This window comes from Panicum virgatum, chromosome 8N (assembly GCF_016808335.1).
Source record: "Panicum virgatum strain AP13 chromosome 8N, P.virgatum_v5, whole genome shotgun sequence".
Taxonomy (NCBI): domain Eukaryota; kingdom Viridiplantae; phylum Streptophyta; class Magnoliopsida; order Poales; family Poaceae; genus Panicum; species Panicum virgatum.
In genome coordinates, this window is record NC_053152.1 from 48220366 (window position 1) to 48364544 (window position 144179).

Genomic DNA, 144179 nt, shown 5'->3' on the forward strand with positions numbered 1-144179 from the left:
GTGTTTGTGTTCCATCATTTATTTGAAAAGAACCATTAGCTAGGACCTCATTTTTTATTTTCATGAGCCCTCTCCAGAAATGAGAGTAGACTTGTTTGGTCTCAACCTGTGATAGAGATTTGGAGCTTAGGTATTTATTCCTAACCAATGTTTGTCATATCCCTTCACCATTAAGCAAATTTATTATTCATTTGCTTAATAAGGCTTTGTTCTTCAGATCAATGTCTATAATGCCAAGACCTCCTTGATCCTTAGGATGGCAAATGATGTCCCTTTTTGCGAGGCGGTATTTCTTTTTATCTTTGTAACCTTTCCAATAGAATCTTGATCGATATTGATCAAGTTTCTTTAGTACCTCCTTTGGTATCTCAAAAAAAGACATCATAAACATGAGTAAACTGCTAAGCACAGAGTTTATAAGGGTTAATCTACCTCCATATGACAAGTGCTTAGCCTTCCAACATGAGAGCTTCTCGAAACGCTATTCGATCCTTCTCCAATCAATATTTAGGAGTTTTCTATGATGCATTGGGATCCCTAAATATCTGAAAACCCCTGTGTTGCATCCAAAGATCTCGATATATTCATCCTCGAATTCTTTCGCTTTACCATAGCAAAAGATTTCACTTTTGTGAAAGTTTATTTTCAAACCAGATAATTGCTAAAAAACAGTCAATAATAATTTCATGTTTCTGGCTTGGTCCAAATCATGATCCATGAAGATGATGGTGTCATCTGCATATTGCAATCATATAGGATGGTGGGATGACCCCTCTTATCTGACCATCATCCTTTGCCCTTTTAATTAGGATGGCAATCATATCCGTGATGATGTTGAATAAGATTGGTGACATTGGGTCACCTTGACGTAAACCCTTTTTGGTTTGGAAGTAGTGACCAATGTCGTCACTGACTTTGATCCCAACACTACCTCCGGAAACAAAACTTTCAATCCACCTGCACCATTTTGGTGAGAAACCTTTCATTCTTAAGGTTTGTTATAGAAAAGACCACTTGACTTTATCATAAGACTTTTCAAAATCTATTTTGAATACGACCCCGGCCGTCATGTTTTTTGTGTGTAATTCGTGTATGGTCTCATGTAAAATGACCACACCCTCCATGATATTCCGACTTGGCATAAGCAGATTGACATGGATTTATAACATGTTGTGCTACTCTATTTAATCTATTCGTGCCAGACTTGGTGAAAATTTTAAAGCTAACATTGAGTAGACAGATCGGGCTATATTGTTGGATTTGCTTCACATCACTAGTCTTTGGGAGCAAAGTAATTACTCAAAAAATTAGACTAAATAGCAGCAAGCATTCCTCTTGGAAGTATTTGAAAAGAGACATAATAACTCCCTTAATTATCTCCCAAAAAACTTAATAGAATTATGCAGGGAAAGCATCTGGCCCAGGGGCTTTGTTGTGTTCCATCCGGAACATAGCTTGCTTTACCTCTTCTTCAGTGAAGAGAGAAGTGAGCATAATATTCTCCTTAGGACTAACTTGTGGTATGTCCTCTATCCGGCTTTTCACAAGTGAGAAGTTATTTGCCTCTGGTTGGCCGAAGAGGTTTTAGTAGTAATTTGTAATATAATTTTTCAAATTGGTATCACCTACAAAAATGACCATCTACCAGAGGATCAGAATGGGAGTGAGAACCCACTGACAAGGAAAGTAGCTCTGATTGGAAGATCAAATTATTCTGCCGGGCCAGGGATCAGAATTGCTGGTGAATTTTGTCATGTGGGGTTTCTTCTGCATATCAAGTATCAAAGCGGCCATCGACATGCTCAAGATACACACAAGGATCTTTCATTTGTGGATGAGACAGAAGAGAATATGCAGATAACTGGTATTCATAGAGTACTACGCAGTGTTCATAAGCACTGCAAACCAAAGCGAGCAGAACAACAAACTGGGATCGACGACAGAGCAAAAGGCAAGGAATTACAACTGTCTGAAATACTAGTTACGTGTATATATTGTTAGAAATTTAGGCAATTTCGGGCACAATTTAATTCCAAAATTAAATGTATAAACTAGCAATATTTCTATGACTTTAAGGAGTAAAATAAAACATGTGAACATGTTTATACTTATCACACAGATAAGCATAAACAATATAAATAACCAAAGTTTCAGGGAGTACCCTGAAGCGGGGCCGTTGCCGGAGGCATTGGCTGCGCTGTTACCAACTGGAGTAGACATCTACTCGGTTGGCCTCAGTCGAAGTAGTCGAACTAAATCGGTGCAGGAAGAAGTTCGCAGTGCAGTCCCGCGAACGGTCACCAAGATGTAGTCGACGTAGTCGTTCGGCCACCAGAATGTAGTCGACGTAGTCGTTCGGCTCGTCCACCAGGAAGTAGTCGTTCAATTGGGCAAAGCCTTTGTATTTTTGAGCAGTCATGCTAAAGCGTTACCCAAAAACCTGATTGCCCGCCTATCCCGTGCAGGATCTCAAGGCGAGCAAGGTTTCGGAGGCCTGCTCACGCTAATTCTGTGCGCGCAGAAATTAGCGTTGGGGAACTCAGTTGTTGCAACTGGAGAGGGAGAAGAGAGGAGCCGAGTTGCCTCAGTGCTCTGGTGCAGAATGGATGAGGGGAATGGCACTTCTTATATAGTGACTCAGGTGCTCAGGATCGTTGAACCTGGACACCATCAGAGTCATTTAGGTGATGCGGTTATGGCCATTAATTACAGATTTAATTGCACATTTAATCGCACGATTAATTGCTGTCAACGGCAAAATAGCCATCACATCGCACCACACCGCACCGCACCGCACCGCACCGCACCGGCACCTGCACGTCACGTCCGGCCGCGCACGCGCACGCGCACCGCACCGCCCGTCCGGCCGGCCGGCCGCGCCGCGCCGCGCCTCGTCTCGGCCTCGGCCACGGCCACGGCCACGGCCCCGGCCCGGCCCGACGAGGCGAGCGAGCGCGCGCGCGCGCGTGGTTCACCATCCTCCTCTTACCGGCTTCACAAGTGGTGTACACGAAGTCCACCTTTTAAGTCGGTTGAGATCCTCCTCAATTCCCGGTACGGAATTAAGCATTGATTCCCTAGCATTAATAGTGGGCTTTAAATTCTTTTAATGCTTTAGAAGTAATGGGCCAAGCCCATTACTCCAACAATCCCCACCAAGAAATTCAAGCCACACTAGAAATACCCTCATTCCCTCATTGATATACCAGTATTCGACAGAGACTGTTAAGTTGAACTTCCATCTAGGACAAAGGCTACACTTATTCACAACTGTGCAATGGACTATGCCTTGAATTGCCAGTTTTGTGCAAACAAGTTTGACCAGAGCCCTACACTGGTACTAGGCTGCAAAAGCGTCCCCGCGGTTTGGAGCTTATAAGTCATACTCCAGGCCCTTCATGAGTTTCTAGAGAATACCCAATTCTCATAGACCATGACCAGTGGTCAAACTCGTATAGGTGTGTTCCTTTCAGATGTTCTGTAGGACAACATCTTTGTTTCAAGAAAACAACTCATTTGTTTGAAAGAAATCACCTGGCACACATTAAGGTATAGACCAACCTGCCATACAGATTAGAAGAGAAATGCACCTTATACACGGAATGAGCCCTTTTCACAAAGGTTCTCTTCTCACAGTCAGACTTTAGTTTGTTTCACCATCATAATTCACGGGATCTCCGATCACATAGGACAGGTTTCCACTATAGAATGACTCACGTGGGTCTCAAGCCCAATTCCATAGATGCATTGTCTATCACATTTCGTGAAAGACCCTATGTAAACTGATCTGCCAGATTTTTAGCCGTCTGAATATAGTCCAGGGCTATAACTCCGGAGTTTCTCAATTTTCTGACAGATTTCAACCGCCTTTTCACATGTCTAGATGACTTCATGTTATCCTTTGAACTATTCACCTTGACAATTACCGTTTGATTGTCACAGTTCATTAGGATTGCCGGTAACGGTTTTTCAACTATCGGCAAGTCCATAAGGAGCTCACGAAGCCACTCAGCCTCAACAGTGGCGGTATCTAATGCTGTGAGTTCTGCTTCCATAGTTGACCTCGTTAAGATGGTCTGCTTGCAAGACTTAAAGGAAACAGCTTCACCACCAAGTGTAAACACATATCCACTTGTGGCCTTTATCTCATCAGCATCAGAAATCCAATTTGAATCACTATACCCTTCTAGTACCCTTGGGTACCCGGTGTAGTGAATTCCATAGTTCATTGTCCCCTTCAGATAGCGCATTACTCTTTCAAGAGCCTTCCAATGATCATCTCCCGGGTTTGAAACAAACCGGCTCAGTTTGCTTACAGCAAACGAGATGTCAGGTCTTGTAGCGCTCGCTAAATACATTAATGAACCAATGATCTGAGAATATCTCAGCTGATCTCGCATTATCCTTTTGTTCTTTCTAAGAATTAAACTGGCATCATATGGTGTTGAGACAGGTTTATAGTCGCTATAACCAAAGCGACTTAACACCTTCTCCACATAGTGAGACTGTGTAAGAATCACCCCACCATTGATCTCTTTTACCAGTTTTATATTAAGGATAACATCAGCTTCTCCCAGATCCTTCATCTCAAAATTTTGAGATAAAAACTCTTTGACTTCCTTAATCACATTAAGGCTAGTGCCAAAGATCAGTATGTCATCCACATACAAGCACAAAATCACTCCTTCAGCCCCACCATAGCGATAGTACACACATCTGTCAGCTTCGTTCACAACAAAGCCGGCAGAGGTCAAAGTTCTATCAAACTTTTCATGCCACTGCTTAGGCGCTTGCTTGAGACCATATAAAGATTTTAACAACTTACAAACCATTCCTTCTTGATCCTTTGATACAAACCCATCTGGCTGATCCATATAGATCTCCTCTTCTAACTCTCCATTGAGGAAAGCCGTCTTAACGTCCATCTGATGAACGAGAAGACCATAAGAGGCTGCCAGGGAAAGTAACACTCGAATTGTGGTCAATCGGGCAACTGGTGAATAAGTGTCAAAGAAACCTTCTTCTTCTTTTTGGGTATAACCCTTGGCCACAAGCCTAGCCTTGTACTTTTCAATAGTACCATCTGGCCTAAGCTTTTTCTTGAACACCCACTTGCATCCAACCGGTTTACATCCATAAGGACGTTCAACGACCTCCCAGGTTCCATTAGACATAATAGAATCCATCTCACTCCTTATTGCTTCCTCCCAATAGTCAGCATCAGGAGATGAATATGCCTCTTCAATGGTTCTGGGTGTATCATCTATGAGGTATACAATGAAATCATCACCAAAAGACTTTACAGTCCTTTGTCTCTTGCTCTTTCTCGGAGCATCATTGTTATCCTCCTCAGGATTTTCTACAAGTGTATGTTCATTGTGTTCTATCGGCTCAGCAGAGCCATCATCCTCGATGAACTCTTGCCTAGATGAACTTGTTTCATCTCTCATGGGAAAAATGTTTTCAAAAAATGTAGCATCTCTGGACTCCATTATAGTACCAACATGCATGTCAGGTACTCCAGATTTCACTATTAAAAATCTATATCCAACGCTGTGAATAGCATAACCTAGAAAGATACAATCCACAGTTTTAGGTCCAAGCTTACGTTTCTTGGTTATTGGCACACTTACTTTTGCCAAACAACCCCATGTACGTAAGTATGACAGTGTTGGCCTTTTCTTCTCCCATTCCTCGAATGGAGTTATCTCTTTATTCTTTGTAGGAACACGGTTTAGGACATGACATGCAGTCAATATAGCCTCACCCCACCATTCCTTGGAAAGTCCCGCTGTATCTAACATGGCGTTAACCAAATCCGTTAGAGTGCGGTTCTTTCTTTCGGCAACCCCATTTGACTGAGGTGAATAGGGAGGCGTCCTTTCATGAATAATACCATGTTCCTCGCAGAATAAAGTAAATAAATTTGAGAAATACTCGCCACCACGATCTGACCTAACTCTTTTGATCTTTCTCTCAAGTTGGTTTTCTACTTCAGCTTTATAGATTTTAAAGTAGTGTAAAGCTTCATCTTTTGACTTCAACAAATAGATGTAACAAAATCTAGTACTATCATCAATCAAAGTCATGAAATATTTTTTACCACCTTTTGTCAACACTCCATTCATTTCGCACAAATCGGAATGAATTAATTCTAAGGGTGCCAAGCTCCTTGCCTCCGCGGTCTTATGAGGCTTACGAGTTTGTTTTGATTCAACACATACATGACACTTAGAATTTTTGACAAAAGTGAACTTTGGAATTAAGCTCAAATTAGCTAAGCGCATCATACAACCAAAATTAATGTGACAAAGCCTCGAATGCCAAACATTTGTTTCATCAACGTTAATAACATTGTATGCAATTTTATTACAAACATCTGACAAAGAAAGACGGAACAAGCCTCCGCTTTCATAACCTTTTCCAACAAAAGTACCAAACTTAGACAAGATACATTTATTGGACTCAAAGACTAATTTGAAACCATCTCTACACAGTAGAGAGCCGCTGACTAAATTCTTCTTGATGGTGGGGACATGCTGCACGTTCTTCAGCTGCACGGTCTTCCCCGAAGTAAACTTCAGATTTACCGTACCAACACCAAGAACACGCGCATGTGATCCGTTCCCCATCAGCAAGGAGGAAGTCCCGCCGGTCTGGTAAGAAGAGAACAAAGAAGCATCAGCACAAACATAAATATTAGCACCAGTGTCAACCCACCACTCGGGTGAACCAAAGACTGAAAGAACAGTAGGTAATAAATTACCGTACCCCGAAGTTCCTCCAGGATCGCTAATAACCATGTTGGCGGAGTCGTTGCCTTTGCGGTTCGGACACTTTGCAGCAAAGTGATCCGTACTAGCGCACACATAGCAAGCTCCCGTCTTCTTCTTCTTAAAAGTGGTTGTCTTCTTAGTCTTTGGTTGTTCTGCGGTGGCTTTTTCTTGTTCTTGTGGGAGTTGTTCTTCTGAACAAGATTGGCACTTGAAGCAGCAACAACTCCTTTCCCACGTATGTCCTTTGCTCTCGCCTTCTCCTCAACATCAAGAGTCCCTATGAGTCCATCTATTGTGAACTCCTGTCTCTTGTGTTTTAGAGAAGTAGCAAAGTCCCTCAAAGAAGGTGGCAGCTTAGAGATTATACCTCCGGCCACAAACTTATTGGGTAACACACATAGGTACTCTTTGCTGCAATTTTTGAGATCTTTTACCAGAGTATGTATTTCATGAGCCTGTTCCACTACAGAACGGTCTTCGACCATCCTGTACTCAAGGAACTGCTCCATGATATACAACTCACTCCCGACGTCAGATACTCCATATTGAGCCTCAAGAGCATCCCACAATGCTTTGTCAGTTGGCAGCCGGATATAAGAATCCACCAGGTTATCACCGAGAACACTAATGATCAAGCCTCGAAAGAGGATATCAGCCTCATCGAACGCACTCCCTTCCTCTGGAGAGAATTGTTCAGGCTTACCCTCTTTCACATGTATCACTCTCGATAGTGTTAACCACAGTATAAGCCGCTCTTGCCAACGTTTGTAATTTGAACCATCAAAAGGTGGTGGTTTGATTGATGCAGCAAAGCTAGATACCGAAAGCCTATTAACGCAATCAGGTTTTTGGATTGTTAGAAATTTAGGCAATTTCGGGCACAATTTAATTCCAAAATTAAATGTATAAACTAGCAATATTTCTATGACTTTAAGGAGTAAAATAAAACATGTGAACATGTTTATACTTATCACACAGATAAGCATAAACAATATAAATAACCAAAGTTTCAGGGAGTACCCTGAAGCGGGGCCGTTGCTGGAGGCATTGGCTGCGCTGTTACCAACTGGAGTAGACATCTACTCGGTTGGCCTCAGTCGAAGTAGTCGAACTAAATCGGTGCAGGAAGAAGTTCGCAGTGCAGTCCCGCGAACGGTCACCAAGATGTAGTCGACGTAGTCGTTCGGCCACCAGAATGTAGTCGACGTAGTCGTTCGGCTCGTCCACCAGGAAGTAGTCGTTCAATTGGGCAAAGCCTTTGTATTTTTGAGCAGTCACGCTAAAGCGTTACCCAAAAACCTGATTGCCGGCCTATCCCGTGCAGGATCTCAAGGCGAGCAAGGTTTCGGAGGCCTGCTCACGCTAATTCTGTGCGCGCAGAAATTAGCGTTGGGGAACTCAGTTGTTGCAACTGGAGAGGGAGAAGAGAGGAGCCGAGTTGCCTCAGTGCTCTGGTGCAGAATGGATGAGGGGAATGGCACTTCTTATATAGGGACTCAGGTGCTCAGGATCGTTGAATCTGGACACCATCAGAGTCATTTAGGTGATGCGGTTATGGCCATTAATTATAGATTTAATTGCACGTTTAATCGCACGATTAATTGCTGTCAACGGCAAAATAGCCATCGCACCGCACCTGCACGTCACGCACGCGCACCGCACCGCACCGCACCGCACCGCCCGTTCGGCCTCGCCTCGCCTCGCCCACGGCCCGGCCCGGCGAGGCGAGCGAGCGCGCGCGCGTGTGGTTCACCGTCCTCCTCTTACCGGCTTCACAAGTGGTGTACACGAAGTCTACCTTTTAAGTCGGTTGAGATCCTCCTCAATTCCCGGTACGGAATTAAGCATTGATTCCCTAGCATTAATAGTGGGCTTTAAATTCTTTTAATGCTTTAGAAGTAATGGGCCAAGCCCATTACTCCAACATATATATGGTATAGCAAAGTTCAAAAAATAATCTCATTCACACAGCTATTATGAATGATAAGATACACAACACGAGTTCATTTCTGCCTTGAATCGTCATTCCCATAAATGCAGATGCAGTAGTTCTATTTAGATATTATGAATGATAAGATACACCGTATATCGATGATATTCCACCCAGTGGAGGTTTTCCTGGTAGAAAGGTGAGCAAATGTCTCACCTACAGCTGCAGCCCTCCACGTCTGATCACTCTCCTCATCCTCGCTGTCCCACCATTTTTTTTGTGCCGACCCAGTACCTTACAAGCTAAGGGCAAACTAATGCTCATCTAGGATTTGGCTGTAAGCATTCACTTGTGGATGTAAGTTAAAGGCCGGATGTTTTTTCTTAATCTAAAAAAAATGCTCATCTAGGACTTAATGACACGTCTGACAGTATAGACGGAGACGAAAGCATAGACGGAGACGAATCATTATAAAGAGGCCGTTCCATATAACTTGGTTTCTGTGGGGTCGGCACCTCTTTCAGGCCACGTAGCATCTGAAGAACATCCTCCATGGGGGGTCGGTCTGCTCGATCACACTGAGTGCACAGCAGTGCTACCTCCACACATCTCTTGATCTCCATTAGCTGAGACTCATCATTATTATACAGTGCCGGATCAAATAACTCGTCCAACCAACCATTTTCCCGAGCCTTCCAAGCCTAACAAATCAATTAAAAGCATTACGGATAAAATAAGTAAACAATCACTTATATTCTGGAAGCTCACTGACAGAGAATATGGCACGGGAAATCTGTGGATTGATTAAACAGGGGTACAGAGGTGTACAATATATAGGCAAGGAGCGTCTAGGGTTTATAGAAATCACCCTAATCAACGGAGATCCTTGCCTATTCTAAATCAATCACAAGAAAACCCTAAGGCAGCCCTAGCCGCATGGGCTGGGCACCAAGGCCCAAAGGCCAGCCCACTAATCACCTTACTAACACACCCCCGCAGTCTGATCGTCAGCCACTCTGCACGTTCAGACTGGACCTGAACTCCGTGAACACCAAAGAAGGAAGTCCTTTGGTGAAGATATCAGCATATTGCGACGAGGTCGGCATATGAAGGACACGAAGATCACCAATGGAAACCCGCTCCCAGACGAAGTGGAGGTCAATCTCAATATGCTTGGTGCGCTGATGCTGAACAGGATTGGCGTACATGTAGACGATGCTGATGTTGTCGCAATACACCAGTGTGGCTTGGCGGAGGGGGGCGTGCAACTCCTGCAGGAGTTGATGCAGCCAGGAAGCCTCGGCAACACCATTAGCCATTGTGCGATACTCAGCTTCTGCACTGGATCTTGAGACGGTATTTTGACGCTTGGAGGACCAGGAGATGAGATTGTCCCCGAGGAACACAGCATAGCCCGATGTGGACTTGCGCGTATCCGGACATCCAGCCCAATCAGCATCAGTGCATACCACAAGATTTGTCAAAGTAGACGGGCGCAGCAGAAGACCAAGGTGTAAAGTGCCTTTAACATACCGGAGAACGCGCTTCAGATCCGCTAGGTAAGGTTCATGCGGATCATGCATATGAAGGCAGATCTGCTGAACAGCATAAGCAATGTCTGGCAGGGTGAAGGTGATGTACTGTAAGGCACTAGCAAGGCTGCAAAAATCAGTAGCATCTGCTACGGGCGCACCATCAGCAGCTGCAACCTTGGGATTAGTGTCAACCGGAGTGGAACACGGCTTGCAGTCAGTCATCCCAGCACGGTCCAGAATATCCGGCATGTATTGCTGCTGCGAGAGAAGAAGTCCATCACCACAACGTCGAACTTCCCTCCCAAGAAAATGATGTAGTTCACCAAGATCTTTCATGGCGAATTCCTGCTGAAGAGCCGAAATAATCCGCCGAAGAAGACTCGGAGAGGACACCGTGAGAATGATGTCATCCACATAGAGCAGCAAATAAGCCATGTCTGAGCACTGCCGAAAGACGAAGAGCGAAGTGTCCGTCTTGGCTTCAATGAATCCCCGTGACAGCAGGAAGCTGGCGAACTGACTGTACCATGCACGAGGAGCCTGCTTTAATCCGTATAGGGACTTGTTGAGGCGGCAAACAAAGTCCGGATGAGCAGGGTCCTCAAAACCAGATGGCTATGCACAGTAAACCGTCTCTGACAGGGTGCCATGTAAAAAGTCATTCTTCACATCCAGCTGATGAATGGGTCAGCGATGAGAGAGTGCCAAAGAGAGGACTATTCGGACTGTAGCAGGCTTCACGACCGGACTGAAGGTCTCTGCAAAATCCACACCATGACGCTGAGTAAACCCTCTGAGGACCCAGCGAGCCTTGTACCGCTCGAGGGTTCCATCGGCGTTGAACTTGTGCTTGAAGATCCACTTCCCAGTGACGACATTGACCTGTAGAGGGCGGGGCACAAGATCCCAAGTGTGGTTCTGGAGCAAAGCATCATGTTCTTCCCCCATAGCAGCTCGCCAGTTGGGATCGGCTAGAGCGCTATGGTAGGTCTTCGGAACAGCAGAGAGTGGTGCAGCATGGTAGAGCGCAGGCATTCGGAAACCATGTTTGGCTCGCGCGGACATGGCATACTGATTGGAGACTGGGGGAACCGCCACGGTGCCTTGGGGCAGCGACTGGTCGGCTGGTGCAGCCGAAACCGCAGCCGCGCTGCTCGGTGCTGGAGCGGAAGACGGCGGCGGGCGCGGCCGTCGGGTGTACACCTGTGTGATGACGCGGGTGGCTGGTGCTGGCGGCGTGGGCGAGGTCGCCAGGGGTGGAAACCCTGGTAGTGGTCCACTCGTCGCTGCTGGGGACGTCCAGGCCGCGCGGAGCGCTGGCGGGACGTACAAGCGACGTGGAGTGGACGACGAAGGAGCCGTGGCCGCGCGTGGCACAGGGGCGAGCATCGATGGCGATGCCACGCGTGGCGCAGGGGCGGGAGTCAGGGCCCCTGGGCTGCGTAGCGCAGGCGGGACGTAGAGCGCCGGCGGGTCGTCAGAGGGTGCCCTGGGCACAGCCGAAGACGGACTGGCGTGGGCACCAGGAGCGTCAGAGGAGGCCACCGCTGCCCCTAGGGGAGCGACAGGAGCAACGCTAGGAGGAAGACCTGCAGGCAAAACTGTGTGCAGCGGCCCAATGGGGGCTGGCACAACATCAGTAGCATCAAGAAACTCAAGCTCCGTGGTAGACCTGGGACCATCGCGCTCAGCGAAAGGAAAGGCAGTTTCATCGAAGATGACATGCCTAGAAATAATGACTCTGTTGGAAGAGAGGTCAAGGCAGCGGTATCCTTTATGGTGAGTGGAGTAGCCCAGGAAGACGCACAGGGTGGAGCGAGGGGCGAGTTTGTGGGAGGCTGTGGCAGACAGGTTGGGATAGCATTTGCAACCGAAGACTCGAAGGTGACCATACACTGGGGAAGTCCCAAAGAGGGCATGGTGCGGCGTGGAGAATCCGAGAGTCTTGGTTGGCAGAATGTTAATCAGGACAGTCGCCGTGGAAAGAGCCTCGACCCAATAGGAGGGAGGCATGGAGGCCTGAAACAGCAGGGAGCGAACAACATTATTAATAGAGCGAATAATGCATTCAGCTTTACCATTCTGGGGCGAGGTGTAAGGGCAAGACATGCGAAGATGAATGCCCTTGGTGAGGAAGAATGTCCGAGCGCTGGAGTTATCAAACTCCTTCCCGTTGTCGCACTGAATCGCCTTGACTGAGGTGCCGAACTGATTTGACACATAGGCGAGGAAGTTTGCGAGCGTGCTGTAAGTATCGGACTTGAGGCGTAGAGGAAAAGTCCACAGGTAGTGAGTGTAATCATCAAGTATGACCAAATAATATTTATAGCCTGAGATGCTGACTACTGGAGATGTCCAAAGATCACAATGAATAAGATCAAACTTGCTAGATGCACGAGAAACTGATGCATGAAAGGGTAAATGAACATGTCGTCCTAACTGACAAGCATGACATAAGTCTGAACAATCCTCTATCTGACAAGAGATACTAGAAGCAAGCTTCGACAAGGCTTCATGACCGGGATGGCCGAGACGCTGGTGCCAAAGTGGGGAGGCGGCCTTGGCGACAAGGGAGTGCGCTGGAGGGAGGCGTAGAGGGTACAGTGGCCCGGAGCTATTGCACCTGACTATCTCGTCCCGAGTTTGCAGATCCTTCATAGAGCAGCCAACAGGGTCAAACTCCATAGAGCAATTGTTATCGGTAGTAAATTGGCGAGCAGAAATAAGATTCTTAATAATATGTGGAGACACAAGAACATTATTAAGACGAAGGGCGGAAGACAGTGCGGCCGAGCAAGTGCAAGTGACCGGGAGCAGGGCGCCATTACCGACAACAATGGATGAAGGAGTAGGATACCGCTGGGAATAGGCATGTGAAAGATTATGAGGAGAGGAAGTCATGTGAGAGGTGGCACCTAAGTCGAAGTACCATTCGCCGTTGGAGGGCTGATTCAGCGACACCGTGCTGAACGCGGAGGCGATGGATTGCTGGTCCCAGGAGGGCAGGCCGGCCATGGGATGGTACACCCCTAGTGCTGTCCAAGGGCTGGCCCCATCAGCAGCAGGTTGCTGCTGCTGCTGCTATTGCTGCACGACGAAGGCTTGCTGGGGAGGGCGAGGCTGCTGCAAGGGCGGCACCGGATGGCGGGGACCAGGCCACATCTGGATGGAGCCCGTCTAAGGGTTGTAGAAGCTCGGCCACGGGGCCCCTTGCGGGGCGGCAGTCTGGGCGCCGGGGGTAGGCTGGGTGCCGCCAGCCTGCTGCTGCTGGGGGCCGGTGGTGGCGTGCTGGCCACCCCCGCCGCCACCAGAACCGCCACCACCGCCACGGCCATTGCTGCCACGCTTGCCGCGGCAGTTGTTGTTGCTTCTGCCACCGGTGTTGGCGCCCCCGGAGCCGGAACCGGCATTGGCGCCCCCAGAGCCAGAGCCGGTCTGCGGAGAGGGTGCAGAAGTCCTGGTAGAGGTGGCGAGGGCGGCGGCAGGCGAAGACTGGCGGTTCGCCAGAGTGAGTTCCTCCAGGATGAGATCATCGCGGGTCTCCAGGAAGGAGGGGAAGGGTCGACCTCGCTGCAGGAGGGCCCCGACATGGGCGGAGTTGTCGTTGAGGCCGCGGATCACGTAGAGGATGAGAGTGCGGTCGGTGATGACTTCATCGAGGGCCCCAAGATCATCGGCCATCTTCTTGAGGCAGTGACAGTACTCGGAGATGGAGAGGTCGCCTTGGACAAAGTTGCGAAACCTCGTCTCCAACTGGATGGCGTGAGCCTCCCTATTCCCGAGGAACTGAGACTCGACGGCGAGCCAGGCATTTCTGGCGGTCGAGCCCTGAGAGGAGATGGCTTCAGCAAGGTCGTCGGCGAGGGTGCCGAGGATCTAGGACTTCACCACACAGTCCATCCGGGCCCAATCCGGAGAGAGGACTGGTGCATCGAGGTGGATGTGATCCTGGAGGGAGAACTTGCCGAGAGTCAGCAAGAACTGATCGCGCTAGCGACTGAAGTTGCCGGAGTCGACGTCGAGGACGATCGGGACGAGGCTGCGGATGTTGTGGATGGCGACCGCCTGGGCGTGCAGATTCAAGAGGGCAGCAGCCTCCTGAAGGAGCATGGCGGTGTGGAGGTCCATCGCAGCATGGGGACCCGATCCAAAGGAGCCTAGCGGGGCTAGGGCAGCCGCAGCAGCCGCCCGTTCCTGGGCAGCAAGTGCCCGGGCGGCGTCGAGGGCTTTGGCGGCGGCCGCGGCATTGGCATCAGCGTTGGCGGCCCGCACCATGGCTGCGTCGTGGGTGTCCTGGCGCTCCTTGGCGAGGCGGGTCGCCTCTGTAGCAGCAGCCGCCGCTGCCTCCTTGTCCGTGAGGAGGTCGTTGGGGCTAGAACCGGTGACAGCCGAGGGGGAGGATGGTGGCGTGCCAACCATGGCGCTACGCGGCAAGGGAGCCGGCGCGCAGAGAGGGAGGGGGGCGCACGACGGGAGTCGGTGCGCGAGCACAGCACGGCGAGGGGCCGGCGCGCTAGGGCAGCGGAAGAGGAATCCGAGGGGAAACCCGGACTCTTGATACGATGAAAGCGAATATGGCACGGGAATCTGTGGATTGATTAAACAGGGGTACAGAGGTGTACAATATATAGGCAAGGAGCGTCTAGGGTTTATAGAAAGCACCCTAATCAACGGAGATCCTTGCCTATTCTAAATCAATCACAAGAAAACCCTAAGGCAGCCCTAGCCGCATGGGCTGGGCACCAAGGCCCAAAGGCCAGCCCACTAATCACCTTGCTAACACTCACCATAAAACAAGATTAAATATTTGTTAAGGTAGATATGCATGCATCTAAATACTTACCCATCCATCTAAGGGGAATTCCCTAGGTGGTTTCGTTTTTAGGATACTGCCAATAGTCTCAACGATGGTCATACCAAAGGCGTACACATCGTTCTTCGTTGATACAATGCCTTCTGCCATATGTTCTAGAGCTATATATCCTCTAAATGGTCAAGGAAAAAAATGAAATACCTTAACAAAGGAGAATGAAGAAAAGGATTTCATGAATGTCTTGTAGTTACACCAATGATAATATAGAATAATGTCATACAGTGTGCCTCTTACAGCATAGCTGCGGGTATAGATCTTGCTATCTTGCAACACTTCAGATATTCCAAAATCCATAATCTTAGGATTCATATCAGAATCCAAGAGGACGTTGCGTGGTTTTAGATCCAAATGGACAATGCCCTGCTCATGTAGGCAGTGCATGCCCTGGGCTACCCCCTCAATTATCTGGAAAAGTGAGGACCAATCAAGTCCATACCCTGCAGAAATATAAATCATGCCCCAGGGTACAAACTATTAATTACTGGCACACAAGAAAGTTGATTGTGTGAACAAAAAGTTAGCCAAGTGCTGAAGTATGATCGATATTTTAGTAAATAAGTGGTGTTAATAACATACCATGGATAACGCTGTCCAAGCTTCTGTTCGTTGCATATTCTTCAACCCAATAATATTCTGTTTTGATAACTTGAGCAGCTTCTCTGCGTTTGAAAAACCTCAACACTGACGAAGATGGTGTTGTTCGGACTTCATGGTTGACATATCCCAGAATTTTTACTATATTTTTGTGCTGAAGCTTTGAAACAATAAGAAGGGTATCTAAAGTGCGTGCCCATTTAAATCTATTTGGAGCTAAAATTTTCTTGATCGCAACCATGTATCCGTCGTTCAATACACCCTGAAGCATAAAACACCATGTCATATGATAGATCAGCCCAACAATCCAACATGTAATCGTTGTGGGTTGACACTACATTTAACGTGACCATTGCTACACAAGTAAATTATACATGACAAGAAACTATTGTATTGTATCAACATGGCGCATACTGCAACTGTCTCCATCATAGGAGATAGATCGGCCCAACAATTAGATGGGAATCAGTTGGTGCTGTTATGAAGGTTCATTTTTTCAATTAAAATATCATATTATAAAAACTAGAAACCAGAATAACTATAGCATAATGTAAAAAGTGAACCTAAAACAAAGATATCTTAATTTGGTAGTAATGTTTTGTGTTTTTAACCAAAATCACGAACATCTCAATAGATATCATTCTCCACAAGAAAATTCAATGGTGCCAAGGGCAAATAATAAACACATCATTGAATGCAATATAGCCAGACAATTACTACAGTACAAAATCATAAGAAGTCCAACATCTTAATTCAACTAGTCTCACATCTTAAGGAGGCCCGCACGGTCCAACACTTCTTCCGTGGTGCCGGCGCCGGCGCCGGCGGCATCATGGATGCGGCAGAGAAGAATGAGAGAAAAGAAATAGGAGAGAGGAGAGATAAAAAGGCACCAACATGTGGGCTCCATCTTCACGTGGCATCCAACTCAGCAAAACCACCTAGCAAAATAGCTCGATGGCCAAACGTTTCATCTAAGATTCGTACTAACTGCAAGCACAAGCTACAGTGATATATGGCACTACAGATTTCCGTACAGTAGCTTCCTAATATCCAACTGCCGGATCATATGATAGTGCCAAAAGCTGCATGACCTGAGCTTTTACAGGATTATCATACCAAACTAATATGATCGTCTACCATAGGATCAAATGGAAGTGAGAACCCACTAACAAGAAAAGTAGCTCTGATTGGCTGATCAAATAATTCTTCCAGGGATCAGAATTGCTGGCGAATTTGTCGTCTGTGGGTTTCTTTTGGATCAAATACCGAAGCGGCCATCGACATTTGTGGATGAGACAGCAGAGAATATGCAGATAACTGGTATCGATATATAGAACAAAAGGCAAGGAATCACAACTGTCTTAAATCATAGTTATGTGTCGAAATGCAGATGTGATTCCCATAAATGCAGATGCGATAGTTCGATTCAGATATGAATGATAAGATACACCCATGATATCTCTACCCTTTTTTTTTGTGTCGACCCAGTACCTTACAAGCTAAGGCAAACTATGCTGTAAGCCCGGAACACTTGGCTGTAAGCATTCACTTGTGCACTCGCAAAAAAAAAAGCATTCAATTGTGGATGTAAATTAAATGCTCATCTAGGACTTAATGACACGTCTGACAGTTCAGACGGAGGAGAGTCCAAAACCATGAGTCTTGCGAATCGGTAACATATAACTTGGTTTCTTTGGGGTTGGCAACTTTTTCAGGCCAGGTAGCATCTGAAGAACATCCTCCATGGGGGGCCGGTCTGCTGGATCACACTGAGTGCACAGCAGTGCTACCTCCACGCATCTCTTGATCTCCTTTAGCTGAGACGCATCATTATTATACAGTTCCGGATGAAATATTTCATCCATCCTACCACGTTCCCGAGCCTTCCAAGCCTAACAAATCAACTAAAAGCATTATGCATATTTTAAGTAAATCATCTGTTATATGCTGTTTTTATATTCTGGAAGCTAATGTCACCATGAAACAAGATTAAATAGTGTTGTTGCAGTCAATATGCGTGCATCCAAATACTTACCCATCCATCTAAGGGGTATTCTCTGGGTGGTTTCAATACGCGGATACTGCCAATAGTCTCAATGAGGGTTATGCCAAAGGCGTACACATCGTTCTTTGTTGACACGATGCCGTCCGCCATGTATTCTGGAGCAATATATCCCCTGAATGGTCAAATAAAAAATGGAATACCTCAACAAAGGAGAATGTCGAACCTTTCAAAAAAACAAATTAAAGTAGCATGAATAAAAGGATTTCATGAATGTCTTGTAGTTACGCCAAAGATAATATAGAATAATGTCATACATTGTGCCTCTTACAGCATTGCCACGGGTATAGATCTTGTTGTCACGCAACACTTCAGATATTCCAAAGTCAATAATCTTTGGATTCATATCAGAATCCAAGAGGACATTGCCTGGTTTCAGATCCAAATGGGCAATGCCTTGTTCATGTAGGCAGTGCATGCCCTGGGCGACCCCCTCAATTATCTGGAAAAGTGTGCACCAATCAATTTCAAACCCTGCAGAAACATAAATCATGTCCGAGGGTATACAACAAAGTTGATCGTGTGAAAAAAAAAGTTAGCCAAGTGTGAAGTATGATCAATAGTTCAATAAAAAAGTGGTGTTAACATACCAATGATAATGTTGTTCAGGCTTCTGTTCGCTGCATATTCTTCAACCCAAAAAAAATTCTGTTTTTATAACTTGACCTTCTCTGCACGCCACTGAAGGAGATGTAGTTCGGACTTCATGGTTGACATATCCCAGAATTTTTACTATATTTTTGTGCTGAAGCTTTGAAACAAGAAGATGAGTATCTAAAGTGCGTGCCCAATCAAATCTAGCTGGATCTAAAATTTTCTTGATGGCAACCATGTATCCGTTGTTTAATACACCCTGAAGAATAAAACACCATGTCATGTGATAGGTTCATGTCAATAAAATAAGACCATGAATGGTTATGCTGTCACCCTATCTGAATATATCCACATACACTGGTACTTGGAACAATCCAAGGACGAGGAAAGTTATTACCACAAATACAACAAGTAATCCTTGTGTGGGTTGACAATGTGACATGACCATGGCTACACAAGTAAATTATACATGACAAACGATTGTATCGTGTCAACACGGTGCATATTGCATCTGCGTCCATCATATATAGCAGATAGATTGGCCCAATAATTAGACAGGAATCAGTTGGTGCAGTTATGAAGGTTCATTTTTTCAGTTAAAATATCAGCTTATAAAAACTAGAAACCAGAACAGCTATAGGATAATGAAAAAATGAACTAAAACAATGATATCTCAATTCGATAGTAATGTTATGTGTTTTTAACCAAAATCAGGAACATCTCAATAAATATCGTTCTCCACAAGAAAGTTCAATGATGACAAATAAATACATCATTGAATGCAATATAGCCAGACAATCTACAACAATACAAAAATCATAATAAGTGCAGCATCTTAATTCAAATAGTCTCACAATTGAGGTAATGTCACCATAAGTTTATGCAGACACACACCTTGAAGACCATGAATACTTATGCTGTCACCCTGTCTGAATATATACATATACACTGGTCCTTGTTGGAGCAATCCAAAAAATGATGAAAGTTACTACCACAATCCAACACGTAATCCTTGTGGGTTGACAATATATTCAACGTGACCATTGCTACACAAGTAAATTATACATGACAAAATGATTGTGTTGTATCAACATGGTGTATACTATTCCATCATATAGGAGATCGAACGTCCGAACAATTAGATGGGAATCTCGGTTGGTGCAGTTTTGAAGGTTCATTATTTCAATTAAAATATCAGCTTATAAAAACAAGAAACCAGAATAACTATATGATCATGTAAAAAGTGAACCTAGCTAAAACAAAGATATCTCAATTCGTAGTAATGTTTTGTGTTTTTAACCAAAATTACAAACATCTCAATAGATATCATTCTCCACAAGAAACCTCAATGATGAGCAGAGGGCAAATAAACACATCATTGAATGCAATATAGTCAGACAATCTACAATAGTACAAAATCAAAAGAAGTCCATATTAATTCATATAGTCTCACATTGGAGGTAATGTCACCATAAGTTTATTCAGATAGACCTTGTAGACAATAGAACCACCACCTCGGCCAATGATGTTGTCATGTGAAAAGTTACTTGTAGCAGCCTCCAACTCAGATAACTTGAACTCTCTCAAACCTGATGTGCGGAAACAGCACACACACATATATAGCAAGTAGTTTAGCTTATACAATTGCGAACTGTAGCTGTATTATTCAATTTCATGGTACAAAGTGGTAAATACTGATAGCTTTGAAGATGATAGCTTTGAAGAAAAGAGGACGATAATAACTTGCTAAGTTGTCATGGTCCAAACAAGGATAGCACACGACTTACCTAGTAAGGGTGGAAAGGGCGCTTCGGCTAGTACATTGTTTCTCTTGTCGTTCAATTTGGATCTGTCATTTCCAAATGTCAAAAAATGGAACCCAAACAAATATCACGGAGCATTTTTTAGCATTACACCACGAGAAATCAGGTATATTGACGGTTCATAGTGCATACTGTTTAGTTTTGCATGAACATTTACGCGATCAAGTTAAAACTATGGAAAGTCGAGCTCTGCTACTGATGGCCCCAGCGCTTGGACAGGATCGGCAACTCAGCGGAACTGCAAGAGATGGTACTTAACTATAAACGGCACTATCATTATGTGCAGCAAGGAGGATAAATGTGGTTCCCATGTGGTTGTCAGATGTACAAAAGCAAGAGTGCTGAGAGATGGGTTGCCATAGATTTTGCCTATGTTGTCGTGTGAAGAGAAATTCCGTAATCCAGACCCAGATAAAGGACATGGAATCTTGGATGTTGTGGAGAGCATGGTGTCAACCGACTGGGTAATACAATTTACCGACAAGAAATTATAAAATAATTTCCCTGACGGTGGTCCACCGTCAGGGAATAACCGACAGGGATAAAATGACAGGGAAATAGCAATTTTCTTGTCAGTTTTTTTATCCCTAACATTTTTTCTTTTTTTCACACTATTGCAAAAAAAACTTAACCGTGACCTTTAAAAAGGCCCTCGGAGGCGGCCAGGAAAAATAAAAACCGCCTCAGTTAATGCCAACAACATAATATTACAGTTGGTTTTCACCTATAACATCAGATTTTGCCAATCGCCAACAAGAAGGATAAATATGAAATGACATAAGTGACATAATTTTTTAGTCTAAGGAATTTCAGAGTTGATTTTCGAGTTACTCTAGATGAGATAACAAATAAAAAAGTTCCAGTCACTTCTCTTTATATCTTAATTAGATCATAGTGCCATGATAAAGAAGGATATATTGCCACTGATATCTGACCTGGCATCATTTGTAGAGTGACCGCTATGTGATGTCTGTATCACTCCTGTATCCTGATATGGGAAAAAAAGTTTCACTTTCAGTATCGAATTGTTGAAGCTTGTATAAGAAATTATTATCTTTTTGCAAGACTAAATTGTAGTCTTATTAGCTAAACTTGTTTGTAGAATCATTTATCAAACTTCTTTTCAAAACATAGTACATATCGATGGTACGTTGCCTACCACTAAAAAATATTATTTTTTCTAGAATAAATCCAAAAAAAATATGAGCTCCCATGCTAAATTGGATAGTCATACGTGAGTGGATATGTTCTGCCACAAGAAATCTATCTATTGAGACACATTTAGTTCGCAAATCATTTACTAGACATGCTATTCTAATTCACTTAGGTAGGCGTATGGGCTATGGAAATAAAGTTTCAAAACCCCTAAACCTGTTGATCTGCCAATGTGGTGTGTTGTGTTTATTTATTATGGGAAGAGAGAGTTGATTAGGGATGTTTGAATCTGGAGCCACACATATAGGTTTTGAAGATTGAAATCATATTTTCAGAGTTATAGACCTAATCACACAATGAGACATTCAACCAATTTTTATAGTTAAAAAGTAAATAATAATTCATTATTTATGGTGGACACATGTGTAAGGTTACTTTATATTATTTTTCATGAAGGTATAGGTGGATAATTTAGATAAAGTTTAGAGGGCTACTTTAGATTATCTTCGTTGGTCAGTTTATAGTATTTTTATAATATTGTAGAGGTAGGTAAACTTTTAGAAAATAGTATATATATATATACTAATTATTGCAACATGATTAGAGTCTACCGAATTCATTGCCTAATGTTTTTTTTGCGAGGAATTACAAGATTTATGTTTTGTTTAGCATGTCTCATGAGGACCAATGTAGAGGCTCTCCAAAAAAAATCTCATAATATTTTGGAATTGTTAACCTTTCGAGCTACCATCTCCCTTCAATGTAATTAGTACATAACAAAAGCTACACGTACTCTGAAAATAAATTAGGGATGGTTTTATATTGAGAGATCTTCAACCACAACTTTAACAATTTATTCTATTTATACTATATTTGTAATATGTAAACAAAATATATTATTTGGAACTTATTTTAGACACAAAATTAAATGTGCCATATTATTTTCAAATATCGAAACTCAACCCATAAAATGCAAACTATAATATTTTCTAATGGTTTACTTAAGATAGATTGGCCCATTTTATCTCCCTTGAAATAAATAAATTACATGACAATAATAAAACAATTACTCCTTTTAAGGTGACTTAAATCTTGTATTTGTGTAAGTCACCCAATGTGAACTGTTGGATTCCGTCTAGGATCGATCTCTGTGTCTTGTTTTGTTTTGTTCTGGTGTTTTGTTTTTGGGTCTGGTGTTACAAGTGACTTACTGTAATGCAATATCTAAGTCACTTGATGACGAGATAGATCCCAATAATACATGGTAGTGGTTAAAAAATAGTTAATCCCATGTGGAAAGTTGGGAGAATCTAAATGTAACACCCTAATTTTCAATTTAGGAATCCAAATAAATTTAATTGACTTAATTATAGGTTCGATAAGGTTTTATTTAAATTTATCATCTTTAGAGCATTTATCATGAATTTAAATAATTTGTTTAGCCACAAAAATAAATATAAGAAAAATAGGCTTTGTGCATCTCATGCTGCCTTTGCATCATTTTATTGTTTGTTGCTTAAATTGAAATTGAGTTCTTTGAATTCAAATTTGATTTGAATGTGTTTGACTCTTCTAGAAAATAGCAAAACCTCTCTAACTCCCTAACCCTTTTTGGCCCAACCCACTCCCTCTTCCTCTTTCTTTTCCTTCTTCCCGCAGCCGGCCCGACTTTCCCGTGGCCCATTTCCTTCTTTCCCGGCCCAGCTCACACGCGGCCCGCTCTGCGCCCTCCCCTCTTTTGCGGTCGCTACTAGGCAGGACCTGCCTGTCGGGTCCACCTTCCCCGGCAATCCACGCTCGGGTTCGAGCCTGAGCTCGACCTGGCACGCCTCCCGAGTCCCGGCCCACACGCCGAGACCCTTTGACCTCTATAAAAGGGCGCTCGCGACCCCTTGACCCATTTCCCCAAGTCACAGACGCCGCCGTCGTTCAAAACTCTAGCTGTGCCGTCGCTGTTGTCGAACTCGGAGCCGCCGCCACCGCTTCGCCATTCCGCCGCCGCTCCACGCTGACATCGCCGACCAGGAGCTTCGCCGTGTGGTATAGAAGCTCTCCGGACTTTCCTTTCCCTCCACCCCCCTCTCGCGCTCGCGGAAAAGCTCGCTGGAGCCGCCGTCACACGCCTTGGCCAGTTCCCACCTCACCGTGCCGATGCCCTAATCGAGTTCACTATCGCGTGCTCTCTCTCCTCGACTCGAAGCCAAGCCAAAACCCCGGCCGGATTCGCGAATTCGTGAATCGCCAGCGAGCCGCCGCCGCGCTAGCTCGCCGCCGGCGCCCCGTGCTGCCGCCAACCCCGCCGAATCGCCCCGGGCCGCCAGATCTGAATCCAACGGGCCAGATCTAATCTGACTCGAGTTAACCCAGCCCATACCGGTCAACACAGCCGCTTGTGTAAAAGAGACCCTAGGCTTTTCAGAAATCAACCCGCGGTCAAGTTTAGTTCAAAAATAACTATGAAAAAGTCCTTTTATTTCTGTTTAAACACCTGCTCTTTTATAAAATATTACCCACCATCTAGGGGCTATCTTTTTGCTTGCTAGCCCCTATAATTAAGGTTTAATTATGTTCAGGCCCTTGGTTTCTTTACCAGAGCCCCTGTTCTTTTAATTTCTTTGCAAATAAACACCTAGAACCCTGTTTTGGCCATAACTTTCTTATTTTAACTCCGTTTTAAGCGATTCTTGTGCTCACGCGATCCTTGCAACGCGTACAACAGTTCTATAATGTCGTTTTGCACTGTTTATATTGATTAATGTACTATTTCTTATTTATTGCATTTATTTGTTTGTATGTACGTGTGTGATAGACGATACAAAGTTCGAGCAGTAGCCCGAGCATGGTTTTGGAGATGAGAAGCAGCAGCAGTTTGAAGAAGGCAAGTGCCCCTTGATCATACTTCTGTCCCAAATTTATTCACAAATTATTCACATTTACTTTATTGCATTGCATGAGTCTATAATATGATGGGAACCCAAATTAAGGATATGCCTAGTTTACTTTATCCATCCTTTACGAAAACTTGGGTATTTTATTTATGTTGGGTAGCCATGCTAGTTGCTTATACTTGGATCATGGTTAGAGATACTTAAGACAAATGCTACATATGTTACTTTATGTTCCATGGTTAATGTTGTTAAGCAAGATCATATGCATTAATTGGAACATGGAGAACAACCTAGGAAAACAGTGCAACCACTTGTAGTGCCCCGTGGCCGCGGCGATCGCCGGCGACGTGAGTAACACCGGCAAGAGGAATTTCGCGGTGGAAGAGAACCAGGCGAGGACCCTGGTCTCACAGGTTTCTATTTCTCAACTGAAAAGATTCTTACTCCTTTTACAAGCACAAGGGTTTATATCCCTCTCCCTCACTCACACTGACCTGTCGGGTCCACGCACACACACCATTCTACGCCTTGTCTTCACGAAGACGCCTTCAGCCGTCTGTGTGACCCTGGGTCACAACACCACAATACTACATGGCTCTGGTCTTGGCTAATTAATTAGAAACTCTAACTTGTGACAGTCTTACCGAAAGGGCATGAGGGGATGCACCGACGGGGTATAGCTCAGTCCTCTTGGGATAGTGGCCTTTGCTAAGGAGCTGACCACTAGGGAGGGTTATGACCACTTTTGCTTGAAACCTTAGCGGATTGTCACGAGTTAGGGAATCTTTGTAAAGGCCTCGTAGTGAACTTCTCGCCACTCACCAAAGGAAGTGTTTAAGGGTCTTGCAAACCCAGGCGACACAGGAGAACACGAATTGTGGATAAAGTGTACAACCTCTGCAGAGTGTAAAACTGATATATCAGCCGTGCTCATGGTTATGAGCGGCTTGGACCCTAACATGATAATTAAACATGGAGATGATCTAAATTGATGGGTTTCTTATGATGATACTGTTGTTACTCTACTCTTACTTGGGTTAATGGTATAAACTTACACTTAGTTAAGCTTGCTAATAAAACTTGCACAATTAATATTGCTTATCGCAGTCAAAACATGTCATCCTTACCCTTGACTTAGACTTGCATGTAATATAGTTGTTTCCCTACCACTTGTTGAGTACAAACCATAAGTGTACTCACCTTGCATAAACACTGTTCAGACCAAGATAACAATTGCCCGGAGTATCCTGAAGACTTTGAAGATTTCTAGGCGTATGTCTCCCAGTCAACTGCCTGTGATGAAGATGATTCCGTTGTTTACTCTGAGACGCTATTTATTTGTTTAAGGTTAAGACTGTCGGTCATGTAATAATATTCTTATGTACTCTCATTCGTATGGCACTGTAATGGTATTTCACTTTATTTGTCTATCGTGTGTATAGAACTTGATCCTGGCATACATACGAGATGCATTTCGGTTTTCTTCATGAATCGGGTGTGACACCGAAGCAAGTTAATAGGTGGACTTTCAATACACTATCTGTGAAGTTGGAAAAGAAGACTGGATTAACGCGCGTGTGCGCTTCAGCATCTCCATCCTTGCACTGTGCACGCACAGATTGCTGGGAGAGCGGGCCGCTAGTTGGTCCTCGGCGAGATCCTACTCGGGATAAATCAGCTACACATCTCAGATTCGGTCAGATGTCCACTAAGATTGCTCGCACTCGTCGTCATTTAAATTCATGCTCTATAATAAATATTCTTGTCTAGTAATCAAAATTCTCTTCTCTAGATCAACTTCTCCTGCATCCATCCATACTCTATCTCCAATCCTCTATATCAATTACTACTAATGGAACCCATATGTCATACTCTATTTCACTCACACCACTCTCTCTTTCCTCTTCCTTTTCTCTCTCCCTCTCTCCACCTCTGTTCCCCACCCCGGCGCACCCTCCTCCTTTCGCTGGCGTTCGACCCCGGCAGCGCCCCTCCCTACTCCCGCCGCCGGCGAGCGGGCTCTCTCCATCGGCGGGCGGCGCAGCGGGCGCGGGAGGGCGCGCCGTGCGGCGGATCAGGCCACGCGCCGCGCGCGGCCGTCGGAGAGGCTGTGGTGGGGCGGGCCGCACTCGGGGCGGCGAGGCGGAGCGTGGCTGCTGCGGGGCGGGCCATGCTCGGCGCGGCAGGGCACCCCGCACGCGACGCGGTGGAGCGGCCACGGCGTGGGCGGGCCGCGCGTGCCGAGGAGGAGCAGGACACGGCGGGGTGGAGCGCAGCGGCACAACTCGGCTCGGCTCGGCTCCGGCGGCCTTTGAGTTCGGCCCTCGCTGGCGGCGGCCTCTCTCTCCCTCTTCCTCCCATCTTTCTCCTTCATGGCACGTCCCTTCCTCCACTCTGTCGCGGCGGCTGGCGACTGCGGCACCTCAAACCGGGTGCAGCGCGTCGGGCACCTCCTCTTGCCTCCCCGCCGGCGCGTCGGGCCCCTCCTCCTCTCTTAGTGGGAGCCAATGGCGGAGCACGGGCGGAGGCGCGGCATGGACACGGCAGCGGTGGGGCGCGGCGGTGGCGAGGCGGGCTGCAGCAGTGGCGCGGCGGTGGGAGACGGGTCCCGCACCACGTGAGCCGATAGCACACGTCCGCTATCCCGTTACACCGTCACCCACTGCAGCAAGCTTTTTACTGGAGGGAGCGATAGCGGGAGGCTCCTAGTATCTAGTGCGAGCAGCCTAACCCAAACAACAGCGAATTCCGCTATATGTTATAACTCTCTGATCTTTTCAGCATTATTGATCATTTTCCTCGCAAAAAAAGGTTCTTGATCATTTTAGTCATGATTTATTTCTGGATTGACATACGCCAAAATAAAATTGCTCCTGATTTCAACATGGTTCAGAAGAACTATACTACTGTTAAGAAAAGAGTGTAGTACAGTGTACTACTGGTGTCAGTAGCAGTTATGCTGGTAAGTAATGGTACCTCTTGCAGCCGGAGCGGAGGGTGACCACCAGCCTCGAATGTAAGCAACACGATGGTTGTGTGGGCATTGATAGCGAAGGAGGCGAGCATCACTTTGTTCAGGATGTCCTCTTTCACCCGGCGCAGCTGCCTGGACAGGTTCCCTGCCGAGATAAGGTGGCGGAAGGCGCTCCTCTCCCGGCAGGCCATGACGAGCTCGAGGCCTCGACGGAGGCTCTCCTCCAGGTCCTCTAGCGCGCCGCTCATCGCCAGGCTGTCGTTCATCATCCCTGTCTGCTGCAGCTGCGACAGGATCACAGTCACAAAAGTTCCCGGATCGATGGATCAAGGAACGTGGAACGCGGTACGTGGTACATTGTTTATGAGTGATTTTAACACTATTGGGACGAAAATGTACCCGCGATCCCGGTACGGGAACAACGTGGCCACCCTGTGACTGTGGACAGGATATCGCTGAACCTGAGCACCCTCTTCCTGATCTCGCGGCACTCCTCCTCGTTGTGGCGAACTGTGTCCACAGCCTCCTTGATCGCGAGCCCAAGCTTCACGATCTTCTCCACGCCGGCCACCGGACCGGCCATCTATGCCGCTCCTGTCGGTACGTACAAGGGGTGTACAAATCTGCAAGAACTTGTCTTTTAAAAAACAAATCTGCTGCAACAACTTGGAATCCACTCAACTGAAGCTAGTCGAGAGTAAAGTGAGATCATGAAAGAAACTTTATTGTCAAGTACAGCATGCAACACAATCAATGAATGGATTGATTCTTCTCACCAGTAGCTTCCTCTAGCAGGCACGTAGTACCATGGCCGAAAGACTCTGTCACTAACAATCACTCCTTTTTCCCTGGAAACTGCTACTCTAAGTCCGAGTTCATCTGACTGTCAGATTAGAAGAAAGACCTGCACACTCATGGCGAGGTCTTTGCAAGGAAACAGAACGCAGTGGATGGGATCGGAGCCGCGTCGTCAGGTCAAGTCAAACCGTGTGAAACTGCCGCGTTATAGCAGTCTACTGAAGGGCCCAGCTTTCGTTTTGGTTCATTTTGTTATGTGGCTAGCAGTCTAGGTCCTATTTGATTTGCTTGCGCTACTCGCGCTATAAAAAAAATCTTACATGTATGGAGTACTAAATAAAATTTATTTGCAAAGTCTTTTTACGGATAGGTGCAATTTTGCGCAACAAATTTAATAACGGTAATTAATTGATGATTGGCTACAGTACTGCTATAGTAACCATTCTCTAATCGTGCGGTCAAATGCCTCATTAGATTCGTCTCGCACAGTAGCGCAGGGGTTGTGGAGTTAGTTTTATAAATTGCTTTCATTTAATTCCTGTAATTAATGGTCAAACTTTGCTTCTTCCTAGAAATAGATATACACCTAGGAAAGCAACGTGAGTGTGACAGGCCTTGTGAAAGATGACCGGACAAGTAGTGGAAACTTTTACAAAATGTATTAAAAAATCCTTTGCCGAACCCTTTTTTCTTCGGATATGGTGATCCCTTTTCGAGGTACACTGCGGACGTATTTATTACATCCTCCTATCAGAAATGGCATTGATGATTATCCGAAGTCAAATTTTTTTAAAAAGTCTACGACCATAAATACATGTATACAAATTTATAGAAATCGATATTGCATATTGGAAACATAATTTTTTCTTTAAAGTATTCTAGTCCAAGTCAGGCCCGTCTCTAGAAATTTTAGACCCACGTGCCAAATGCAAAAGGGGGCCCTGAATATATAAAATAAATTATATATTTAATAAAACTAAGGGAAACTTAATGTGGGAATAAATTTTCATTTTATTGTAGATATATAGTCCTTGAAGCAATAAAATCAGTCGAATAATTGATTTAACTCGAAAAGCAAGTATACATGTACAGCTTAGTAAGACACAAGGCAAGAATCAAAAATCGAATAATCGATTCATGAGCAGATGATGAGCTCACGCTGCTCACCTCCCGTCCTTCCCTGCAGATTGTAGACTGAAATCCTGCTGAAATCAATTCAAGAAGCAACGAACAGAGTATGAGTATTTGGGACGCTCAAAAATAAAAAGAGTATGAGTATTTGGGCTGTCAAAATTTGGGGGCCTTTCATTTTTCGCACGACGGGCCTGGTCCAAGTACGATCTTGGAGACCATGTACATGTCCTAATGTCTATATACTTTCTATCAGAGCAAGTAGAAGGGATATTTATCTGTAGGACACTCAAAGAGTGTAGGACAATGTAACAACAAATTTATGATTCTGTCTAAATGACAGTATAAGATGGGGAAATGACCATGATGCCCTCAGGCCTCATGTTCACAGCTCCTCAACATTTGTTTCTCCATGCATAGATTATAACTCAACCTGCATTTCTGAAGAATGATGGAATGCAATAATTTCCATTTGTGTATGTTTATTTAACAGATTTTTCACAGAAATTTTGTAAAAATAAAGGGAAAAAGGAGGGGCATAATGGTCTTCCCCCCTTGTCCTACAGATAAAAACAACGAATTCGTAGTGATAAGAAACCTTTGGCTGAACTGTTTTCTTCAGGTATGATCTCTTTGCACCGCAGGACTAGCCGACAAATTTTATTTGTTCCACCTTGACGACATCCAGGGTGAGTCGTGCCGCTGGAGCTCCAGGCCTGCGGCGCCTAGGGCAGGAAGCGGCGGCCTGGGCCTCGTCGATCGGAGCAGCAGGGAATCGCGATCCGCGTAACGATCGACAGAGACGGAACGGAACACTAACGGCGCGTGGGACGGGGTTACGGATGGAGGGGTTTTTTGTGAAAATCAAATGCCAGGTGGGGTTGAGGGGCGGGCGCCTAAATGAAAAAGTCCCCAGCTCCGATCGGTGCCCTCGGATGGGGATCTAATGGCCTGTGTTGGAGTTTCCAAAGTTTGCACAGGTGGACTGGTTTCCATAGGATATGGTGCCTTTTTTATCTACTACGGGCATATATAACTAAATATATAAAGTTTTATAGAGATAAACAAGCAACATTACCCAAAATACTTTTCTAATGTATAGCACTTTCTATTTGTGTAGTAGACAGCTCCTAAACTTTTTTTCCTCAGTGCAGAGATTACAACTAGTCCTTCAACTTTATCGAACTATCCTCTGCTATATTCCCCATGTGTGTATTTCTTTAGATCTTTCGTCCATTTTTAAATGAAGAAAAAGGGCAAAATTCGTAGTGACAAGGATCAGGTATTGAGGTGCCTACTGTTGCCAGAATCCTTGCTCTCCAAGAGGCAAGAGGTGAACCATGGCAATTCCACGAGGATAGGTGAAACGTGGTTGCTGCCCAAATCATCAGAGTCCGCGTTGCTCAGAGTGCATCGCCTTGCACAGAGCACCGTAGCTGCAGAGCTGCACCGCTCTGAACTTGGAAGCGGCCACGACAGCCGCGGCAAGGTTGTTGCCCAGGACGGTGCGCTCTCTGGGCTTCTACTGGTCGCCTCCAGTCGTCCGTCCGGGTGGTGAGTGGCGGCGTCGGCGCAGCGGGCTCTGCTGCAGAAGCTCGCCGCCGGGCCGGCCACGCCCTCCGTGTTCCCAGTTCTGACCCCGACGAGGACGACCGGAAGCTCTACGCAGCGGCGCACCCTGCTCGCAGGAGCCGCGCCCGCGTTGCGGACAGGCTCGTGGTGGCTAGCTGCTGCCGATTCCACGCGCGCGGGCAGCTTCCGGTCGCCTTCCAGTCCAGTTCAGGGCTCAGGCGGCGCGTCCAGTGCCCGCACCGCGCGGCACCGGGGCAAGTACCAGGCCTCGCCGGACGCCGGTGCGGCGTTTCGACGAACATGTCTGGCCGCGCTCGCACCACCCTGCCGGCCGCCATCGCCACCGAAGCGAGCAAGCTGCTAGCAGCATCTCCCATCTTCCGAGCCACCGACGCACCGCGGCCACCGGCAAAGCTGCCGCGAGCCCCTAACAAGGAAGACGCCCCCCTGCAATGCAAGGGCTCCCATCTCGGCCGCACACGTCCTATCGAACGGACGGTAGGTGCCCAGGCAGTGGACGGTATTTGAAATACCGTCCACCCGATTGGCATCTCAAACACCGTCCCCCCGTGGGATCGCCATGCCGCCGTCCCCGCCTCCGACGTCCTTCCTCTGGAGACCTTGCCGCCTCCGCCGCCGATGCTGCACTGGCATCGTGCGCTCCCAGTAGCGCGTCCCTCTTTTACCCCCGCCGGCGCCAGCTGCAGGCACGCCATGCGCACCGAACAACTGGAAGCTGCCACGGCAAGGTTGTTAGCAGCCAGGACGGTGCTCCCTCTGGGCTTCTCCTCGCCTCCAGTCGTTCGGGTGGCGAGTGGCGGCGTCGGTGCAGCGGGCTCTGCTGCAGCAGCTCACTGCCGGTTCCGGGTTCCGACCCTGACGAGCTGAGGACGACCGAACGCTGCGCGGCTGCACCGCCGGTGAGGCGTTTCGGCGGACATGTCTGGGCGGCGCGCGCACCACCGCTGCCGAAGCAAGCGAGGCGCTGCTGGCTGCCATGGAACCGCCGCGGCCACCGGCCAGCTGCCACGCGCCGGTGACGAGGAAGTCGACCCCGCGATGCTTTAAATCTGAGCCGCACGAGTCGCATCGGACGGACGGGACGAGTCCAGGGGGCGGACGGTATTTGAAAAACCGTCCGCCCGGCGTCGTCCTCTGCGGCTCGCCGCCGCGCTCAGGGGGGACCCTAGCTTCAGTCCCCTTCTTCGTGAGCGTCTAGGAGCCTCACCCTCTTGCATCTAGCCGCCGCCGCTGCCACTCTCCTATGGTGCCTGGTGTTGTGGAGGCGTAGGGGCCGACCACGACGCGACCGGCCGGCTCCTGGGCGCGACTGGCCGGCGGTCCGGCATGGCGCGCAGAACGATCCTCTTGCATGTGCATCGACCTGCAGGGCCACAAGTATCTATCCTAGTATGGCGTGGACTCGAGGCCTCGAGGGACGGGGGGTTGCAGGAAGGAACAGGCGTCGCACACGGCGAGGACGACGATGGCCGTAGCATGCAGCAGCGAAATCTGAGCCATGTTCGCTGGCAATGGATCAGAGAGCAACTTCACACACACAGAGAGCAATCTCGTTCAAATTCATGTCCATTTGTTAATTAAGAAATGCTACGGCCGTTGCTGTGTTGAAGACCAAGGATGAGTCTGACAGAGCTAGTCAAGAATAAATGGTACAGCCGTTGTGCTTTCTAGAAAACATTGCACTCTGAATCTAATTTTTGGTAGAGAGAATGACAAGACAGTGGAATTTGTATGTTCAATGAAGCAGCATGTTTGGATGTGAGCAGATATCCTGGAATTTTGCAGGACTATGAATCAAATTCATGGAAGAGCCAAATGACAAAAGTATGTACCATAATACCATTTTAATCTTCAGTGAAGCAGCATATGTTCATGTGAATATGCATACTGAATTGCAGGATTGTGATTCTGTGTACGTAATACAGTGATGGCCGGTGTTACGATATGGAAGAGGAAGGAGAGAGTGAACTGACCGTTGTATTGAGAGAGGCCCTTTGGGCGGCGTAGACGAGGCGACGGCCGTAGATGGCCGCGACGGGTGGTGTGCGGGGGAGCCGCGACGGGCGGCGTGTCCGCGACGCGCGGACGGCAGGCGGCCGCAGACGGAGGACGGGCCGCCGCAACGGGCGGCAGAGAAGACGACGGCGGCGGATCCAGACGGGCAGGGGCTGCTGCTCCCCTCCTGCGACCGGATCGACGACGCGAGGATGAAGACGGCCGGCGGAGATGAGGACGCCCCCCCTCGATCCGCGGCCGGGGATGACGAATTGAGGCCCGGCGGCGGTGGAGATCCCGCGGGGAGGCCGCGACGGCGGAGATCCGCGGGGAGGTGGCCGCAACGGCGGCCGAACGGGCGGCCGGACGAGATGCTGCTGCTGCTGCTATGACGAAGACGGCGCCGCGACGGATGGAGGCCGCGACGGGCGGCGAAACTTGCTGCTGCGACATGACTAGGGTAAGAAAAAAAATGGGTTTGGGGCTGAGCGATGCCGCCCCCAGGAGCAAGACGAAGCTCCTGAGGGCAGCGCAGCAACGGCTTGTCAGCGATGAGGGTGGCGGACCGGGTCTAGTCAACCTCAAGCTCTGATTCCTTGTTACGATATGGAAGAGGAAGGAGAGAGTGAACTGACCGTTGTATTGAGAGAGGCCCTTTGGGCATATATATATACATATATATACATGAGACACACCCCAAACCCTAGAATAGAGGAAAAGACTATACTACCCTTGACTATTATACTCTAACAGCCGTAAGTACAAAGAACTGTAAAAATTTGAAGAAATTGATATGTTATATGTATATGATCTCAATTATATTTTGTTGTTTGCGCTACAATAAGTTTGATCTGAACCACTTTTTTGTGTATCGTTCCGATGTTCCTTATATCAAGTTCAGTCATCCTTAAGATCAGTGATGCGAAAAACTACAAAGGCCAAACGGATAGTAGATTGTCGTCAGAATGCAAAAGGATGTCTAGTTCTGTAGAATGGACTGAATCACTGAATAATTCAGTACTGATGTTTGTTTGGAATGCTGACTGTACAGTAGAGCTACATATGTATGTCATGTCCCCTTGCCATGTGCTTTCAGCTTCAACATTCAACGAACTCATTTCAGTATTGCCAAGTCTGCAATAACCTCATCTTCTGAATCAATCATTTTCCTGTGTATCTTCATAATTTCTTGCCATACAGAGACACTGAAAATGAGTTGCTACTGTCAGGTATCGACACAAAATGTGTCATCTGAATGAGCAATTAAGATCAGTTGTCACCTTGAAGTGTCTACTGCTGTAAAAGTCTTTCGTCTTCAGTCCACACTGTTGCATGATCCTTCTGTAACCGATTCAATGTCCGATTCCGATTCCATGTATGCAGGTTTCTTCAGTGTCGGCAGCCGTTTCTTGCCATGTAGCATCTCAAGAACATCTGCCATGGTGGGCTGGTCTGCCCGATCACTCTGAAGGCACAATAGTCCCACCTTCACGCACCTTTTAATCTCCCTTAGCTGAGACCCTTCATACAGCTTTGGATCAAACACCTCCTCCATTTGTCTAGCTTCCCAAGCGTCCCAAGCCTGTCACCAGAAGACAAATATGCATAATATACACAGTACAGATGACAAGCTTAGTTGAAGCTCACCAAGAAACAATAGCATATTGAACATGATGTTGCAGTATAGATGCATCCCGCCATGTATAAATACCCATGCACATAAAAGGCGCTCGTAAGGCTGTATATTTCTGCACATAATGCTAATGGTATTAATGACAGTGACTCCAAAAGCGTACACATCGTTCATCGTTGATATAATGCTGCTTTCAAAACACTCTGGAGGTATATATCCCCTGAAACCGATGGTAAAATAAAAAGAAAGACCTCAGCAATGAAAAAGGAATGAACATAAATGCACTGTACTCAGGCCATCGTAGATTTTTAATGTGAATTGAAAGGGCATCTTACAATGTGCCTAGTATGTCGTCACAAGTGATCTCACCATCATGCAGCACCATAGATATATTAAAATCAGTAATCTTAGGATTCATATTAAAATCTAAGAGGATGTTGCTTGGTTTCACATCCATATGTACAACCACTACTAGAAAACAGGCCTTCAGCACCGGCTGAGAAGGACCAAAGGAACCGGTTTCCCAACCGGTACCCCGCAACCGCGACCAATGGTCTAGCCTTAAGACACCGGGTTTTTCAACCGGTGCCTTAGACATCCATTGGTACCGGTTGGAAAGACCAACCGGTACCAAAGAGGCTGCCACGCTGACGCACGCTGGCAACCCCTTTGGTACCGGTTGGTTTTTCCAACCGGTACCAATGAGTTCATGGCATTCCTAACATCCTTTCCCCGTTTCAAAGAATCGTTCACAAAATATTAAATTCATTGATACAAAATACTCCAATCAACCACATGCTCCAAAGAATCGTTCCACAAATCATCCAAAAAATTATTTACAAGATAGATCCAATCCATACAATCCCACATGATATCTATTTCTGAAAAATAAGAAAAAAAAGAGAAAAAATCACCCTAGGCCAGCTCCCGTCCGGCGGCGGCCAGCTTGAACGAGTTCTTCACGCGGGTCAGCTTCCCCGCGGCCACGAGCTTCTTGAGCTGCCCATCCAGCAGCTTGCGGAAGTTGGCCGGCGTCGCGTGCACTACCGCGCGAGCTGCTGGCCGACGCGCCGCGCGTGCTTTGCCTCGGGCCACGTGTGCTCCCGCTCTCTCGTCTGTCTCTTCCCTGCGCAAGAACCGAAGGAAGAAAATGGGAAAACGAGAGGAGCCACAAAATTTCAAATCCAAATTACTTTCTCAAATCACAACAATTCGAAACGAAACTCGAGCTACAAATGCATAACCTTAAAGATTAACAGATCCAAAAAAAAGTTTGCCAAAAGATTGAGTATAGCTGGTGAATAAAAAATCACATGAAAAAGAGAGGGAGGGATGGGAGGGGCAAGGGGGAGCGATGGAGAGTAATACCACCGCGCGCGCTGCTGCTGGCTTGGCTTTAAACCTCTTCCGTGGTGGAGTGGTCCACACGCAGCTGGTTGTCGGAGAAGAAGAGCCCCATGCCGCGGGGCAGCAGCTTGTAGTAGTTGTTGTCCAGCACGTTGGGCGTCCCGGGGTCCATGGCCGTCGTGATCGGCGTCTCCCGCGTCGTGTTCGCCGGGCACAGCGCACGGCCAGCGGGGACCTGGTACGAGATGCTGCCGGTGAGGCTGATGCTGTCGCGGGCGGCGAAGGCGACGATGTCGGCGCAGGAGACGGTGCGCGGGCAGCTCCGCTCCACGGCGGCCTTGGCGGCGTCGATCACCTCGAAGCCGCGGAGGCTCAGCTTGTTCGGGGCGGCGTCGCGCTCCGTCTGCCCGCCGCCTGGGTTCACTAGCTTGCTGGCTGGCTATGGCTCGAGACGAAGTGTTGGGGTGGGTGGACTCGAGGAGGAAGGGAGGAAGATGATAAGGATGGGATGGGTGTCTGCTGCTGGCTGCTGCGGTGCGGCCGCGTGGGGGGGCCTTTTACAGATCAAGCGCCGGAGCCAAGGCTTGGGTGCCGGGTGGTTGTTTGAACCGGTACCTAAGGCCTGTCATCTTCATTGACCCCGGGTTGTGGTATAACCCGGTGCCGATGTCTGCTCCAAAGGCACCGGGTCGTGCCATTACCCGGTGCCATTAATGCATGGGCTAATCGGAACCGGCTTATGGTTTTAACCGGTGTCTTTGATATTCAATTGGTACCGGTTTCTGACGCGGCACAATTTTCCGGCGCTTGGCACAGGCCAAGAGTACCGGCTGTTGTTGCAACCGGTACCAATGTCTAGTATTAGTACCGGTTACAATATGAACTGGTACTTTTGGCCTGGACTTTTGGCTCGTTTTCCAGTAGTGAACGTGCTCTTCATGTAAGTAATGTACACCTTGGGCTATCCCGTCAATTATCCTGAAGATGGAGCACCAAGCAAGTTGGGACTCTGCAAAATTACTCAACAAATTTAATTTAAGACAAAATTTACACGATCGAGATGAACTATGATGAGAATTTCAGTAAAAACATGCCGCGGATAATCTTGTCCAAGCTTCCATTAGGCATGTATTCTTCAACCCAGTGATATCCTTTAACTCCACCATCTCCTTTTTTATGTCCATATCCCAAAACTTTAACTATGTTTTTGTGCTGAAGCTTTGAAGCTAGAAGTTGCTGTTTGTAAATGCGCGCCCAGCTATGATCAGAGGAGCTGGCAAATTTCTTGATGGCCACATCCTTTCCCTCATTGAGTACACCCTAAAAAGTATAAATATCAGTGTGTATGATAAGCTTGTTATAGGGTACGACGCAAATATATCATCATAGCAATAAAAAATAAAATTAGCATCATCGCGGAAAAAAGGATGAGCATACAAAAATCTTAGTGAGTACCTTGTAGACCTTACAGGAGCTACCCATCCCAATGATGTTTTTGTCATTTATAGCGGCATATAACTCTGATAAACTGAACTTTTTTAAGCCTGTCATGGAAACATAAATACCACGTAGTTCAGGTTATGCAAACATGAAACTTTAGTTGTAATATTCAGTTTGAGTGCACCGAGCGGTAAACATTGATAGATTTGAAGGCAAACGAGTGACCATTGTTGATGATAGGTACTAGCTAGTTAGCCTTCCAAATAAGTAATGCATGGAGAGGAATTTTATATAATGAAGAAAAGATTAGAGGATAGTAAAATCTATATGTGTTTGTATCGATCACTTCTCATTTTGATCGATGATGATGAATTGATGATTAATGAGTGATATAGTGGTGATTAGGTTTATTAACTCGGAGTTGTATTAAAAGGATGGAAGAAAAACCCTGTTCACATGGAAATTTCGATCAATAGATCGATGAACTGGGAGGTTTTTGGTTTGATGGAAGCTTAAGAGTGAAAACTCTGCATTTGTTGGCAGATCTCAGGAAAAAACCAAGGGTAGATAATTTGTCCAAGACATTCCGGAACTGTGGCTGTGGGAGTACTAACTTAGCAAAGAAGCCACATTATATCATTTATAATTTTAAGGACACTGTTGCTGCACTCAACTTGGCACAGAACAAATTATATATAAGAGAAATTGTCTGAATCATTTTTAAAAAACTAAATATAACACAAAATGCAAGTGATACATGGATATAACACTAACTAATGTTAGATAAGTTGGCAAATTCATGTTTAATTTATTCCATAAAAATGATGCAAGAAAGATTAACATGATATCATATATGTGCTTGTCCAAATAATACATCATCAACATCATCATGAAAAATATTCCAGTGCCAAACAGCAAGACATGACATGTGATATTTCTCAATAAAAACACGTTAAACATGCTGTAGACACTAGACACAAAATTACTGATTTTCAGAATTAAATCGGCATACCCAGCGGCAGAGCCGGAAGCACCCGAAAGCGACATGGTGCTTTGTCGATGTAGTCGTCCCGCTTGGTGCAGTGCAGAAAAGTTGCTGTGAAGATCCCGCTCGTTCGCCTAGTGCCGGGAAGAAGTCGTGCCGCGCCGTCGCCCGAACAGGAAGAAGTTGACGTCGCCGCCGGGAACAGGGAACAGAAACGAGTAGTCGTGCCGCCGCTGACACTCCCCAAAAACGTGATTGCCGTCCTCACCCGAGCAGGTGAACCCAGCGGACGGAGACGTTTCGGAGGCCTACTCTTCCATCTCGTGTGCGCGCAGGAGACGGAATGGGAAAAACTCGGAGTACTGCTGGATTGTGATTGTCGCAAGTTTTTTTTTAACTGAAGGTGGTCTACTTGACTTATAGCAAAGGAAGACAGAAGGCCAGAAGCTGCCCGCAGCTACCAGAGGAGACGATAAGTCTCTCACGCATGTAGCAGCGCTTGCACAAGAGCATGCATGCAGCAATGCATGCAGCACTAATTTGGTTAGTAACTCCCGTAATTAGTGACCACATGCACCAGAGCATGCAGCAATACATGCATCACTAATTTTGGTTGATAACTCCCATAATTAGTGACAAGAATTAGGCCATGCCCGTCCGTTTGTTTGCCATGCATGTCCACGCTCACAATTAAACCACTTAATGTGCAATATTGGACCATAGAGTTTTATTAGATTTATTAAATATTAATGGCCCAAATGCACATTATATCTAACAATCCCCACCAAACTCTAAGGTACAATGCGAAAATATCTCAGAACCACAATTCTTTTATATACCATTGTTTCGATGGAGACTGTTAAGTTGAACATCCATCTAGAATAATAGCTACATTCAGCCACAACTGATCAATGGACAAAGCCTTGAATTGACAGTTTTGTGTGAGATGAATTTCGCTAGAATCCTTAACTAATACTAGGCTGCAAAGAGCATTCCCTCTGTTTGAAGCTTATAAGTCACACTTCCTGGCCTTTTCATGAGTATTTAGAGATTACCCACATCTCATAAATTGTGACTAGCAATCGAACTCATATAGGTGTGTTCCTTTTAGGATGTCCTGTAGGTCAACATCCCTACTATACAAAGCCACTCGGAACACATTAAGAAATTAATCAACCTCCCTTACAGTATTGGAGAGACGGTGCATCTCAAATGAGCTAGACTTTATTCTAAGGAGTCTCTCCCTCGGCCATTCACTAGCTTGTTTCGCCATCCTAATTCACGGGATCTCCGATCACAAAGGACATATTACCACTATGGAATGACTTCAAGTGGGTCTCAAGCCCAACTCCCTCGATGCACCTTCTATCACATTGCATGATAGACCCTTAGTAAACTGATCTGCCAGATTATTAGATGTATGGACATAATCCAATGATATTATTCCGGAGTTTCTCAATTTTCTGACAGTCTTCAGGCGCCTTTTCACATGCCTTGTAGATTTCATATTATCCTTAGAACTGTTCACCTTTGTTATCACAGTTTGGTTGTCACAGTTCATGAATATAGCCGGTATAGGTTTCTCAACAATCGGCAAATCCATAAGGAGCTCATGTAGCCATTCGGCTTCAGCGCCAGCAGTGTCCAATGCTGTCAGTTCTGCTTCCATTGCTGTCAGTTCTGCTTCCATTGTAGACTTCGTTAAGATAGTCTGCTTGCAAGACTTCCAGGAAACAACGCCACCTCCAAGCAGGAACACATATCCGCTTGTGGCATACAGGTCATCAGCATCAGAAATCCAATTAGCATCACAATAACCTTCTAGTACCCTTGGATACCCGGTAAAGTGAATGCCATAACTCATTGTGCCTTTTAGATAGCGTAGTACTCTCTCAAGAGCACCCCAGTGAATATCTCCTGGATTTGACACAAACCGTCTTAGCTTGCTCACAGCAAACGAGATATCAGGCCTAGTCGCACTAGCCAAATACATGAGAGAACCAATTATTTGTGAATATCTCATTTGGTCTCTTGCAATTTTCTGATTTTTTTCTCAAAATCACGCTTGGGTCATAAGGAGTTGGAGCTGGTGAAGAGTCATCGTACTTAAAATGATTTAACACCTTTTCCACATAGTGGGACTGCACAAGAGTAACCCCACCATTTCCTTCTTCTCTCAAAAGCTTAATGTTGAGAATAACATCAGCCTCACCCAAGTCTTTCATCTCAAAATTGTTAGACAAAAAATTCTTCACTTCTTTGATCACATCGACATTATTCCCTAATATCAAAATGTCATCCACATATAAGCACAAAATGACACAATTGCCTCCACTGAACCGATAGTATACACATTTATCAGCTTCATTCACCACAAAGCCGGGTGATGTTAAAGTTTTATCAAATTTCTCATGCCATTGCTTTGGTGCTTGCTTTAGGCCGTATAAGTATTTTAGCAGCTTACACACCTTACCCTCTTGACCTTTTGCCACAAATCCATCAGGCTAATCCATATAGATCTCTTCCTCAAGCTCTCCGTTCAAAAAAGCTGTCTTAACATCCATCTGATGAATGAGAAGACCGTGTGAGGCAGCCAAGGATATTAGCACACGTATGGTGGTCAGTCGGGCAACTGGTGAATAAGTGTCAAAATAGTCCTCTCCTTCCTTTTGTGTATAGCCTTTAGCAACTAGCCTTGCCTTGTACTTCTCAACAGTACCATCAGGCCTCATTTTCTTTTTGAACACCCATTTACACCCCACAGGTTTACATCCATAAGGACGATCAACCACTTCCCAGGTCCCATTAGACATAATAGAATCCATCTCACTTTGCACTGCTTCCTTCCATAAGTCAGCATCAATGGATGAATATGCCTCGGCAATGGTTGTGGGAGTGTTTTCCGCGAGGTATATAATAAAGTCCTCTCCAAAGGATTTTGCAATCCTTTGTCTCTTGCTTTTTCGAGTGACTGTATTATTGTCCTCCTCAGGAGTTTCCAGGTGAGTTTCAAAATCATCATTATTTATCAGTTCATGGACATCCTCAGAAGAAATAGAATTATGACTAGAAATGCTAGGTGTATTTTTCATGGGAAATTCATCTTCAAAAAATGTTGCATCTCTGGATTCCGTGATAGTACCCTCATATATATCCGGTATTTTGGAATTTATTATCAAAAATCTATAACCCACGCTGTGTATAGCATAACCAAGAAAAACACAGTCAACGGTTTTGGGTCCAAGCTTTCACTTCTTGTTAATTGGCACATGCACCTTTGCCAAACAACCCCATGTTCACAGATAGGAGAGATTTAATCTCTTTTTCTCCCATTCCTCGAATGGTGTAATTTCTTTGTTCTTTGTGGGCACCCTATTCAGGACATGACACGTTGTCAAAATCGTCTCACCCCACCATTCCTTAGATAGTCCCGCAGTTTCTAACATGGCGTTAACCAAATCAGTTAGAGTACGGTTCTTCCTCTCAGCAATCCCATTGGATTGAGGTGAGTATGGTGGTGTCCTCTCATGAATAATTCCATGCTCCGCGCAAAACTCAGAAAACTCATTTGAGAAATATTCTCCACCGCGATCAGAACGTACCTGTTTAATTTTCTTTTCAAGCTAGTTTTCTACCTCAGCCTTATAGATTTTAAAATAATGCAACGCTTCATCCTTTGTTTTTAATAGATACACATAGCAAAATCTAGTGCAATCATCTATAAGCGTCATGAAATATTTCTTGCCACCTTTGGTCAATATTCCATTCATCTCACAAATATCTGAATGAATTAATTCAAGCGGTGCCAACTCTCTCGCCGCAGCAGCCTTGTGAGGCTTGCGAGGTTGTTTTGCTTCAACACACACATGTCACTTTGAATTTTTGACCACATCAAATTTAGGAATTAAATTCAAACTAGCTAAGCGAGACATGCAACCAACATTAACATGACATAACCTCGAATGTCAAATATTAGTCTCAACATTACTAACCACATTGTTCACAGATTTAAAGCAAGTATCAACCAAAGACAAGCGGAACAAGCATCCGCTCTCATAGCCTTTTCCAACAAAAGTTCCATATTTAGAAACAACACATTTATTGGATTCAAATACTAGCTTATAACCTTCACGACAGAGTAAGGAGCCACTAATCAAGTTCTTCTTTATTGAGGGGACATGATGCACGTTCTTGAGCTGCACGGTCTTTCCCGAAGTAAGTTTTAGATCGACCGTACCAACACCATGAACAGCTGCGCGCTCCATTCCCCATCAGCAAGGAGGCAGCCCGCCCGGTCTGGTAAAAAGAAAACAAGGAAAAATCAGCACACACATGAATATTTGCACCGGTATCAACCCACCAATTAGGTGAATAACAAACTGAAAATGCAAAAGGTAAAAATTTACCATACCCAGAAGTTGCAGCTTCAGTCTCAACGGTATTGACTGATTTCTGTGCAGGAGGCTTCCATTTAGCCTCAGGACACTCTCTTGCAAAGTGCCCAGTCTTGCCACAGGTGAAACAGTTCATCTTTTCCTTAGTCATCTTTTTTCCCTTCTTGAAAAAGTGGAGGGCTTCTGCTTAAGCTATTGCTGAAATTTCTTTTTATGTGGTTTGGGACGATTCTTTTGCACCACATGTGCGCTAGAACTCCCCTCAACAATCTTCTTGCCTTTGACATCTTTTGCTCTAGCCTTGTCCTCAACATCAAGAGTCCCAACAAGCTCAGCAGTGCTAAATTCTTGCCTCTTATGTTTCAGAGAAGTTGCAAAGTCAGTCCAAGATTGTGGCAGTTTTGCAATCATGCAACCCGCCACAAACTTGTCGGGAAGCGCACACCCAAACAGCTCAAGTTCCTTCACCAGTGCCTGTATTTCATGAGCCTGTTCGACTACCGGATGGTTCTCAACCATCCGATAGTCATGGAACTGCTCCATGACGTACAGCTCAGAACCGGCGTCAGAAATGCCGTAACGGGCCTCAAGAGCATCCCAAATAGCCTTACCAATCGGAAGCTGAATATATGCATCAATGAGAGAATCTCCAATGACGCTCAGCAAGCCACCCCTACAATTGGTGTCATCATGATCGAACTGACGTTGCTCATCAATGGTTCGAACAGTGGCAGGTATCTCAGTCACCACATAAAAGCAACGCATAGAGGACAACCACAGAATAGTTTTCTGGCGCCATCTCTTATAGTGAGTGCACTCAAATGGCGGTGGTTTCAACATACTCGCAAAGCCAACAGAGGAAAATTGCCTATAATCACGTTTTTGGATTGTTAGATAAGTAGGCAAATTCATGTTTAATTTATTCCATAAAAATGATGCAAGAAAGATTAACATGATATCATATATGTGCTTGTCCAAATAATACATCATCAACATCATCATGAAAAATATTCCAGTGCCAAACAGCAAGACATGACATGTGATATTTCTCAATAAAAACACGTTAAACATGCTGTAGACACTAGACACAAAATTACTGATTTTCAGAATTAAATCGGCATACCCAGCGGCAGAGCCGGAAGCATCCGAAAGCGACATGGTGCTTTGTCGATGTAGTCGTCCCGCTTGGTGCAGTGCAGAAAAGTTGCTGTGAAGATCCCGCTCGTTCGCCTAGTGCCGGGAAGAAGTCGTGCCGCGCCGTCGCCCGAACAGGAAGAAGTTGACGTCGCCGCCGGGAACAGGGAACAGAAACGAGTAGTCGTGCCGCCGCTGACACTCCCCAAAAACGTGATTGCCGTCCTCACCCGAGCAGGTGAACCCAGCGGACGGAGACGTTTCGGAGGCCTACTCTTCCATCTCGTGTGCGCGCAGGAGACGGAACGGGAAAAACTCAGAGTACTGCTGGATTGTGATTGTCGCAAGTTTTTTTTTTAACTGAAGGTGGTCTACTTGACTTATAGCAAAGGAAGACAGAAGTCCAGAAGCCGTCCGCAGCTACCAGAGGAGACGATAAGTCTCTCACGCATGTAGCAGCGCTTGCACAAGAGCATGCATGCAGCAATGCATGCAGCACTAATTTGGTTAGTAACTCCCGTAATTAGTGACCACATGCACCAGAGCATGCAGCAATACATGCATCACTAATTTTGGTTGATAACTCCCATAATTAGTGACAAGAATTAGGCCATGCCCGTCCGTTTGTTTGCCATGCATGTCCACGCTCACAATTAAACCACTTAATGTGCAATATTGGACCATAGAGTTTTATTAGATTTATTAAATATTAATGGCCCAAATGCACATTATATCTAACAACTAAAAGCATATTCATCTATTAAATTTCACGTTTTCACGTTCTCTATCGGCACCTTTTGCTATGCAGCTTTGTGGCTTTGTAACATGCGACTTCATGTGTGCAAAGTTGCCAGAACAGAAGCATGGGATCTAGACCACTTTTAGCCTCCACGGCCCACCCTAGTTTGAGTGGCTTTTAACCTTTGTGTAACTGTTTCAAGAGCGTTCCTGCCTTTGAAGTAGCTAGTGACGAATTTGTGTCTAAGGTCAGAACTAATTGATCTTATTATTAGTTGGAATGCTTGCGTAGATATAAAACAAATGTGGCTAAAATATTGCATACGCGCACATACACAGTTGTGGGCTTGTAGCCACTGTTAAGATCAAACAAAACTTTGCACAAGACGTCACCTTACCTTTTTCTTGAAACAAAGACGTCACCTTACCAAATAAAGTAGCAAAAGGCGGCTCACTTCCTGGTCGTACTTTGTTTTTCTCACCAATCAATTCAGATCTGCCATTGCCATATGATGAAAACGATTGTTTGCAAAGGTTAATCCATTCACTTTGCATCAAACAGTGACTAGTCAAACAAAACAGATAATAGCCAGAGTTATTTTTGGAAGTTCTCTAGGTTAAGATGAAGCATACATCTCCTGTCTGCATAAATTTATTCCCAAACGATGATGTAACTGCTCCGTGGAGTAAAAAATTAGTACCCAACTACAAAATCATTGAGTTGGTTTATAATTTACTCCCTCCATTTTAAAATAGCGCTTTGTCGGACCCAGTGCAGTATGGAAACTTAATCTTTTACCAGTAATAATATCTGTTATGTTACATTTATGTCCATGAATGTATGATTGACATAATACGAGAGTGTTTTAAAGATTCGTAAAAAAAAAGAGAGTATACTTTAAAATATGAATCTTCTATATTAGCAAGTTGCAGAGGTATGGCTCATGTTTTCCATAATGAATTCGCACTCTAGCTTGGAGTGTCAAAAACACTGTTGCATGTACTATATTGTTAACTCAATACAATTGCTTTGTCTACAGCGATGCAAGCTTATGCAATATGATGGTGCAAACATATGATTTTCGCAGGGCTAGATGCAACATTGGTGGTTGACCTATTTCTCGCGGATACATTATAGTAGTGCACCGGTGACAATGCATGGGGGATAGGGAAAAAACCGAGACCGCTTGGAGCAAATATATGGAGTTGATGTCATGGCAAAGAGGATAATGCCCATAGCCATACCTAGGATCATTGGTTGATTGAACGCTATGTGATAATAACTCCGTAACTCCTGTATCCTGAAATAGTGAAATAGTTTAGTAGTTATGGTATCCTAGTGAGCCTAATAAGAAATATGTACAATGCAATTAACAAAATAAATTATGTTGTTGCATAAGCCTAGAACGAAGCCGCCAAGATCCACCGGAAATAAGCAAAAAAAATTATTGAGACATCTCTAAAATTAGAGTTTGCTACTTATGATCTTGCAAAACCTGGAGAGGGATAAAGTTCAGGAAAATTTGCTCAAAAGGCCCATCTTATTTGTTGTTTCCATTTCCCCTATGTATGATTTGCTACAAAGGTCGTCTTTCGGTTTTCCTCGTTCATGCTCGAGACATAATCTATAATTCGGTTTTCACTGAAGCGACATATTTGGGTCATATATGGCACCTTGTTTGGATATGCGTGCTTTGCATGCATGGTAAGCGACTATATATCATTGCAAACCTAGAAATGCAAAAGGATACAAATTAAAACACGATCAAACAACAATTGATGGTGATGAAGGAAACACACATTAATTGATAATGATTATATAAGGATACCAAATCGAGCCAAATGTTGCCGAACTATCCACTTGTGGTATCAATAAAAATAGTGTCCAAATGAAGGGGCTAAAACGACATAAAGGTAGTAGTGGTTGCAGTAGTAGTAGGTGGTGGTGGTGGGTGGTAGTGGTGGTGGTGGGTGGTAGTGGTGGTGGTGGTCGTCGTAGTAGTATATAGCAGATTGGCTTTTGCTATGAAATCAATTATATAGGAAAAAACTCACTACCAAAATAATTAAGAGCTTTTGTACAATAATTGTAAAGTACCAATGTGTACTTTTTGGTACTTTTACCTTAATTTTTTTAAATTAGTATTCGGTCCCACTTTTTAGTACTTAGTCCCACAGTTTGGAAGTACCAAGTACTTTATCCTAGGTATTTCTAGGTATTTTCTATCTTCACCACCGTAGAATTTTATCAGATGGACGGCTCCTATTTTTTTAATTATTGTAAAATTTCTCAATAATCAAAGTCAAAATAACCTTTGGATCTTTTCTGAAGTTTAGGAATGGTCGGGTTTATACCTGTGGCTGCCGGGGCGGAGCATGACCGCCAGCCTGAATCGTTAACAGCACGATGGTGGTGTGGGCGTTGATGGCAAAGGACGCCATCATCACTTTATTCAAGATGTCATCTTTGACCCGGCGCAGCTGCTTCGACAGGTCCCCGGCGGCGATGAGGCGGCGGACGGTGGTCCTCTCCTGGCACGCGGCGACAAGCTTGAGGGCCTGCTCGAGCGTCTCCTCCAGGTCCTCCAGCGCGCCGCTCATCGCCGGGCTGCCATTCATCATCCCCGTCTGCTGCAGCTGCGACAGGATGGCGCTGAACCTGAGCACCCTCTTTCTGATCTCGCGGCACTCGTCCTCGTTGTGGCGAGCCTTGTCCACGGCGTCCTTGATCTTGAGCCCGATTTTGACGATCTTCTCCACGGTGGCCACCGGATCGGCCATCGATCATCTATGCCTGCCCCTCCTGTCACATAAGGCAGGCAGTACTAATCTGCACTGCAAGAACAAACACCTGAGCTCAGCAAGACCAAATAGAGAGTAATTAATAACTTTCTTGTCGAGTGTAGGCGTGTAGCAATACGATCAACTAAATGCATGGATTGATTCTTCTCACCAATATCTCTTGGTCACTGCTTTTGGCAGTAGGACAATACGAATTCATGGTTTTGTCCGGCGTAATCTTCCCTGCACACAGATTTACAGACAGAGCTCCCCGATGCTGCCAGGTTGAACCGGAACTGGAAGCTGCCATGGCACGTTGCTGGCCAGGACGGCGCTCCCTCTGGGCTTCTGCTCGCCTCCAGTCGTCTCGTCCGGGTGGCCAGTGGCGGCGTCGGTGCAGCGGTCTCTGCAGCAGCAGCTCACTCTTGTACAGAGAAGCCAGAGAAATTTAACGAACCTTGATGGATCGACACCATCCGTGGCCAATGGCGACCAGAGCTCCCGCCGCCGCCGCGGCGGTAGAACCAGGCCCGCCGAGGCTGAGCGGCTGCGACATCTCAACAAACACGTGTCGGGTAGCCGCCGGCGTGAACCTTGGCCTGCCACCAAGAGAGCAGGCGAGCAGGCTTCCAAGCCTCTGCTTCCCCTGCGCACGACCTCTGAATGACTGGATCCGTCAGAGCTTGAAGACGAAAACGTCTCCTGCGATGATGTGCCGCGCAATCTGGACCGCAGAAGCGCGATCGGACGGCTACTAGCCACCCAGGGGGCGGACGGCATCTGAAATACCGTCCACCCCCGGTGCCGCATGTAGCGCTCCGGCGTTGTCGCGCTCCGGCCGTCCCTGGCGACCCTCCCAATGATCTTGATAGCTTCCGGCCGTCTCTTCCTCCTTGATGATGCGCGGCCGCCTCAATTCTGCCATGGAGCACGACCACGCAGTCACGCAGTCGTTCAGGTGGCGAGGCCGAGGGGCGGCATCGGTGAGGCGAGCTCTGCTGCAGCAGCTCGCCACCGGTCATGCCCTCCGCACGGCACCGGGGCAAGCACCACTCCTCGCCGGACGCCGGTGCGGCGTTTCTACGAACATGTATGGCCGCGCTCGCACCACCCCGCCGGCCGCCGCCGGCGCCGGAGCGGGCAAGCCGCTGCTTCTCCCAAGCCACCGAACCCCGCAGCCACTGCCCACCGGCAAGCTGCCGAGCGCTCCTGACGAGGAAGACGCCAATCGACGCACACAATCTCGGCCGCCCACGTCGCATCGGATGGACGGTAGGTGGCCAGGGGGCGGACGGTATTTGAAATACCGTCCCCCAAGTCGGTATCGCAAACACCGTCCACACTTTGGGAGCGTCGTCCTCCGCGGCTCGACGGAGCGCCGCCGCGCTCTGGGTTTCCGACCACTTCCTCGTGAGCGTCTGGGAGCCTCGCCCTCTTGCATCTAGCCGCCGCCACGCTGCTGGAGGCGGAGGTGGCGACCGCGACTAGGTGCTGGGCGCCGCGCATCGCGGCGACGGCCGGCATGGTAGGCGTGGTGTACGCACCAAGCTCTCTAAAGACGCCAGCTCCTCTTCTTCTCTCCATCCCATGTCCCACCGGAGATGCGCCGCCTCCAGCCCCGGCCGTCCGCAGCCGTCTGCCTGAACAGCACTCGCGTCCCGGTGTGCTCATCCTCTGGCCGCCCTCGCCGCGCGTGCGGCGTGCGCAGCCACCAGGGGGCCACGCGTGTCCGCCCCTGTTTCCGACGGCAAGACGCAGGCGCGAGGAACATCGCGTTGCCTCCTCCTCCAAGGGGTTGCACGGCGAGAACAATGGCGGAACGTCCATGCCCTTCTGCCGTGCATCTCTTGGTACGTCGCTTCGATAGAACAAGAAGGAGAGTGTGATGATACATCTTGAATTGGTGAAGCTCACTGTATCTTCGTTCTTCACACCGAGTTGACAAATTTGTGTTCGTAGAGGCCGCACCGGAGTTTGTTGATTAACATTTCCTGGAATGGTTCTATTGAAAATTTAATTTGTTCGTTCAAAAATGATGAGAAACATTGTAGTCTTGCCTAGTAGAGCAGTGGCGTAGTACAGGCTTGCGAGGAGACACGGGGCTCAACGACCCGTCTGAGCAGACAGATCCATCTGATCCCCCTTTATCTGATTCCCCTTCATCTGATTTCCATTTAACCGCCCATTTCTTTGGGGTCGGCAACTCTTCCTTGCCATTTAGCATCTCAAGAACATCCGCAATGGTGGGCCGGTCAGCCCTGTCAGCCTGAACGCACAGCAGTGTAAGGTTGATCTCATCTGACCCAGTCCAACGACTGAGTCAGACCCCTCTCACGCACCCTGATCGGGGGTGCTCTTGCCCTTTCGCTGGCAAGTGGGCCCCCCTTTGCGCAGCGCCAATATAAAAAAGGAAAGGATGACGAGGGGGCACGGATGAAGGTTCGCCGTGCCTCAGTTTTCCAAGGACCCTAGACTCGATCGGATCTGAGAGATGGCGCTGAAGCAAAGGGAAGATTCCACGCCGCTGCCTCTGCGACCTCTCCATCACCACCGTGACGCCGCTGCCACAGCACCACGCCGACACCGTCACCACGACAACTTGTCTACACCGCCCGTCGCTGCCTGTGCGCTGCCTCCAAAGGCGAACGAGGTCACGCTGGAGTCGTGGACAAGGTATGTCTCACAGTATAGAAAATCCCACTGATCTACTCCTAGACGTCCTAAAGATTCTAACAATGGTATCAGTTAGCCTCGATCTAGTGTGTAGATCGAAGTGAGAAAGATGGATCTGAACTCGGATCGAAAGAATCAAAAGAAAAGGAGGGTTTTCGGTTCGACGAACCCTAACCCTAATCGCAAGAACAGAATTAATCCGATCTCAAATCGGAAGGAGAACAGAAAAGAAGAATAGAATGGATTCGATTTAAATCAAATCAAAGTAGGCGAAATCCTAACCCTAGCATGAAGAAAAGGACCGGCTGGACCTACATGGTCACGCCGCTGGTCACCACGGCCGGTAGTCACTCGACGCCGTGCGGGAAAGAAAAGAGGCGCTGCTCCGGGCCACCTTGCCGGTGCTCGGGCTCGAGCACTACCGCAAGGCCGCTCGACTGCGGCACGTTCATCCTTGGGCGAACGCGCGCACCAGCGAGAGGCCCTACGGCAGCGCCGTCACTCACTCCGGGCGGCCATGGCCTTGCCATGGCGTGGCGGCCGGACAACCATGGCATGGCGGCGTGAGGCCGCCGCCGGCGGGGCCGCCACTTTCGGTGTTCTGCAGAGAAAGGAAGGGGAGACCAAAGAAAACAGAGAGGAAAATGGGGAGATCCGCGGCCACACGCCGGCGGCGCCGCTCCTCACCGTCGCCAGCGAGCCGCCGGTACGGGCCAGGCCACCCCGCCGCCGTCGTTTCGGTGAGCTGAGAGAGAAAGGGGGAGGGCAAAATGTGCTAGGGTTTGGAGACCCGGTCGCTGCCGCACGGTTTTGATACTGCGAGGAAGGCGGACAGTCGTCCGATTGTGATGGACGGCCAGGATTGATGCAAGGCGAGCCGAGCTGGGCCGTGGGCCTAGGCGGGAGCCGAAGCTTTGCCGAACCGCCTGTCGTGGGCCACGAGCCAGCCTGCTGGGCTGACTGCTGGGCGAGCGCAAGCGGCCTCCATGGCCAAACGGCTGTTTGGGCCTCCCGTTTGCACAGTGAAGCTTAAGAATTAATCCTGTTCTTTTTCAGAAGCACGTTTTGATGCGTTTTGACTAGTTCTTTTGATCTCTATTCAATTTTGAACCAACAGGATAAATTGTTTAGAGAATTGATGTAATGAAAGAAAAGTTTCCGCTGCAAAGTAAAAGTTTCATCCTCTATTTAAATTAGAACTAACAGAAAAAATTTAAATAGAGGAGTACAAAGATATTTGTTTAAAGTTAAATTATGATATTGTTATTTTCTGACCAATGTTGATGATAGCAATATTATAATATTATTATGAGTTTAAGTTCAATGTTAAATCTCTGACAAATTTTGCATCAAAGTGATCAATTTTCAAAGAATAGAGAAAGACCAAGAAATGCTTCTGAAATGAAGATGAGATTATTTCTCAAGTTTTCGCTGCAATAAAGAAAGATAAGCTCAGGTGAGCTTTTCCCTGTGGGAAATAGTCGCAATTAAGTTTAAGGTGTAGAAAGCATCCGCTATTTCAAGTCAAAGAAAGGTTGTTTTGGCACCATTTTGCCATTGTAAGTCAAAGAAATTTAAAGTTTATTATGATGTTGTCATTTTCTGACCAAAGTTGATGATGGCAATATTATAATTTTTTATTCTAATCATATGTTTTATTTCTGCCCAACGGTGATATAGAATTGAAAGTAAAGGAAAATTATATATTTTAATTTTGACCAACGTTAAATTAAGACATACAATTCTTCCCAAGTAGAGAGAAATTAACAGACAAAAGTTGATTCTGATCAACGCTACAGATAAAGTTTTGAAGTTACTCAACTGTATAATTGAGGTTAAGAAAGAAAAGTGTTTGTTCCATTCTGACCTTTAGTTGGTATGGAAAAGAGATGCAACTATTTTTTAAAAGTTTTTGGTTTCTCTCATTAAAGTTTTACTGATATTATAATTCGTTAATTTTTCTGATTAAATTGGAACCAACGGGAAGATTTAATTAGAAAAGAAGGTATATGTGCATATTTTAGTCATTGTGACTAAAATTTTATTACTATAAAGTGTTTTCCTTTGTCCTTCAATAGTAAAGATAATGTTGCAGAGGTACATAAAGCTGCTATTTATTTATTTCTTGTAGATATTTGCCTCTTTCTTTCTCAAGTTATTTAATCTCTATTTATTTCTTGTAGATATTTGCCTCTTTCTTTCTCAAGTTATTTACTGGACAGTGTATATACAGATTAATCGATGGAAAGATTTTTCAAAAGAAAAGTGCCAGAGCCAGATAGTGCCAACATTGCTAGCAATCTGTGTTTGGATGATATCAACTGGGAAGAGGTGATTAAATATGATCCAGGTTTGCGGAAACAAATTGATGACTACCATCCTAATCTCAGAGAAATGGTGAGAAGAAAGTACTTGGGAAAAGGGCCATGTCAACCTCGCACATGTAGTTTTCCTGTAACAAATATTGGAGGAGGGCCAAGAAGGTTTATTCCAGATTGGTTCGATGAGTTTGGAAGTTGGCTTGAATACAGTGAATCTACAGGTAGAGCGTATTGTTTTTTCTGTTTCCTATTCAGAGGAAAGAAGGATGGTGGATATGAAGCTTTTGTGAAAAATGGTTGGAATGGTTTTCACAGAAAACAAAGGCTCAGAGAACATGTGGGTGATGTTGGTGGCTCGCACTATCTAGCAATGAAGAAGTGTGATGATTTGTTGCAAACAAGACAACACATTAATGTGGCTTTCCGTGGTGTAAATGAAAGTGCTAAGAGGGACTATATGATTCGACTGAATGGGTCTATTGATGTCGCTAGAATGTTAGCAAAGCAAGGCTTGACTTTCCGAGACCATGATGAGTCAAAGGATTCTCTAAATAGAGGGAATTTCAGGGAATTTCGTGATTTTGCAGCGGAGCAAAATCCAGTCTTAAAAAAGGCAACAGGTAAAGGAAAATAAGAAAATAGGCTTTTGGTTTCTCCTGAAATACAAAGGGACATTGTGCATTGTTTTGCAAAGGAGGTGTTACATGCTATTCTAGAAGAAATTGGGAATGATGTTTTTTGCTTGCTAGTTGATGAGTCAAGAGATGTTTCTTGGAAAGAACAAATGGCTGTGGTCTTGAGATATGTAGATAAATGTGGAATTGTGAAAGAAAGATTTGTTGGACTTGTTCATGTAAGTGAAACAACTTCAGCTCATCTCAAGTCTTCCATTGATGCACTATTTGCTGAGCTTAACTTAAGTTTGAAGCAAGTTAAAGGCCAAGGATATGATGGTGCTAGCAATATGAGAGGTGAGTTTAATGGCTTGCAATCATTGATCATGAGAGAAAATAGTTCAGCTTATTATGTTCATTGTTTTGCTCACCAACTCCAGTTAGTCCTTGTGGCTATTGTGAAAAAGCATAAAGGGGTTAGTGATTTTTTTACCAAGGTTTCCATACTATTAAATGTTGTTGGTGGATCAGCTAAGAGAAGGGAAATGATTAGAGATATTAACCTTAAAGAAATGAGTAAGGCACTTGGGTGTGGGCAACTTCAAACTGGTATAGGGTTAAATCAAGAGCAAAGTGTTCAAAGACCTAGAGATACTCGTTGGAGTTCTCATTATAAATCTCTGAAGAGTATAGTTGACATGTTTTCTACAATAATGAAGGTACTAGAAATTATGGAAAAGGATAAGGTCTGGAAAATTATAGATCAAGCATCAAATCTTCGGGAGTCTTTCCAGTCTTTTGACTCCATTTTCTATTTGCATCTCATGTTGACTATATTAGGAATCACAAATACCTTGTGCTTAGCACTGCAGCGCAAGAATCAAGATATTGTGAATGCTATTAACTGTGTGAGAGCCGCTAGATGCCAATTAGATGAGCTTAGAAGAGAAAAGTGGGAAAAACTAATAGATGATGTGTATGAATTTTGTGAGAAGAATGATATTGCCAAATTGAAAATGGAAGATGAATATATTGATCCAAAGAAGAGGAGGCACAAATCTGGAATCACAAACAAGCATTACTATCAAATAGATTGTTTCAATGATATTATTGATTGGGTACTCCAAGAGCTTGACAGCTGCTTCAACGAGACAAGCTCTCAATTGCTTGTATGCTCGACCTCTTTAGTCCAAGAGACTCGTTTTGTGATTTTAATGTGGACAAGTTGTTGAGCCTAGCAAAGCTTTATCCACATGATTTTGATTCTGGGAATCTGAGGGACCTTAGCAATGAACTTGGCCTCTACATATTTGATGTGAGAAATGATGATAGATTCTCCAACATACAAACTATTGCCGAGCTTTCTCAGAAAATGGTGGAGACTAGAAAACATGATCGTTACCCACTAGTTTATCGACTTCTGAAGCTTGTACTAGTACTGCCAGTTGCTACTGCTACAATTGAGAGGATTTTCTCTGGCATGAAGATTGTGAAAACAAATTTGCGCAACCGCATCGGTGATCAATTTATGAGCGATTGTCTTATTTGGTGTGTGGAGAAAGAAGAAATGATGAAAGTCACGAATGAGTCCGTGATTCGTCGCTTCATGAAAATGCAAGAATGCAGATTTGATGATAATTAAAGGTGACATATAATTTATTTTGCCTATTTTAATAGTTTTGACCATGCTAATAGTATTTATATTGCCATTTTCTTTTGTTACTCTTTTATAGTCGCACCCCGCTTTGCTACGCTCTAGCTTCGCCACTGTTATAGCAGTCTACTGAAGGGCCCAGCTTTCGTTTTGGTTCATTTTGTTATGTTGGCTAGCAGTCTAGGTCCTATTTGATTTGCTTGCGCTACTCGCGTTATAAAAAAAATCTTACATGTATGGAGTACTAAATAAAATTTATTTGTAAAGTCTTTTTACGGATAGGTGCAATTTTGCGCAACGAATCTAATAACAGTAATTAATTGATGATTGGCTACAGTATTGCTATAGTAACTATTCTCTAATCGTGTGGTCAAATGCCTCATTAGATTCGTCTCGCACAGTAGCCCAGGGGTTGTGGAGTTAGTTTTGTAAATTGCTTTCATTTAATACCTGTAATTAATGGTCAAACTTTGCTTCTTCCTAGAAATAGATATACACCTAGGAAAGCAACGTGAGTGTGACAGGCCTTGTGAAAGATGCCGGGACAAGTAGTGGAAACTTTTACAAAATGTATTAAAAAATCCTTTGCCGAACTCTTTTTTCTTCGGATATGGTGATCCCTTTTCGAGGTACACTGCGGACGTATTTATTACATCCTCCTATCAGAAATGACATTGATGATTATCCGAAGTCAAATTTTTTTAAAAAGTCTACGACCATAAATACATGTATACAAATTTATAGAAATCGATATTGCATATTGGTAACACAATTTTTTCTTTATTTGCTTAGTATGTTTCTTTAAAGTATTCTAGTCCAAGTCAGGTCCGTCTCTAGAAATTTTAGACCCACGTGCCAAATGCAAAAGGGGGCCCTGAATATATAAAATAAATTATATATTTAATAAAACTAAGGGAAACTTAATGTGGGAATAAATTTTCATTTTATTGTAGATATATAGTCCTTGAAGCAATAAAATCAGTCGAATAATTGATTTAACTCGAAAAGCAAGTATACATGTACAGCTTAGTAAGACACAAGGCAAGAATCAAAAATCGAATAATCGATTCATGAGCAGATGATGAGCTCACGCTGCTCACCTCCCGTCCTTCCCTGCAGATTGTAGACTGAAATCCTGCTGAAATCAATTCAAGAAGCAACGAACAGAGTATGAGTATTTGGGACGCTCAAAAATAAAAAGAGTATGAGTATTTGGGCTGTCAAAATTTGGGGGCCTTTCATTTTTCGCACGACGGGCCTGGTCCAAGTACGATCTTGGAGACCATGTACATGTCCTAATGTCTATATACTTTCTATCAGAGCAAGTAGAAGGGATATTTATCTGTAGGACACTCAAAGAGTGTAGGACAATGTAACAACAAATTTATGATTCTGTCTAAATGACAGTATAAGATGGGGAAATGACCATGATGCCCTCAGGCCTCATGTTCACAGCTCCTCAACATTTGTTTCTCCATGCATAGATTATAACTCAACCTGCATTTCTGAAGAATGATGGAATGCAATAATTTCCATTTGTGTATGTTTATTTAACAGATTTTTCACAGAAATTTTGTAAAAATAAAGGGAAAAAGGAGAGGCATAATGGTCTTCCCCCCTTGCCTTACAGATAAAAACAACGAATTCGTAGTGATAAGAAACCCTTGGCTGAACTGTTTTCTTTAGGCATGATCTCTTTGCACCGCAGGACTAGCCGACAAATTTTATTTGTTCCACCTTGACGACATCCGGGGTGAATCGTGCCGCTAGAGCTCTAGGCCTGCGGCGCCTATGGCAGGAAGCGGCGGCCTGGGCCTCGTCGATCGGAGCGGCATGGAATCGCGATCCGCGTGACGATCGACAGAGACGGAACAGAACACTAACGGCGCGTGGGACGGGGTTACGGATGGAGGGGGTTTTTGCGAAAATCAAATGTCAGCTGGGGTTGAGGGGCGTGCGCTAAATGAAAAAGTCCCCAGCTCCGATCGGTGCCCTCGGATGGGGATCTAATGGTCAGTGTTGGAGTTTCCAAAGTTTGCATAGGTGGACTGGTTTCCATAGGATATGGTGTCTTTTTTTATCTACTACGGGCATATATAACTAAATATATAAAGTTTTATAGAGATAAACAAGCAACATTACCCAAAATACTTTTCTAATGTATAGCACTTTCTATTTGTGTAGTAGACAGCTCCTAAACTTTTTTACCTCAGTGCAGAGATTACAACTAGTCCTTCAACTTTATCGAACTATCCAATGCTATATTCCCCATGTGTGTATTTCTTTAGATCTTTCGTCCATTTTTAAATGAAGAAAAAGGGCAAAATTCGTAGTGACAAGGATCAGGTATTGAGGTGCCTACTGTTACCAGAATCCTTGCTCTCCAAGAGGCAAGAGGTGAACCATGGCAATTCCACGAGGATAGGTGAAACGTGGTTGCCGCCCAAATCATCAGAGTCCGCATGGCTCGTGGTGGCTAGCTGCTGCCGATTCCACGCGCGCGGGCAGCTTCCGGTCGCCTTCCAGTCCAGTTCAGGGCTCAGGCGGCGCGTCCAGTGCCCACACCGCGCGGCACCGGGGCAAGTACCAGGCCTCGCCGGACGCCGGTGCGGCGTTTCGACGAACATGTCTGGCCGCGCTCGCACCACCCTGCCGGCCGCCATCGCCACCGAAGCGAGCAAGCCGCTAGCAGCATCTCCCATCTTCCGAGCCACCGACGCACCGCGGCCACCGGCAAAGCTGCCGCGAGCCCCTAACAAGGAAGACGCCCCCCTGCAATGCAAGGGCTCCCATCTCGGCCGCACACGTCCTATCGAACGGACGGTAGGTGCCCAGGCAGTGGACGGTATCGATTGGCATCTCAAACACCGTCCCCCCGTGGGATCGCCATGCCGCCGTCCCCGCCTCCGACGTCCTTCCTCTGGAGACCTTGCCGCCTCCGCCGCTGATGCTGCACTGGCATCGTGCGCTCCCAGTAGCGCGTCCCTCTTTTACCCCCGCCGGCGCCAGCTGCAGGCACGCCATGCGCACCGAACAACTGGAAGCTGCCACGGCAAGGTTGTTATTAGCAGCCAGGACGGTGCTCCCTCTGGGCTTCTCCTCGCCTCCAGTCGTTCGGGTGGCGAGTGGCGGCGTCGGTGCAGCGGGCTCTGCTGCAGCAGCTCACTGCCGGTTCCGGGTTCCAACCCTGACGAGCTGAGGACGACCGAACGCTGCGCGGCTGCGCCGCCGGTGCGGCGTTTCGGCGTGTAAAACTCAGAGGCGCACTAGGAGGAACGACGGAGCCCTATCTTGGGTCTCTCGGTCGGTTGCGTGTTAATTGTATTGATGGAGGAAAAACCCCTCTCATGGCTTACATATATAGCGTGAGAACAAACAGGAGAGCCGGCCAAGGATTGCTTTACAAGAAAGAATAATTCTATCTATAGTCAGTTCTATCTATAGCACTCCTTGGCCGATACATGTCCTTGTTGTTTCACGTTACAAACATGGAAGCTTTCACAATTACAATTTTCCTAACAACCTCCCTCAATCATAACCTTCTTAGGTTAAGATTGGTCTTGAAATTCTCCAATAACCTTACTGATAAAGCTTTCGTGAAGCCATCTGCAATTTGATCTCCAGAAGGGATAAATTCAATTTCCAAGAGTCTCTGTGATACTCTTTCCCTGACAAAATGAAAATCAACTTCTATATGTTTAGTTCGAGCATGAAACACTGGATTGGCTGACAAATATTTTGCACCAAGATTATCACACCACAGTTTTGCAGCCTGTGGACTTTTAACTCCCAATTCTCTCAGCAAAGTCTGTACCCACATCAATTCTGCAGTTGCATTAGCCATAGCTTTGTATTCTGATTCAGTACTAGATCTCGACACCGTAGCTTGTTTGCGTGCACTCCATGATACTAAGTTTGACCCAATAAAGACAGCAAAACCTCCTGTAGATTTTCTATCATCTACATTGCCAGCCCAATCAGCATCTGAGAAAGCACTTACTAGAGTCGACATTGACCGATGTATATTTAATCCCAACTGAGTACATTGTTTTATATACCTCAATATTCTCTTAACAGCAGCCCAATGAACTGTAGTAGGCGCATGAAGAAATTGACAAACTTTGTTAACCGGAAAAGCTATGTCAGGCCTTGTAAGTGTCAAATACTGTAATGCACCAACTATGCTTCTATACTGAGTAGCATCATCTGGACCCAGAAGAGATCCCTCATGCAAAGATAATTTCTCACTAGTAGACAGTGGTGTACTTATTGGTTTACAATCGACCATACCAGTTTTCTTCAACAAATCATTAGCATACTTATGCTGAGTTAAAACAATTCCATTCCGTACCTTTTTTACTTCAATGCCGAGAAAGTAGTGAAGATCACCTAGATCTTTTAAAGCAAAGTCTTTCTGTAAATCCTTGAGTAGTGCCGATGTGGCTTGATCTGTTGAGCTAGCCACAATGATATCATCCACATAAACAAGAACATACGTAGTTATACCTCCTCTGTTGAAGATAAAAAGGGACGTGTCTGCCCTTGAAGGTTTGAACCCGAGATCCACAAGTTTAGTGCTTAATCTCGAATACCAAGCCCTTGGTGCCTGTTTCAATCCATACAAAGCTTTATCCAATTTACAAATGTAATTCTCTTTACCTCGTTCAACAAAGCCTGGAGGTTGTTGCATATACACTTCTTCCTCCAATATGCCATGTAAAAACGCATTATGAACATCAAGCTGTCGTAGACTCCATCCTCTGGAAACAGCAATAGATAGAACAGTACGAATGGTAGCTGCTTTTACCACTGGACTAAAAGTATCCTCGTAATCAAGCCCATACCTTTGTTTAAAACCTTTAGCTACTAGACGAGCTTTATATCTGTCTAAGCTTCCGTCTGCTTTGCGCTTAATTTTGTATACCCATTTGCTGCCTATCACATTTATGCCTTTTTGTGGAGGAATTAAGTGCCAAGTTTTATTTTTTATCAAAGCATCATATTCAGTCTGCATAGCCTCTTTCCACTGTGGATCATTTATAGCTTCCTCAACATCATGTGGTTCACCAGTAGAAGAAAATAAACTGTATCTAATAGTGCCATCAGTATATACCTTGTCTTTGCGAATTCCACTTTGCAACCTTGTTCGTGGTCTTGTAATTTCCTGAGGAGGATCAACATCTGTAGTCTCTGTAGACTCTGCAGGCTCGACAGATGATCCTGGGATATCCACATGCACTGATGCAGACGCACTCCCATGCTGCCGTTGTGGCAGGTGCTCCCCCGCTCGCCGGCCGCTGGTCGGAGAAGCCGCGCGGGCGCTGGTCGCGGTGCCAGACGCGGATTGGCCTGGCGCTGAAGACGAGTTCGGCACGGCAGCAGGCTCGGAGTGGCCTGCAGGCGCCTGGGTTGATTCCTCGGGCGATGCAGATCCCGGAGTGGATTGTACAGCGCTAACAGGACCGGAATCAGCCTCATGTCTTGTGTGCAGGGAACCACCAATATTTGGTATGTCTCCTGCACTTGTTTCCTGAGTTTGGTCATGATTTTGTTCCTGCGGTACTTCAAGAAGATCATTAGCAATATCAGGTGGATAATTAGTAAATTGGCCTACTAAACGTTCTCCTCCATGAGTCGGATTTGATAGAGTAGGATGAAGGCAATGAATTTCGGAGCGAAGTTTAGCTCCTGCGTTGGGATGAAGCTTTGAGAAAGGAAACACTGTTTCATCAAAAATCACATCTCGTGAAATATATATACGCCCTGTAGAGACATCTAAACACTTGTATCCTTTGTGAAGAGTGCTGTAGCCAAGAAAAACACATTGTTTAGATCTAAATTGTAACTTGTGGGTATTATATGGGCGAAGATTTGGCCAGCAAGCACAACCAAAGACTCTCAAAGATGTATAATCTGGTTTCTGTTGAAAGAGAAGTTCCAAAGGTGTTCGATTTCCAATAATTCTACTAGGCGTGCGATTAATTAAGTAGGCTGCAGAGAGAAAAGCTTCATCCCAAAACTTAAGGGGCATGGATGCATGAGCAAGAAGAGAGAGGCCAACTTCTACTATGTGACGATGTTTTCTTTCGGCAGAGCCGTTCTGTTGGTGAGCATGAGGACATGAAACATGATGGGTTATGCCAGCTTTGCTAAAGAATGAATTAAGCTTATGATATTCACCTCCCCAATCAGTTTGCATGGCTAAGATCTTTCTATTGAAGAGGCGTTCAACTAAAGCTTGGAACTCATGGAATTTTTGAAATACTTCTGACTTAAATTTCAGAAGATAAACCCAAGTAAATTTGCTAAAGTCATCGATAAAGCTCACATAGTATTTCTTTCTACCAACAGATTCCGGCGCATGACCCCAAACATCAGAGAAAACAAGTTCCAAAGGATATTTAGAAATACTAGATGAAGTAGGGTAAGGAAGCTGATGACTTTTTCCTTGTTGACATGCATCACACACTAACTCATTTGAGTTTTCTCTGGAACAAGGGAGATTATTGCTACTAATAATTTGTTTAACAATAAACGAGGATGGATGTCCAAGACGACTGTGCCATCTCGACTCAGATGGCTTGGTGGTGCTCAAGGCTTGTTTGACTGATGACGCAGGAAGGGGGTAGAGGCCTTTGTGACACCTTCCTTTAAGAAGAGTATTCTTCGTTGCCTGATCCTTGATTAAAAAGAAATTAGGGTGAAATTCAAGAAAGGCAGAGTTATCAGTAGCAAGACGGTGAACGGAAACAAGATTTTTCTTGGCTTGTGGAACATAAAGAACATTGTTTAGATGAATATCACGACTAGGAGTATGAACGGTAGTATGACCAATATGACTAATATCCATACCTGTACCATTCGCCGTGTGGATCTGATCTGATCCGTGGTACTTGTTCTTCACCGTCAGCTTCTCCAATTCACTTGTTACGTTGTCAGTGGCACCGGTATCCATGTACCAATTAGTGTCCACCCCATACGAGTTTGTTGCTGCTGCAACCAACCTTTGATCTGGAACATAATCTTCGTCGAACCTGTGCCAGCATTCTGCAGCAGTATGTCTTTTCTTGAAGCATACCTGACAGAGCAGTTCTCCATCAGATGACGCCCTTGGGTTGTTGTTGTAGTTGCGGTTGGAGTTGTTGTAACCTCCACCACGTCCTGCACCTTGGCGCTGAAAATTCCCTCCAGAGCTGCCGCGACCTCCTGAGTTGCCGCGCCCTCCAGAGGTGTAGCCTCCTCCACGCGATTGGCCTCTGCCACGCATGTTCCTGCCGCGACCACGGCCGCGACTAGCAGAATTGGCGGAGCCTCCCTGGTTTCCTCCATACACAAGATCCATACGAGTCTCGAAGCTGAGAAGCTGTGAATAAAACTCACCAAGAGAGATCGGCTCCACACGAGTGCAGAGAGATGTGACAAGGGGATTAAAATCCTCGCCCAATCCAGTGATGATATACTCGATCAATTCTTCATCTTCAAGCGGTCTGCCTGCCGCCCTCATATCGTCGCCTAGAGTCTTCATCTTCCCGAAGTACTCCGCAACGGACGAGCTCCCTTTTTGGGTAGTCGCCAAAGCAATCCGTGTATTCACGGTTCGTGCTCGCGTCTGTGACGCAAACATGTCTTCTATGATCTTCCATGCTTCCGCAGCCGTCGCACATGTAGCAACCTGCGAGAGGATGTCTTTTGACAAAGAATTTAGTAGGTAGCTAAGGACCTGTTGATCCGTTGCTTCCCAATCATCTAGTGCCGGGTTCGGCACTGTCACCTCCTTGCCGTCTGCTCCCTTGACGACGACTTCCGCCGATGGTGCCTTGGAAGCACCGGTGAGGTAGCCTTGTAAACGAGCACCGCGCACCGCGGCACGGATCTGGGCCTTCCACAGCGCATGGTTGGATTTCGTCAGCTTCTCAGTGACGGGTTGACCAAGGAGTGGATTGGCGGCAGAGGAGGATGAACTAGCCATGACAGATGATCAAGGGGATTCGATCTGTTTAGGCTTTGAAGGCTCTGATTACCATGTAAAACTCAGAGGCGCACTAGGAGGAACGACGGAGCCCTATCTTGGGTCTCTCGGTCGGTTGCGTGTTAATTGTATTGATGGAGGAAAAACCCCTCTCATGGCTTACATATATAGCGTGAGAACAAACAGGAGAGCCGGCCAAGGATTGCTTTACAAGAAAGAATAATTCTATCTATAGTCAGTTCTATCTATAGCACTCCTTGGCCGATACATGTCCTTGTTGTTTCACGTTACAAACATGGAAGCTTTCACAATTACAATTTTCCTAACACGGCGGACATGTCTGGGCGGCGCGCGCACCACCGCTGCCGAAGCAAGCGAGGCGCTGCTGGCTGCCATGGAACCGCCGCGGCCACCGGCCAGCTGCCACGCGCCGGTGACGAGGAAGTCGACCCCGCGATGCTTTAAATCTGAGCCGCACGAGTCGCATCGGACGGACGGGACGAGCCCAGGGGGGCGGACGGTATTTGAAAAACCGTCCACCCGGCGTCCTCCTCCGCGGTTCGCCGCCGCGCTCAGGGGGGACCCTAGCTTCAGTCCCCTTCTTCGTGAGCGTCTAGGAGCCTCACCCTCTTGCATCTAGCCGCCGCCGCTGCCACTCTCCTATGGTGCCTGGTGTTGTGGAGGCGTAGGGGCCGACCGCGACGCGACCGGCCGGCTCCTGGGCGCGACTGGCCGGCGGTCCGGCATGGCGCGTAGAACGATCCTCTTGCATGTGCATCGACCTGCAGGATCACGAGTATCTATCCTAGTATGGCGTGGACTCGAGGCCTCGAGGGACGGGGGGTTGCAGGAAGGAACAGGCGTCGCACACGGCGAGGACGACGATGGCCGTAGCATGCAGCAGCGAAATCTGAGCCATGTTCGCTGGCAATGGATCAGAGAGCAACTTCACACACACAGAGAGCAATCTCGTTCAAATTCATGTCCATTTGTTAATCAAGAAATGCTACGGCCGTTGCTGTGTTGAAGACCAAGGATGAGTCTGACAGAGCTAGTCAAGAATAAATGGTACAGCCGTTGTGCTTTGTAGAAAGCATTGCACTCTGAATCTAATTTTTGGTAGAGAGAATGACAAGACAGTGGAATTTGTATGTTCAATGAAGCAGCATGTTTGGATGTGAGCAGATATCCTGGAAATTTGCAGGGCTCTGAATCAAATTCATGGAAGAGCCAAATGACAAAAGTATGTACCATAATACCATTTTAATCTTCAGTGAAGCAGCATATGTTCATGTGAATATGCATACTGAATTGCAGGATTGTGATTCTGTGTACATAATACAGTGATGGCCGGTGTTACGATATGGAAGAGGAAGGAGAGAATGAACTGACCGTTGTATTGAGAGAGGCCCTTTGGGCATATATATACATGAGACACACCCCAAACCCTAGAATAGAGGAAAAGACTATACTACCCTTGACTATTATACTCTAACACCCCCTCTCAAATGCAACGTGAATGCAATAACGTTGCATTTGGAGAGTTGATACTAAGCACTAGACTAAAAAGAAACAAGAAAAAGATACATCCAAGTCTAAAATCTTGATATCGTCGAAGCGTGCAACTCTTGAACATGTCATGTAGATGAGCTCCTCCACAAGAGGGTATTGCCTTCACAAACCAGTACTTGAGCAAATACCTCGAGTCTTCACAAACCAGTACGTCGACTCCTCAAACACGAGCCTTGCTTTGGAGAATTTGAACTCGACGAGATTAGTGATGTGCCAAATCAAGCCAAATGGGATGAAGATAAAATCACAGCAGCAACTGTGATACTATCGTGATGATGACTATGAAGGCCACTTGGTCATGATGTGTAGCAAGAAGGCTACAAAAGGACCAAAATGACAAAGATGCATCAACCACGGCGACGAAGATGGGTTGCCACACATCATGGCAAATCTGAAAAAAGAATGTAAGTGGCTGATTTGGCAATTTGAGATGTGAACATGCACGGCTTTAACGAACTGAAGATGTTGCAATTGGACTTGGATTGACAATGGTTTAGATGATATAGTGGCACAACATGGCAAACTGAATATATGGATGGACTTGGATAAACGAACAGCGGAAATATATGACACAATATACTATGGATATGCAGCAGCAAGCAAAAGCAAACTATGGATGGAATTGGCAGTAGACAGCAGTAAGCACACGCAAAAGATGACAATTTCAGGTGGACTGAGATGCAGGTGGACAGAGGAAACTAATGGCCTCAAGACAGCAGAGTAATATACCAGCACTACTCCAATCTTGAGCAGCAGGGAGAATTGGCAACAGCACGTCCGCAGCAGATGATTTGCAGGCAGATCCGCGGCAAGGAATGGAGCAGCAGATGCCGCCTGATAAATGAATCTGCAGAGAGATAGCCAGCCAGCAGAGCAGAGTACGTAGCAGAACAGCAGACCAAATCCGATCCCAGATGAGCAGCCGCACTAACGATGCGGAGCAGAGGAGCGGACGGATGGCTCTGCGGGAAGATGTGCTGCTGCGGAAGGACGAGCAGGGATGGCGGCGGTTGTGATGTGCGCGCCGGCTGTAGACGAGGCAGGGGTGGCCACGGCCGTAGAGGGTAGCAGACCGGCGGCAGATGGCCGCGACGGGTGGCGTGCGGGGGAGCCGCGACGGGCGGCGTGTCCGCGACGCGCGGATGGCAGGCGGCCGCAGACGGAGGACGGGCCGCCGCAACGGGTGGCAGAGAAGACGACAGCGGCGGATCCAGACGGGCAGGGGCTATTGCTCCCCTCCTGCGACCGGATCGACGACGCGAGGATGAAGACGGCCGGCGGAGATGAGGACGGCCCCCTCGATCCGCGGCCGGGGATGACGAATTGAGGCCCGGCGGCGGTGGAGATCCCGCGGGGAGGCCGCGATGGGCAGCAGTGGGAGGGGCCGCGACGGCGGAGATCCGCGGGGAGGTGGCCACCGCAACGGCGGCCGAACGGGCGGCCGGACGAGATGCTGCTGCTGCTGCTACAACGAAGACGGCACCGCGACGGATGGAGGCTGTGACGGGCGGCGAAACTTGCTGCTGCGACATGACTAGGGTAAGAAAAAAAATGGGTTTGGGGCTGAGCGATGCCGCCCCTAGGAGCAAGACGAAGCTCCCGGGGGCAGCGCAGCAATGGCGAGTCGGCGATGAGGGTGGCGGACCGGATCTAGGCAACCTCAAGCTCTGATTTCTTGTTACGATATGGAAGAGGAAGGAGAGAGTGAACTGACCGTTGTATTGAGAGAGGCCCTTTGGGCATATATATATATATATATATATATATATATATATATATATATATATATATATATGTATATATATACATATGTATATATATACATATATATACATGAGACACACCCCAAACCCTAGAATAGAGGAAAAGACTATACTACCCTTGACTATTATACTCTAACAGCCGTAAGTACAAAGAACTGTAAAAATTTGAAGAAATTGATATGTTATATGTATATGATCTCAATTATATTTTGTTGTTTGCGCTACAATAAGTTTGATCTGAACCACTTTTTTGTGTATCGTTCCGATGTTCCTTATATCAAGTTCAGTCATCCTTTAGATCAGTGATGCGAAAAACTACAAAGGCCAAACGGATAGTAGATTGTCGTCAGAATGCAAAAGGATGTCTAGTTCTGTAGAATGGACTGAATCACTGAATAATTCAGTACTGATGTTTGTTTGGAATGCTGACTGTACAGTAGAGCTACATATGTATGTCATGTCCCCTTGCCATGTGCTTTCAGCTTCAACATTCAACGAACTCATTTCAGTATTGCCAAGTCTGCAATAACCTCATCTTCTGAATCAATCATTTTCCTGTGTATCTTCATAATTTCTTGCCATACAGAGACACTGAAAATGAGTTGCTAGTGTCAGGTATCGACACAAAATGTGTCATCTGAATGAGCAATTAAGATCAGTTGTCACCTTGAAGTGTCTACTGCTGTAAAAGTCTTTCGTCTTCAGTCCACACTGTTGCATGATCCTTCTGTAACCGATTCAATGTCCGATTCCGATTCCATGTATGCAGGTTTCTTTAGTATCGGCAGCCGTTTCTTGCCATGTAGCATCTCAAGAACATCTGCCATGGTGGGCCGGTCTGCCCGATCACTCTGAAGGCACAATAGTCCCACCTTCACGCACCTTTTAATCTCCCTTAGCTGAGACCCTTCATACAGCTTTGGATCAAACACCTCCTCCATTTGTCTAGCTTCCCAAGCGTCCCAAGCCTGTCACCAGAAGACAAATATGCATAATATACACAGTACAGATGACAAGCTTAGTTGAAGCTCACCAAGAAACAATAGCATATTGAACATGATGTTGCAGTATAGATGCATCCCGCCATGTATAAATACTTACCCATGCACATAAAAGGCGCTCGTAAGGCTGTATATTTCTGCACATAATGCTAATGGTATTAATGACAGTGACTCCAAAAGCGTACACATTGTTCATCATTGATATAATGCTGCTTTCAAAACACTCTGGAGGTATATATCCCCTGAAACCGATGGTAAAATAAAAAGAAAGACCTCAGCAATGAAAAAGGAATGAACATAAATGCACTGTACTCAGGCCATCGTAGATTTTTAATGTGAATTGAAAGGGCATCTTACAATGTGCCTAGTATGTCGTCACAAGTGATCTCACCATCATGCAGAACCATAGATATATTAAAATCAGTAATCTTAGGATTCATATTAGAATCTAAGAGGATGTTGCTTGGTTTCACATCCATATGTACAACGTGCTCTTCATGTAAGTAATGTACACCTTGGGCTATCCCGTCAATTATCCTGAAGATGGAGCACCAAGCAAGTTGGGACTCTGCAAAATTACTCAACAAATTTAATTTAAGACAAAATTTACACGATCGAGATGTACTATGATGAGAATTTCAGTAAAAACATGCCGCGGATAATCTTGTCCAAGCTTCCATTAGGCATGTATTCTTCAACCCAGTGATATCCTTTAACTCCACCATCTCCTTTTTTATGTCCATATCCCAAAACTTTAACTATGTTTTTGCGCTGAAGCTTTGAATCTAGGAGGTGGCAAATTTCTTGATGGCCACATCCTTTCCCTCATTGAGTACACCCTAAAAAGTATAAATATCAGTGTGTATGATAAGCTTGTTATAGGGTACGACACAAATATATCATCATAGCAATAAAAAATAAAATTAGCATCATCGCGGAAAAAAGGATGAGCATACAAAAATCTTAGTGAGTACCTTGTAGACCTTACAGGAGCTACCCATCCCAATGATGTTTTTGTCATTTATAGCGGTATATAACTCTGATAAACTGAACTTTTTTAAGCCTGTCATGGAAACATAAATACCACGTAGTTCAGGTTATGCAAACATGAAACTTTAGTTGTAATATTCAGTTTGAGTGCACCGAGCGGTAAACATTGATAGATTTGAAGGCAAACGAGTGACCATTGGTGATGATAGGTACTAGCTAGTTAGCCTTCCAAATAAGTAATGCATGGAGAGGAATTTTATATAATGAAGAAAAGATTAGAGGATAGTAAAATCTATATGTGTTTGTATCGATCACTTCTCATTTTGATCGATGATGATGAATTGATGATTAATGAGTGATATAGTGGTGATTAGGTTTATTAACTCGGAGTTGTATTAAAAGGATGGAAGAAAAACCCTGTTCACATGGAAATTTCGATCAATAGATCGATGAACTGGGAGGTTTTTGGTTTGATGGAAGCTTAAGAGTGAAAACTCTGCATTTGTTGGCAGATCTCAGGAAAAAACCAAGGGTAGATAATTTGTCCAAGACATTCCGGAACTGTGGCTGTGGGAGTACTAACTTAGCAAAGAAGCCACATTATATCATTTATAATTTTAAGGACACTGTTGCTGCACTCAACTTGGCATAGAACAAATTATATATAGGATAAATTGTCTGTATCATTTTTAAAAAACTAAATATAACACAAAAATGCAAGTGATACATGGATATAACACTAACTAAAAGCATATTCATCTATTAAATTTAACGTTTTCACGTTCTCTATCGGCACCTTTTGCTATGCAGCTTTGTGGCTTTGTAACATGCGACTTCATGTGTGCAAAGTTGCCAGCACAGAAGCATGGGATCTAGACCACTTTTAGCCTCCACGGCCCACCCTAGTTTGTGTGGCTTTTAACCTTTGTGTAACTGTTTCAAGAGCGTTCCTGCCTTTCAAGTAGCTAGTGGCGAATTTGTGTCTAAGGTCAGAACTACTTGATCTTATTATTAGTTGGAATGCTTGCGTAGATATAAAACAAATGTGGCTAAAATATTGCATACGCGCACATACACAGTTGTGGGCTTGTAGCCACTGTTAAGATCAAACAAAACTTTGCACAAGACGTCACCTTACCTTTTTCTTGAAACAAAGACGTCACCTTACCAAATAAAGTAGCAAAAGGCGGCTCACTTCCTGGTCGTACTTTGTTTTTCTCACCAATCAATTCAGATCTGCCATTGCCATATGATGAAAACGATTGTTTGCAAAGGTTAATCCATTCACTTTGCATCAAACAGTGACTAGTCAAACAAAACAGATAATAGCCAGAGTTATTTTTGGAAGTGCTCTAGGTTAAGATGAAGCATACATCTCCTGTCTGCATAAATTTATTCCCAAACGATGATGTAACTGCTCCGTGGAGTAAAAAATTAGTACCCAACTACAAAATCATTGAGTTGGTTTATAATTTACTCCCGCCATTTTAAAATAGCGCTTTGTCGGACCCAGTGCAGTATGGAAACTTAAACTTTTACCAGTAATAATATCTGTTATGTTACATTTATGTCCATGAATGTATGATTGACATAATAAGAGAGTGTTTTAAAGATTCGTCAAAAAAAGAGAGTATACTTTAAAATATGAATCTTCTATATTAGCAAGTTGCAGAGGTATGACTCATGTTTTCCATAATGAATTCGCACTCTAGCTTGGAGTAGACCCCGGTATAGTTTCCCAGGTTTGTCAGGAATCTTGCATGTGAACACTGTTGCATGTACTATATTGTTAACTCAATACAATTGCTTTGTCTACAGCGATGCAAGCTTATGCAATATGATGGTGCAAACATATGATTTTCGCAGGGCTAGATGCAACATTGGTGGTTGACCTATTTCTCGCGGATACATTATAGTAGTGCACCGGTGACAATGCATGTGGGATAGGGAAAAAACCGAGACCGCTCGGAGCAAATATATGGAGTTGATGTCATGGCAAAGAGGATAATGCCCATAGCCATACCTAGGATCATTGGTTGATTGAACGCTATGTGATAATAACTCCGTAACTCCTGTATCCTGAAATAGTGAAATAGTTTAGTAGTTATGGTATCCTAGTGAGCCTAATAAGAAATATGTACAATGCAATTAACAAAATAAATTATGTTGTTGCATAAGCCTAGAACGAAGCCGCCAAGATCCACCGGAAATAAGCAAAAACAATTATTGAAACATCTCTAAAATTAGAGTTTGTTACTTATGTTCTTGCAAAACCTGGAGAGGGATAAAGTTCAGCAAAAATTGCTCAAAAGGCCCATCTTATTTGTTGTTTCCATTTCCCCTATGTATGATTTGCTACAAAGGCCGTCTTTCGGTTTTCCTCGTTCATGCTCGAGACATAATCTATAATTCGGTTTTCACTGAAGCCACATATTTGGGTCATATATGGCACCTTGTTTGGATATGCGTGCTTTGCATGCATGGTAAGCGACTATATATCATTGCAAACCTAGAAATGCAAAAGGATACAAAGCAAAACACGATCAAACAACAATTGATGGTGATGAAGGATACACACATTAATTGATAATGAGTATATAAGGATACCGGATCGAGCCAAATGTTGCCGAACTATCCACTTGTGGTATCAATAAAAATAGTGTCCAAATGAAGGGGCCAAAACGACATAAAGGTAGTAGTAGTGGTTGCAGTAGTAGTAGGTGGTGGTGGAGGGTGGTAGTGGTGGTGGTGGTCGTCATAGTAGTATATAGCAGATTGGCCTTTGCTATGAAATCAATTATATAGGAAAAAATTCACTACCAAAATAATTAAGAGCTTTTGTACAATAATTGTAAAGTACCAATGTGTACTTTTTGGTACTTTTACCTTAATTTTTTTAAATTAGTATTCGGTCCCACTTTTTAGTACTTAGTCCCACAGTTTGGAAGTACCAAGTACTTTATCCTAGGTATTTCTAGGTATTTTCTATCTTCACCACCGTAGAATTTTATCAGATAGACGGCTCCTATTTTTTTAATTATTGTAAAATTTCTCAATAATCAAAGTCAAAATAACCTTTGGATCTTTTCTGAAGTTTAGGAATGGTCGGGTTTATACCTGTGGCTGCCGGGGCGGAGCATGACCGCCAGCCTGAATCGTTAACAGCACGATGGTGGTGTGGGCGTTGATGGCGAAGGACGCCATCATCACTTTATTCAAGATGTCATCTTTGACCCGGCGCAGCTGCTTCGACAGGTCCCCGGCGGCGATGAGGCGGCGGACGGTGGTCCTCTCCTGGCACGCGGCGACAAGCTTGAGGGCCTGCTCGAGCGTCTCCTCCAGGTCCTCCAGCGCGCCGCTCATCGCCGGGCTGCCATTCATCATCCCCGTCTGCTGCAGCTGCGACAGGATGGCGCTGAACCTGAGCACCCTCTTTCTGATCTCGCGGCACTCGTCCTCGTTGTGGCGAGCCTTGTCCACGGCGTCCTTGATCTTGAGCCCGATTTTGACGATCTTCTCCACGGTGGCCACCGGATCGGCCATCGATCATCTATGCCTGCCCCTCCTGTCACATAAGGCAGGCAGTACTAATCTGCACTGCAAGAACAAACACCTGAGCTCAGCAAGACCAAATAGAGAGTAATTAATAACTTTCTTGTCGAGTGTAGGCGTGTAGCAATACGATCAACTAAATGCATGGATTGATTCTTCTCACCAATATCTCTTGGTCACTGCTTTTGGCAGTAGGACAATACGAATTCATGGTTTTGTCCGGCGTAATCTTCCCTGCACACAGATTTACAGACAGAGCTCCCCGATGCTGCCAGGTTGAACCGGAACTGGAAGCTGCCATGGCACGTTGCTGGCCAGGACGGCGCTCCCTCTGGGCTTCTGCTCGCCTCCAGTCGTCTCGTCCGGGTGGCCAGTGGCGGCGTCGGTGCAGCGGTCTCTGCAGCAGCAGCTCACTCTTGTACAGAGAAGCCAGAGAAATTTAACGAACCTTGATGGATCGACACCATCCGTGGCCAATGGCGACCAGAGCTCCCGCCGCCGCCGCGGCGGTAGAACCAGGCCCGCCGAGGCTGAGCGGCTGCGACATCTCAACAAACACGTGTCGGGTAGCCGCCGGCGTGAACCTTGGCCTGCCACCAAGAGAGCAGGCGAGCAGGCTTCCAAGCCTCTGCTTCCCCTGCGCACGACCTCTGAATGACTGGATCCGTCAGAGCTTGAAGACGAAAACGTGATGTGCCGCGCAATCTGGACCGCAGAAGCGCGATCGAACGGCTACTAGCCACCCAGGGGGCGGACGGCATCTGAAATACCGTCCACCCCCGGTGCCGCATGAAGCGCTCCGGCCGTCCCTGGCGACCCTCCCAATGATCTTGATAGCTTCCTGCCGCTGCATCTTGCACGCAGTAAGGGTCATCGAACAACGATGACGAACCCATGGGTCGCGGGAAAAATGAAGACCGCCTCCTCTGCTTCGTGCCGCAGGCCGTGGGCCCGTGGCTGGCCGGGGCGCCGCCGCGTTCCGGCCATATCCTGCCTGCGTCTCGCTTCGTCGTCTCTTCCTCCTTGATGCTGCGCGGCCAATTGTGCCATGGAGCACGACCACGTAGTCACGCAGTCGTCCAGTTGGCGAGGCCGAGGGACGGCATCGGTGAGGCGAGCTCTGCTGCAGCAGCTCGCCACCGGTCATGCCCTCCGCGCGGCACCGGGGCAAGCACCACTCCTCGCCGGACGCCGGTGCGGCGTTTCTACGAACATGTATGGCCGCGCTCGCACCACCCAGCCGGCCGCCGCCGGCGCCGGAGCGGGCAAGCCGCTGCTTCTCCCAAGCCACCGAACCCCGCAGCCACCGCCCACTGGCAAGCTGCCGAGCGCTCCTGACGAGGAAGACACCAATCGACGCACACAATCTCGGCCGCCCACGTCGCATCGGATGGACGGTAGGTGGCCAGGGGGTGGACGGTATTTGAAATACCGTCCACCCAGTCGGTATCGCAAACACCGTCCACACTTTGGGAGCGTCGTCCTCCGCGGCTCGACGGAGCGCCGCCGCGCTCTGGGTTTCCGACCACTTCCTCGTGAGCGTCTGGGAGCCTCGCCCTCTTGCATCTAGCCGCCGCCACGCTGCTGGAGGCGGAGGTGGCGACCGCGACTAGGTGCTGGGCGCCGCGCATCGCGGCGACGGCCGGCATGGCAGGCGTGGTGTACGCACCAAGCTCTCTAAAGACGCCAGCTCCTCTTCTTCTCTCCATCCCATGTCCCGCCGGAGATGCGCCGCCTCCAGCCCCGGCCGTCCGCAGCCGTCTGCCTGAACAGCACTCGCGTCCCGGTGTGCTCATCCTCTGGCCGCCCTCGCCGCGCGTGCGGCGTGCGCAGCCACCAGGGGGCCACGCGTGTCCGCCCCTGTTTCCGACGGCAAGACGCAGGCGCGAGGAACATCGCGTTGCCTCCTCCTCCAAGGGGTTGCACGGCGAGAACAATGGCGGAACGTCCATGCCCTGCTGTCGTGCATCTCTTGGTACGTCGCTTCGATAGAACAAGAAGGAGAGTGTGATGATACATCTTGAATTGGTGAAGCTCACTGTATCTTCGTTCTTCACACCGAGTTGACAAATTTGTGTTCGTAGAGGCCGCACCGGAGTTTGTTGATTAACATTTCCTGGAATGGTTCTATTGAAAATTTAATTTGTTCGTTCAAAAATGATGAGAAACATTGTAGTCTTGCCTAGTAGAGCAGTGGCGTGGTACAGGCTAGCGAGGAGACACGGGGCTCAACGACCCGTCTGAGCAGACAGATCCATCTGATCCCCCTTTATCTGATTCCCCTTCATCTGATTTCCATTTAACCGCCCATTTCTTTGGGGTCGGCAACTCTTCCTTGCCATTTAGTATCTCAAGAACATCCGCAATGGTGGGCCGGTCAGCCCGGTCAGCCTGAACGCACAGCAGTGTAAGGTTGATCTCATCTGACCCAGTGCTCTTGCCCTTTCGCTGGCAAGTGGGCCCCCCTTTGCGTAGCGCCAATATAAAAAGGAAAGGATGACGAGGGGGCACGGATGAAGGTTCGCCGTGCCTCAGTTTTCCAAGGACCCTAGACTCGATCCGATCTGAGAGATGGCGCTGAAGCAAAGGGAAGGTTCCACGCCGCTGCCTCTGCGACTTCTCCATCACCACCGTGATGCCGCTGCCACAGCACCACGCCGACGCCGTCACCACGACGACTCATCTACACCGCCCGTCGCTGCCTGTGCGCTGCCTCCAACGGCGAACGAGGTCACGCTGGAGTCGTGGACAAGGTATGTCTCACAGTATAGAAAATCCCGCTGATCTACTCCTAGACGTCCTAAAGATTCTAACAATGGTATCAGTTAGCCTCGATCTAGTGTGCAGATCGAAGTGAGAAAGATGGATCTGAACTCGGATCGAAAGAATCAAAAGAAAAGGAGGGTTTTCGGTTCGACGAACCCTAACCCTAATCGCAAGAACAGAATTAATCCGATCTCAAATCGGAAGGAGAACGGAAAAGAAGAATAGAATGGATTCGATTTAAATCAAATCAAAGTAGGCGAAATCCTAACCCTAGCATGAAGAAAAGGACTGGCTCGACCTACATGGTCACGCCGCTGATCACCACCGCCGGTAGTCACTCGACGCCGTGCGGGAAAGAACAGAGGCACTGCTCCGGGCCACCTTGCTGGCGCTCGGGCTCGAGCACTACCGCAAGGCCACTCGACTGTGTCGCGTTCATCCTTGGGCGAACGCGCGCACCAGCGAGAGGCCCTACGGCAGCGCCGTCACTGACTCCGGGCGGCCACGGCCTTGCCATGGCGTGGCGGCCGGACAGCCATGGCATGGCGGCGTGAGGCCGCCGCCGGCGAGGCCGCCACTTTCGGTGTTCTGCAGAGAAAGGAAGGGGAGACCAAAGAAAACAGAGAGGAAAAGGGGGAGATCCGCGGACACACGCCGGCGGCGCCGCTCCTCACCGTCACCAGCGAGCCGCCAGTACGGGCCAGGCCACCCCGCCGCCGTCGTTTCGATGAGCTGAGAGAGAAAGGGGGAGGGCAAAATGTGCTAGGGTTTGGAGACCCGGTCGCCGCCGCACGGTTTTGATCCTGCGAGGAAGGCGGACAGCCGTCCTATTGTGATGGACGGCCAGGATTGATGCAAGGCGAGCCGAGCTGGGCCGTCGGCCCAGGCGGGAGCCGAAGCTGGGCCGAACCGCCTCTCGTGGGCCACGAGCCAGCCTGCTGGGCTGACTGCTGGGCGAGCGCAAGCGGCCACCATGGCTGAACGGCTGTTTGGGCCTCCCGTTTGCACAGTGAAGCTTAAGAATTAATCCTGTTCTTTTTCAGAAGCACCTTTTGATGCGTTTTGACTAGTTCTTTTGATCTCTATTCAATTTTGAACCAACGGGATAAATTGTTTAGAGAATTGATGTAATGAAAGAAAAGTTTCCGCTGCAAAGTAAAAGTTTCATCCTCTATTTAAATTAGAACTAACGGAAAAAATTTAAATAGAGGAGTACAAAGATATTTGTTTAAAGTTAAATTATGATATTGTTATTTTCTGACCAACGTTGATGATATAGCAATATTATAATATTATTATGAGTTTAAGTTCAATGTTAAATCTCTGACAAATTTTGCATCAAAGTGATCAATTTTCAAAGAATAGAGAAAGACCAAGAAATGCTTCTGAAATGAAGATGAGATTATTTCTCAAGTTTTCGCTGCAACAAAGAAAGATAAGCTCAGATGAGCTTTTCCCTGTGGGAAATAGTCGCAATTAAGTTTAAGGTGTAGAAAGCTTCCGCTGTTTCAAGTCAAAGAAAGATTGTTTTGGCACCATTTTGCCATTGTAAGTCAAAGAAATTTAAAGTTTATTATGATGTTGTCATTTTCTTACCAAAGTTGATGATGGCAATATTATAATTTTTTATTCTAATCATATGTTCTATTTCTGCCCAACGGTGATATAGAATTGAAAGTAAAGGAAAGTTGTATATTTTAATTTTGACCAATGTTAAATTAAGACATACAATTCTTCCCAAGTAGAGATAAATTAACAGACAAAAGTTGATTCTGATCAACGCTACAGATAAAGTTTTGAAGTTACTCAACTGTATAATTGAGATTAAGAAAGAAAAGTGTTTGTTCCATTCTGACCTTTAGTTGGTATGGAAAAGAGATGCAACTATTTTTTAAAAGTTTTTGTTTCTCTCACTAAAGTTTTACTGATATTATAATTCGTTAAATTTTCTGATTAAATTGGAACCAACATGAAGATTTAATTAGAAAAGAAGGTATATGTGCATATTTTAGTCATTGTGACTAAAATTTTATTACTATAAAGTGTTTTCCTTTGTCCTTCAATAGTAAAGATAATGGTTGAAATGAGTTTGACGCATGTTCAATTTGACCAACGTTGAATTAAATATGTGTTACCATTGCCTTTAAAGTTTTATACCGCATGTCAGAAAAGTTTTTGGCACTTGTGCCATTCATATCCTGCATGGCAGGGGAAAGTTTTGTGATAACTCACATGCTACTTGAGTATCACATAAAAGTGAAGAAGTCTGGGGGAGCTTTTAAAGCTATCCTAGCAATTCTCATGCACTACTATAGTGGCATGTTTTGATAGTAACTTGGAAAGAGTCGAAGGACAAAAGAAAGTTGCATACGAACCAAAAGTCAAGATTGCAAGTATGACTTGTAAAAGTATAGCAATATGAAGAACTCCGATGAGCTCTTGAAAAGGAACGAGGAAATGGTACTCCCATTATTTTGTATGACTTGGTCATATGAATAAAGTTCAAGTAATGAAAGGCTCCTCGTTCACAAGTGTTAAAAATAGTTTCGAAATTATGGCAGCAAAGTTTGTACCATATTTCGAGGGGGAGAAAGATTAGAAAGACTAGAAAGATTAAGATTTAGAGAGAATATCCTCGCAGAGTTAAATGCAATGCATTTTTAAAGAAAAAAATGATCTATTAAAGAAGAATATGACCAAAAAGGGAGTACAATGGTCACAACATTGATACCCCAATTACAAAAAATAAGTGAAATTCCTGGAGTTTTTCAGCTCCAAATAGGAAGAAAAGATAGTCGAGTCTCAAAGCAACTGAAAGAAAAGGTGATCCTTATAGCACCTTGTGAGACTTGTAAAGAATAAACCCAAATAAAAGCTTGGAGATATTCCATCTTTACAATAGATGGGATAATCTGGGGGAGTAAAGTATGTCAAGAAATAAGGCTTGAACAGAAGTGGGACCGTATGTTCACTCCTATGATTTAAGCACTACAATTGTCTCATCATATGTTGAGGCGTTGAATGAATGACTGAAATTGAGGTGTCTCATTCATCAAAGTGGCAAGAAGCCATGGAAGATGTCATGAGACCTAGAAGTTCCAAACTTGTTTTGGAATATAGAATAAGTTTCTAATGGAGCCAAGACAGTAGACTATAATGGGTCTATAAGATTTAAATGTGACTCCAGAGGGAACATGTAAAGTTGCTAAGCGCGAATTGTGTCAAAAGGCTTTATGCAAAGAAAAGGATAAGTTATAGTGAGACATTTTATGCAGTCTCATGAAAGAATTCCTTTAGAATCATAATGACATTGATGCATACTAATTTTAGAATAGCATCTGATGGATGTTGAAGAAATATCTTCCAATAAAGATTTGTACGAGAAAGTATATATATGTGACATAACCAAATGGTTTTTGTTGTGCAAAGAAAATACCATTGGGATACCACATGATAAAATTAGATTTTTTTGAACAGTGGTATCTAGTGCTTTGTGAGAACAAAGAAAAGTTTTGGGTTTTAAGTAAAAGTCAAGATGACAAATTGCAAATATACAAAGTTTAAAGATGGGAAATCTTTTTCCTGCAAAGTTCAAAGAAGGTTATTATGATCTCTAGTTTTTGATAAAAATAGTCTCGGTGAAGAATCATTCGCTCTAGGAATGGAAATTCTCCAAGATAAAAGAAAAGGGTATTAGGAATATCGCAAGTGCATACATAGAAATGGGTTCTAAATAAATGTGGTATGCATGCGAGCAAAGCCTACGCCTGTCCTATTTTCAAGGGTAATTGTTTTGGAATTTTCAGTATTCCAGGAACCGTTATATGATCGATCAAAAGAAAGTGGTTCCATGTGCTTCAGCTGTTGGAAGCAAAATTAGTGCTCGAAAGAACTTACCCTGACATAGCTCAAGTATTCGGGATATTTTGGCAGAAGTCTAGTCCAGCAATAGATCACTGGAATGGAGTTATAGAATGTTTTTGCAATTTTGCAAAGTATTGTCAGCCTCATGCTAAGTAAGAAAGTAACATGTACTCTCAAAAGGTTGTGAGTAAAAGAATTAAGTTTTGACGAGATGTTTAGTGAAGCTCACAATAGTAGCTAACACTCGCGCTTGGAGTTTTATTGTGGAAAAGCTCCGAAGCAAAATAGTTGTGATATCGTGGGTCATGTACCCAAAGTTTAGCATAATATGAGGCTACAGGACAGGCAAAATGGTTAAGGAAACCATTACCCGGAATTGATAATGTTAGACAACAGCAATATACCATTCCATTGTTTTCACTCCTATAGCAACATGTCAAGTGTACTGCCAAACACATTGACAATGGGTTATATGTTGCATAGGAGAAAATCCAGAATCATATGAAATCATGGAGCACCAAAGTATCAAGCAAGTGCTTGCGGATCCGCTTACCAAAAAGGCCTACCGCCCAAGTCGACATGGGTTTTACGGGAAGCCTACGATTTCTGGATTACTAAAGGGCCCAAAGAAAGGTTAATGTCTTGTTTCAATACAGAAAGGTACATTGTGACTGTTAAATCTGACGGTAACTAATAACTGTCATGATGAGGCACGCTCTACGTACTGATCTGCAATGAGATGATGCCAATAGCAAAGTAACTAAAGAGAAAGTAAAGAGTTAAGTTAAGTTCAAATTGAGAAATTTTAATGTACAAAGGCGAGATCAAGGGGGAGAATGTTAGTATTGATCTCCACTGGGCCAGTCCAAAGACTGGGCCAACCTTGACTCGCGTCCTGATTGGGGACGCCCAGCCCAAGATGAGGCTGGTGGGCCCCCGTCGCGCAGCACTATAAAGTAAAGTGGAGGTGGGGATTAGAGGCTTTGTAACCTGGTTCACCTGCGGTCACTGTTCCCCACCGTCCTAACCCTAGTCCGATCGAGAGGGAGGGGCTGACCACGGCGGGAAGCTGCCACCAGCGCTGGCCACTGCATTGCGACGTCACCGCCTCTTCGTCACGCCGCCATGCCTCAGCGACCACGTCGTCCTCGACTTGAACTGGCGGGTCCACGACCACTCCGGTGGCGCGTCCATGGCTCACCGCCGCCACCGGGTCACCACTGCACCGCGCCGTCGTTGCCCCTGCATACTCGACGGCGCCATGGAGGTCGCAGAGGCTCCAAGCAAGGTATTTCCTCGAAAGAAAAGCCATTTCATCCACTCGATCTACTCCTAGGTGATCCAAAGAATCTAACAAGCAATCCTACCTGCACCCACCTTGTAATCTCCATTCCCTGAGATCCGTCAATCAATGACGGATCAAACAACTCCTCTGTTAGCAGTCCTGCTTCCCAAGCCTCCCAAGCCTGAGACCAAAAAAACAGTATGCATTACCTGTAGATGATGACTAGCTTAGATGCATACCTGAAGCTCACTAGTGATTAAGAAATAAGAAGCGATAACATAGTGACTTTTGCAGTATCGATGCATGCGACTGCACTTACCCATTCATACGTATGGTGGTGACCCTCAGGAGGTTTAGATCTGCACATACTGCGGCTAACGGTCTCCAGGAGGATGACACCAAAAGCAAACACATCGATCTTCATTGATACAATACCATTCATCATGTATTCCCGAGCCATATATCCACTGAATGGTCAAACAAAAATGGAACCTCAGCAAAGAAAAATAATGGAAATAAAGGAAAGGAAAAGACAGGAAACAGCATTCATGAAATATACTTAGGCCAAGGGACATATTTGTGCGGAATAAAGTCTTACACAGTGCCTACTACGCGATCATCGGTGGTCTCATCATCATTCAACACCATAGATACCTCAAAATCAATAATCTTAGGATTCATATCAGAATCCAAGAGGATGTTGTTTGGTTTCAGATCCATATGGACAACGTGCTGTTCATGCAGGTAATGTATGCCCTGGGCTACCCCCTCAAGTATCTGGGAGAGGGAAGCCCAATCTAGCCGGGACTCTGCAAAAGTTATAAATAAAAGAACCCAGAACCAAATATTAGGTTGTAATATTCAACAAACTTAATTAAGAGAATAGTTGGCCAAGAGGTGAAAACTATGATGTATATTTGAGTAGTGGAAACTTGCCATGGATTTTCGTGTGCAAGGTTCCATTTGGCACATATTCTTCGACCCAAAAATAGTCACTTTGTTTAGCTGAACGATTTTTGTGTTTCAACAGCCGCATTATCACAGATGATTTCTGTGTTTCAACTTCTTTATGGCCGTATCCTAGAACTTTAACTATGTTTTGGTATTGAAGCTTTGAAGCTAGGAGAAGTTGACCATGTGTATGCTCCCAGTCCCAGCCTTCGTGGTGTGATCCTTTAAATGCCTTGATAGCGACCACTTTCCCATCCATTAATACACCCTGAAAGTTACGAACACCGGCAGGTTACCTGATTGACTTGTTAGGGTGGGTTGCAAATAAATACTCCCTCCTTCCCTGTTTATAAGGCATACACGTATATCAAGATTCAAACCTTATCATCTTTGACCAATAATTTGACTATTAAATTTTTATTTTTATAATGCAAATTTCATATGATTGGATTCATAATCAAATATATTTTACAATGATTATAAGTTTATAATCAAAAGTGATATAATATATGATAAATAAATGGTCAAAGTGTTGTTTAGAAGACCGTGTCATGTTCCACCATGCCTTATAAACGGGGAAGGAGGGAGTAGTGTATTGCTTGATAGACTTGTTGAACCCTCTATGTACGTGGTATTACAACAAGTAAAAATTTAAGAATATTTTCTCATCAATCAAAATTCCAAGTATTTTAGTTTTTGGATTTATGCTAAGGTGTCACAGAAAGCAAGCTTTGGACATTAGCACGGTCTCAAAAATATGAATGTGCTAACATGTCTACTACTCCATCCTACTAAAAATGAAAGGAGGTGTTTGACCCGAAGCAGTCACCATGACTAGCTTTGACTGTTAGTACCACAAACGTTATATTGTTCGAGTACATAAAATTGACTTCATGTAACTTTCAAATCTATGAATCTGATGATAGTAATTTTCTATGGTATAATCTATAAATTCTTATACTAATTGTTGGTCAGATGAAAAGGTTCGAATCATCGGTTGCATGTGGCCTCCTTATACAAAGGAAAAGGAGGGGTATTATATATTTGTAAAGTATATGTATGTTGAACTTTATAATAAGTGTATTTCCATATAGACCACTAAACTCAAATTTTCTATGCTCATCACACTATCACCATGTAGGGAAGATATTGGAAATTCTGTAGGAAAAATAATTCAGAATAAGTGAATAATCTGTCTGAATGATTGAAAAGGTAAATTAACCACCGATGTCAAGAACGGAGAATGTTATGTCACAATCCCAAAGGAGTCAAAGTATAGAAGGGTCGGTCACAAACAAGTAAACTTGGTTAAGATTTTAAGTTAACCTTGATCACTAGATTTTAATTTTCTCTGATGCAACTCTTTTGAATTAAAAAAAGCAATATGCATAACAAAGTGAAAAGATCATGTATTTTTGGACTATAGTGGATTTTGTCGGTAAAACATAGGTAAATGTCTATGAGTTTCCATTTTCTGAAAAAAAGGATGTCTATTCATCGCACGTGCGACTAGCCGCTGTATCATCGCATATATCCGTTGGAGATAATAATATTTCAGAACAAAACGAAATGTTCCAAAACAAGATAAAAGCACATTTTATTTATCTTGTTTGGAACATTTTTATTTTGTTCCGTAACATTACTATCTACAAGGAATATGTGCGATGACGGCAGCTAGTCGCACGTGTGATGAATAGACACCCCCCATTATTCAGCCTTAGATTTCAGAGTTCCCAAAATGCCAAATGACCCATCCTTTGTTCAATGGACAAGAAAATTTATCAGACATAACAAAGAAACAATAACAATTTGAAATCCATTTGGACTACTATTTTTTTATGGCATGGATGCATATATTTCTGGCTTATTAAGCATTTGTAGTTTTCTTTAACTTGTAGTACATTTGCAATTAACTCTTGGAACAAGTATATTGAACATTCAAACTAGTCTGATTAATATGTTGAACAATGATCCAACGTAAAGTCACAACCATTCAGTTAGTGCTCCAAACAATTGAACCTAAAATTCAAAAAAATCAATGCAATGCTTGAAGTGGTTTATTCTAAGACTTAGAACGTCTAGATTCACATAACGTCTAGTTTAAAGGTCGGAATAGTTCATCGCAATGCATGTGGCTATGTAGTGCGTATGTAATACAATGTTTGTCATGGGAAAATTATTGTTGACAAAGTTTGAATTTCAAGCATGTTAAGTACCTTGTAAACTGTAAAGAAGCCCCACCTTGTCCAATGATGTTTCCACCATTTATAGCATCCTTTAACTCAGATAAACTAAAGTTTTTTAAGGCTGACATGGAAACAACAAATACCTTTAGCTTAGCTTATGCGACCAAGAAGCTGATGTGGTCATACAAATCACTTTGAATGAGCAGAACGGTAAACAGGGATAGTTTTGAAGAAGAAAAATAAAGACGATGAGCATTGGTAACTATTGTTAGCCCACCAAATGAGCAGCATCAACAAGAGTTATGTATATGACAAGAGTTAATATTGTAAGATCCATATATCTGCATCTATCACACGAGCATCAACAAATGAGTGATACAAATTTGGTTTGTTAATTAAGACTTGCATTAAAAGGACAGTGAAACGTTCAGGTGCAAATTTAAGTAGACATGACTGGCTATAGGTATCTCGCAAAAAAAAAGACTGGCTATAGGTAAGCCAGCTCGTCTTTGGTGCAAAGCTGAAGGTTGAACCCGATCTCATGTTCATTGGTGGAGCTGAGGGGAAAAAAACAAGAGGGACCTAGTTCATCCATGCCATTCAAGAGTTCTGAAGGTCTCAACTTTTCTATCTTACTATTACTAATTGGAGGTTTTTTTGGAGTCTTCACGCGAAGCCACCTAGGATCCTAGGTGGACACTCTGAAAAAATAGATAACTCCTATAAATTCTCACAAAAATTAGAAATATCCAACCATCAATCCAACAACTCTAATTATAATAACCATCAGATCTGTTATCTTTCCTAATAAATTACCCACCTCTGCCATTATGAAAATAGACGAAAGTAACCCCCTAAACATGTATCTAAATTACCCACCTCTGTCATTCTAAAAAAATCTAAAATAACTCCTTAATCTTTGTGTAAATTACCCACCTATGCCATTCTAAAAATAATACAAATAGCCCCCTAAATTTACATATAAATTATCCAATTATGTCATTATTATTACAAGTTAAATTAGTCATAAATCTGAATCTAAATTATATAATTACAATAATATATTAAAGTGCACCAATATAAAATTCTAAAATTACTATTTCTATCATTATTAATATAATATTTATATTATTATTTATATAAAAATACTACCCACGATATATGTCACCATATATTCATCAATTCATATATGATATAAGAGATAAAAACACCAATTCACTAACAAATAGTTCAATTAAACATATATTGAATACATATGGAGGTGCACAAAATGAAATCTATTGTAACTAAATAATAAAAATATATATTTTAGAGTATGTGTTAAAATATCTAATAGATAAAAAGGGCGTGAGATGGATAATTATAATTATTGATCTTATTTTTATATTAATTCTAATTAGTCCGTGTGGGAGCATGGGTTGATAGACTAGTTTATATTAATCTGAAGGTGCCAACTTAACTACAAGCCATACAATAGAATTTATAATCGGCTTAAAGACATTGTTATTGCACGCAATTGAGTAGACAAGAATATATATCTTAGAAGTTTTGTATGGTAAATTACTTTTAGTAAGTGCAACCCAAATAACAAGTTAAACATGGAGAGTCAGACTAAATGAAAGCATACTTTGTCTCAAATTTTACTTCCTGTATCTAGTAGCATGCCATGTTTTTCTTTGTAAACATGTAAACTTTACCTTCCAAGTAGCAATGTATGAACTTGTGCATATATAGGTCATGACTGTATCCAAGGTAATTATTAAATGTAGTTTTATGTAGAAAAAAACATAAAAGTGATTTATGCTGAAACCAACTAAAGGAACAAGCTAGCAGAAATACCATCTTACCTACTAAAGGAGCAAAGGTGGCATCGTTTCCTGTTAGTACAATGTTTTCCTCACCGTTCAAATTAGACCTGCCATTATTACCATATGTTGAGAAGAAAATTTTAGGCCGGTGAAAACCAAAAATGATTGATGCCACAAAGCTTGCAAGTTATTATAAGGTTAGTTCATCAACTTCAACATCCAGTAGTGAATAAAGGATGGAAATTGGGAAAAGACAGGTGCATTTGGAAAGGCTCCGGGGAAAGAAGTGTACATATCTTCTGTGCATATTCTTTTTAATTCCATTGAATAGGTTTTTGTAGATATATTGCAATGGTACAGTTCGTAGATGAATCTCCATTTAATTATTGTACTATGGAAGTACTACTTCCACCAGTCTCTCTGCCCTAACAAGCTAGCCGAAGACACTGAGAATTCAAACAGCCGTATGTACCTAGCATCTTCAGTTGAATGAATGTTATTCGATACATCCGTGAAAGCGATCGGATCACGCTCTAGCCTAAGAGGGGGAGGGGGTAAATTAGGCAAACTAAAACCTTAGACCTATGGCTCCAACTATTTGCATAATATTAAACTAAAATATGCTATCTAGATGTGCAACTATGGTTGTTCTAGTGTGAAACCCCTATCCTAAAAGAGTTTAGCAACCTATAGCCTTTCCTATCAAGAAACTACTCTATTAAAGTAAAGACACACAAATTGCTAGTATGAAATCGGAAGCTTAAAGAGCAGGATAGGAGAAAGCAAAATCTCGACGCGGGTGTTTATCCTGTGGTTCGGTTAGCCACAAAGGCACACCTACATCCACATTATTGTAGCACTCGTATTGCTACTCGGCCACCAAGTCTCTTCCGTGAACACAATCACGGTCACCTTGGCCCCGGGTTCCACTAAGGAGCTTCTCCACGAAGGATGGGGGTCTCCACGTCCCCCGCACAAGATTGTCATCGCCGCTCCACACCAAGTCGGAGGGTCGATGACGTGCCGGCGAGCCTTCAAAGCTCCAAGGTGCCGGCGCACCAAAATCTTCTTTTGGTTCACTCAAGAACCACAGCACAAAGGCTCAAAGCCTTGCAATCTCACTCACTAAGAGCTAATCCTTTACACAACACTTTCAAAGTGTGCTAAGGGCTAAGGATATGAGTGCTAAGCTCTTGGATGGCTTGGAGATGTTCTTGGGTGTGTTTGTGACTTCCTTGAACTCCAGCAAGCTTCAAATGGCCGGGGGATGGCATATATATAGGCCTCCAAGTCGAGGTAGCCGTTTAGAGCCGTTACCCAACTTTCTGCGTATGCACCGGTGTATCCGAAGGTATAGCACCGGTGCATCCGGTCACTCTGAGCTTCAGGGTATCCGTTGGGGCTTTGACAGCTGACGTGGTGCCACCGGTTAGACCGGTGCCTAGTCACCGGTGCAACCAGTGCAAATAATCTCCCTTGCAACCGTCACGGCATTGCACCGGTGCCTTGCTCCGGTGACCACTGGTGTATCTGGAGCTGAAGAACTTCTCTTCGGCTGCTTGACATGCTCTCTAAGTAAAAGCTTGGTGAATGCACCGAAGTCTCAACTTGGCATCACCGGTGTATCCAGTGCAATATGGATTTCTCCACTTGGCTGACTTCTGTGCAGACCAAATGCACCGGTGGTGGTGCACCGGTGCATCCGAGCCCTACCGGATAGACCGGTGCTCGGTCACCGGTTCATCCGGTGTTGTTATTTTCTGTGGAACTCGTCCAATTCATCGTTTCTTTGAGTCCCTTCTTCGTGTTTTGCTTTGCTTGGCATTTTTGCTTTATTCCTGGGATCTATTTATATTCACTTGACAAACTCATTAGTTCTATTGATTGCGTTGTTACTCAATTACCAAAATCACAAAAACAATAGCCTAATGGGGCCATTTTCCTTACAATCCGTCAGTCCTGCATCCTGAAATATGGAAAAATAATTCAATTATTGTGGTGGCAATGGCATAGTGAAGGTTTTACAAGAAGACATGTGTCGTCATCTCTAATTATTTGGGTAAACTATTAACAATTTGAAGGTGAACTAGCTGGTAAACATGATTTAACATCAAAGATTCAGGGCATCTACTGAAGCAACAAACAAGTGTACCGCTTGCTGTTGCCGGGGCAGAGGATGACCACCAGCCTGAATAGTAAGCAAGACGACGGTGGTGTGGGCGTTGATGGGGAAGCTTGCGAGCATCACTTTGTTCAAGATGTCGTCCTGTACCCGGCGCAGCTGCTTCGACAGGTCCCCGGCCGCGATGAGGCGCCGGATGGAGCTCCTCTCCTGGAAGGCCGTCACCAGCTCGAGGGCACGCTGCAGGGTCTTCTCAAGGTCCTCCAGCGCACCGGCCATTGCTGGGCTGTCGGCCACCGTCCCCGTCTGCTGCAGCTGCGAAAGGATGGCGCTGAACCTCTGCGCGCGCTTCGAGATCTCGCGGCAATCCTCCTCGTTGTGGCGAGCCTTGTCCACGGCGTCCTTGATCTTGAGCCCGATCTTGACGATCTTCTCCACGGTGGCCACCGGATCGGCCATCCTTTGCTGCCGCACAAGACTGCAAGCGGAATGTCACGCAGCTGGCTGCACACAAGATCGAGCAGAACAGGACAGTTCTTGGAACTTTTTGGATCTTCTCGTAGCAACAATCAGAGCAAATAAATCCTCTCACCTCGAGCTTCCTCCTACCCTGCGGAGACCGAGGAATTTCCAGGCCTTGTAGTCCTTTTTTTCTTTTGATCAACCAGACCCTATATTCACACTCGGCAGCAACTCTGCTCTGGGGATGAGTTGTTGAAGCCTGGACTCTGTTTTTTCTCTGGGAGCAGGTGAGGTGGGGATGGAAGAGATTTTTGCTTGTCTGCTCGCAAAACCATGTGGAAAGTATGGAGCGGTTCTTGGGACGTTTTTTATTTCTGTGCTAAGTGCCAAAATGAATGAAAATTTCGTCAAGTGTATATAAATTATAAAAAAGGAAGAATGAACAAGTGTCCCTGTAAATAATGGTGAAATGAAGTTCCTTTCATCACGTGGTGGGGACCACTTGCACTAGTAGTTTTGAAGGCAAATATCTTTAGAGCAAAATTAATAATATAGTCGTCTGCTAGCTGTAAGGCTCTCGTACGGTCGATTTCCCGACAACATTTTTTTTCCGTTTTTAGAATTTTTTTATCGTTTTCTAAGAAAAAAAAATTCAGACATTTTTTTATAAGTCAAATATTTTTTCAAAGTGAAAAATTGGTGGGTAGAAAAAATTTCAAGAAACAAAATTGGTGAGATGAAAAAATTTTACGAGAAAAAATTTGACAGAGAGAAATTTATCAAATGGAAGAAACAAAAAATGTACATCCAACAAAAAAACTCGGCTATTATTTTTCAAAAAAAATGAATGCAAAAGAACAAAAAAAACTGATCTGGGCAGGGGCGGCGCTGGTGGCGAGCGCCGCCGCCCCTGCCGGCGCACCGCGCCTCCCGCCGCGCGCCGCCGCCTCTCGCGCCGCCGGACCCGCTGCTCCCCGCCGCCGCTCGCGCCGCAGGACCCGCCGCTCCCCGCCGCCGGCCCCGCTGCGGCTCGCGCCGCCCCTTGCGCCGCCGGCCCCGCCGCGCCTCCCGCCCCGGCCCCGCCGCCGACTTGCCATGGAGCAGAAGGAAAGGGGGAAGGGCCGCCATGGCTCGAGAGAAGGAAGGGAATGGAGAGAGAGAGAGAGCGGAGGAAGGGGAAGGGAATGGAGGGGGGGTGCGCCTCTGGAAAAAGATGGGGGAGGAGTCACGTGGTGTGTGGGAGATCGACCGTGAGTTTTAAGTGGGAGCGGTCAACCGGAAATTCATCATCGCGAGCACCCAGGCGAACGGCGACGCACACAGATCAAGCGAGTGACGGCGCATCAAGCAGAGATGCATGGAGGCCTAGGGCCGGCGTTGTTGGGCAGGATTGCACGGAGCTCGCCCTGCCTGTATTGGGCCAGTATTTAGGCCACCTTCTGATGGAACACACAAACTTATTTATGCACTTATTTGTTATTTAGTTTCAACCTTTTCATAGATATGGAGTTGTCAATGAAAAAGTTAGAACATATAATAGTTTCAGATATGGATATTATATAATAGATCACCTTTTCAATCATCAAACATTCATTAGCAAATATACAAAAGACTTCAAGTATAGAGTACCATTCATTTATAGCAAATTCTTTTGTATACTTATTCTCAGGCTGCACATTTATGATTACGAAAACAGAGGCCATGGGAGATCAAGCTAAGAAGTAATAGTGTATCTCATTATCTTTATCTATGAATGATGTGTTGGTTAGAACTTCGAAATCCTCATTGTGGTGGAGTAACCAAGTTTGGTATTGTTGCTGTCAGTAGATTCCTGAAACCTGCAGTAGAAAATTTATGTTTAGGTACTATGCAAAAAAAAATGACCATGATGGAAATAAAGTAGAGAGTAGGAAGAGGCATACTTTTAAGCTCTGCTTAGAAGTCAATGTTTGCTAAACTATGCAAGATTCTGGCTTTGTCTTGCCAAATTGCCAATCAAAGCTGCTTATATCATACAGCTACTTATAGATCACCTAAAGACAGGAGAGGGTGCAGCTGATCAATTTAGTATACATATCATTATCATGCCAGGATTATCGCTTCACTCCAACTCAGAACTGAATAGCTGATCTTTTCAGTATCTGAGCTACAAGGACCAGGGTGTTATATTCAAATAATGGATGAGCATGGCAAAAAAAGGAAAAAGGAGCATAGTCTCTATATTAATTATATAGATATATCTCTGGTTACAACAAAAGTTATTGCTGTAATTGAATTGTGCATATTGTTCTGCTCTCTCTTGGCATTAGTGTTGTGAAGCATTTGCATATTGTTTCTAGTTGTATAGCATATTGTTTCTAGTGGAATAAATCAGCTAAGGCCCTGCTTGGATATCAAATATTTTTTAGAGTTTTATATGGTTTCTAAGATATACTTACTACTTAGCATGCAAAATTTTTAAGTGTTTGGTTACATGCTTAACAAACTGTAGTATTGCATCCATGGTATTTTTTGAGTTTTTTTAAACCATCTGTCACTTTTTTTCTCAAAAGGAAGCACGCCTTGCTCTGCTCTCTGTTGTGAGGGACCGAAACTGGCGACCAGAGGGGGGTGAATGGGAGCCGATCAAAATTTCTTCGAAATTTGAAGCGTCGGCCTATGTCCAAAAATCACCGCAAACCCTCGAACCTAGGTCAGCGAGAATAGCTATGGACAAGCTATCTCGAAGCAGAAGACCCAGGTCGCAGTGCGGAAGAAAAGGCGAGAGAAATTTTTCTGACCGCAGCACAGCACACACAGACCGGTCTGACCGGTGCACTGGACCGGTCTGACCGGTCGGGCAGTTCAAACCCAGACTGACCGGTCTCGCCCACCGATCTGACAGGTGCCGTCCAGAAAACCCGCAAACAAACCTTCAAACCACGAATCTCGAGCAAACGAAATCCAAATCCAACCAAACTTGGAGGAAAGCTTCGTAACTACCCTGTGAACAAATCCCCAAAAGGTCTCACCCAAAAGATTTACGGATAGAGAAAAATTGAGGAAAGATCAAAGAGGATTGGGGTTTTCTCAAGAACACAAAATCGCCAATTCGTGAGAACCCATGATTCCAGGAGGTTTGGCACTAGGCTATATGCATAGGAATCGTTCCAAAGAGTTCATCAAATCACGAAATCAAGGGTTGGTCTCCTCCAAACAAGAAACACACCAAAAGAGGAGAATTGAACCCAAAACGCAAGAGAGAAGGGGAGGACAAGATGCTCAACACACACCAGTGAATTGCAAACAAATTTCATCCATTAATTCTCAGAGGAATTCACCTATACAACAGCTAGAGCCATCCGCCCATCATCCACCCCTAGATTGAAGAGAATAGCTATAATCTAAACTCTCTTTGCGTTGGAGACCTTGGCCCTAACCTGAGCAGGGGGAAGGAGGAAGGAAAAACCGAAAAGGACTCGAGAGACTCAAAGCCCTCCACCTGGAGAAGGGGGGCTTTTGTACCCGGTTGCTGCGGTCAGACCGGTCGGGTCTGCAGCAGCCCGCTGTACAAGCTCGATTGACGGCGGAGCTTCTTTCTTCGACTCGAAGTCTTTGCTGCGATGCCGCCACGTCGATGAAGTTCCGGTCCGCTGTTTTGGAGGGTCCGCGAAACCCGGGTAGGTGGCCGGTTTTGAGAAAACCGCCAAAACCTCACGCGCGGGAAGATTCCCGCCTCCACGCCGTGTCCCTAGACGCCGTTCCCGCCACGGCCTTCTGACAGCCCTAGACGCCACCCGACGCCCGTCACCTCCTCGCCCGCAGCGAGGCCCTAGACGCCGTCGACGCCCGTCGCCTCTGTCAGTCCCGAGACCGACGCCCGTGCCTCCACGACTTGGCGTCTTCAACCGCCGTCCGCCTCCTTGGTTTTGTGGCGCAAACCAAGAAACCCGCCTTCCGTCGCCGCTTGCGCCCTCGATCCAGGAGTGGACGCCACAGCTGCCGCCCGGTCCGAGCTCCTCCACGGCAGCTCACCGTCGACACTCGACGCCCGTGTACCTGCAATCCAAAGACCAAGTGCACGATCATACCGCACGGTTGACAATTCACCCATCACAGGCAGGATAGAGTACTCACATTCCTCAATCCCCCCCTTGATGAGTGCATTGTCAACACACCACAAACGAGCCAGAGAAGTGATAAACAAAGAAGCAAAAAGAACGAAGAACTCAAGCAAGTGACAAAAAGCTCAGAAAGTCAAGAATAGTCACTTACTCAAGCACAGATCGATTCCCTAAGACAAGAGCAACGGCTCGACGCAATCGATCAAAAGCCACAACATGACTCCTCAAAGACAGAGGTAACGCTCAACGCAGTCATGCTCGAAATGGAGAGAAAACCAGGAGCCAAACAAAACAAAAACTCCCAAAGCAAAGTTTTTCCCTCTCACAAGTGCAACTCTCCCAAAATGATGCACTCTCAAAGCCTTGTGCACAACAAGTTTTTCAAAAATCAAACAAGTCTCCCCCTTGTTCGATCACTTCTCCCAAAATTCTCCCCCTTGTTGGCACATGCACACATCAAGTCTAAAAAGACCTAAAGCTCCCCCTGAAGCTGAAACTCCCCTTGAACAGAAGCTATGCAATGAATGTAATGCAGGAGGTGTAAGTGAAAGCATTCAGGGATACAATGATATGAGCAACATCTAGTCACAAGCACGTGTGCATCCATAAATAAGACCTGCATCTAGCTCAACAGGGTATATCAAATCAGTCTAGAGCTAGGCAAGTTCAGTTTAGAAGAAATAAAAGTATCACCCATGATCTAGCAATAACAAGTAGGGAATGGAAAGCAGTGCTAATCATACTCATAGGTGATCCAAACTCAGCCAAAGCATGTTGCAAACATTCATTTTTCAATCAAATTTATCTCAAGCAAATCTTAATGCCAGGGGTTGAAAGCTTGTCATGCTTCACTTAGCAACGAGGCCAAGCCTATGCCAAAAGACAATCAGAAGCTTAAAGCACTCGTTTCAGTCATGCACAGCCTTGCCCGGGTTCTCACAAGTGCAAAGTGAGCCGTCACGAAAGCTCGATCAGTGCGACCAGCAATCCCACCTGGATCTTTTCAATCCATTTCACGAACAGTTCAAGCAATTTTATCAAATTTAGATCATTTCAAATAAGAATTGCTGAACGAAAGGCTACACTAGCATGAATAAGATAGCAAAGCATATCAACACGCCCTAACATGCTAGTAGCCAAGACAGGGTGATCATGTTTTTAGATTTTCAAATCAAAATAGCTTAACTCAGATGATGTCATATACACAGTGGAGCAAGCTACACATGATCAGATTTATCAACTCACACTAGCAGGCACTAGAAGATCATAGCAATGTATACAAGAATGCTAGTGCAAGTGATACAATGCAAAATGCAAACATGTACAATGCATATGCACAATGCAACTACCAAACCTAGAAAACAAAAAGAAGAGCAAACAAGACCTACAAAGCTAACCAAAGAAAAGTCAGCAATCAAAAGGGGTAACAAACCCCAAGCTCCCCTCGCAAGCGAGCAAAGGTGTCCTGCTCTAGCGGTTTGGTAAGGATATCTGCGGTTTGCCTCTCTGAAGGGACATGGATCAGGTCTATGTGTCCTCTCTCATGATTATCTCGCAGGAAATGGAATCTGATATCTATGTGCTTAGTTCTAGAGTGTAGGACAGGGTTCTTTGCAATGCTAATGGCTGACATGTTGTCTACAAAGATGGGAACCCTACCGAAACTCAAGCCATAATCCTGTAAGGTTTGTTTCATCCAAAGTATCTGGGAGCAGCAGCTAGCAGCGGCAACATACTCAGCTTCTGTAGAAGAAAACGCTACACTAGCCTGCTTGCGAGAGGACTAAGACACCAAAGATGTACCGAGGAATTGACAAGTGCCGAATGTCGACTTGCGATCCAACCGACACCCACCGAAATCGGCATCAGAAAAGCCCACCAAAACCAAAGAAGAATCCGCATAATACCAAAGACCAAATTTAGGGGTGAATTTCAGATACCTGAAGATGCGTTTCACCATCTGCCTGTGGGAGGTGCGCGGAGAAGCCTGGTACCGCGCACAGAGGCCGACCCCGAACTGAATGTCCGGTCGGGTCGCCGTCGGGTACAGGAGCGAGCCGATCATGCTCCTGTACTCCTTCTGGTCCACCGCCTCACCGTCCAAGTCCTCATCAAGTGCCGTGGAAGTGCTGATCGGAGTCGGCTGAGGAGACAAGTCACTCATGTCGAACTTCCGCAGCAAGTCTCTAGTGTACTTGGCTTGATGGACAAAAGTGCCCTGAGGAGTTTGCTTGATCTGCAGCCCGAGGAAGAACTGCAGCTCACCCATCATGCTCATCTCGAACTCCCTGGACATCTGCTCAGAAAACTTGGAGACAAGAGCGTGAGAAGAGCCACCAAAGATAATATCATCCACGTATATCTGAACTAACAGAAAATCAGTGCGAGACCGTATGAGGAACAAAGTTTTATCCACGCATCCCATTTTAAAACCCTGAGCCAGCAAAAAGGTTTTCAATCTATCATACCAAACTCTAGGTGCCTGTTTCAAACCATAAAGTGCTTTCTGAAGTTTGTAAACACGGTTTGGAAACTTGGAATTTTCGAAACTAGGGGGTTGCTTCACATAAACCTCTTCTTCGATAAAACCATTCAAGAAGGAAGATTTAACGTCCATTTAGAAAACTTTAAAACCCTTGGAAGCAGCAAATGCAAGAAAGATTCGAATAGCTTCCAAACGAGCAACAGGGGCAAAAGTCTCCTCAAAATCAATATCCTCTTTTTGGCAAAACCCCTGGGCAACAAGACGAGCCTTGTTTCGAACAACAAATCCATCCTCACCCTGCTTGTTTTTGAAAACCCACTTCGTTCCAATGGGATTACAAGCAGGTGGGGGCACGACTAAAACCCAAACTTGGTTTCTTTCAAAATTTTCAAGTTCCTCATGCATGGCATTGACCCAATTAGAATCAGAAAGAGCGTGTCCAATATCCTTGGGCTCAAAAGAGGCAACAAACGCTGAATGAGCAAAGCCAGCGATACTTGTTACCTCGGACCTGGTGACTCGCTCGTTGAGATCACCTAGCATCTGTTGAGGTGGATGACGACGCTAAATGTGTCGCGGTGCTTCCCTTGTCGAAGTCGCCTCCCCCTCAACCAAATCTGGTGTCTCCTCAGGTGCAGCTGGTGAAGCCTGAGTCACCTCCTCGATCGGCCCCCGTGAAGTAGACGTGGTCGGATCGGGGCCGTCATCATCGTCCGAGCTCGTGGCGGAGGGAACTGGGTCCATAGCACGCGTGGTAGCCTCAGACTCGCCCTCCGCAGCTTCTTCCTCCTCATCTTCAAACATGGAGGTGCCGAGCTCATCATCTCCTGCAACTTCAAAGACAGAAGAATTGCATGGTGCAGTCTCGTCGAAAGTGACTTCACAAGTCTCTCTGACGATGTTAGTATCAATAATCAGCACACGGTACGCTCTAGAGTGAGAAGCATAACCGAGAAAAATGCTGTCAGACGAGCGAGACTCAAACTTATCAAGATTTCCATCTTTCAGCACAAAACACAGGCAACCGAAAACTCTGAGATGGTCATTACGGGGCTGGCGTCCAAATCGCAACTCATAAGAAGTCCTGTGCATGAAAGCACGCAAGAAAATGCGGTTGGACAACAAGCGGTGTTAACCGCATCAGCCCAGTATTTGCGAGGAGTCCTATGCTCATCGAGCATCGTCCTCGCCATCTCAACCAGCGTCCGATTCTTCCGCTCTACAACTCCATTCTGCTGTGGAGTGTAGGGAGAAGAATACTGGTGTTCAATCCCTTGATTACTGCAAAAGGCGTCGAAACGAGCATTTTTGAATTCTGTGCCATTATCACTGCGAATCGCTCGCATGGCCTGGGGTAGCTCATTTTTCAACCTCAAGATCAAGTCTCGAACAAACTCGGAAGCCTCATCCTTGGTTCTCATGAAAAAGACCCAAGAATAGCGAGAAAAGTCGTCCACAATCACAAGAACGTACCACTTCCCACCAACAGACATCCCCGAGAAGGACCTACTGTGTCCATGTGTAGCAATTCTCCAGGGTGAGCGGTCATCACCCGATTAACAGGCGGATGAGAAATGGCAATCATCTTCCCGTGGCGACACGGATGGCAAACAAGGTCCTTTTCAAACTTCAATTTGGGTAATCCTCGGATCAGGCCAAGTGAGCTAAGTCTCGACAACAAATCGAAGCTCAAATGTCCAAGTCTCCTATGCCACTTCCACAAATCAGAAGAAGGACCAGCCAACAAGCAACGAGAAGGGCCAAGAGGAGTTCCAAAGAAGTCAACCAAGAAAACCCGATCGCGAGGTGTAATCCGGCAAACCAAATCTCCTCTGGAATCCAAAACACGCGAACAGCCCTCCTTGAAACGAACCTCAAACCCCTCATCAAGAAGTTGCGAAACAGAAAGCAAATTGAACCCAAGGTTCGAAACCAAAGCAACCTCTCTCAGGGTAAAGCGATCAGAAACTCGAACAGCGCCAAGTCCACGTAGCTTTCCTCTTCCATTATCCCCGAACACAATGTACTCTTTTGAGCGCATCGGGGTGAGGCTGGAGAACCATTTGTCATTTCCGGTCATGTGGCGCGAACAACCGGAGTCCATGATCCACCTGTTCTCCAAGCCTCCGACCTGCACATCAGTAGTGAGATAAAGGGTGAGCAAATGTCTCAACCCTTTGGTTAGCAAAGTGAGAAGCAAACCAGTGTCGAGTCATTTGCTCTACAGAAGGGTTAGCAAAACCAGGCAAAGCGTATCCCTCATCCCGTCTACCGCGTGACTGACGAACACCACCGCGAGGAAAGCGTGGTGCCTCGAAACCTCCTCCAAAGCCTCCGTCCCATGGTCCATAGCCGTACTGAAAACGACCAAGAGCACGACCGGCAAAGCGACCACCCGCTGGAGCACGGTAACCACCACCGTCTCCCTGACCTCCACCTACACGACGCACCCTAGCATCTTGCCTACCACCACGCCGAGAAGAACCATGCACCCGAGTAGAGTACATGTCTGCGTTCCGTCTCTCCTGCTCTCGCCTCACAGCCCGCTTCCTCCTGAAGCAAAACTCCTCCAGGTGACCTTCCCTGTCACAGAACTCACAGTGGTACCTCACCTCACGCTTGGGAGGTGAAGGCCTAGCCTATGGACGGGGAGGAGCAGCCCCCTTTTTTTGGGCAACCTGGGCTGCGGCAGCAGGGAGCGTGTCGAGGGGATTCCTCAGCCCATTGGGTTTTGGAACCCAAACCTGCTTCTGCGGATGTGCTTTCGGTGGTTCTTTAAGCACACCATCCGCGGGGTCAACAAGCGTAGGCTGCGTGCTCGTGCTAGTAGTGTTTCCAGCAGTCTTGCCAATCTTACCATACAACCTGTCAAAGTTTGACTTTGTGTATGTGTAACCGACCCCAAACCCATCACCACGTTTGAACTGCTTAATCATCATGCCCAACTGCGGCTCACTGCTAGAAACCCAACTCAGAATCGCCCTAAGATAGGTATTCTCATTCTCTAAGTTGGCTTTCTCTACCGCAAGACTATCCTGATCAGCAATCAAACCAGGGCAAACAGAGCAGTCAATAGGTGGGCTAGACTCTATGACATTAGTCTTCCCAAAAGACTTGATCAAAGCGTTCTTCTCATCTAGCTCCGACCTAAGCGTGGGACAAAGCTTACAAGCACCAAGCAAAACTGGCCTAGACTTCATCTCTTCTAGCTCGCACACGACAGTAGCAAACTTGGACTGCAACAAAGCTAGATCGGACTTAAAGATAGGACACTCATCACATTCAAGCACATCGCTAACAATAGGAGCGTCCTTAACCAGTTCTAGTTCATGCTTGGCCTTAGCGAGCTCATGAGACACGTCAGCAAGCGAAGTCTTAGGAACATCTAAGTTTGCGACGTTCTCATCATGCTTGGCACGGAGAGCAACAAGATCATTCATGTGAGATATGCAGCCAGCGCACTCATCCTCACTACATTTCTCCATAGCACAAGCCAGCTCAGCCCTAAGCTTTCTACGCTCTCTAGCTACTTCCTTAAGCAGCCTTTTCTGGTTGTCGAGAGCGGCGTACAACTCCCTAACCTCTGTATCTAGCAGGTCGATCGTGGAGTTTACCTCTGAATCACTCTCGGATCAAGGAGAAGAGTCGGCGTGCGTCGGTGTAGCATGTCCACCCGAAGACGCACGAGCACCATCGGCTTCACCCACCATGGTGCAGAAGCTCTTGCGCCGACCGGCCGCCAAGCAAAGTCCGATGAAGCCGGTGGCTTCCTTGTCCTGCTTCTTCTTCTTCTTGTCTTCGTCGTCGGAGGTCGGTGAAGAAGAGCGGTCGGTGTCGGAGCTCTTGTCGAGGTCGCTGAGCTGCGCCAGGAAGGCCTTCTCCCGCTTCTTGGCCTTGTACTGGAAGCGCTTCTTGAGCAACTCCTTGTCGAAGCGTCCTCCCTGGTCACGACTGCGGTGCTTGTGTCGCTGATGCTCCTTGTTGGAGCCTCCCTCATCGCGGTCGTGGTGGCGGTAGTAGTCGAAGTGGTTGTTCTGGCCACCGTCGGACTTCTTGGGGCAATCGGCGATGAAGTGGTTCAAATCGCCGCAGTTGTAGCACCCGGGGTTCTTCTTCCTCTGCCTGTTGTGGTAGACGCGCTGGAACTTGCTGATGAGGAGGCACAAGTCATCATCGCCCAGCGTCTCCAACTGCTCATCTGTAACATAAGGCAAAGAGGCAAGAGAAAAGCCAAGAGCAGAGTTAGCGTTAGAGCTCGATCCACCTGGGCCAGTCACAAGAGCGATGCTCTTGAAAGGAGGGGCACCATTGAGCTTGGCTCGTGTCTGGTTATCCACCTCTGTGGCCTTGAGCTTGCTGAAAAGCTCGTTCACCGTCAGAGTCTCATAGCCAGCAGACTCAATGATGGTGTTCATTTTGAGATCCCACACAGAGCGGTTAAGTGCGTAGAGCAACTTGACAGCCTTCTCGTGCTCTGTGTACTCAAGGGCATCAGCAGATCTGTTCGCATCGACTTTGTTTACAATCGACTGAAAACGACTGAACATCAAGTCAATGCTCTCACCCGGCTCCTGTGTGAAGTTCTCATATTCACGCCGGTGAGTCTCGAACAGTCTGGCCTTCACCTGAGGTGTGCCCTCATGGTAGTTCTCAAGGCACGTCCAAATCTTGTGGGCTTCCTGAAAACCCTGGACGCGTGAGAACTCTGCACGAAAAACGCCAGCGAACAAGGCATTGACAGCCTTGGCGTTAGCCTTGTTCTCTGTCACTTGAAGAGGAGTGACCCGAGCGGCAAGCACCACGTAAGCCTGGTTCTTGGTAATATCCCAGACCTCGGCTTCCATGCTCTGCAAAAAGGCTCTCATGCGAACCTTCCAGTAGGCATAGTCCTCGCCGGAAAACACCGGGATCTTCCCAAGACTCGCCATGGTCGCCAAGTGGTTTTCGAACCGGTTAAGATACTGAAAACCTCAACCAAACTCTGATATCATGTTGGCATTAGTGTTGTGAAGCATTTGGCCACCTTATTACACGAAGTACTATTAGTATATTTCCCTAATATGATGTACTGTGCAATGCTGTGCTGTTTTGGGTACATTCATTTTGGGTTGTAAAGTATTTGTTATATATATCAAAGCCAAGTACTACCAAATGCTTCTTGTGCATGAAGCTTTATTTGATTTTCCCTGTGGTGGATAGATTATATTATGTAGTATGTATCCATCAAATAGATTATATTATGTAGTATGTATCCATCAAACTTTATCATGGTTTTCCTAAATACTGTAAAAAGGTTCTTGTTTCCACAAACACAGTTTATTCCCCTTATATAAGAAGTACAAATTCAGAAACTCTGATTTTGAAATGATTTATTCCCCAGCAGTATTGAAGTTATGCATTACAAACGATGAAATGAGTCTTAATAGCATTAAATTGCAATGTATATCCATGGTGAAATTCACTTATTAATATTTTTAATAATCCTTTTATAAAGTAACCGTGAAAATTGCTTGCCATTGCACCAAGGTGATGAGGTGTGAGATCTCCTATTATGCTTCATGCAGGCATTGTTAGACTTATAAATGAAACGTCTTTCTCTTAGTATCTGCATTCATATCAGTTGCTACTGGAAGCAGAAAGTTGTGAAGGTTTTGGTTTTTTCCTTATGTATGCAGCTTATAGATTAAGTGTGTCAACATTGCTGGGAAGGATGTTGATTGAAAGAGTTGGAGTGTGGCACTCTTCTGCAGTAATTTGCATTGCCTTGTCATGCTCTTGATATTAATCAGTTCTTTAAGTGATATGCAGCCCCACCACCACCAAATGATATGACAGTGAGGCAAGTTGCTGACAAATTAGCAAGCTTTGTTGCCAAAAATGGGAGACAGTTTGAGAATATTACACGGTTAAGGAATCTTGGAGATACACTATTTAAGTATGGCTGTGCTGCTTATTTCTGATCAACAGCATATGCTTTATGTGGTGTTTTTTCTGAATGAGAGAAGATCTTCAGATTACCATGTCTTCCACTTTTCCTTTCATATTCTAAAAACATATGCTGCCGCGCAGAGAAAGGATAGAATTAGGTCTCATTGAATTAACGTGCCTTCATCTCTATGGCATAGAAAGTGTGGTGAACCTAGGTGTTAGAGCACTTGGAATGGACTGTCTAGCTGCTGGTGGCTCTAGCAACATCCAATTCTTTCTTAGAAATACTATAAACATCAAATTATTTTGTGATGATAATTTGTGGCTTTATATTATTATGAATGGATATCATGTCTAGAAATGTCCATAACAGGTTCAGAAAATTGTGTAGATTACATTAATAAGTAGTGCAAAACACTGGCAAGTGACAGAAGCATAGAGCGTTGCATCATTTACCTGAAAAGGGCGGAGAACCAGATCATCAAACAACCCATCTATTGCATCTGCAGCATCAATGGAATAGACAGCATTTCTTAACCCATGCCTAGCAAGATAATCCTTAGTTTCTTTACACAGAGAATAGCCTTTGTAGACAGTGACAGAAGGGTCGCATACCAAGTAGCAGGGAATTATCAACAAATGTAACCTCTCACCTCTGTGCAAACCTAGACTCGAACCATCCATCCATCTCCATCTCTCTTATCTGCAAACCCAACCCACCAACTAATATGGGCCGAGGCCGAATGGCGGCGCCAAGGGGGCGTGGACAAGGACGTCGATGCCTTCCCGGCGACGCGGTGCGCCGTCTCCCCCCACGCGGCTCCTCGACGGTCAATGTCGCATCTGCCACCTCGGCCTCACGAGCGGCAAGTGCTACTGGTAGCGATGAATGCCGCTGCGCGATGGCCCCGCACTACATCACCGCCACCTCGCGCGAGCGCCCGGCCGCGCCATCTCGCTCCGCGCGCTGCAAGGCGTGGAGAGCCGAACGGCAGCCGGTAGCGCCTGTTGGAGGCGACGGTGCTACCGCGCCGCGCCGCAGCGAGCCGCGTGGAGGCTAGCGGCATTGGGGAGGATGGGGAGGGTGAGCTGTTGCTGTAGCGGAGGTGCGGGGGAAAGGGGGCAGGTGGCTGCGGTGACGGGATGTGGGGGAAGGGGATGGGCAGCGGGGTCGGGGGCGGCGTGGTGGATGATGAGGCCGATTTTTTTTTCGACAAGCCGAGAAGCCGTTCATCTGGCCGATCGGACGGCCGAGAATTCGCTGGCGACGTGGCCATGCTGGTTGGCCTTTTTTGTCCAAGAATCGTAGGTAAAGATTAGGACTCGGCCTCGGTGTTCGTTTCAGGGTCTAGGGCAGCTGGATCGTGCAGGGTTGGGTTCCTACGCAAGAGATCAAAAGGCAAGGTGGCCTCACGGCCCAATTATGGGCCGGCGGAGAGGTGAGCAGAGAGAGAGAAAAGAGGAAGCTCACGGGAAGGAAAAGGAGAAGAGGGAAAAAAAAGAAAAAAGAAAAAAAGAAAAGCTGAAAAAGAGAGGGAAAATAAAATAGAAAAGAATAGAAATTAAATCTTAAAATTTTCAGATAAAATCTCAAGGATAGTTTGGAGCACGAGAAGTTCTAATAAAATACTTGAATCTCATGAAAAGATTTTAAAACTTTCCATTACATGGATTTAGCTCTAGAGAAAATAAGAATAATTACCAGAAAAGTCTGAAAAATTCTCGGAATAGTTAGAAGATGGATAAATATATTTGAAAATATATCCACATCCCAAAATTGAAATTTTGGGGTGTGACACCGGAGCGTCGCCTCGCCCCGGGCGTCCCTGGAGCTCCTCCCCGTGATCCTGGAAGCTCCGTGACGCTGCATCTTGCACGCAGCAAGGGTGATGATCGAACGACGACCCCAGGGGTCGCGGGAAAATTGAAGACCACCTCCTCTGCTTCATGCCGCACACCGTGGCTGTGGCTGGCTGGGGCGCCGCCGTGGTCCGGCCATATCCTGCCTGCGTCTCTCTTCTTTGTCCCTTCCTCCTTGATGCAACGCAGCATGGAGCAGGAGCACGACCACGCAGTCACGCACCTTCCTGCACCGTCTGCAGAGTGCATCTCCTTGCCGGATGCCGGTGTGGCGTTTCGACGAACATGTATGGCCGGGATCGCACCACCACGCCGGCCGCCGCCGCGGGCGAGCCGCTGCTTCTCCGAAGCCACCGAACCACCGCGGCCACCGGCCAGCTGCCGCGTGCCCCTGACGAGGAAGAGGCCACCTGCAACGCGCCCAATCTCGACCGCACTTGTTGCATCGGACGGACGGTAGGCGGCCAGGGGTGGACGGTATTTGAAATACCGTCCACCCGGTCGGCATCGCAAACACCGTCCACCCTTTGGCGCGTCCTCCTCCGAGGCTCGCCGGAGCGCCGCCGCGCTCAGGGCGTCCCTCACTTCCGTTCCCTTCCTCGCGAGCGTCTAGGAGCCTCGCTCTCTCGCATGTCGCATCTAGCCTCCGTTGCCACTCTACTGTGACGCAACCGGCTGCTGGGTGCAGCTGGCCGGCACGGCGCGCGCAGAGTGACCTCCCATGACCTCGTCTCCTCGTGATCATCCTCTCGGCGTCCTCGCCTGACTAAAACGGCAGCTGCAACGGTCCCGCGCGTCCTCCTCCGTGGCTCGCCGGAGCGCCGCCGCGCTCAGCTGGGCGTCCCTCGCTTCCGTCTCCTTTCTCGTGAGCGTCTAGGAGTCTCACCCTCTTGCATCTAGCTACCGCGCGCCACTCTCCAGCGCCATTCTCATAAGGGACAAATCAGAAGTATGTGCAAATTTGTAAGTTGGGAGAAGAAGCATGTATCGATGCGTCAACAAGTATCCTGGAAAACTGCAGGATTCTGAAACAAATTCGTGGAAGAGAGATGACAAAAGTATGAGACCATTTAATTTCAATCTTCAGAGAAGCAGCATATGTTGATGTGAACAAGTATACTGGATTGCAGGATTCTGAGTCAGCCTAATCCAACGGTGGTGTGGTCTGGTCAGTTATGCTCAATTATCGTTGTGTCTGCTACAAGTTCGGTCTGATCCATGTTTCGACTATCTTTTCAATAATATCAAAGGTTCACTGAAGACCAGGCGTTCTTAATACCAAAGGGTTTGTACTTTGGTCTGAAGTCTGAACATCGATACAAGATGGAGTACTTCCCATCTGTTCTTTTGCATACAATTAGTGGCTTTCTTTTCTGGAAGTGGCTTTCTTTTCTGGAAGTGGCTTTGTAAAATTTTGGTCAAATTTGTTATATACCAGTTCGTATGTCGGTTGCTTGAAGGACAAAGTTGTGAAGTAGATGTATGTTCAGTGAAGTTGAGTTCTAGTTATGTATCTGATTGATGATTGGTTCATGATGAACGAATATTTCAAGCTAAATATCACAGTATGACATTTGCATACTGATATCAGATTAATCATAAAATTTTGGTCTATGTAAGGAAAATGGCCCTATTAGGTCATTGTTTGTAATTTTGGTGATTGTACGACAACATAATCAATGGGACTAACAAGTTTGTGAGATCACATTTATATGATTTTTAGGTTCCATGAATGATGTCCAAACCATCTCCAAGACATCCAATGCACCGTCAAGACGAGATGTCCAATGCAGCATTGAGACGAGATGTCCAATACACCGTCGAGACGAGGTGTCCAACCCACCTAGAGATATAAAGTCGCAGTGAAAAAGCAAAGACAGTTGGACAAAGGATGTAGTAGACAGTTGCACCGGATGAACCGGTGACGTAGCACCAGTCTAACCAGTTGGCGTCGGATGCACCGGTGCCATACCACCGGGCAATGGACCATGCAATGCCCAGGCCACGTGGAGAAATGCAAGTGTCACCAGATGCACCGGTGATGTTAAGTGGGAGTCTCGGTGCAACCACCATGCTATCACTCAGAGAGCATGTCAAGTGGCCAGCAAGCAAGTCTTCAGGACCGGATACACCGGTGCCTCAACGGAGTAAAGCACCAGTGCAACTACATGGAGGCGAAGGAGAAAAGATTCAGGACCGGATGAACCGGTGCATTAGATCGGTCTAACCGGTGGTCTGTCAGAAGGCCCAACGGCTAAGTCAGAGCCGTGAGTGGCCGGATACACCGGTGCCATACCACCGGTCTATCTGGTGCTTTACACAGGAAAGCCCCAACCTTTGTGCGGGGGACGTGGAGACCCCCATCATTTGTGGAGAAGCTCCTTAGTGGAACCCAAGATCAAGGGACCGTGGTTGAGTCCGCGGAAGAGACTTGATGTCCGAGAAGCGATACTCTTAGTGAGTGCTTCAACAATGTGGATGTAGTGTGCCTTTGTGGCTAACCGAATCAAGGGATAAACACCCACGTCGAGAGTTTTCTTTCTCCTATCTCTCTCTTTAAGCTTCCTCATTTTATACTAGCAATTTGTGTGCCTTTATTTTCATAGAGTAGTTTCTTGATATGAAAGGCTATAGGTTGCTAAACTCTTTTGGGATAGGGGTTTTCACACTAGAACAACCATAGTTGCACATCTAGATAGCATGTTTTTGTTTAATCTTGTGCAAATTAGTTGGAGCTATAGGTTAAGATTTTAAGTTGCCTAATTCAACCTCTCCTCCTCTTAGGCTAGAGCGCGGTCCGATCGCTTTCAGTCTAGTATATACTATAGCAGATAAAGTTATCTGCTATAGTATATACTAGACCATCCTGGGTTCGGCAATATTTTGTTGTCATAAAGCATCTCAAGAACTTCCGCCATGTTGGGGCGTCTTGCGCGATCAGACTGAGCGCACAAAAGTCCTATCGGCATGCACCTCTGTATCTGCTTTAGATCGGACCCTTCGAACCGTACCGGATCATAATCCACCTTCCTTGGACCTGCTTTCGAAGCCTCACAAGCCTGACAAATGAAGTGAAAAAAAACTTTGTTGTTTCATCAATGAAATGTCAAGATATAAGACCAAATACACCAATGTGTGTGTATACGTATACGTACCCATCGATGTAAATGGCGTGGTCTAGATCTGCACAAACTGCTAACGGTTTCAAGGAGGGTGATGCCAAAAGTGTACACATCGTTCTTCATTGATACTATACCATCTGCGATATATTCTGGAGGTGCATATCCCCTGGATTATTAATTATAGAAACAAAAACTCAGTAATTAAAAATTAAGGAAAATCTTAATGAATGACATGCTAATGGAAATATTTATGTGAGAGGGTTTTTATATTCTATGGAAATGTTTTAAGTGGCACCAAAAAAATATAACTTGAGAGGTACCAAAAACTTGGCACGGCGATGCCATTTTAAGCACCTCTCGTACAATTAGTGAGGCCACTTCAAAAAAAATGGTGAAAAACTTTGTGTAATGATGCGTACATTGTGCCCATTATGAAATCATGAGTCATCTCGTTATCAGACAACACAATAGATAATTCAAAATCAGTAATCTTAGGGTTCATATCCGAATCCAGCATGATGTTATGTGGCTTCACATCCATATGAACAACACGCCGCTCATGCAGGTAGTGTAGGCCCTGGGCTATTCCCTGAATTATCTGGAAGAGAGAGGACCAGTTAAGCTTCGACCCTACAAATACAAATCATATCAGGGGAAGAAACTGTTAATTAAATATATACAGTAAAGTTAACTATAGATGAACTAGGATAAGTATTTAAATATAGTTCAAGCTTGCCTTGGATAGTCTGGTGCAATTTTCCATTCGGCACATATTCCTCAATCCATATATATTTCGTTCCATTAATTCGGTTCCATATTCTCTTTGTCTCTTTCATAGAAGGTTCGACGCCATCAACATATCCCAGAATTTTCACAAGATTTTTATGTTGAAGCTTTGAAATAAGTCGTAGGTCATAAGTGCACGGCTTTCAGTAAATTTCCTCAAATTTATAATTTTTTATCGCCACCACGTTCCCATTATTTAAGAAACCCTGAAAAGCATAGTTACAAAATGGTGATTTATGTTTCCTAAAACCAGATTCATATTTCACACTGCCTGAAATATTACGTAAACTGATTTGTGAACCTTCCTTGTGGAATACTACGCCTATTTATGTTCTTTATACGTTGCCACGGAGATGCACACAATTGTTTTATGATAAACAACTGAATCTATATCATACAACATGACATAGTAGGAATGACACAAAGGCAGCGATGGTCATCTAAATAGTCAAAACAAAATTACCGAACCAAGTTCATCATATGACATACCTTGTAGACCATACAAGCACCACCTTCTCCAATTAAATTATTGCCATTTATAGCGACTTCTAACTCAGATAAACTGAAATTTATAAATTCTGGAATGGAAACAACCACAGCATGTCGTTTAGAATATGAAGATGCAAAACTGCAATAGTAATATTCAATTTGAAGGAGCAAAAGTGGCAAATATTTTGATTGCTTTAAAAAAGGAAGCGATGAACGTTTATTAGGCTACTTTAGTTACTAGCATTTTAGTTGACAATTGCATTACTCTTGTGTGCAACATTGAAGCATGAGAGTAAAAATAGAGGACAATTTATCCAAGCCATCCTAGAATTATACAGGTAGAAACATAAGAGCAAAACTATAGGGTAATTTTTATCACTAAATAGAATTTACACAAATACATAGTACTCAAGGTTGTCAACAAGATTGGATCCTAGATAGGATCATTCTTTTTTCCTGACAGGAACGAAGAATGATCCTATCATATTACGCAAAAAATTTTAATATGTAGTAAAATGCAAAGCCTATAATATTGGTTTTGGTAATTTGATTGGATTTGTAAACATGGGTGGACTTATTCACATTGTTTTCAATCCACATTAATTTAAAATAATATTCTATAACAGATCAATAGTTAAAAGGTTCTTTATATCAATCGACATGTAAAAGAGTAAAAGCATATAAGAATAAACTCACAACACTCAAATTCACATGGAAATTACCTGATTTCAGTTTAGTCTTATTAAAGTTTTTTATTACCAAAGATCAAATCAATCCCATGGGATTGTATAAAACTTTCATTAGGATCCTGCCAACCTTGGATTAATGCGAAGAAAGTACTCTAAAGCAAACATAACCCAAGATAAGACTAATTAAAGCATGCTTCTTTTAGATTTCACATTATAAATGCATTGATAGGCGTCTACTATGTGCAAAGTTGTTCCATCAAAAAAGGGGGTGGAGCTGTGTGGGTGGGTGGGGTTTTGGGAAGGGGGTGGTTGAATGGTTGGTCAACTCACGCACACAATCTAAGGTAACTATTAAATGTAATTTTTATGTAGAAAAAATAAAAGTGATTTATGCTGAAACAACCCACTAAAGGAAAGCTAGCAGAAATACCATGTGTTGTCGGTCGAAACCCACCGGCGAGCAGCGACAGCCAACACGAAGAGCCGGGAGGTCGCCGGGGTGCTTGCAGGCACTGCTCCCTCGTCGACGGCCCGTAATTCCGTCACGCGCCCGGAGATTCCGGAGAATGTCGGGCGTGCCACCTGACCTATACCTGATCAAGAAAGTGCGAACGTGCTTCAAACAGTTTGCCTGCATTACAAAGACACGTGTAAATGTAAGTCTGAGCCGTGTGGTCGGCTCCTCGGGATGACTCTTGCATCGGCTTTAAAGAGCCGATCGAGTCCCGGTGTCAGATCAGATCTATGTATCTGATATCAGTGGATAAAGCATGTAATTATGGAAACTGCTTCAATTAAATCTAGCTAATCTAATCTACGATGGTAAAGCTTCACTGCTAGATCGGAACATCCTACACGTGATTGAGCCTAACGAACATATGAAACAACCATGCATCAACCCAAACAGAGGCCTAAGAACAAGCAAAAGCTAATTCTCGGATCAATTCCCTATTAAGATCAAAGCAAAGCATTCAAAACGCTGCCGGATCATTGAACCCGTTTGCAATGCCTAACCTAGCAGATATTACGCTAATTCCCAATCATGAGAACAAACCATAACAGATCAGATCTACTAAACATAAAAGAAGCAGGGTGTTGCCTTTACGCGGCTAACTCTATGCAACAAGAGCTAGTATAAGATGATAACATGATCGCGTAAAGACAACATGATATTCATAGACAATAAGCAACAAAAGCATGATGGATCTACTAAAGCTGTGCTATGAACACCAAGATAACTAGTACTACTCGCCATCAAAAATGCTTCAGTACGAATAATACCAAGGTAAAAAGCAAGAACAATGCTGCCCTGATCGCGAGAAGCGATCAGGGTAGCATGGCGCTTACTTGGATGAAACCCTAAGATTAGGGGTGGCGATTCGCCGAGAGTTGCTGTTTGTGAGATGTGATGATGTTCTCTTTTCATGAATAACATAGGGTACATATTTATAGTCCGGAGACTTGGGAAACAATCTAATCCTATCTTGTCCCGATCGGACTCTATCTCTAGTCTTAAACTAAATCTAAAGATACATGACCATGTGGCCCAAATGCTCACGCAGGAGCCGATTTACAAGCCTTCTTAATCTTCTGCTTTAAGCCCAACTTGCTTTCGGCCCATTATGGCGATAACACATGCCCCCTTGGTTTTGGCAATGATAATTCCAAAACCACTCCGTCGCTTCATCTTCCCGTTAATGCTCGTTAAAACACACTGCAACCACCAAGGAAGACGCAACGTCTCTGCAACTGGCTCCTCGTAGAATGTGAAACTGCCGATCCGTCTTCCATCTTTTCACTATTTAATCTCAACCCGAATCGGCTCTTCTTCACAGCAAACTCATCTTCCTCCAAAGCCAAGTAGTACAGAAAACCCCACCTCCAGTAACCATGGCGATCTCTTCCTGTTGGCATCAGCACCTCCAATAGAATTATCAAGCCAGGTTATGAAACCTATCAACCAGTCGTAGCAGCTCGGCAATTTGGCTTAGGACAGGTCCCTCCCCACTTCCATATTCACCACTTGGTGGAGAGCAGAGCCGATCTGCCTAATGGTCTCACCAGTTCAATATGCTACAACATGTTCGATGATCTCCACATTCCAATACCAGCCGATCTGTCCTTTGATCCTTCATCAATCGATTTTAGCACATGGTGGGGAATGTGGAAAATACATGTATTCAGGAAAGCTCTAGGCCCTCGACTGCAGCAAATTGACCCTGAATACATAATCCCCGAAGAAGAGGTACTAAATTTATGCATTCATTCTTTCTAAGTCCTCTATCCTTTCTCTTAACTAATCCTGCTCAACCTGTCTGCAGCAACAAGATGGTCCAGAACCTATAACCAGCAACGGGGAGCCATTCCACTTTCTTCCAACTGCCCCTGATGTACTCTTCTGCAAGGGATCACCATCAATGAAGAAAGTGATAGTGACTATTCAGCCAGACTTACTTCAGTCGGCTTCCAAACGAAGACAAGCTTCTGCAATTGTTGCCTCCCGAGTCCTAACTAAGAAAAGGAAAATGATCACGAGGCGAGTCATCAAGAAATCAGCACAAGCTTCCCCGAGTCCATCAGAGTCCAACACCAACCAGGTAACTCATCTTTTTAAAACTTCTTCTTTATTGCATACATATGTACTCTGGTTGACTGTAATTCTATTTCCAGGACGCAGCTGAAGACATCCCCAATGCAGAAAGCCCAGTACAACATGAGATGACTGCAACTCCTAATGTGCTGATGGAGGCAAGCGAGGAGCAAGCTGACACAGTCAACATTCTTGATGTCGACACAAGCTCTATTAGGACGATCGCTCTTGAACCGCCCAACGCTTCTTCTTCAGAACAGGTAACATTACAAGAACCAATTCTGAACCAGCCGATAGCTTCATAAATGCACCTTGCTCTAACTTCAAATATGTCCATAGGGTTTTGACATTTCAGGTTTGTTTTTCTTCGACCCGGCATCAATGGGTCTGATTGCCCCTGGAGTAAAAGCACCATCTTTGCAGCAATTGGCTAACTTGGCAAATCAGCTTCATCTCATCAAGGATCTACTATCTGCTCCAATCATTACTCTGGTTGACCATTCCAGCAAGATAAAAGAAATTTTTGAGCAGATAGAATCCCAACTTCCAGAATCACTTCGAGTCAAACTCTGGCCAGCCGGCCATCTTCCTTTCTTTCGGGCAGAGGTGAAGGCAGCACAACAGAGAATAGAACTGCATCATTCTCAAATCCCTCTTAAAGCCGACATCGCTCAGAAGTGCAAACTTCTCAAACCAAAAGAAGGCAACTCTGGATGCTAAAGCTGATATCTCCGAGAGCACAAGACGACTCAACCTCTTGGAAAAGGAACTGATGGAACTTGAAGAAAAGTTCCGCAATACCCAAAGACTAATCGAAGAGGAGAAAGCTTCGATCACAAACTCCAAGCAGGAAGCCCAAGAAATAACTGAACAAATACAGGCAGAGTTTGCAGAGATAAGCACCTTGAGTCGACAGATAACATCAGGCGATGACGAGGACGACGAAGCAATCATAGCACGAGCAGACGTTGTACGTGCAGAAGCCATCCATGCCATAGAAGGATTCCTGAACTAGTAGAACTATTCAGAAAACATTTGATGTTGCCTGTTAAACCTGAAACTTGTACCCATTTAAAACACCTTAAGTCGATGGTTACACATCGGCTATCTTGCTTCTCATATGTGTTTTTACTAGCCAACTCAACGTGTTGGCCCTTCACTCATTTTTTTTACCGGCCAACTCAACGTGTTGGCCTATCTCTTTCTTCTTTTTTTTACCGGCCAACTCAACGTGTTGGCCTATCTCCTTTTTTTTTACTGGCCAACTCAACGTGTTGGCCTATCTTGGTATAGCCAGATGGATCCCATCGGCTCTTGTTACTCGCTTCCCCACATGCTCGGGAAATACTTCTTGAGGTGTTGACCATTGACAGCAATAGGAAACTTGACGCCGTCCAATTCCTCAAGCATGTAGGCATTCCCAGACAAAACCTGATCAATCTTGTACGGCCCGTGCCAAGTTGGAGACCACTTGCCATACTTTTTATCTTTCGTTCCCAATGGCAATACTGCCTCCCAAACCAAGTCTCCAACCTAGAAATTCTTTGGCTTGACCTTCTTGTTGTACGCACGAGCAACTTTAGCCTTGTTTTCCTTTATCTTCTCCAATGACCAAAGTCTTAGCTCTGTCAGGTCCTCCACATTGTCATTCATCAAGGCTGCATATTGTTCAGTTGTCAGATCATTCTAGAACTCGACACGCCTTGATCCAGCCGTGATTTCCCATGGTAACATAGCATCTTGGCCGTAGACTAAATGGTACGGCGATGTCTTGGTGGACCCGTGACACGAAATATGATACGCCCACAAAGCTTCTGACAACACCTCATGCCAGCGCCTAGGATATTCATCAATCTTTCTCTTTATGAGCTTGATGAGGCTCTGGTTGGATGCTTCAGCCTGTCCATTAGCTTGGGCATAGTATGGAGATGATCTGATCAGCTTAATCCCCATGTCATCGGCGAACTTCCTGAATTCCTCTGATATAAAGACCGATCCTCCATCGGTTATAATAGTTTGAGGAATCCCAAATCTGTGAATGATGTGCTTTTTGACAAAGCTGATCACATCTCTTGATGCTACTGACCTCATGGGCACTGCCTCTACCCACTTTGTGAAATAATCTGTAGCAGCTAAGACCCACTGGTGACCCTTGCTAGATGACGGGTTGATCTGACCAATCATGTCCATGGCCCAACCTCTGAATGGCCATGGTTTGATGATAGGATTCATTACTGATGCTGGCACTATCTGAATTTTGCCAAACCTCTGACATGCCTGACATCCCTTGTAATATTTGAAGCAATCTTCAAGCATAGTGGGCCAGTAATAACCCGATCGCCTAATCAGCCACTTCATCTTATGAGCCGATTGATGAGTACCGCAGGTTCCCTCGTGAACCATATGCAAGAGCCGATTTGACTCTGAAGGTCCCAGACATTTAAGCAGTAGTCCTTCCAAGGTTCTGTAAAACATATCATCCCCTATCAGAACATACTTTATAGCCTTGAGTCTTATCCTCCTGGTGCCCCCGAGCCGAATCCTTCAAGTAATTGAAGATATCGGCTCTCAAGTTTCCAGGTTCTAGAAACTGAACCTCTACGTCGATCCCATCGGCCGTTTCCTTGTACCCGGAAGCCATCTGTGCCAAATCATTGGCTTCATTGTTCAGAGTCCTGCGTATCCAGTGGAAATTGATGTACCTGAATTGTGACATCAACTCACGGCACTGCATCCATATCGGAAAAAGAGCCTCGCTCTCACATCTGTATTCTTCCGTGAGCTGAGAAATCACCAGCTTCGAATCTCCAAATATTTCCACCGCTTCTGCACCAGCTTCGAGGAGCAGTTCCATCCCTTTGCGAACGGCTTCATATTCCACCAAATTGTTGATGCATGGGGCAGTCATCCTGATGGAAAAGGAGTAAGTCGCCCCTCGAGGTGACACCAACAGAATTCCCACACCGCACCCATCATCACAAGCCGATCCGTCAAAAAACATAGCCCAAGCATGAATAAATAGTGCAGCAATATCAGTGCTGATCCTGTCTGCAACAAGATCCGCCAGTGACTGTCCTTTGACTGCTTTTGCTGGCTGATATCGAATATTGAACTCTGACAATGCAAACATCCATTTTCTATGCTGGCCTTTCAGAACAGGAGCCGACATCATGTGCTTTATGACATCCGATTTGCATATGACAATTGTTTCCGCCGAGAGCAAAATATGACGAAGCTTTGTACATGTAAAGAATAAGCAAAGGCAAAGCTTCTCGATTTCAGGATACCTGGTCTGGGCGTCTAACATGCACCTGCTGAGGTAGAAAACCACCCTCTCCTGGCCGTCGTGCTTCTGGATTAACACCGAAGCAATGGAAGTGTCACCCACGGATAGGTATACATAGAACGGCCTATCTTGCTGAGGAGGAACCAACACTGGAGGCTTTGACAAATATTCTTTGATTTCATCGAAAGCTTGCAGCTGTTCTGCCCCCCACCGAAACTCATCATCGGATTTGATCTTCACTAAACCCATGAACGGTTCGATGCGCCCAGATAGATTAGAAATAAATCATCTGACAAAGTTAATTTTACCGATGAGCTTCTGTAACTCTTTCTTCGTAGTAGGTGGCTTCATCGTCTTCACAGCTTCTTGACTCTTCAAGCCGATCTCAATTCCCCGTTCATGCACCAGGAATCCCAAAAATTGACCGGCCACATTTCTTTGGGTTCATTTTGAGCCCAAACTTCCGAGTCCGCTCCAAGACTTGACGCAGATCTTCTAGATGCCCCCCAGCTGATTTGGACTTGACCACGACATCATCAATATAAATTTCTACCAGTTTGCCGATGAGATCATGAAAAATGTAATTCATGGCACGTTGGTACGTTGCACCGGCATTTTTCAATCCAAAGGTCATAACCAAGTATTCGAACAAGCCGACCGCGCCTGGTACTCTGAACGCGGTCTTGTTTACGTCTTCTGGGGCCATGAAGATCTGGTTGTAGCCGGCATTACCGTCCATAAAACTCATCATTTTATTGCCGGCAGCTGCGTTGATCAATGTCTCTGCAACAGGAATCGGGTATTCGTCCTTTGGCGTCGCTCTGTTGATATCTCTAAAATCGACGCAGACACGCCATCGGCCATCCTTCTTTTGTACTGGTACCATGCTAGAGATCCATTCTGCATACCGGCACGGCCTGATGAACCCAGCATCCAACATCTTCTCCACCTCTTTCTTGACTTCTTCTAGGACTTCGGCCTTCATCTGACGTGCTCGTTACTGAAACGGCCGAAACCCTTTCTTGAGCGGGAGCCGATGCTCGACGATGCTTCTGTCTAGACCGGGCATCTCAGTGTAGTCCCATGCGAAACAATCCCGGTACTCTTTTTCAGCAGTGAAATCATCTCCTTATGCAGGACCGGATCCAACTTTTTGCTGATAAATGTCGGTCGTGGCTTATCCCCAGGACCGATGTCAACCTCTTCCAAATCATCAGCTGACGTGAACCCGTATCCCAGCTTGCCGTCGTCTAAAAAACCAGCTGCGAACACAGGCGAATCTTCGTTATCCACAAGATCAGCGGCAAACACAGGGAGATGACAAGAAAAATTATTTGGCCAGCCGCATGGGCTGGCCGTTTCTAAACTTTCATTATCATTCGAAACCAAATAGTCAATGAGTGGCCAACTGCTAGAGCAGGCCATCGTATGTACATGATGTAACAATTCCGATCCCAAATAAGATTTTTCTATTGTTTGGGGCCGGTCGCTGGGACCGGCCTCTCTAACTCTATTACTCCCCGTAGCATGCCAGTACGTGTTTACTCTGTGAGGCCGGTGGATAAGACCAGCCTCAGTCCATTTTTTGTCGCCTCGATCCGATCACAGTCTTCTAGTGCAATCCCTGAGATCGGCTCTTGTCCTTCTGCGTCCCAGGTGTTCATATCTGCGAGCGAGACCTCGCTGGAATCGTCTGCAGGGACCACTTCTATTTCATCGCCATTCCATTGGACCAGATACTGATGCATTGTGGAAGGGATACAACAGTTGGTGTGAATCCAATCTCTCCCAAGCAACACCGTGTATGTACTCTTGCTGTTGACGATGAAGAACGAAGTCGATATCGTCTTGCGGTCCACTGTCAATTCCACATTAAGAACCCCCATTGCCTCTGATGGTTGCCCGTTGAAGTCATTGAGCGTCACGTTGGTCTTGATGAGGTCGGCAGAAGAACGCCCCAACCGGCGCAGCACTGAATATGGCATCAGGTTGACTGCAGCACCGGTGTAAACCAACATCCTGTTAACGGGGTTACCGTTGATGAAGTCCTTGAGATACAGCCCCTTCAAATGTTTGTAACTTTTTTCCTTTGGCTTCTCGAAGATGATCGGCTGGGGGCCAAGATCCAACTGTGCAATAGGCAAATCCTCCGGTTGGGGTGCCCGGAACTCTGATGGGAGTACGAACACCATGTTCACATCAGCCGATGGCTTCTCATCGGCTTTTGTCTACTTGGGGTGCCACTCTTTTCTTGGAGGGCGCCTTTCCACCCTTCGCGGGTGCCTGACATGTTCCGCGAGATCCGGACGCGCCTTCCTCAGCACGTCAAGGTATCTTGCTTCTGCCTCTTCTAGATTGTGCAAGCGCTGCACTCTGCGCTTCTGCGAGCGATTAAGCTCGTCAGGACACCACCGTGGGCGATGGTACCTGTCTTCTTCTTTTGGCTCGAGATCACCCCTGGTCGGCCGCTCAACGTGATCGTCGTGACGTACTTTGGGCCCCAAGCGCCGGAACACCGATGTCTCACCTGACTGGCGTGTCCGAGGCCTGCACTCCAGACAATCATCTATAGTGGGCAATCGGCTCATGCCGAAGTTCCAACAGTACCTGAAGAACGGGCAATGCCAGTGGTCGCGTATAGCCTGGCGCCTTCCCAGCGTCCTCCCCGTGCGGTGCTCATACTCCTCTTCTTCCGATTGATATCAGCGACGCAGCTTGTGCTGATATTCATATTTTTCCAGAAGCCGATCAGAAGCTGGAAGCTGATTACGGATGTGACGCACTTGCTCTTCAGTAATATGTTGTCGCCGTGGCTTATTTTGATCCTGGGGCCATTTGCCAGAAACGGCCTCTCTCCTTTGCTCGTCACGATGGTGTATAGGCCCCGCCATGTTGATCTGGAATGAAAAATTCCAGCCCGTAGGAGTGAAGTCTAACAACTCTACCACGTTGGCTTGTGGGAAGGGCTTCGTGTCGACCTTCATCGTGTGTTGGGCCAAGATTAATCGGCCTTGCTCGATAGCCGATTGAATCTGATGACGCAGCTCCTTGCATTCACCCGTGGCATGAGTGAACGAGTGATGCCATTTATAGTATAGCCTCCCATGCAACTCTTGTGCGGTTGGCAGCTTGTGATTCTCTGGGAGCTTCAGCTGTTTTTCTTTGTGCAGCAGATCAAATATCTGCTCTGCTTTGGCCACGTCGAAGTCGAAGCCCTTCACAAGCCCCTGCTGTTTGATCCATTTGCACGGGATGGGGTTTGCCCCCCTCCCCCCGAGTCCACTCTGCCACGGCCACTTCTTGTTCCTCGCCAGAATCATCAGATTCATCCGCTTGGGCCATGTTCACATGGCGCTTGAACTTGTCATGGTACAGCTCAGGATGGTAAAGCTCATACGCTGTAAGCTTCTGCACCAGGTGCGCCAGAGATGCGAACTCCAACTGGAAAGCCATGTCCTTGATTGGCTTAGCGAGTCCCAGAACTGCCAGATCGACTGCCTCCTTCTCCGTAATGCGTGATGAGTAGCATCAATTCTTGACCTGTCTGAAGCGCTGTATGTATTCCGACACAGTCTCTCCTCACTTCTGCCTAACTTGGGCGAGGTCAGCAATCCCAGCTTTAGCAACCTCTGAGTGATACTGGGTATGGAACTGATCTTCCAGCTGCCTCCAAGTTCGAATCGAATCTGGAGCCAATGACGCGTACCATCCAAAAGCTGGGCCTGTAAGAGATTGGCCGAAGAACCTGACCCTCAGAGGATCCGATACTGAGATCATCCCAAGCTGCGTTAAGTATCGGCTCACGTGCTCAATGGAGCTGGCTCCTTCTGACCCGCTGAACTTGGTGAACTCAGGGAGCCGATACTTGGTAGGTAACGGGATCAAGTCGTAGTCACTTGGATACGGCTTGGAATAGCCGATCGCTTTTCTCTTGGGCAGGATGCCGAACTGGTCTCTCAGTATTACACTGACTTGCTCCACACTAAGAACTCCTGGGGCCGACGGCTCAGCGCTCGGCCCGGTAGTGTACTTTGCCAGCCACGCTTGTTTCTCTGCGTCTGCTCCAGAAGCTCCTGGGTTTACCAACTGCACCGAGCGTGTTGGATTGACGCTGTCAGGGATGTATGCGCACTTGTAGCCATGCGGGATCTCCTTGGGTGGCTTGGTCAGGAACTGGCCTTCTCCAGGATCACCGCCGATCTTGTGGACGACATAGATCGGCAAACTCTGCTGTCCTGCTGCCGCGTGCGAGTAGGACACTAGCAGCCTAGATTCCAGTGCAGCTTCCCCCCTGTGGTTCCCCAGGACTGGTCCCGATGGGGAGTATTGGTTCTTGATCACCTCCTGGACAACGCGATGTGCCACGCGCTCAAGTTCGTTCACCAGGCTTTCTGAGTGCCGATGAAGCGTATGAGCCACCATGTAGTTCATCTCCTGACGTAAGGCTCTAGTGCTCTCCTCTAATGGCACAGACAGATCAATGTTGTCGAGAGCGCCCTCTAGCGAGAACCCCTTCCACCTGATGCCGTGGTTGCGGGTCCTCTCAAAGGAGCCGATGAGATCGGCTTTGAACTGAGTTTTGACCTCATCGTATTTTTGCTTGTGTTCCAGAGTCAGCTCTTCATATATGACAGGTTTGGTGACCGGCGGAACCGGTGCTTGGTCCTGAGATCCTGTCATCTCTGCGGCGGGCGTTGTTGTTGATGAAGGTCCCACCGGGCGTGCCAGAATGTGTTGTCGGTCGAAACCCACCGGCGAGCAGCGACAGGCAACACGAAGAGCCCGGAGGTCGCCGGGGCGCTGGCAGGCACTGCTCCCTCGTCGACGGCCCGCAATTCCGTCACGCACTCGGAGATTCCGGAGAATGTCGGGCGTGCCACCTGACCTATACCTGATCAGGAAGGTGCAAACGTGCTTCAAACGGTTTGCCTGCGTTACAAAGACACGTGTAAATGTAAGTCCGAGCCATGGGGTCAGCTCCCCGGGACGACTCTTGCATCGGCTTTAAAGAGCCGATCGAGTCCCGGTGTCAGATCAGATCTATGTATCTGATATCAGTGGATAAAGTATGTAATTATGGAAACTGCTTCAATTAAACCTAGCTAATCTAATCTACGATGGTAAAGCTTCACTGCTAGATCGGAACATCCTACACGTGATTGAGCCTAACGAACATATGAAACAACCATGCATCAACCCAAACAGAGGCCTAAGAACAAGCAAAAGCTAATTCTCGGATCAATTCCCTATTAAGATCAAAGCAAAGCATTCAAAACGCCGCCGGATCATTCAACCCGTTTGCAAAGGCCTAACCTAGCAGATATTACGCTAATTCCCAATCATGAGAACAAACCATAACAGATCAGATCTACTAAACATAAAAGAAGCAGGGTGTTGCCTTTACGCGGCTAACTCTATGCAACAAGAGCTAGTATAAGATGATAACATGATCGCGTAAAGACAACATGATATTCATAGACAATAAGCAACAAAAACATGATGGATCTACTAAAGCTGTGCTACGAACACCAAGATAACTAGTACTACTCGCCATCAAAAACGCTTCAGTACGAATAATACCAAGGTAAAAAGCAAGAACAATGCTGCCCTGATCGCGAGAAGCGATCAGGGCAGCATGGCGCTTACTTAGATGAAACCCTAAGATTAGGGGTGGCGATTCGCTGAGAGTTGCTGTTTGCGAGACGTGATGACGTTCTCTTTTCATGAATAACATAGGGTACATATTTATAGTCCGGAGACTTGGGAAACAATATAATCCTATCTTGTCCCGATCGGACTCTATCTCTAGTCTTAAACTAAATCTAAAGATACATGGCCCATGTGGCCCAAATGCTCACGCAGGAGCCGATTTACAAGCCTTCTTAATCTTCTGTTTTAAGCCCAACTTGCTTTCGGCCCATAAATTAACCCTGGCGATAACACCATGTTACCTACTAAAGGAGCAAAGGAGGCATCATTTCCTGTTAGTACAATGTTTTCCTCACTGTTAAAATCAGACCTGCCATTATTACCATATATTGATAAGAAGCTATATTTTAGGTCGGCGAAAACTAAAAAAAATGATTGATGCCACAAAGCATGCAAGTTATTATACGGTTAGTTCATCAACTTCAACATGACAACATCCAGTAGTGAATAAAGGATGGAAATTGATGAAAGACACAGGTGCATTTGGAAAAGGCTCCAGGTAGGGATATAAATGGTACAGATATTTCCCGACCGACCGTCCGACCGAGAGGGGCGGAATTCAGATATTTTTCTCGGATATCCGAGTACTGTTCCGTATATCGGATATTTAAATTGGTTATTGGTTTCGGATATAATATCCGGCAAATATCGGATATCTGGCAAATATCGGATATCCAATCGTATAATCCCGATAGTCAATTCGGATACTAGATTCGGATAGTTGTATTATTCTAAATTTATACATTAATAAAATTCTGATTTAGTGTCTAAATAACTATAACTAATTCAATTCTAATAAGAAAAGTATAAATTAGTACAAAATTCTAAAAATATAATCTGTCTATTGGTACTATATTGGAGTTAAATCTTATTTATTCCTAGTTTGAGAATTAAACTTGAACTCTCGCAATAATTCAACAATAAAAAATAGTCTTGTTCCATCTTCTTTAAAAAAAACTCAATATCGTATAATAATTTGAACTCTAGCAATAATTTGGCTACTTCTATGTATTTATGCATGAAGTAATTTAGAATGTTAATATTGTGTAATTGAGTGCTCAAAATTGTATGTAATCTTTTGTTAATTTGGTTAATCAAGCATGATTTTAGTTTGAATCTAGCCTCCTTGAACAGGTGAATTGATTCGAGTGCTTGTTAAGTATCATCAATGTGATACATTATAATGTCGTGAAATATTGAGTGTTTCCAATCTAAGCTATATTGCAATTTAGAATGTAATGTAATCGAATCTCTATCGTCTACGTAGTAAGTTAGAAATGTCATGCAATTGTTTGTTAATTTGTTTTGTTAAGCATATCTAGTTAAAATTGGACTCCTAGGGTGTTTGAATGTAACAACACGTGTGATGAGTAAATGTTGCCTTTACTCGATATCCGAAGAAATATCTGTATCTGATATTAACCACATCTGGTGCGCTCTGTATTCATTACACATCTATTCGTATTCGTAACCGAAGCTATCCACATTTATATGTATCCGAGTCTATCCATGTTTGAATCCGAACCTTATAGAAAATATGAAAAAAAAATACAATATCAGTGATCCATCCATATCCGATCTGTTTACTTCCCTAGCTCCAGGGCAAGAAGTGTACATATCTTCTGTGCATATTCTTTTTAATTCTATCGAATAAGTTTTTGTAGATATATTGTAATGGTACAGTTTAATAGCTCAATGGATGATGATACAATGTTCCGGAGGAAAAAAATTTAGTACCCAAATAGATAATGATTCAGTTAGTTTATAACCTACGTTGATCATGTCAGTCAGAGTTTATATGCCAGCGTAAGCCATAATATCAAAAAAAAAAAGAAGGTAACTTCCAGTATGCTTTCTTAGTGCTCGCACTATAGTCATGATATAAGGGCCTGTCATGTGATCATGACTGAAGGGAGTATCTAATAACACACCATAATGGCTCTAACTAGGATGGGTACTCATCATGGCAGCATAATGCCCTTACACCATCAATTTATATTCTTACTTTCTTTTTAATCGTAAAATTTTTATTTATATGTCGTATTAGATTTGTTCCAAGTTAAACTTGGTTAACTTGACCAAGTCAACAGAAAAATTTATCAATACCTATACTACCCAACATGTGTACTAGAAACATATATTTCATCGTGTATTCAATGAAACAAATTTTGTATTATAAATACTATTATTCTTTTCTATAAATATGGTCAAAGTTGGCTAGATTTGACTTAGGACAAACGTATATAATGCGACATATAAATAAAAACAAAGAAAATAGTAAAAACTATTAAAGTAATACTTCCAGTCTCTTAGCACTAACAAGCCTGACCGGGGCGTAGCATGACCGCCATATGTACCTAGCATCTTCAGTTGATTGAATGCTAGATGATATATATGTCCGTCAGTCCTGGATCCTGAAACATGGAAAACAATTCAATTACTGTGGTGGCATTGTGAAGCTTTTACAAGAAGAAATGTGTGGTCATCTCTAATTATTTGGGTAAACTACAAACATAAAAAATAAGAGTTTTTTCTTTTTTTTAGAAAATGGAATAAGAGTTTTTGCTAAACTACAACTGTACCGCTTGCTGCTCCCGGGCCGGAGCATGACCGCCAGCCTGAATAGTCAGCAGCACGATGGCGTTGATGGCGAAGGACGCTAGCATCACTTTGTTCAAGATGTCATCTTTGACCCGGCGCAGCTGCTTGGACAGGTCCCCGGCCGCGAAGACGCGGCGGATGCTGCTCCTCTCCTGGCAGGCCGTGACCAGCTCGAGGGCACGTTGCAGGGTCTCCTCCAGGTCCTCCAGCGCGCCGGCCATCGCCGGGCTGTCGGCCACCGTCCCCGTCTGCTGCAGCTGCGACAGAATTTCGCTGAACCTGAGCACCCTCTTTCTGATCTCGCGGCACTCATCACCGTTGTGGCGAGCCTTGTCCACGGCGTCCTTGATCTTGAGCCCGATCTTGACGATCTTCTCCACGGTGGCCACCGGATCCATGGCGGATCCTTCCTGCCGCACGCAGCTGGCTGCACACAAGATCGAGCAGATCAGGTAAGCAGGCTCTTGAAACGTTTTGGATCTTCTCGTAGCAACAAATAAATCAATTCTCCCCACCACGAGCTTTCTATTCACCCGGCAGTAACTCTGCTCTGAGTATTTTTTTTTAGAAAAGGGATTATAAATCCGGCGTCTACGTCCGAGTACGTACACAGCCAATTAATACAATGTTTATAAAGGAAGAAAAACACCGCCAGTCTGTAAACCAGACAAAGAACTAAAGCAAACGATAATTATGCTTCCACCCTCCCTTGACTAGCTCCATAGCAATGATCTCTATGTTTCTGCTCATCACGAAGAGTGTGTTCTTAGCATACTCCTCACGCTGCAGCTACGTCCAGAACCGTAACCAGTACGTTCCGTGAAGATAACCTGCAAAATCAAATTAACTTTGATTTTGTTAAAAATAATATCATTTCGACATCTCCAAATGGCCCAGCAAACAGCAGCGACCCCCACCCAAATCAAGTTCGTAATATTTTTAGATTGATTAGAAAGCCACGAGTCAAACAAATGGACAATCCAGGAAAAGGTGTTTAATAGTCTCATTATTGTTACACCCACAACATTTATGGCTTCCTGTCCAGTTTTTCTTAGCGATGTTGTCTTTAGTTAAAATCACTCCCCTTTGTAAAAGCCAGAAGAAAATCTTAATTTTTAGAGGAATCTTCAACTTCCAGATCAACTTATATCTAAATGGCGGATGTGGATCAATAAGATGCAGATAGAAAGATCGAACTGTAAATAACTCGGATTTGGTCAAGTTCCATCTAAAACTATCTAACCCATCCACCAAATCAACATGGACGATCTGTGCTACCAGATTAAGCCATTCCACAAGTTTGTTATCCACCAATGCCCTTCTGAAAGATAAATTGAGGGGTCTTGTAGCCATTACTTTGGCCACCGTTGCATGAGGGTCACGCACAATATTATATATTGATGGATAACTAACTTTGAAAGGCTCCTGACCTGCCCACGTATCCTCCCAGAACCTAGTCTTGCTCCCATCTTTGATTTGAAAGGAGCCTTTAGCCAACACCTCATCTTTTATTTTCATCAGTCCTCTCCAGAAATGAGAGTCGCAAGGTTTGGCCTTGACCTGAGAGAGCGACTTAGATCTTAGGTACTTATTAGTTAGTAGATTTTGCCACAAACCATCGGTGTTTAGCAAATTTACTAACCATTTTGCTAGTAAACATTTATTCTGCAACTGTAAATTTAAGATCCCAAGTCCCCCCTATTCTTTAGGACGGCACAAGATGTCCCATTTGGCAAGGCGAAACTCATGCTTATCCGAAGATCCTTACCAAAAAAGTCAAGTTTCTTGAGCATCCATTTGGGGATCTCAAAAAAGGACATCATAAATATGGGTAGGCTACTAAGTACCGAGTTTAGTAGAACCAAACGTCCACCATAAGACAGGTACTTTGCTTTCCAGCGGGATAGCTTTTTCTCAAAACGTTCTTCAACTTTACTCCATTCAGAATTAAGGAGTTGTCTATGGTGCATTGGAATCCCCAGATATCTGAAAGGGTATTCTCCTGCGTTACAACCAAAGGGGTCGGTATAAATATCCTCCATTTGTTTTGCAGCACCATAGCAGAAGATTTCGCTCTTGTGGAAATTAATCTTTATACCGGATAACTGTTCGAAGGCACATAGCAAAAGTTTGAGATTCTTTGCTTGTTCCAAGTCATGATCTAAAAAGATGATAGTGTCATCAGCATATTGCAAAATCGATAAGCCATCATCTACAAGATGAGGAATAACACCTCTTATTTGACCATCGGCCTTTGCTCTTTTAATCAGGAGAGCCAACATATCAGCCACAATGTTAAATAAGATAGGTGACATCGGATCTCCCTGACGGAGCCCTCTCTTCGTTTGGAAGTAGGGACCAATATCGTCATTAACTTTGATTCCCACACTCCCGCTAGTCACCAATCCTTCGATCCATCTACACTATTTAGGAGAGAAACCTTTCATGCGTAGAGTTTGCTGAAGGAATGACCACTTTACCTTATCGTAGGCCTTTTCAAAATCAATTTTGAAAATGACCCCATCACGCTTTTCAGTATGCAGTTCATGGATAGTCTCATGTAGAATAACGACACCCTCCATGATATTCCTGCCTGGCGTAAAGGCAGTCTGCGTAGGACTCACCACCATCTGAGCTACTTTATTCAACCTATTCGTGCCAACTTTGGTAAAATTTTTGAAGTTGACATTGAGGACACAGATCGGCCTATATTGTTGAATTTTAGTAGCTTTCTGAATTTTAGAAATTAGCGTGATGATCCCAAAATTCAAGCTGTAGAGATTTAATTCCTCTTTGTAGACATCCGTAAAAAGAGCCATAAGGTCGTCCTTAATTAAGTTTCAGAAGACTTGATAAAATTCCACTGGAAAACCATAAGGACCCGGTGCCTTATTATGTTCCATCTGGAACATAGCATCTTTTACTTCAGTTTCTGTGAACTCGCTGATGAGCACATCATTGTCCTCTTGGGAAACTTGTGGAATATCCAAGATTTGATTTTCCATAAGTGTAATCTCTGACATGTATGGAGTCCCAAAGAAGTTTTTATAAAACTGAGTGATATGGCTTTTAAGCTGATCATCACCAATAACAACTCCTTGATCATTTTCAAGTTTATAAATGTGTTGTTTTCTGTGTTTACCATTAGCAACTAGATGGAAGAACCTAGTATTATCGTCTCCCTCCAGAAGAGTTTTAACCTTAGCTCTCTCGTACCATTTGATCTCTTCTTCTCTCAAAAGAAGAACTAATCTCTCTTTTAGGTAGTGTTTATAATTAATTTCTTGATCGGAAAGAGGTGCCAACTTGGCCTTTTTATCAAGATTTTCTAAAAGAGCTAAAAGCTTCTTCTTTTCTTTTCTATAAGTTCCTGTTGTATGCTTGGCCCAGCCTCTGAGATGTTGTCTGAGCCTGCGTATTTTATTCTGCCATCTCTCAAAGGGTGTACGTCCTGAAACGTCTGATTGCCAAATGTTTACAACCATATCGTAGAAACCATCCCTAATCAATCATCCTCTTTCAAATTTTAAAGTACGTTGGATAGGTGCATGGGTGGATGCCCCCGTATTAAGAACTACAGGAATGTGGTCAGATATATCTCTATCTCTTGATTGTACTGTCGATAGAGGGAACTTATCTTCCCAATCCGTACTAACGAGTACTCTATCAAGCTTCTCAAAGGTTGGGTTGTCGCCAGCACCCGCCCATGTATAATGCCGGCCGGACATGACAATCTCCTTGAGTTCAAGAGATTCAATGACAGCATTGAACAAATTTGGCCATTTGGGGTCAAATACTCCGGAGCTCTTGTCTTCCGGTTTTCGCATGATATTAAAATCACCCCCAATTAAATAAGGGAGCGATTCTTTTGAGCAAGTGTTTGCCAATTCCACTAAAAAGGCCTCTTTACAAATTTGAAGCCATCACTTTTGCATCTTAAGGTAAATTTCACAAAGAAATCTCCTTCGGCAATGGCTCCAATATAAAAAACATTCAGATCCACTCCCAGAAGGATGCCTCCAGATCGGCCGTGTGGTGCCATACAATGCCACAGGAAATCACGGCCCGCACACAGGTTCTTTAAGATATGATCTGGAAAATCATCTCTGCCAGTTTCAGAAAGAGCTATGAAATTAATTTGCTCTTCCTTCACTAAATCAGCCAAAAATCTGTGTTTAGCCAAGTCTGCAAGACCTCTGCTATTCCAGAATACCCCTTTCATTTGATAACAATTTTCGAAGGGGTTTTTGGCTTTTTGGGGAGTCTGCCATTTTTTGGATTTTTGACAATGCTAGATTTTTTCTTACGATGGACAGGAGAAAGATTAATAATGAGATCAGTCTCCTTGTCCTGCATTTTCTCATTTAGATTACCACAGGCGTGGCTGAGAACAGCATCAAGTCTAGCTTCCCTCTCATCATCACTCTCAACTTGTAATTTATCAGATTTTAAATTATCTTTTTTATTAGCAACAACCACCATTTTATCTACCTCAAGATTCTTGGTAGCCACAGTAGAAGCTTTAACAATATCAGCACTAGAGCCTAGGTTGATGCCTATCCTACCAAGGTTCGAAACAATATGAGTATCTAGAAAGCTGGTAAAAGAAGTACCTGGAGATTCAAGATTTTTTTTCGCAGCCAACCGCTCAGTTTTCTGTAAAGTATGTTCATCTGTTTTGGCTTTAGATCTGGAGTTTCTACGAAGAGTGGTGGGCTTTAGATCTGGAGTTTCTACAAAGAGTGGTGGGTTTGAGAGTCTCAGCTTCCAAAACAATCCCGCCCTTGGCCCAAGCTACGATACACTGGGACCGGAGGACCCGGAGGCTCTCGATGGCGTTGTGCAAGTGGGGGCCGCGGACAGCACTGCAGTACAGGGGATACAGCCAGCTCTGCACCTGAGAAGCTGTTCACGGATGGCTCGGTGGCGTCTGCTGTGCCGTCTCTGCAGGAGGAGCTTGCTGTTGCTTCGCACGGAACGGGGAACACCGGTGACTCTGTTCCACAGGTTGATCCTCGGGAGGAGGCAGTGGACAAAGAAGTTACTAGGGTGGAAAAACTCTGCTCTGAGTATGAGTTGCTGAAGCATTGACTCTGTTTTTCTCTGGAAGAGGGTTTTGCTTGTTCGCTCAGCTCACCCACTGTTAGGTATCGTCTGCTCGCGAAACCGTGTGGGAAGCATAAAACAAAAAATTCGACTGCCAAATCGATGAACTGAGGTCTTATTTAGCGGATGGTTACTGTAGCATCACTATTGCAAATCATGAATTAAGTAGACTCATTAGATTCGTCTCGCGATTTACAGCCCATCTGTGCAAAAAGTTTTGTAAATAGACTTCATTTAGTACTCTATGCATGTGTCGAAACATTCGATGTGATGTTTTTTTTTATGTTTACGGGGTTTATAGGGTTGGCAGTCCACCAATGCAATGTTGGGACTCATCGCAACAGCCAAGCAATGAAAGCAAGTATTATAATAAGCTGTAAGCAAGATGAATGCTAAGATATAGGAGAGAATAGAAGAGGGAGAAAAGAAACGTACTGTAAACTTATAACTAGCTTTGACATAAAAATTAAGAAATTTTATGAGAAAGATAAGTAATCATGTATTAATTGTGAAGAGCTAATTATTATATAGTATATTGTGAGCTAAAAGATAGATTGAAAAATATTTACCACCAGCAGTCAGTTATATTATTAATCTTACTCCCAATCGCGGTGTCATGGGGCCATGGGTGCCGTTGAATACCGTGTAGTCCTGCTCGAGGAAACTTGCGACTAGCCTCCTTCTCTCTCATCCTCTCTTTTCTTTTTAAATAAAAAATAAACTCTCATCCTCTCTTGTCATCCCCAAAGCTGACATGTTAGACTATTGAAACAAGTTGCTGTACTTGCTATTTATTGAGGTCCTAGCCTACGGAAATTCTACGTTGCCCATGGGGCCGGTGCCCACCCCAACGTCATTAGCTTCTGCTCCCTCCGTTTCAAATTCTAAGCTATTTCAATTTTTTTTGAGAGTCAAAACATTTAATCAAATTTATACAGCAAAATACTAACATTTATGATACTAAATACTCCCTCCGTTCCAAATTGTAGGTCGTTTTGGCAAATTTAGATACATAGTTTATGTTATATATCTAGACATAGCATATATCTAGGTACATAGCAAAATCTATGTATCTAGATTTGCCAAAACGATCTACAATTTGAAATGGAGGGAGTATGTATCATTAGATTCTTCGTTCAATATACTTTTATATTATATTCTATCTTTTAATATATGTTGTGGGGGAACTCCCCCATAGTTTTTCATCAAAAAAATATACTTTCATAGTATTATCTATTTGATGCTATAAAATTTTGTATTTTTTTGTATAATTTTGATCAAACATAGAAATAGTTTGACTCTCCAACACAGTTGAGATGACTTACAATTTGAAACCGATGGAGTACTAACCAGAGATATCATGTTTCATAGATCCCATATGCTTAAAAGATATTTCTATTCTAAGGTGCTAGTTCATCTCCTCCCAGTCTCCCATTTTGATATGCTTACTTGAAACGTCCCCACGTAAGTTGAGACTAAATATGATAAATATCAGTCTCAGAGGGCTAATAAAATATTTATTCAGCAGATAGTTCGGTTTTCATACAATTCCCGGGGGAGCGGACCCTCGATACAGTAAAAAGGCCAAAACGATACTCCAAAGCTCGATCAAGATGGGGTCCGGATCGGGCTTAGAGTAACTCGCCAGCAAAAGCATCCTACACAGGGCCAACACCATAGGCAGCGTTGGATGCAGAAGCAACCACCTACTTGACGTCCTCAATAACGAAGTCTGGGTCTTCCTCTAAAGCAACAAAATAGGGATGATTATAAAGTACTCAACAAGTCCAACCTCTTCCACAGAGAGGGATAACAAAGAATATGCATAAGATATAACAAGGATGAGGCTGAGGTTAATTTGTAGTAAAGCCAAGTTTTACTCATGCAAGGGTTTATTTTAGAAAAGAATTTCTCAAATAACTCTTTAGTAACTGATTAATAAGAGAGGTTGATCCTACACAAAGGATCCAAGTTTTAAATGTGACCGGAGTCCTCATCTGTCGTAGCACGAGCCACAACAACCTGACATCTTCTAAAACAACTCAAACCATAAACTCATCCATCCCAAAAATCTTGTTATGTGACTAAACCGTAACTCGCCCAGTACTGTGGGCACTGCTATTTAAATAGATTTTTATCTCTGTAGATGTGTAGACTTTCCCCACAAGTAGGGTAACGCAGCACGATCACCTTAGTATCAGTGCGGATCCTATTAAAGTCAATACCCACCTTAGCTAGACCTAACTAGCCAACACGGGATCCACCAAGGGGTCGTTAATCTACCAGTGATGTCTAACCGGGGCATAAGTCATCCAGATTTTATCATGTCTCCTTGATCACCTGTTGTTCACCAGCTCTCCTGATGACTAACAGACTAGCTAGTGGGATTTATGCTAAGCCGTTGCCACACACATGGTCGAGTACTTGTATGATAATTTGAGTTAGGCAAGATGACACATCACCTTGGTCCTTAATTATGACAAGATGAATATCTCCCAACCTTGCTCAACCACTAAATTACGAGCCCATCATGACATTTCACACAAGAAACATCCATCCATCTCATCAAAGCATCTCTTTATTTTATCTTCCAAAAATCCCATTTCCCCCTTTTGAATACTCACGCATTTCTTCTTTAAAAACACATTATATTTGTATTTGAAGTGTGACAAAATGAGTAACAAGGTCTTAAACATTCTAGCAGGGTTTATCATCCAAACAGAGCAAATCATATTTAGAAACAAATCTAGGTCATCAAGAAATGGTCATAGCAATCAAGGGGTGGCTATTCAACCATGTTTTAGCAGCAAAACAATATGCAATTTTATAAACAGGACAATGAGTTTGTTCTATAATACTAGGTTTAATTTGCATCAAAAGATGAGATTGGTCTTGTCGTCTTCAAAGCCTTCGGGCAATTCCTTTTCGTGGTACGGGTCTTCTTGCTCCGGCTCGTGGTACTGGTCTCCAAAATCCTCAGTGTTCTCCTCTCTGTCAGCTACGACGACGACAATGCAAACAACAACAAACACAAGCAAGCACAAACATAAATTAAAATAAGCTCGAAAGGAGATGAAAATAGGAGGAATGAATAGTATATGATTTTATGGGAATTTAGGAAAAAGAATAACTTGAATCAGAGCTTGGATGGGTGAGATATTATAGATATAAGATTCGACTCAGCCCTCGGCACTCGAGAGCTTGACGGAGGTAGACCTAAGTACCTCCCTGCTAAGTAGGGTTCCCGTGTCCGGGTGGCTACCTTGCTTGGCAACTCGGTTCAGACTACTGGGTGAACAGGTACTCGGCTGGACGATGGAAGGGTCCTCTACGGATCAGGTTAGAGGCTCCAGCAAGGTGCCCGGATTACTAGGGATCTTAACTAACCTCTTTCCTAGTAACAACCCGAGTAAATCTTATCCCTTACTTGTAACCCAGGCCTCCTGGTCTATATAAAGGGAACGTGGGGAGGCCTATAGGGAATCTGAACAATTTATCTCACATCAGCCCAACTCCGCACTCATTGTAAACTCCACCAGAAACCCGGATTCCATACCGAACAAGTGTTACGTACATTGCGGTCTGAACTTGTCTAGCCCTTGCCTTTTCATGTGACCATCGAACTCTGGACTGCGAGATTGCTGCCAAAGCATCACAGCATTTGTGATCTCTCTGTTTCGCAAATCAGAGCGCATCTCCTTGCCCATAGCACCGTGGCTGCAGAGCTGCACCTCCCTGTTCTAGATTAGCCGGAAGATCTGTGAGACTCATCAGGGAATTCGGCCTTGACAGATTGACAACTGCACCCACTAGCGTCTTCCCTGTACACAGATTAAAGACCTCCCCGGCAAGCGGCACATGCCAGGTTCAACCTGAGCTGGAAGCTCCACGACTGCCGCGGCAAGGTTGTTGCCCAGGACGGTGCGCTCTCTGGGCTTCTGCTGGTCGCCTCCAGTCGTCCGTCCGGGTGCTGAGTGGCGGCGTCGGTGCAGCGGGCTCTGCGGCAGAAGCTCGCCGCCGGCCACGCCCTCCGTGTTCCCAGTTCTGACCCTGACGAGGACGACCGGAGCCTCTACGCGGCGGCAGTGGCACACCCTGCTCGCAGGAGCCGCGCCCGCGTTGCGGACAGGCTCGTGGTGGCTAGCTGCTGCCAATTCCACGTGCGCGGGCGGCGGGCAGCCTCCGGTCGCCTTTCAGTTCAGGCGGCGCGTCCAGTGCGCGCGCCGCGCGGCACCGGGAGAAGCACCAGGCCTCGCCGGCCGGTCTGGTGCGGCGTTTCAACGAACATGTCTGGCTGCGGTCGCGCACCCTGCCGGTCGCCATCGCCGCCGAAGCGAGCAAGCCGCTGCTCCTCCCGTGTTCCGAGCCACCGCGCACCGCGGCCACCGGCAAGCTGCCGCGACTCCGTGAGCCCCTGACAAGGATGACGCTCCCCTGCAACGCTTCGATCTCGACCGCACACATCACATCGGACGGACAGTACGAGCCCAGGGGGTGGACGGTATTTGAAATACCGTCCACCCGGTCGGCATTGCAAACACCGTCCACCCTTTGGGGCGTCCTCCTCCGCGGCTCGCCGGAGCGCCGCCGCGCTCAGGGCGTCCCTCGCTTCCATCCCCTTCCTCGTGAGCTCCATGGAGCCTCTCCTTCTTGCATCTAGCCGCCGCCGCCACTCTCCTGCGGCACCTGGTGTTGTGGAGGCGGACGTGACCGGCTCCTGGCCGCGCCTGGCCGGCGGGCCGGCATGGCGCGCAGATCGATCTCTCATGACCTCGGCTCCGGGCGCTCATCCTCTCGGCGCCCTCGCCTCGCGCCAGCCTCTTGCATGCGCAAGGACGACGAGTATCTATCCTAGTATGGCACTAGGGCCTCTCGGTTGAAGGAACAGGAGTCGCACGGCAAGGACGACGGTGGCTGTCGCATGCAGCAGCGAAATCTGAACCATGTTATCGCTGGTAATGGCAATGGATCAGAGAGCAATCTCGTTCAAATTCATGTCCATTTGTTAATCAAGAAATGCTACGGCCGTTGCTGTGTTGAAGACCAAGGATGAATCTGACAGAGCTCGTCAAGAATAAATGGCACAGTCGTTGTGCTTTGTAGAAAGCAGTGCATTCTGAATCTTACTTTTGGAAGAGAGAAATGACAGGAGAGTGCAATTTGAATGTTCAATGAAGCAGCATGTTTGGATGTGACTATGTGAGCAAATATCCTGGAAATTTGCAGGATTCTAAATCAATCATGGAAGAGAGAAATGACAGAAGTATGTAGTAGTATGCACCATTTCAATCTTCAAAGAAGCAGCATATGTTCTTGTGAATACACATACTGAATTGCAGGAATGTGATTCTGTGTACGTAATACACTGATGGCCGGAAGTACAAAGGAAAACTGTACAAATTTGAAGAGAGAATTTGAAATGTTATATATATGACATCAATTATTGTTGTCTGCGTCCGTTTCAAAATTATTGTTGTCTGTGTACAATAAGTTTAGTTTGATCTGACTGAACCACTTTTTGTGTATCTTTCCGACGTTCCGTAAACTGAAGATAAGTCCGTCCTTAAGATGGGTGATGCGAAAACCTACAAAGGCCAAACGGATAGTAGATTGATTGTTGTAGAATGGACTGAATAATTCAGTACTGATGTTTGTTTGGAATGCTGACTGTACAGTAGAGCTTCATATGTATGTCATATCCCCTTGCCATGTGCTTCCATCTTTCAGCTTCAAGATTCATCAAACTCATTTCAGTATTGCCAGTCCGCAATAACCTCATCTTCTGAGTTCTGAATCATTTTCCTGTGTACCTTCATAATTTTTTGAGATACAGAGACACTGAAAATGAGCTGCTGTTGTTAGGTGTCGAGACAAAATGTGTCATCTGAAAGAGCAATTAGGATCAACTCTTCGGTCCACACTGAACCATGAAAACATCAGAATGATCGGCCAGCGTCTTGTCCTGACCGAAATAACCGTTCCATGGAGAGTACTGACCCAAGATGTCAGACATGTCTTGCCGTCAATTTTTGCCTGGACCCATTGATGATGATCTTCATGCAAAATTTCAGGGGCCCTATTGCAAAGCAACTGAACTTCGAAGGCAATTAAAGCAACTGACCTTCGAATGCAAGCAAAGCAAAGATAAGACTGACAAGAACGTCTGCTAGAAGCCTGGAAGTGAATGCATCCGGTTCTTCTTCTTCTTTTTCATCTTCTTCCACCAGACGTAGAGAAGCTCGCTCTTGTACGGACGGAAGAAATTTAACGAACCTGGATGGATCGACACCATCCGTGGCCCATGGCGCCCAGAGCTCCCGGCGGCGGCGATATATAGAACCAGGCCCGCCGTCCGGCGAGGCTGAGCGGCTGCGACATCTCAACAAACACGTGTCGGGTAGACACCGGCGTGAACCTTGGCCCGCCACCAAGAGACGAGACCAGGCGAGCAGGCTTCCGGCCTCTGCTTCCCCCTGCGCACGGCCTCTGGACCTGGACGACTCGATCCGTCAGAGGTCAGAGCTTGAAGATGAAAACGTCTCCTGCGATGATGCGCTGCGCAATCTGGACCGCAGAAGCCCGATCGGACGGTGGCTAGCCACCCAGGGACCGGACGGTATCTGAAATACCATCCACCCCCGGTGTCGCGGCCGCTTGATGCACCCGCTCGTCGGAGCGTCGCCGCGCCCCGGCCGTCCCTGGCGCTCCTCCCCGTGATCCTGGAAGCTCTGTCCCGCGGAATCTTGCACGCGGCAAGGGTGATCGAACGACGACGACGACCCCATATCGGTCGCGGGAAAATTGAAGACCGCCTCCTCTGCTTCATACCGCACGCCGTGGCTGGCCGCTGGCAGGGGCTACGCCGCGGTCCGGCCATATCCTGCCTCCGTCTCTCTTCGTCGTCTCTTCCTCCTTGATGCAGCGGGCTCTGCAGCAGCAGCTCGCCGCCGGTCACGCCCTCCGTGTTCCCAGTTCTGACCCCACGAGGACGACCGACCGAACGCTGCGCGCCGCCACAACCGTTCGCCGCGGCGGCGCGCCCTGCTCGCAGGAGCCACTCCGGCACGCAGTGTTGCGGACAGGCTCTTGGTTGCTGCTGATTCCACGCTGACGGGCCGCGGGCAGATTCCACGCTCAGGAATTCAGGCGGCGCGTCCAGTGCGCGTGCCGCGCGGCACCGGAGCAAGCACCAGGCCACGCCGGATGCCAGTGCGGCGTTTCGACCAACATTTATGGCCGCGCTCACGGCCTCGCACCACCACGCCGGCCGCCGCCGCCGTCGAAGCGGGCGAGCCGCTGCTTCTCCCAAGCCACCGAACTACCGCGCGCCCCTGACGAGAAAGACGCCATCTGCAACGCGCCCAATCTCGGCCGCCCACATCGCATCGGATGGACAGTAGGTGGCCAGGGGGTGGACGGTATTTAAAATACCGTCCTCCCAGTCGGTATCGCAAACACCATCCACACTTTGGGAGCGTCGTCCTCCGCGGCTCGACGGAGCGCCGCCGCGCTCTGGGTATCCGACCACTTCCTCGTGAGCGTCTGGTAGCCTCGCCCTCTTGCATCTAGCCGCCGCCACGCTCCTGGAGGCGGAGGGGGCGAACGGCGACATGGTGCTGGGCGCCGCGCGTCGCCGCAGCGACGGCCGGCATGGCAGGCGTGGCGCACCGCACGCACCATGCTCTCTCAAGACGCCAGCTCCTCTTCGTCACTCCATCCCATGTCCAGCTGGAGATGCGCTGCCTCCAGTCCCGGCCGCGTCCGCAGCCATCTGTCTGAACAGCACTCCGTCTCGGTGTGCTCATCCTCTCGCCGCCCTCGCCGCGCGTGCGGCGTGCGCAGCCACCAGGGGGCCACGCGTGTCCGCCCATGTTTCCGACGGCAAGACGCAGGCGCGAGGAACATCGCGTTGCCTCCTCCTCCAAGGGGTTGCACGGCGATAACAATGGCGGAACGTCCATGCCGTGCTGCCGTGCATCGCTTGGTACGTCGCTTCGATAGAAAAAGGAGAGTGTGATGATACATCTTGAATTGGTGACGCTCACTGTATTGGTTTCTTGAATTTGTTGATTAACATTTCCTCTAATGGTTCTATTGAAAATTTAATTTGTTCTTTCAAAAATGATAAGACACATTGTGTCCTCACGCACATTCTCTCTCTCTCTAGTTTCTCTCTCTAGAGAGGGAAGCCCACCCGCCCCCGCCGGCGACTGCTCCGGTCTCGGTGGCCACCTCCCAGCCTCTCTCTCCTACCGGACCCCTGACCTCTCTCTCCTACCGGACCCCTGACGATGAGCGAGCCTCCTCGTCCGCCGTGCCGGGAGGACTCCCCACCTCCCGACAACAAGCCCACCACCCCCAACTCCCCCGCCGGTGGATCTAGAGCACTCAACCCCTCCGCCACTCCCTTCACACCCTCCACTGCGGCCAGCACTTCTAGGTCGCCGGATAGACTCTGCTTCAGCATCCCATCCTCGGACTCCAACGAGGAGGATCCTGTGTCATGGTCGCCTCCGCACACCTCCCTGAAGGGAAAAGAACCCATGGTCGCCGACAAGACACCCCCGCCGTCTTCCAGACGGGAGCCCCCCCGGCGGGTGGCTTCATGGTCGATGCTCGACGGGCCATGCTGAGGCAAGCCCCGCATGTCCCCTCTTCTGGTGACATCCTGCGAGGTTCATCTCTGCATCGTCCCCGGTCGCCGGCGCATGCCTCCTTCCCGCCCGCGGCAGGGCGCGCCGCAGCAACAACAGCCGTTCGCAATGGTCCGACTACTCGCTGTCACCCCCGGGTTGATGAAGACGGCTTCCAGTTGGTCATCTCCAGGCGCCACGCCCGTGCTGAGCGGGCTGCTCGCTATGGCCTATGGGCGCCCCGCTCCGGTTCGCAGGCCGGTCCCGGCGGACTTTGTCGGTCGCTGCTTCAACTACTTATCCTACGACCACGTCGCCGTGCGGTGCCCTAACCCCTCACGTTGCCTGCGCTGCGAGGGGGTTGGCCATTCCGCCAAGAACTGCAAGCGGGCGCGGCGGGGGCCGGCTCCTGCGCGCGGCTGAGGGAGGCCGGTCCGTCGTTCCAATCACGTCGCGGACGCGCCAATGGCTCGTCACCAACTCCATGCCATGCACTCAGCTGCATCTGCTTCCATGGCTTCTGGCTCCACTGGTCATTCCTACTCCGGGCCGCCTTCTGCCTGTGCGGCCTCACCGACGCACGAGCCACGCCGCTCCGAAGTCCGGTTCCCTGAGGTCGCGCCCTCTCCACCCCCTGCCACGGTGGCGGAGCTCGTTCCTCCGAGCCCTCAACCGGTTGGGCATCCTTCTAGGCGGCCGGCGATGAAGATGTGTGTCCTTCCCCGTTGCGAGGCCCTGCAGGCTCAAGAAGACTCGCTGGTTACGCACGCCCTGGTCGCTCTGGTGGTCGGCACACGCCCTCGTTGTTCGGTTCATCGTGCTATGCGTTTCATTGTCGACAATTACAACATCTCCCCTGAGGATTTCTCCGTTCGCCGCTACCAACCTGAGGACTTCCTGATCATCTTCAACGACAATGCCGCCCTTGAGACCGTTCAGCATGCACCTCCGCTCCCGCGAGCTGATCTCGTTCTCCGATTCAAAAGATGGCAACGCTTCTCTACGGCTGAAGCTGACTCTATGCACTTTCGCGTGCTGGTCGAGCTGAGAGGTATTCCGTCACATGCATGGTCGGCTGCAGCGGCGTGGGAGGTGCTAGATGATTTCTGTGCTTGCCCTGAACTAACGCCGGCAACCGCCGCCCGATCAGATCTCCGGCGTTTCCATGCGATAACTTGGTGTTCCGACCCAGATCTCATCCCCAATGTGGCCTTCCTGCGCATCCCGGAGAGGCGTGATCCCAACGCTGGTGTTGAGCTCTTCTTGCGTCCGGAAGAGATCATATATCATCAATTACCCATGCTTAAGTACAGGGTGGAGATTGAGATCCTAGAGATCCAAGACTGGACGGACAACTCTGATGATTCTGATGACCCCTATTACCCTGATCATTGGTGGACAGAATCGGATGATGAGGATGAAATTCCGGGGTTCCGAAATTGTTCTAGATCCACCCCTTGGCCCAAGAAGACAGTCTTTCGCCAGCTGGAGAGTGACAATGCGAAGAGCTCCTCCAGTGGTGGCGGTGCTAGCGATACCGGCAAGCCAGCTAATGCCGGCCACCCATCGGTCGTTCTTGCTGCTAGCCCTCGACCGTCCTCCATGCCGCTGCGTTTCGGTGCGTTCTCCGGCGAGCTTGCAGATGAGGGCCCGGTGCCTAGCGTCTTCGTCGTGCAGACCATGCCGCTCAGGTTTGGGCCTCCTGCTCGTACTCCGAGGGGCTCTGACGTGCCCACACCTCACGCGGAACAGGCGGTATGGGCTGACCCTTCTCTCTGCTCACATGGTGGAGCTGGTTCAAGGCTCGAGGGCCTCCCTGTGTCAGCCTTTGACCCCATGGAGTGTGAGGTCGCATTGCTGGGTTGTCCTTCGGGCACTGCGGCTCTTTCACGACAATCGCTACAGGACATCTCTTCTCCCCAGGCAGAAGATTCACTGACGATCCGAGATCATGTCGCTCACATGCCAATGATCGAAGACCCCATGCTTTGGGAAGCTAACATCTCGCCGAGTCGTCTCTCCAGGGAACCCAGCCTGCTTACCCCGGTCGCACCTCCTTCCCCGGCACACCACGACCATGCGCATCCCCCAAACTTGGATGACGATACTGATGCAACTCTGGAGGTGGTACGGTTCGAGGATATTCCCACCTTGGTCGTTAAATGTACTCCTCCAACCCACCGCAACATCACGACCACCCGTGGCTCCTTCACTGCACTACCATTGCACATCCCCTCTGATACTAGCACCCCCATCCGGGAGATGGTTGCTGACTTCACCACATCTGTTTGCAGGGCGGCCACCCCGCCGGTCGCGATCACACTTCCAAGAAGGATCAGGGCGCGACCTCAACCCGAGTCGGTGATCCTCAGGCGCAGCGAACGCTTGGCCAAAAAGTCGCATTATCGTGCCACAAAGCCGGTGATGCAAGCTCAGAATGTGCTTATGCGGCGACTAGGCTTGACCTCTACAACTGCCCCACCGGATACTACATCCTTCCAGCATTTTGTGGATACTTTCTCCAAAACCCTCACTGTAACACAATGTGAAGAGCTTGATGTTCTTTTACCAGAGGTGGCCCCTTTTGTGGCTGAGGTCGAGTCGGAGACACTGCTTGCTTAGGTGTTCTCATGCTTGTAATGGTCGCAACGCTGTTTCTCAATGTTAACAGACAACATTTTGATTTGGAATGTACGTGGCCTTAATTCGAGGGCACGTAGATCGGTCGTTAAAACTCTTGTGGCTCAAGAATGCTTTACCCTTGTCGCTCTGCAAGAGACTAAGCTTGACTCTTGCACGGATGCTTTGATTCTTGAAATGCTGGGAGTGGGTTTTGACTACTTCTATGTCCCTGCAACAAACACTTGTGGTGGTATTTTGCTTGCATGGCATAGAGATCATTGGTCGGCTTCAAATCCAATTCTGCATGACACCTCTTTAACCGCATTGATTCACTGTAAAAACTTAGATGCCCAATGGTGGTTCACTGCGGTATATGGCCCCCAAGGCGAGTGTGAGAAATTACAGTTCTTGGAACACCTCCGGCAAATTAGGGGAGGCTGCTCGGGTTCCTGGCTCCTTTGTGGGGATTTCAACCTCATCTATAAAGCTGAGGACAAGAACAATGCAATCCTGAATAGAAGAATGATGGGTCGCTTCCGTAGATTCATTGATGATGTCGATATCCAGGAACTACACCTTAATGGTCGCCGTTTCACGTGGAGTAATGAGAGGGCCAACCCAACACTCGAAAAACTTGATCGGGTGTTTGCCACGGACGACTGGTTACTCTCTCTCCCTAACCACACGCTCACTGCCCTTGCTTCTGAATGTTCTGACCATGCACCTCTTTGTCTCTCTATGGTCGCTGCAATGCATACTTTCAAGCGCTTCCATTTTGAAAGTATTTGGCCAAAATTCGAAGGCTTTCTTCAGACGGTGGAGGAAGCCTGGACTTGCCCCTGGTCGAATGCTGACATTTTCAGAGAACTTGACTACAAACTTCACAATATTGCGAAGGCATTGCAACGTTGGAGCATGAAGCACGTTGGCTCAGTAAGGCTGCAACTTGCGATTGCCAAAGAACTAGTGCTGCGTTTTGAGGTAGCTCAGGAAACTGTTAGATAATTACCCTTGCTCTTGCTTGTCATCAATGTTTGTACAGTAAAGGGAGCTCCTGCTCCTGTTGTGCCATGCCTGGTCCTTGACTTGGGCGGCAGATGGCTGTAGCAAATAGTAGTAGGTGCATTTGGCAGCATGGCTGCAGTAGCTAGTAGTGGTAGGGACTACAGAACACTATAGCACCTTACCTTGTAAATTCTCATCTTGACCGGTGTGTCTATAAAGAGGAGAGCAGCTGCAGCTCAAAGTTTTAAGCAGCTCCATTTCATGTGCTCTTCCTGAGTCTTTCTTCTTCCTCTCATCTTCTTCCTCCACCTGCAAGCAAGAGGGTGTTGTGTGTGTGCGAGAGAGTTCCAACAAGTGGTATTCAGAGCTTGAGTGTTCGAGCTTGGTGGCCATGGCTTCCCTGGATCGTGAGCATGGGCGTAGGCGTTCTCAGGAGCGTGGCTGTGGGCGCCAGACGACGTACATCGTGAAGAAGACGGTGCGGGACGTCGGCGGCGCGCAGTACCCCATGCTCACTCGCACAAACTACGCCGAGTGGGTGGTGCTGATGAAGGTGATGCTCAAGGCGAGGCGCCTGTGGGCGGTGGTGACCGTGGGCACCGCTGACGAAGAAGACGACCAGTCGGCCATGGAGGCCATTCTCAAGTCAGTGCCGACCGAGTACGTCGTCCCGCTCGGCGCCAAGGACTCCGCCAAGGAGGTGTGGGAGAGACTGGAGACGATGCGTCTCGGCGGCGACAGCGTGCGCAAGGCGAAGGCGCAGCAGCTCCTGCGGGAGTACGAGGCTATCACGTTCTGCGATGGCGAGGCCATCGAGGACTTCGCACTGCGGCTCACATCTCTGATGAGCCAGCTAGCGCAGGTCGGCGTCAACATCGGCGAAGAGGAAGCGGTGGCGAAGTATCTCCGCGTCGTGCAGCCGCGATTCGCGCAGATTGCGCTCTCGATCGAGACGCTGCTCGACATGAGCACGCTCTCGATCGAGGAAGTCACTGGGCGGCTCAAGGCGGTCAAGGACCTCGCGGAGGCCCCCGCCCACACGACCGCTGGCGGCTAGCTACTGCTCACGGAGGAGCAGTGGGCAGCGCGCCTGCGCGAGAGGAAGCAGGGGGAGGGCTCCTCTGTTTCGCGCAGCGGCGGCAGAGGCGGCGCGCGCGGCAAGCGGCGCGGCAAGCCACGGTGGAAGGCGGAGGGCGCCGACAAGGACGGCGGAGATCGTGCCGCCGACAAGGATCGTTGCCGCAATTGCGGCAAGATCGGGCACTGGGCCCGCGACTACAAGGAGCCGCGGCACCAGGAATGGGCGCACCTCACCCAGGATGACGAGGAAGAGCCTACGCTGCTCATGGCGCAGGTCTGCGCCATCAACACCGAGGCAGAGGACCACGGCGGGCGCGTCGAGCTCGATGAGCCGCGCGCGCGGGTCAACCTCAGGCGAGTAGAGGAGGAGGCAGAGGAGCAGTGGTACCTCGACACCGGCGCGAGCAACCACATGATCGGAAATCGCGCGGCCTTCTCCGAGCTCGACATCGGAGTCGTCGGCACCGTGAAGTTTGGGGACAACTCCAGCGTCGATATCCAGGGGCGTGGCACGGTCGTGTTCCAGTGCAAGAATGGCGAGCACAAGGCGCTGACGGATGTGTACTACATCCCCAAGCACCGGAGCAACATCGTCAGCATTGGCCAGCTCGACGAGCGAGGCTGCCAGGTGCTGATCGACGGCGGCGTGCTCCGGATCAGGGACCGCGAGAGGAAGCTGCTCGCCAAGGTCGAGCGCGGTAGAAATCGCCTCTACACCTTGGCGCTGCGCATTGCGTGCCCGGTGTGCTTGGCGGCAAGGCGCGACGATGCAGCGTGGCGCTGGCACGCGTGCTTCGGCCATTTGTGCTTCGATGCTCTGACCAGGATGGCGCGGCAAGGCATGGTGCGAGGACTGCCACTGATCGAGCATGCCGGCGAGTTGTGCGATAGCTGCTTTGCCGGGAAACAGAGGAGGCAGCCGTTCCCCAAGAAGGCGAGCTACCGCGCTGGCGACACCCTCGAGCTCGTCCACGGCGACCTCTGCGGGCCAATCACGCCGGCAACGCACAGCGGGCGGCGCTACTTCCTGCTCCTGGTGGACGATTGCAGCCGCTTCATGTGGCTGCACCTCCTGTCAAGCAAGGATGAGGCGCCGGCGGCGATCAAGGAGTTCCAGGTGCAGGTGGAGACGAAGACGGGGAAGAAGCTACGCGTGCTGCGGACGGATCGTGGCGGCGAGTTCACCTCGGTCGAGTTCGGCCTCTACTGTGCTGGACAGGGCATTGAACGCCACCTCACGGCGCCATACTCGCCGCAGTAGAACGGCGTCGTGGAGAGGAGGAATCAGATGGTGATCGGCATGGCTAGGAGCATGCTGAAGGCCAAGAAGATGCCGGCGGCATTCTGGGGCGAGGCGATGAGCACGGCGGTGTTCATCCTGAACTGCTCGCCCACCAAGAGCCTGAAGGGCATGACGCCATTCGAGGCTTGTCATGGGAGGAAGCCGGACGTGTCCTTCCTCAGGACATTCGGCTGCGTCGGGCACGTAAAGAAGACGATGCCCAACCTCTCCAAGCTGGAAGACAGGAGCACTTCCATGGTGTTCCTAGGGTACAAGCGCAGGAGCAAGGCTTATCGGCTCTACAACCCAACCAGCAGCAAGGTGGTTGTATCCCGCGATGTCATCTTCGACGAGGCGGCGTGCTGGGACTGGGAGTCCGACGATGGGGAAGCGACGCCAGGCGGACTAAGCAGCTCTTTCACCGTCGAGTACATGGTGTACTCTGGTGCGGGGGAGTTGGCTCACGACGAAGTGGAAGCGGCACCCTCGAGCAAATAGCAGGGGACACCCTCGAGTGCGACACAGGGGGCACTCTCGAGCGAGTCGAAGGGGGCACCCTTGAGAGCGGCATAGGTGACACCCTCGAGTGAGGCAGAAGGGACACCCTCGAGCGAGGCGGAAGGGACACCCTCAAGCGAGGTGGAAGGGACACCCTTGAGCAAGGCACAGGGGGCACCCTCGAGCAAGGCGCAAGGGGCACCCTTGAGCGAGGCGAAGGGGACACCCTCGACCGCAGGGCAGGTGACTCCGATCTCTGCCGCAATGAGCACCGTTTTGTCGATTCGCTTCGTCACGCCTCCGCTAAGTGCCTCCCCGAACATCGACGCCAATTACTCCGGCGAGCCACTCCGATTATGTCTGGTGGATGACATCGTTGGCATAGGGAGTCCGCTCGGGCAGGCGGCCCTTGTGCTGGACGACCTCGAGTTGCATCTGGGCATCGCAGAGGAGCCACCAAACTTCGCCGCAGCAGAACAAGAGGCACGCTGGCGGGCGGCGATGCTGGAGGAGATGGTGGCGGTGGAGGAGAACCACACGTGGGAGCTAGTGGATCCGCCGGCCGGTTGCCGGCCAATTGGGCTCAAGTGGGTGTTCAAGGTGAAGCGAAACGAGCGCGGCGAGGTGGTGCGGCACAAGGCGCGGCTCGTCGCCAAGGGATTTGTGCAGCGCGAAGGCATCGACTTCAAGGAAGTCTTTGCGCCGGTGACGCGCATGGAGTCCGTGTGCTTGCTGATGGCGCTGGCGGCGGTGAGGTGCTGGAAGGTCCATCACCTGGACGTGAAATCGGCATTCCTCAATGGAGAGCTTGCCGAGGAGGTGTACGTGCAGCAGCCGCCGGGATTTGTCATCACCGGCGAGGAGCACAGGGTGCTCCGCCTACGCAAGGCCTTGTACGGGCTGCGTCAGGCACTGCGCGCGTGGAACATCAAGCTCGACACCAGCCTCGCGTCGCTCGGCTTCACCAAGTGCGCCACCGAGCACGCCCTCTACACACGGCGGTCGAAGGGAGGCCTGGTGATCGTCGGCGTGTACGTCGACGACCTCATTGTCACCGGAGCTGAGCAATGGGACATCGACGCGTTCCGCATGTCAGACCTCGGTCTGCTCACCTACTACCTCAGCATTGAGGTGGAGCAGACCGGGAATGCCATCATGCTCCGCCAGAGCACCTACGCGAGGAAGCTGCTGGAGCGGAGCGGATTGGGTGAGTGCATGGTGTGCCAGACGCCCATGGAGGAGATGGTGAAGCTGTCAAAGGACAGCGCTGCCCCTTGGTGGACACCACGAGCTACCGGAGCATCGTCGGCGCACTGCGTTACCTCACGCACACACGACCAAACATTGGGTTCGCCGTGGGGTACGTGAGCTGGTTCATGGCGGAGCCGCGGGAGAATCATCTCGCCGCGGTCAAGCATCTGCTCTGCTATGTGGCAGGGACGCACGACTACGGGCTCGTCTACCCAAGGAGGAGCAGAGGAGAGCTGGAGCTAATTGGGTTCAGCGACAGCGACATGGCGGGCGACGTTGATGGACGAAGGAGCACTACTGGTGTGCTCTTCTTCCTTGGAGCGTGCCCGATCTCCTGGCAATCGATGAAACAAAAGGTCGTTGCGCTGAGTACTTGCGAGGCAGAGTACATTGCGGCGGCAATGGCATGTTGCCAGGGAGTTTGGCTGGGGCGGCTGCTGGCAGAGCTCACCGGAGAAGAAGCTCGGGCACCCGTCCTGATGGTGGACAACCAGTCCGCCATCACCTTAGCAAAGAACCCCGTCCACCACGACCGGAGCAAGCACATCGACACCAAGTATCATTTCATCCGTGATTGCGTCGACGGTGGACAGATCAAGCTCGAGTATGTCGAGACAGCTCGACAGCTCGGGGACATCCTTACCAAGCCACTTGGGCGCGTTCGACTCACTGAGTTGATGACCAAGATTGGAGTTGAGGAAATCAAGCAAGAGCAGTGAAATTAGGGGAAGGATTGTTAGATAATTACTCTTGCTCTTGCTTGTCATCAATGTTTGTACAGTAGAGGGAGCTCCTGCTCTTGTTGTGCTATGCCTGGTCCTTGACTTGGGCGGCAGATGGCTGTAGCAAATAGTAGTAGGTGCAGTTGGCAGCAGTAGCTAGTAGTGGTAGGGACTGCAGAACACTATAGCACCTTACCTTATAAATTCTCATCTTGACCGGTGTGTCTATAAAGAGGAGAGCAGCTGCAGCTCAAAGTTTTAAGCAGCTCCATTTCGTGTGCTCTTCCTGAGTCTTTCTTCTTCCTTTCATCTTCTTCCTCCACCTGCAAGCAAGAGGGTGTTGTGTGTGTGCGAGATAGTTCCAACAGAAACAAGAACCCTGGCCGCCCATGAGCTACAACTTAGGAGGAAAGCCAAGGCGAGTTGTTTGGGCTTGGCCTCCCTAATGCGCACCATCATTCATCAGCGTTCCAGGATCGTCAATATTGCTGAAGGCGATGCTAACACAAAAAAATTTCACTTGCAAGCGTGCCACAGAAAAAGAAAAAGCTTCATAGACAAAGTTTCAGCTGAAAACAACAACATTTTGATACAAGAGACTGAAAAGGCCGATGCTTTCTTCTCTCATTTTCATGAGCTGCTGGGCACCTCGTCTCCACGTGCTGTGCATTTGGATCTCGAGGAACTTGGACTACCAAAACTAAATCCACAAGGGATTGATTTCTGCTTTAGTGAAGAAGAAATTTGGAAGGCCATACAGGAGATCCACCCAGATAAGGCTCCCGGTCCCGATGGATTTACTGGGGCCTTCTACCGTGCTGCCTGGCCTGTTATCAAGCAATATTTAATCAGAGCATTTCACGCCCTTTGGTCGCTAGACGGTTGCAGTTTATATCTTGTGAATCAAGCATACATGATCCTGCTCCGGAAAAAAGATGATGCATTATCCTTGGGAGATTTCAGACCCATCAGTCTCATCCATAGCTTTGCAAAGCTGCTCACCAAAGTACTCGCAAGGCGCCTAGCTCCTCACATGAACTCCCTGGTACGCCTTAATCAAAGTGCTTTCATCAGTGGCCGTCTCATACATGAAAATTTCAAAGCTGTGGAACTCACAGCCAAGTTGTTCCACCAAAAAAAGATCCCCAGTGCGCTTTACAAGATTGATATTGCAAAAGCATTTGATTCACTAGACTGGACATTTTTGTTACAAATGCTGCAACACATGGGTTTCTCAAGAAGATGGCTGAATTGGATATCCCTAATCCTATCCTCTGCCAGCACAAAAATCATCCTAAATGGTTCACCAGGTCGACGCATTTGTCATGCCCGAGGGCTTCGTCAAGGTGATCCCTTATCCCCATTGCTTTTTGTCATTGCAATGGAAGGCCTAAATGCTCTCGTCAGTTATGCTGAAGCAAGAGGAACCCTCCAATCTTTTGGGATCAATACAATTAAGGAGAGGATCTTCCTCTATGCTGATGACGTGATTCTCTTCACCTCACCAGACCAACAAACTCTAGTCGCAACCCAATGTATCCTTGACCTGTTTGCTCTTGCTTCTGGCCTTCACATTAACCCGAAAAAATGTGGGATTACGCCT

At 46.5% G+C, this 144179-nt stretch overlaps 4 protein-coding genes, 2 long non-coding RNA genes and 1 other non-coding gene across 9 annotated transcripts; all 7 read right to left on the reverse strand.

Annotated features, from left to right (window-relative positions):
* Nucleotides 1–13418: 13418 nt before the first annotated feature.
* Nucleotides 13419–14660, reverse strand: LOC120685193 (keratin, type I cytoskeletal 9-like). Its single transcript, XM_039967012.1, has 2 exons — nt 14259–14660; nt 13419–14117 (listed from the first exon to the last, which is right to left on the reverse strand). Exons 1-2 carry the CDS (start codon nt 14658–14660, stop codon nt 13419–13421), a joined length of 1101 nt encoding a protein of 366 aa, XP_039822946.1.
* Nucleotides 14661–17086: 2426 nt separating this feature from the next.
* Nucleotides 17087–47843, reverse strand: LOC120686213 (G-type lectin S-receptor-like serine/threonine-protein kinase At1g61430). 2 transcript variants are annotated; one of them, XM_039968394.1, is made up of 10 exons: nt 47349–47843; nt 47042–47230; nt 27210–27500; nt 21126–21178; nt 20155–20216; nt 19859–19956; nt 18364–18626; nt 18031–18247; nt 17747–17888; nt 17087–17603 (listed from the first exon to the last, which is right to left on the reverse strand). In XM_039968394.1, exons 2-7 carry the CDS (start codon nt 47174–47176, stop codon nt 18405–18407), a joined length of 861 nt encoding a protein of 286 aa, XP_039824328.1. In that variant the 5' UTR covers nt 47177–47230; nt 47349–47843; the 3' UTR covers nt 17087–17603; nt 17747–17888; nt 18031–18247; nt 18364–18404. The 2 variants fall into 2 exon arrangements, with proteins under 2 accessions (XP_039824328.1, XP_039824329.1); XM_039968395.1 differs by lacking the exons at nt 47042–47230; nt 47349–47843 and adding exons at nt 27607–27830; nt 27984–28177 and having other exon boundaries at nt 27210–27491.
* LOC120685194 (G-type lectin S-receptor-like serine/threonine-protein kinase At1g61430) lies at nt 17343–18266 on the reverse strand. The gene is made up of 3 exons (XM_039967013.1): nt 18031–18266; nt 17747–17888; nt 17343–17528 (listed from the first exon to the last, which is right to left on the reverse strand). Exons 1-3 carry the CDS (start codon nt 18264–18266, stop codon nt 17343–17345), a joined length of 564 nt encoding a protein of 187 aa, XP_039822947.1.
* Nucleotides 47844–61785: 13942 nt separating the features above from the next.
* On the reverse strand, nt 61786–61924 carry LOC120687092. The gene has a single exon (XR_005680590.1). It is a non-coding gene; the product is annotated as a small nucleolar RNA Z247 (small nucleolar RNA).
* Nucleotides 61925–66093: 4169 nt separating this feature from the next.
* LOC120684459 lies at nt 66094–67025 on the reverse strand. Its single transcript, XR_005679307.1, has 3 exons — nt 66844–67025; nt 66409–66710; nt 66094–66333 (listed from the first exon to the last, which is right to left on the reverse strand). It is a non-coding gene; the product is annotated as an uncharacterized LOC120684459 (long non-coding RNA).
* A 698-nt stretch (nt 67026–67723) lies between these two features.
* Nucleotides 67724–71954, reverse strand: LOC120684458. 2 transcript variants are annotated; one of them, XM_039966317.1, is made up of 4 exons: nt 71449–71954; nt 70851–71330; nt 69757–69812; nt 67724–68969 (listed from the first exon to the last, which is right to left on the reverse strand). In XM_039966317.1, the coding sequence occupies exons 2-4, from the start codon at nt 71274–71276 to the stop codon at nt 68783–68785; spliced, it is 669 nt and encodes a 222-aa protein (XP_039822251.1). In that variant the 5' UTR covers nt 71277–71330; nt 71449–71954; the 3' UTR covers nt 67724–68782. The 2 variants fall into 2 exon arrangements, with proteins under 2 accessions (XP_039822251.1, XP_039822252.1); XM_039966318.1 differs by lacking the exon at nt 71449–71954 and having other exon boundaries at nt 70851–71434.
* Nucleotides 71955–88266: 16312 nt separating this feature from the next.
* On the reverse strand, nt 88267–99811 carry LOC120686823. Its single transcript, XR_005680394.1, has 3 exons — nt 99702–99811; nt 88652–88762; nt 88267–88567 (listed from the first exon to the last, which is right to left on the reverse strand). It is a non-coding gene; the product is annotated as an uncharacterized LOC120686823 (long non-coding RNA).
* Between the last annotated feature and the right edge of the window lie 44368 nt (nt 99812–144179).

Excerpts from the sequence above, each read along its gene's own strand:
- LOC120685193 (XM_039967012.1), bottom strand. The coding sequence starts at position 14,660 with ATGGTTGGCACGCCACCATCCTCCCCCTCGGCTGTCACCGGTTCTAGC. Across the intron at positions 14,118-14,258 it reads TCGTCCCGATCGTCCTCGAC|ATCCTCGGCACCCTCGCCGA; the intron begins GTCGACTCCGGC and ends GTGAAGTCCTAG.
- LOC120686213 (XM_039968394.1), bottom strand. The coding sequence starts at position 47,176 with ATGGCCGATCCGGTGGCCACCGTGGAGAAGATCGTCAAAATCGGGCTC. Across the intron at positions 27,501-47,041 it reads TGCTCAGGTTCAGCGCCATC|CTGTCGCAGCTGCAGCAGAC; the intron begins CTGTCGCAGCTG and ends GTGACTGTGATC. Across the intron at positions 21,179-27,209 it reads CTCCGCTCCGGCTGCAAGAG|GATACAGGAGTGATACAGAC; the intron begins GTACCATTACTT and ends TTCCCATATCAG.
- LOC120684458 (XM_039966317.1), bottom strand. The coding sequence starts at position 71,276 with ATGGCCGATCCGGTGGCCACCGTGGAGAAGATCGTCAAAATCGGGCTC. Across the intron at positions 69,813-70,850 it reads CTCCGCCCCGGCAGCCACAG|GATACAGGAGTTACGGAGTT; the intron begins GTATAAACCCGA and ends TCACTATTTCAG. Across the intron at positions 68,970-69,756 it reads CAATCAACCAATGATCCTAG|ATCTGAATTGATTGGTGAGA; the intron begins GTATGGCTATGG and ends TGGCAATGGCAG.
- LOC120685194 (XM_039967013.1), bottom strand. The coding sequence starts at position 18,266 with ATGATTTATGTTTCTGCAGGGTTTGAAATTGATTGGTGCACACTTTTC. Across the intron at positions 17,889-18,030 it reads AATGCTGTAAGAGGCACAAT|GGGATATATTGCTCCAGAAT; the intron begins GTATGACATTAT and ends TTGACCATTCAG. Across the intron at positions 17,529-17,746 it reads AATACCCCTTAGATGGATGG|CTAAAGGAGATCAAGAGATG; the intron begins GTAAGTATTTGG and ends GATGCGTCTCAG.